General features: G+C 37.0%; 1 long non-coding RNA gene across 1 annotated transcript; it reads right to left on the reverse strand.

Annotated features, from left to right (window-relative positions):
* Positions 1-20,871: 20,871 nt before the first annotated feature.
* On the reverse strand, positions 20,872-49,648 carry LOC125353864. Its single transcript, XR_007211369.1, has 4 exons — positions 48,747-49,648; positions 29,289-29,498; positions 21,212-21,375; positions 20,872-21,112 (listed from the first exon to the last, which is right to left on the reverse strand). It is a non-coding gene; the product is annotated as an uncharacterized LOC125353864 (long non-coding RNA).
* Between the last annotated feature and the right edge of the window lie 94,531 nt (positions 49,649-144,179).

Below are 144,179 nucleotides of genomic sequence, written 5' to 3' on the forward strand. Positions count from 1 at the left end.
GCTGGCCTTGAACTGTGATCCTTGGATCTCAGCTTCCTGAGTAACTATAGACATGAACCACCAAGACCTGGCTGTTCCAGCTTTTTAATAAGGCTCCATTTCCTTCCTGTTTTTTTTCTTTCCATTTAAAAACAATTATCTCAAAGTAGATGTATAAAGGAGTTGCAATTTAACAAAGCAGTTTATGAATACAATCTATCTTGATCAATGTCACCCCTTTAAATATTCTCACCTATCCTTCCCTCCCTTACTCATCCCTTCCCTCACTCTTCTTAATTTTTCTCCTCTTAATTTTTCCATTCTTTTCCCTTTGACCATATTCTCCCCTTTCCAGTACCCACTTTCTAGTGTTTTATTTTGCTGAACTTTGCCTTTGCCTTTCTAGAGAATTATACTACTTGAGTTCTCCCACGATTCTACCATATTTCAGTTAATACATTTGTATACACTTATAATACTCCATTTTCTTTGTTTCCATGATTTTCATTTAGAAGTCTGATGTAGTCTTCCTGTGGATTCTTTTAATTTAATGCATTTTCCATGTTTTAAGATCTTATCTGTTTCTTTTTATTTTCACTTCCAGTTGTCTTATTCTAATGTACTAAAATATGGTCTTTTTGATATGTTTCTTGAAATGTTCCAGTTTTTTGAATCTGGCTTGAAGCCTTTCTTCCACAGATTTACATTGCCCAATATAACAGCTCTGGAGACCTATTTATATATTTGTTTGCTAGTACAGGAGCTTGAACTCAGGGCCTCCCACTCTTGTTTTGTCTCTTCATTTGGGATGGTACTCTACCACTTGAACCATGCCTCTGTTCTGTCTTTTTGCTGGTAAATTGGAAATAAAAGTCTCAGATCTGTCTGTTTCAGCTGTCTTCAAACTTTGATCCTCCAGGTCTCAGCCTCATAAGTAGCTAGGTTACAGGTGTGAACCATAGTGCACATATTTCTTTACTGTTTCTAATCCACAATCAACTTCAGCCACTGAAGTGAGGGAAGGGGTGACATTGTCCATAAAGAAATGTACTCTTTACCTGACATATGTAACTATAACCCCCTTTGTACATCACATTTATAGAAGATTTCTATAATCCTATGAAGTTTTTTAAAAGCTTTAATAAGGAGAAATTTATTTTGTTTTCCTAAAGTAGTTACTTGAGTTTGTGAATGAGGGTAATTTGAGTTTCACTCTTTGAGAAGTTCAATCTACTTCTGGTTGTACCTTTTCTTCAAGAAAAGACTTTCATAGCCCACAAGTGAAATTCTGAATTTTTTACTGTTCTCTTCTCCCCTGTAATACTTTGGTCTCTAACTTCTTTGACTCAACATAGTTTGGGTCATCTTCCTCATTCCTTAGCTAATCATTTTCTGCTCCTCCTTCCACTTTCTATTCCAGGTATCAGTTATAAATAAGCATTTCTGAAGGAAGCTAACAAATGTTGAGCTTCTCCAAGCACTCTCCATTTCTCTCTCAATTTTGGCTCATTACTACACTAGTCTTGGTATTTCTTACATATCCATAAATCGATTTTTAAGTCCATCTTTTCAACAAGTGTTTGGTTTGCTATATAAGGGCTATCATCATAGCCAGAAAGAGAGTTTTACATTTTCTCTATAACTCCCTACCATCAGGATGTAATCATCTATGAAATATGAAGTTATTGAAATAGTCTCAAAGTTACTAATGACGTCTCTGCTACTGAGTTCAATGACCAATTCTTAATTCGTATCTCATATGGACTTACAGCAACATTTGAACTCCAAACATATATATTCGACTTCCAAAATGGCTTTTCCAATTAAAACTTTAATTGGCATCTAAAATGTAATTTGTCTGATTCTAAATTCTCAAACTTGCCAGTCTGCTACTCTCTCAGTCTTGTCACTTCCATAAACAACAGCTACACAGAATTCTAAGCGCACTGACAAAAGTATTTTGTAGTCATTGCTGACTCTTCTCCAGTGGCTTCCAATTTCATCCAGAAAACCATTCAACCATCAAAGTATAGACTCTAGGCCTTAAATAATCTGTCCTCCTTGTCCCCTTTATTACTTCATCTCTTCTCTTCCTTCTCCTTCTCTACTTCTGCTCCACTCTAGTCTTATCAGTCTCCTTCATGCTCCGTGAACATTAAAGGCTGTGTTTCCCTCTGCAGGATCTTACATTAGTTCTTCATCCCACTTTGGCTATACATATATGAACACACACACACACACACACACACACACAAAACTTTCACTAAAACATTACTCTTCATAAAAGCTTTATGTGATTATGCCATAAAAATTACTACTTTTACCATCACTCTGTATCCCTTTACCTTATTTTCTTTTATTTCTGTTCTTATCATTATTCAACAAGCTGTATATTTGTTTGTTTTCTGTCCTCTGTGCTGGAGAGAAAGCTCCATCAAAGAAGACACAATCTGTTTAGTTACTGCTGTATCATCAGTGCTAGTCACATAAATGTAGAAAACAAATCACGCACATTTTACAGATGAGGAATGGGGAGAAGGCTCAGAATGCATGATCACTGGGTGGTCAAGCTAGGCCTGCACCTGGCAGATTGACTCCAGAGTCAATGCCATTAGTTACTTCTGGTCCACTCTCCAAATGAAGGAGGATTGAATTAGTAATCTGGATTATATGAATGGGAAAAAATCATTTTTGTCTCTAGGAATTGGACCAAAAACGAATAAGGAAGCAGGATGTCATCTGTTATTATCCTTAATAGAAATAAGGCTGGGGTCCCTTTTCGGTTGCCATGTAAAACAATGGGAAAAATTCAAAAGATGAAGAAGAGGAAAAAGTAAGAAGAGGAAAAAAAAATCCAAAAGATAATGGGAAAATGGAAGACATGAAGATAGAAAGAGAGAGAGATGAGAGAAAAAGAGGCAGGAGCCGGAAACTTGTGGCTCATATCTATAATCCTAACTACTCAGGAGGCTGAGATCTAAAGATAGAAGTTCAAAGCCAGCCTGGACAGAAAAGTTTGTGAGACTATCTCCAACTAACCACTTAAAAAAACAGAAGTGGAGCTGTGGCTCAAAGTGTTAAAGTGCTAGCCTTGAGCACAAAAGCTCATGGACAGTGGCCAGACCCTGAGTTTAAGCCCCCATGACTGAAAAACAAAAAAAAATGTGGAAGGCAGAGATTCAACCTAAAGGGGAGGAAAAGGTGTAAATAATGGAGATATGAACTTTTCATAGAAATCAAAATAAACTCACTATCTTAATAGTTACTATTTGGCAGATAGGGTCTATATAGAGGAATAGTCACATGAGAACTTGCTTGTGAAGGATCTATCTTACCCCTGGGTCCTTTAGCTCCCTCTTTCTGCTTTCCATTCACTTTGAGATGAGCAGGTATTTTGTGCTATGACCTCACCATCATCATATTCTGGCAAGATGTAGGCCCATAGAAATGATGCCAAATAGCCATGGGCAGAAACTTCTGAGCCAAAATAAGATGTTCCTTCCTACAGTGATTTCTCTAAAAAATTCTGCCACAATGACAAAACCAAACCAAACAAAACTGACTAGTACATATCCTTTACTAGACTTAAGATACCCCTCTTAACATATTCTACCCAATGAGGTTTTATACTTCATTGATGCTTAGTGTTGTTAAAGAAAATGCTGGAGAGTTGGAAAACATATCCATAAAGAGAATCATTACAGGTAAATTTAGTGAGTTTTGTGCTTCAATCACCAAGTAAGACTCTGAGCTCATTTATAATTAATCAGGTGATGTGAGTTCTATTATTATTCCCATTTGATGCAGACAAGAAAATGTATGCTCTGAAAATGTAGATGAAGAAAGTTCCTGTAGCATCCTTCTATAAATCAGCAGGATACAAATCTTGGGTGGATGATATTATATTCTGTGTTCTAACCCTGCATGTGTGGTGGTATGTGCCACAAGATAACACATGCTTTCTATTAGTGGTGCTAATTAAAAATATCAAGGCCATCCACACAGGATTCTGTGTACAGATAGACTGGATTGCCAGGTTAGATTCCAAAGTAACAGACAGTATTGCTTTGTATAGTGGATCCTGCCAAAATGGAGCTCAACCAAAGAGATTGGTAAAGTCAAAACAGGGGAAATTGAGCCTCTTCGTGATAGTAGATCAGTATTGGCAGTGAGTACAGAAAAATTGATCTTGGATTAGAAGCAGAAGTACACTTGAACCTGTTGCCAGTAATTTACAGTCTGAGATTTCTTCACTTGACAGTGAAAAATGTGTAAATAGCAGTCAACTAAATTATATGTGGTACTGAATTCAGTTCATCAGACATTCATAAAAGTTGTCCTACGTGTTGGGCACCAGGCAGTGACCTGAGCACACAATGACTAGGTATAGAATGCACAGTGGACATGAGGAATGTTGTGTGTATGTGGTGGAGTTCATGGATGTTTGAGAAATGATTTACTAAATATACTTCTTGCTTTAAAGGAACTCACAGTCTGGTTGAGGAACCTGTTAAGTAAAAAGACAATCATAATACAGCCTGATTTGTGTTCTAAGATGTGAGTCAGATGGGAGGGTGGATATAAGAGCAAAATATACTACCCCTTTTGGAGGAAAGGTCATAGTCTCTAATCTCTTGCATAGAGTGGGAAGTTTCCAACTAAGGAAGCCTATGGATCCCTTTTATTTAAACAGTCCAAGATCCAGGAGTGTGGCCAGCTATTTTTAATTAGCACTACCAATAGGAAGCTTGTGTTATCTCAAGGAATGTAGTGTCATCTACACAGGAGTCCGAGAAAGCTTGTGCTACCCTCAACTCTACCTCCTCCTTCTCTGCCTGTGCTCAATCAGTTGCAAAATCTTTGTCTAATATTTCTCCCTAATAGCTTTCTAATCTGTCCCCTGTTGTCTCTATCTCTGTTGCTACCACTATAGGTTGGGTTCGGATAAATTCTCCCCTGGATTACTTTGTGGGTCTCTTTGCCCCCCACCTTATCGTTTGCACTCACCCTGCCACTAGAGAGAGAATTTCCTGAGGAGCAATGTGGATGAGTTTTCCCTATCTATGAATCTTAAGTGGCTGTGTATTGTACAGTTAAAAGGGAATTCCTTTTTTCCCTGTCTTTAACACACATTCAAGGTTCTCCTTGAACTTCTTCTTTCAGAGTCTGATGGACTGAATTGATTTCATTATCTTGACTTGTCATGGTAGATGATGTTTCCCAGCTTAACATATGCTGCTGCTTCATGCTGAATGTTGTACATTCCCCCTTCACCCTTCTTCCTTGGATTTTCTCCTAGTTATCCTTCAAATGTTGGCTGAGATCCTGGCTTGAAAAAGACTGGGTTAAACCTTCTAGTACAGTAGTTCAGATAGCACATCATAATTATTTAGTTCATTTGAGTCAAACATTTGTGCTTGAGAGAAGTCAGCATCCTTTTAGTGCTTTTAGTGTCTCTTCAGCTCCATGACAAATACCCTTCCTCTTACTGGGGATGAGATTTTGAGTAGAGAAGCTATGCCAAGGAATTTTATAGAAGGTAGAGGTTGGATAAAGTCTGTAAACAGAGACCTGTTGGTGTCCCAATAAAAGAAGAGCAACTATGCAATATTTGTATAATCAGTACTAACTGAATAGACTAGAGGAAATGAGTTTGGAACCCAAAAGCTCTTCTCTGGCCAGTCTGGCCAACATAAACATTGCCTCAATCATCATTTAACAGGCCACCTGGAAATACCTAGTCTCCCAAAAGTACACTGGCAGTGAATACTGAAGAAAATTTCCATCCTCTGTTCCAATGACAAGAATGTAAAACTACATAATCCTTTATATCAATGACAAGAATATAAAAGTCTGAATGTGATGTAAAAGTCATAGCTCATTATGCATTACATTTTAATTAGAGAAAATGATATGGAAGTTAATGTGCATATTTTTGTATGCATGTAGGAATTGCTACTATTATCAGTGAAAATGAAACACTGAAATAAAATTATGGAAAAGGAAATATCACACCTTTGTTTCTAAAGAATTTTCATTGAGCTCAAAGAAAGCAAATAATGAGGAATGAAAGGAGGCTTTGTTATTCAGTGATTTCTTTGATCTGCCAAAATGTCAAATAATCCATTTAATCAATCAGAAAATTAAAAGAATGTGGCAAACGTCAAGGTAGCGTGGGACTAGAGCTGTGCCAAGTATTTCAACTATAGCATGAAGCTATGTCACAATAGCAATTACTCAATGACTCATTTTTTTCCTATAACTTCGTTGATGCAAGGGTACAATTTAAGTTTTCAAATTAATTGCAGCTGTGCCCTTATTTGAATCTTATATACTTTATTTGAGGATGCTTATACAAATTCTTCCAACTAATACTCGAATGAATCCACTTTGTCAGGGAGGAGGCAGGTCCATTTAGGGCTTTCTGCTATGAGTTTAGCTAGACCTGAAAGATAAACACATAGGTAAATACATACACATCAGATAAATGGATAGATGATAGATACATGGTGGATAAATAGATAGAGAGATAGGTAGATAGATATAGAGATTGATATAGATAGACTATAGAACCTGTTTGTAATTATGGAGCTGTCTGAGAAGATTAACGGGGATCTGGAGGAAGAGAATGTTAGAGGATGAACTCTACACTATGTTGTAGCTGTGAATGAAAGTGGCAGAACTAGAATCGCTGATAGTGGTTCAGTAACAGGGAGTGATGACGGTGGGACAAGTGAGTGACTTCTTTGAACAATTAATATACACATAAAATGAGTGATAAGAATACAAAATAGGTCTTATTTGTGGTGTAAGTACTACTGGGAGAGGGGCAGGTGAAGGAAAACAGCAGATGTAGTCAAAGCTTTTGATGTACATGGGTGAAAATGGAACAACGGCGCTTGTGAAGACTGGCTTAGGAAAAAAGGGAAAGAGGAGAAGTGAGGGAGGCAAAGTGCGTGAACCTAAATAAGGTACATTGTATGCATAAAAAAATCAATCATGGGGGCTGGGAATAGGGCCTAGTTGTAAAGTGCTCACCTCATATACATGAAGCCCTGGGTTCGATTCCTCAGCACCACATATGTATTTTTTTTTAAAGGCCAAAAGTGGCGCTGTGGTTCAAGTTGGCAGAGTGCGAGCCTTGAGCAAAAAGAAGCCAGGGACAGTGCTCAGGCCCTGAGTCCAAGGCCCAGGACTGGCCAAAAACAAAACAAAACAAAATCAATTACAGCTCACAAATTTATTTCTTTGGAATAACTTAAGCTTTAGAGATGATTTGGGGCTTTTTGAAATGAAATATAAAATATTCCGATAAATTAAAATGGAGAAGAATCATTTATCTCAATCATTCAATGAAAGTTAAGTCCCTTCTGTATATCAGGCCCTTTGGTAAGTTCTGGAGGAAAAAAAAGATATAACCAGAAGCAATCCATACATTCATGGAGCATAAGTTTTATATGTGACAAAGTCCTTAGTTTCTCACACACATGAATAACTATTTTGAAACTCAGTCAAATGTCGAGAGAAAGAAATGAAAGATGGGTACCAGTGTTTCATTCCTATAATGCTAGCTACTCAGGAAGCTGAAATCTGAGGATAACAGTTTAAAGCCAGCACAGGCAGGAAAATCAGTGACATTATATCTCCTATTAGTCACCAAAAGTATTCTGAAAGTGGAGCAGTGGCTCTGGTGATATAGCACCAGTCTTGGGCAAAAAAAGCTAAATGACAGTATCCAGGCCCTGAGTTCAAGCCCCAGTACTGGGGCAGATAAAAAGGAAAATAGAAAGAAGGGAGGCAGGGAGGGGAGTGGAAAGGCAAGTGAAAAGAAGGAAAGGGAAGGAAATGGAAGATAAGGGAAGGAAAGGAGGAAGGAAAGAAAAGAAAGAGAGAAAGGAAGGAAGGAAGAAAGAGAGCGAATACTTTGGTGGGAACACATATCAGATAAAGTTGACATAGACTGGAAAGCTGTATAGATGACATGTGGGAAAAGGACAATCTAAAGTTTGAATAGATGTTAATGGGAGTGATAGGGAGTGTTGGACTGGGAGAAACTTCTAGATGACATGACGTAAGTGTAGAAATGCACAAACATGTTTGAAGAGTGAAATGTCACTAAGGTGAAATGCCAAATGGATGGTAAAGGTTGTCAAAGTAGACTGGATCCAGACCAGGTAGTACTGTGTACTCCATGGTACTACTACCATGTGTACTCCATGTCTTATTGTGTACCATCAGGGTAACTCAGACCTCCCAAATCATTGGAAAGGCATTAAAAGGTCTTTTTATTCTTTTGCCAGTCTTAGGGCTTGAACTCAGGGCCTGGGCACTGTCCCTGAGCTTCTTTTGCTCAAGGCTGACACTCTATCACTTTAGCCACAGTGCCACTTCTGGGTTATTCTATTTATGTGGTACTGAGGAATCAAACCCAGCGCTTCATGCATGCTAGGCAAGCACTCTACCACTAAGACACATTGCCAACTGGCATTAAAGGGTTTTAAGGAAGGGAGGGCCATAGAAGTGACACAATTTAATTTGAAGAGCTCTGTCTACCTGCACTATAAGGCTGGAAATAAATGAATGGATTCAGAACAGACCAGGCTAGTAAGGTGGTGTATTTGTTTCACCATGTTGGTCTTGGATAGTGGCAGAGAGGATGGAGGAAAAGAAGATGGAATTAACAGATCAATAAAATGAAAACAATGCTACACTTTAGCATTGGATTAGAAATGGATGAGAACGTGTATCAAAGGTTATTCCTGGACTTTTCCTTTATACAAATGGTACACCTGCGTGAGATAGGAAGCTATGAAGAAAGTCAAAAGTTCAGAGCAGAAGATAAACTATTTTGTTTTGGATGTGTTCCAAGTGACACATTTCAGTGAGGATCTCTGGAAAGAAAATAACAGAGTAGAAAGATTCAGGTCCAGAAAAAAAGACACCAAACCTTGGATAACTTTAGATCAAAGATAGAACAGCCTGCAAAGCAAATAGGAACTTAGATAGATTAAAAAAATAAGTAAATAAATAAAATAAAACATCATTTTGTCATACAGACCTAATTGGCACAGAGGAGAAAACTTGCTGATCAACAAGATAGATAGCTGCTATGAAGTCAGTAAAATGGGGACTTAACTAGTCCATTAGATTTAGCTACATGGAAGGTTTTGGTGACTTTAGGAAGAGCTATTTACAGATATGAGTCATATGTTATGGGAAAATTGGAGTGAACTGAGAGCAAACAGGAGACAAAATGGGAATGAGAGTTATAATCATAATAACATTATCCTTCCGTTATGTAACACGTTCTATGTTCCATGCACTATTTTAAGCCACACTTCATTTAATCCTTACAACAACCTTTCAAGAAACATCTAGTAGTTTTACCATTCCTCTAGAGAGAAGTTAAATCATTTATCCAAGGTCACTTGCTATGAACATTCTCCAAAGAAGGTTTCTATGTGAGGAAGAGAGGAGATTGCTTTAGAAAATGTTGGAAGTTTAGGACAATGCTTAAGAAGCTTTGGGGCGTCTTGTCATTTCACCTTTAGTGAGAAGCCTGTAACTTAAGTATGTGGAGATAGAAATAGGAAATACATTTCAATCCCCTCAAGGAGGGAGAGTGTTGGTTCTCATCTTATATCTATCAATTGGGGTTGCATTTCTCAATCATGCTTAAATGTCCTGAGAAAAGAAAAAAAATCACCCTCATGTATGGAAGTGCTTTCAACTCATGAATGGATGAATCCATTACAGTTTAAAGGACAATGTGGAGGTCTTAGAAACAATAGGGGAAACTATAGGAAGTAGGACCAAGTTTCTGGAAGTAAGTTGTAGAGCTTGTACCCTTGAAGGATGTGTTTTCTCCCAGGCCTGTCCCCTCTCTCTGTCTCTGTCTCTGTCTGTCTGTCTGTCTGTCTCTTAGGCACAATCGAGTATCTCTTTTCTGCCACATGCTCTCCACTATGATATTCAGCCTTGACAGGGGCATAGCCATATAGACCAGCGATCATGGACTGAAACAACTGAAACCATGCATCAAAGTAAACCTTTCTTCCTTTTAAGTTGGTTTCTTCAGGTATGTGGTCACAGCAATGGAAAGCTGACCCGCACCCAGAGATAGATGCCACTTCCCCAGGAAGTCTTCTTAGACCCAAAAGGAAGACCTTCATGTCTCTATTAATCCCTGTTTTCCCTTTTTACTGCATCCAAACCACTTTCAGTCTTCCCACTATGTCAATTATCTCCACTGGGTCCTGTGCCTGCTTGGGTCTTGGCAACATCTGTTCCCATCACAGGACTTGGTGAATGAACCAAAGAATGAATGGCAAAATCTCCGCATTGGATTTTAAGTGGAATGTCCTTTTTGACCTTTCAGTGTCAACATCTGATGTAGTAACCCTATAGATGTGATATGTTCACAGTACTGTTATCATTCATCAAAACATTTCAGCTTAAGAATGTCTGAGGGCTGGGGATATAGCCTAGTGGCAAGAGTGCCTGCCTCGGATACATGAGGCCCTAGGTTCGATTCCCCAGCACCACATATGCAGAAAACGGCCAGAAGCGGCGCTGTGGCTCAAGTGGCAGAGTGCTAGCCTTGAGCGGGAAGAAGCCAGGGACAGTGCTCAGGCCCTGAGTCCAAGGCCCAGGACTGGCCAAAAAAAAAAAAAAAAAAAAAAAGAATGTCTGAGCTGGTCTTCAAAACTAACCTAAAATGGGAAGGATGGATATTACTTCTAGATTATAGATGAGTAACTTGGCATTCACAGGGTTAAGGGAGTTCATGACCACACACCTAACCAGGGGCAGAACTAAACCTTCTTGCTATAATCCCTCTATCCTGTTCACTAGTGGCTGCTGCACATTGTGTTCTGTGCCCCATTGTCAAAAACTTCCATGCATCCCCCAAAGGTGACTTAGTGTCTTTGAAATATCTACTTCTTCCTTCCTCTGTGTCCTAGATGTCTCATGGCCTAGTATAGTTATGATAAACGCCCTTCTCATTAGCTCTGTCTATACAAGGAGGTAGCAAATGTCCAATGGTTTCCTCCGCAAAGACACAGTGAACTTTGACCCTTTGTTGCCATTGTGGGAGGCAGGAATCCTGCTCCTCAAGTACTCATGGGACAATTGCCCAGATAAGGGCCTCATCGCCTTTCCTACCATCCTTCTGATATTTAGCAAGATTTCTGGAAAACAGTTGTGAATGAAGGCAGAAAGAAGCAGGGGAGTTGAGAAGTCTTTCCTTTCCTGAGGGGGTTTGACCACTGGACATAAGGAAAAGGATGTGAATGGCTATGGCATGTCAGCACTCTTTGATCACAGAAACAGGAGAAAGCATCCCACTGCGTAGCCAAAACTATTGCACATTCAAGATGCATCAGGCCTTATGCTTGCAGACTGATATCAGAGATACTACAAGAATACTTTGCAAAGGATCCAGTCAACTTAACAAAAAAAAATTGTTTTAGAGTCTCCCTTTCCAAATCTTAAAAACCATGGAGGACATTTGCCTTTCAATAAGGTTGAATAGGATTAATCACACTATGTGTGTAAGGCCTAGCCTCTAATGGAATGTTGAAAGATTATTGTTTTCCTAATTCCTGTGCATATTGAAGGGGAAGATCACAGAAATGGGATGAGGGAAGCCACTTGAGAGGCTAAAACAATTTGACAAATACTGGGGTCTGACTGTCTTTAATGATTTAGATTTGATAAAACTTAGGAAAAATGTGTTGAAAGTAAATAAGAAAAAATATGTACACATGTACTTCTACAACCATCTTAAGAACTAATAAAACATTTCTTATAGGTTCCTCATGGAGTTTTCCTATTCATTTGAGTCATTTGCTTGTTTTACTTAGGATCTTTCCATTTCTTTAGGGAAAGCAAATAATACAGTATTCCTGACAAATAGTTTGGAATATTAGAGTTTGTACTTAGAGGAGGTATTCCAGGTTAAGACATGGACTCATGTACAAATAAATAGCTCTTCTCAGAACACAGTACACTAGGCTACTAACTAGTTCATCCTTCAAAATTCTGTCTGGAAAAAAACTGAGCTGTGTTATTTGTTCATTTCATCAAGGATGTTAACAACTGTAGAATTCCTATAGTAATTCCACTCCTTACCTGAAAAGAAATCATATGAAGGTATACACATGTGAGTACAAAGTACAGGACAAAGCTTTGCGGATTTAAAAGGAAAGTCAAAATGTAAGTTGAAACTTTCTATTCAAGTATATTTCTCTACAGAGAATGCAAGGTTGAATATGTGTATCTTTGAAGACCAATATGTTATAGAAACAAGAGTTATACCACTGTTGTAATTATTTTCAACATGCCATGTGAAACCGTACCTTTTTTTCTTGTCTGTTTGTTTGATTGTTTTGTTTAGTTTTGTTGCTCTTGTATTCCCTTCCTGTGGTTGTACCCCTGCTACCACTATATCTCATCTGACTATTCTGGATACTGATTATATGGGTATTAGAACTAGGGAAGGGAAAGGGAATATCAAAATTGAAAGACAAAGGACAAAAAGACAAACCATTCCAAAAGCAATGCTTACAAAACTATTTGGTGTAAATCAATTGTATAACTTTTGGGGGAGAGGGAAAGGGGGAGAGGGCAAGTGGGGGAAAAATGAGGGAGGAGGTAACAAGTTGAATGAGAAATGAACTCACTGCCTTACATATGAATCTGTAACCCCTCTGTACCACACTTTGACAATAAAGAAAAAAGTTTTTAAAAAGGCGAATGTAAAAATACATGCATTGTTGTTATTTTCAATGTACCTTATGAAATCATGACTTGTTTTTGTCTTCCCCATGGTTTTACCCCTGATGTCACTGCAACTGATTTTGGGTATTGTATATACATTGTAATACATTGTATTGTATATACATATGTATTGTATGTACATTTCTTGGAACTAGGGGTGGGATAGGAACATCAAAATGGAGAGACAAAGGGTAAAATGTGAACCAATGCAACAGCAATACTTAGAAGACAATATGCTGTAAGCCAACTGTACAACTCTAGGGGGGCAGGGAGAAGGAATTGAGGAAAGGAAAAGTGGGAGAAAAATGAGGGAGGAGGTAACAAGTTTGATAAGAAATATAGTCACTGCCTTATGCATAAAACTGTAACCCCTCTCTACATCACTTTGACAATAAATTAATTTTAAAAATACATGCTACTTGAAGTAGTCATTTGCACAAAGTTTCAAAATGATAATCTTGCAATGGTTCTAGAAAAACACAACTTTTTTTAGTAGGAATACTGTACATGTTATTAATTTCTTTGTAACCACTATAAATTTCTTGGTTATCTTATAAGAAAGAAGGCAAATGTGAAGGAGTCAGATTGTGTAAGACACTAAGATAAACAAAGGATTCTAGAAAAAGTTAACATCGCAGGGAGAACAGCCAGTACACCTTGAAAGTTAAACTGTACGTGCTATAAATACATCTAATCTCTGAACATCAAGAGATAACTTTGTGGGCATTTTGACATTCATTTTAATAAGGAACAGGTAGACCCTGTTATATAAAGGGTAGCATGGTGTACTCTGATGCTTATTAGCTTTCAACATATGTTCAGGTGCTGACTTGAGGCAGAAATCCTGAGTCCCTTACTCCTGGCCTTTAATCATCAGTGGGATGGTTTCCTGTTATATTTTCTCATACGAAAAATAGAGGATCTGGAAAACATACTTTATAGCTTCCTTTTACTTCTCAAATAATGACTTATTCTAAAATTATGAAAGCAAATGAAAACAGCATGATTTGGCAGACACTCCTAGAAGGAACAAAGCAAAGAAAGGAGATAAAAGACAATCTGGTTACCTTTGTAGAAATCAGAACAACACTGATTTTTTTTTTAAGTGAGACAGAAATTCTCTGACATTTACCTCCTATTTACCTCCTGCTAGGAGTGTGAATTAGTATGACATGCGTAAAAAACAATTTTGCTGTGTGTTTATAATATTATATATTAGATATACAATATCTAATATGTAATAATATCCAGTATAAGTATATATGTACACACATATTTACACACAAATGTGAATTAACTTTTGTTTTGTTTTTCTGGGTTCTAGTCTAACTGTGATGCCCAGATTGGTCTTGAACTCTTGAGCCTTCCATCTTTCCCTCTAAAATGCTGAGGCTTCAGACCTGTTCTGCCAGGCCTGGATCTGGAAAATTAACTTCTGTCTCACTAATTCCACTACTAAAAATTTATTTTAAGAAGAATGGACAAAAATTGATGGGAAAAGATGCATTGAGTGTTAGTTTTAAAAGGGTTAAAGTAGAAAAGCAAAGCTACCTAAGAAGATAATGATTAAGATTTGGCTAATTCACATGGTAAGAAATACATGTGTTGCCATGTTTTCTAATGCTCCCATCTAGACACATGAGTGCCAGGAGGTGTCAGATATGCATTAACTCTATCTAGCAAACTGTTTGTCTACCACATGCAGACATGATTATAGTCTCTGAGACAAAATAATCAAGAGCAGAGGCAGACTCTTCCAATTGGCCTCCTGAAGTTTATGTTGTAGTGTGGTAAGACAATACACAAATAAACAAGAAGTATGCATGATATCTGATAGTGGAAACTGATACCCAGAGAAGAAAACCAATCAGGATAAGGTGTTATGGGTCTGCAGGTGCAGGACATACAATTTTAGAGTGGATAGCCAGGACAGTTGTCACTGGGCTTTGAGCAGAGTTAGAGATAGTGAGACAAGTAGGTATCTGGGAAGACAATTCTTGGTAGAGGAAATAGCTATTTCAAAGGCTCTAAGATAGAAGCATATTTTGCAATATTCCTGGCATAAATTTAGTGAGGCTAGGTTGGATGAGATGGGGAAAAGTGACAAATGAGATCAGAAAGATGGTGTGAACCCAGGCCATTTGGGCCTTGTGGCTCACTATAAGGACTTTGTGTGCTTCACAAAACAGTTAGGCACCAATTTTTACTAAGCCTTTGTTGTTTATCCCAATTTTGTACTATTATTGTTTCTATAGGCTCTGATAAAACAGACTCCCAGAATATATTTTTAATCTCTTGCCTAGGTGTTGCTTTACAGTGCCAAATTAAACATCTAAAAGGGAAGAAAGCTAATGGACTGGAACAGTGAACTATGAGGGCTAATACTATTATCTTAAATCAGCCAATTTATTTCGCAATCTTTATGGTAAGGACAAAAGTGAAAGTGGAGGGCAAGAAGGCTGACATCACTGACCCTTGTCTGGATTGTCAGAGGCCTAAGAGTCCCTTTTGTGGAAGCTTATGGGAAGGCCATTGCATAGGATGCTGAGAGATGTGCTCGGTCTTTATCCTGCACCACCTGTTGGCCATCACCATTGTACTTCCATGTGCTCTGTGGGTAATCTTCTTTAGGATGGCTACCTCTGGTAGATCTGACTCTAAGAACTTGTTTAGAAATAGAAAGATCATGATATTGGCCACACACAAAATTCCTGAGATCCGTTTTCCTGTATAGACAGACCTCACTTTGATCTAGATTACCAGTCAATTATCCTTTTAGTCATCTATTTCATGCAAATTTAGGTAACTTTGGTGATTAAGGTGGGCAAGAGAGTAGAGTGTGTATGTGGATCGGCATAAGTAGATTCCCCCCTGAGTGAAGACAGCTCAGAGTAATTACCTATTGGGGGGAAACCCAAATTGTGACTAAACAGATGGCCTTGTCCTATTCAGAGTGTAAGGTTTCACCTGAAGAACAAGGAGATTCTAAAATTAATCTTCTCCAGTGGCCTCACAACTTTATTGTATCATTTGGGATCTGAATGTGTCACACACACACACACACACACATTTGTGTCCAAGTGTGCATTTGAATGTCATAGTTTTTCTTAAGCTATCCATATTTAGTCCCATGCCTGTTTATCCTCCATTAATCATCACAGTGTTGGTGAAACTTGTGATGAACAATTTCTGAAGAGAACATGAAGAACATGGCTCCTTCTTGATGTCTGCCTGTTTTCATTGCTGCATTCTGCTCTACTGGCCAACCTATTTATGCCTACTTTCTGCCCTGTGAGACTTACTGCCACTCCATAACCCGAATAGGCTCACATCCATTAGGAGATATTGAACCCTTAGAAATGACTTTCCTGTGAGTAGTTTGAGAATTATATGAAGAACTACAGTTTAAATATAACCACCTGTGTGTGTGTGTGTGTGTGTGTGTGTGTGTGTGTGTGTACGTGTTGGTATCAACCGGATCATATATATGCCCATCCTTGAGAACATGGGCATGCCGATAGCATAGTCTCATCCTACCCCACACAATTAATAGCTAATTGAAACCCACTGAGACTCAGCAGTAATTAATTAATCTAAGTATGTCCATTAAAATCTGCTATCTGCTTCTATTGGCACTTGTGATGATATTTAGAAGCAAGTATATTCTCCAGGGTAGAATACTTTGTGAATTAGAGAAATTTCCAAGTAACCACTCATTGAAGCTTTTCATGAATTTCTTGACAAATTAATTTTAAATCTTTGACACCATGGAAAGTTGGCTGATGTTCTCTATCTTGGTATGGATCTTTCCCTGATTCATAGGGCAGCTTTTCTTTCTCTAGGTCCCTGGAGTAATTTTGTCGATGCCATTCAAGCTACTTTTTATCTTAAGTTAGTTGCCTCTTGGGGAAGTGGGAAGATATAGTTCTCTAGAGTTTCTAAGGAGAAGAAATTAGTTTTCCTTTTCGGGCAATGTAGATATTTTTAAAACACTGGCCAAACTCTCATTTTGCAGGAAGGCATAAAATAAGAAGCAGATAGGCAAAAAATAGGAAACAGTAAGGTTAAAATATAACAGAAATAAATTTTATTAGAATTTTCATTGAAAAAATACAGAAAATCAGTAAAAATGAATATAGGTCAAGAGTTAATTTTAAGACAGTTCAAACAAAAACATACAGAAGGCAGTAAAAAATGACTGTAAATCAATAGTCAACACTAAAAAACTCTGGTAAAAGAAATGAAACTAGATCCAACCTAGTCGTTTAAGCCTCATATGGAAAGCCTCAAGACATTGTTGAAGAAGTCTTTTCTCTCTCAAAGGTGCTGCTTAGATCCAAAGGTGCTGTTTTACACTAATATCTGAAGGAAGGGGGGCAGGAGAGGAGGGAGAGAGAAGGGACCAGGAGGAGAGGGAAGGGAGGAAGAAAAACTATTTCATGAGCTTTTTTTAAAAAAACAAAAAACAACAACACACCACATGATTGTAATTACTTCATTAGACACTATATGTCTTACTTCATTTAATCCTCACAACTCTATGACACTGGTGCTACAGCTCCTCATTTTAAAGATAAGAACTGTTCGACATTTAAATGATTTGTGCTAGGTCACATAGTTGCAGTGATTAGAACTCAACTTTACTCCAAAGTTATCCTTATTTCCTATCATAGCAAATGTTTCTCCACTCTAGTCTAGCACACCATGACGTGGGAGATGACTCTTATCTCCAGAGGTATTGATGCAATGTATACCTTTTCTAATTTTTTTAATTTTTATTTTGGTTTTCGGGCTTGGGAGTAGAGAAATCTGGACCCTTCCATTTCCAAGAGGGCAAGTCTTGGTTTGTCTATTTCTTCTTTGGTTAGATGAGGAAAGGCCTAGAAGAACTGAATGCCATTTGCCAGACTGGTGGGCTATTAAAGTTTTCCTAGAGTATGTTTGTTAGTAGGAAACAGAGAAGAAAATGTATGATAAACAGAAATGTGCAAGTTCAAATGTACATGTTAATCGATGATTACGAAGATGAGTCTTACAACCTAGAATCTTCAGCTGTCAGAATCTAAGGATAAAGAAACTCAAAGACACCAAGCACATGGGACAGCTATGCACTGTCATTTCTCCATTGCATTCACAGGTCCACAGACTAACATTCTCTAGACTGATGGTCCCTTCTTAGTTGATGATTTTTCACTATGTATTTCATGGCTTCCATCCCTACATGAGACTTTATTACTATCACATAGGAATAAAAAGCCATAAAGCACTAGAGTGAATTTATCTTGGTCGGATGCAAAACTTATTTTCTTCACATGACTTCACAACCATTTCAAAGCTAACCAATCATTTCATGCTACATTAAGGAAACGTTTTAAACTACATATAAGTGACAGGAAGCACACTTAAATTGTGACATCACAAATTAACAAGATTTTTATCCTTCAACCGCATTCTTAGCTACAAGGACCAGGAAACAAGACCAGGAGACACTCAGCAACATTCAACCACTGAATTCACCAAAAACAAAGGACACTGGGGAGAATGCCCAGAGAAAAGCTCATCACTTAGACATTGAACTTGGAAACACATAGGAAAGACAGAAGACAGACAAATCACTGGTACAAACTGAAGCCAGGGGAATTATTTCAAGCCTTTTGCTATCAACTTCTCTCTCAGGAAATTTTGTCTTTTCCCCACCCACTGCTGGCGTTTAGGTTTTTCATTCTGGGGCAAGAGAGAAAGAAGAAAGGGAAAGTGTTTGGGCACCTGCTTGCACTATTGTAAGCTTTAAGCCTTCTATACCTAAATAGCAAAAAGGAAATAAAAAGGAATCAAATCTACAGCATAGTAAAGAACCACAAGTGCCAACCGCTCATCTCTAGCCTTTCATAGAGGCCGACACCATTCCCCTCCCCCACCTAAGGAACCAAGTGTCTGCCAAGGTCAGAAACAATCATGTGTGCTGAATGAATGAATGTGAGCTAAATAACTCAGGTCCAGACTCCAAGAACACTCATTATGCTGCATGAAAGTGGCATTGCTCTCAGTATTATTATTCCGACACTTGTGTAAGTAGCCACATTGAAACTCAATTCTCTGGGACTCAATGCCTTAAATTCTTACTGATTTTTTTGGCTTCTCAAAAATAAACTTAAGGAGCCTATTTACCAACTCCTGAAACAGCATTCCAGACTAATAGACACTGCCTTCTGCTTAAAGAAAGACTTAATTTTTTCCAATTCAAATTGTAAAAAAAAACCTAACCAGTTCAATTCAGTTCAGTTTTTAGGAGTAAAAGCTAGGCCAGCCATCCACCTGAAAGTTTACTATAATGAAATCTTGGTTTATGTAAATCACAAAGAGACTGGAAATAGTTAAATGAAAGGAAGTGCATACATAAATTCAATTATCATGCATGAAACATGCAAATGATTTAAGCACTGCATCTGAAGCTCTAGTTTATATTCATTAATCTCAGGTTGCACTTTTGAAGGAGAAAGACATGCTAATTGGGTCCAGATTAATGCACTCCCAAACCTCTCCAATTTGTTTTTAGGTGAGGGTTAAATGATATGTATTAAAATAAACACAGCTGCTCATCTGCCTCCACCTTTTACCTCCCCCCACTCCACCTCTACCTCTACCCCCAGCTGGCTACTTCCCCAGGCTCACTGCTCCCCAGATGGCTCATCCCTCCCAGCCCTCCCCCATCTGTCTCCCTTCCCTTCCCATTCCTCCTCTTCCCTTAGAGAAGATATTAAACTGCACTAGCATCGTCCTTTTGAAAATATACCTGATTTAGTCACAATCATAACCCTGTTGATTTAGTCATTTCAGTACTTTATCTTTCCCCACAAATCCCCAAACTCTAGAAAGAAAATTAATCACATCTCACATCCAATGATGTTGAACTGTGATATCTGAAATGTACACAAATGGGGAAAACAGGCTTAACATATTCTCTTGAACAATACATTCTCTCTACAAGTTTGGACCATCCTCTCTTGGATTAGGGCTGAGGGTGATACAAGAGTCAAGTTCCTAAGTTGTTTGAAGCTCAAATGGCTTAAGGTTGGCACAGCGATTCTGTGACTCAGTTTTGTGGGAAACTAGAGACTCCGGGTTTTTGTTACATGCTTCCTCTGCGACTCAAAAGACCCTTGCTTTATTTTATCCCTTCTCCCAGGCAAACAGCCTTCAAAGGAGAAAGATTATTTATTTACTTATTTTATTGAGATATTAGTTTCAGACATAAAGGATATATTTGGGGATGTGTTTGTGAGTAATGAAACTTTTGAATTAGCAAAATAATATTTTCTTGGGTTTGATCTTTAGAAAAGGAAGACAAAGGTGGGGGGAGGCCATGAGTTACTGGGGATAAACTGAGGCCCAAGGCTGGGATGGAAGGGACCCTTTATTTGAAGGCATGGCTTTCAAAAACCACATTAAATCCCATCAAGGGGTTAAACCAGGCACGGATACACACACGTGCACATGTGAGCGCGCACACACACACATCCTTCAAACTAATTTCACACTGAAAGTGACGTTTAATTTGAATCAAGCTTGTCCCCTAGAGAGAAGGCTGGTCTTGTCAGTGTAATTACTTGACTGGTATTCCCTCCCCCTTCCTCTTTTCATAGGAATTTAAAATTCAGACTGACCATTAATCATGATGTGACATATTCTTTTTTTTTTTTCTATTCCAAAACTCAAATGAAAGCCTTGGATCCCATCTGAGTCCCCATTGGTTGGTTAATTTTCCCAACCGGCATTCACAACAGAGAGGACAAGAACAGAGAGCACATACACACACACAGAGACAGATATTACTGGACAGACATGCACAGCACTGCACACAAAATGCAGACAGCCGCAGGCTCAGAGGGCCTTTCCACCTAAATTGATTTCTGCATATTTGCAAGTGGAAAATTAGTCATAGTAAATAACAACAAGAGTGAAAGTGATATTAAACCTGTCAACATGATGACAAATGGCCTGAGCACTCTCTGGTTAGGAAATACACTTAGGATAGTCATTGCTCCTAAAAGAGAAAATGATTACATGCTAACCAAACCCTAAGTACAAGCTAAAGATATTCACCTCATGAAGCCATTCCTCAACTAGCCCCTTGGCACTCGCCGGAATTATTCGCAGCACGAGCTCTACTTTCTCATTTTCTGCTGTCTCCATGTGGGTAATTTCTTTCTCATGATTAAAAGTGAGCTTGGCAGATCCTTCAAAGCATGGTTTGAGATGTGGTGGGGATTGTAGTTCATCCTTTGTTTAAGGCAGATTTCTAAGATTCATCATTGGACTTTTAGATGGGCATTATCAGGGCCATCATTATCTAAAAGGAATGTATTTAAAGTCAAAATTTTATAGATATCTTTACACAAACATACATTTTGCTAAAACATGCCACTGACAGATGAAATGAACTGTTTACCTTGGAAAGAATAGGCAGGCTTTCTCTCTTCCAAATGATCAGGCTAGCTTTTCTGAATGTCATGAAGAAGCGAGTCTGTCTCCTTGGACTTATCCAGCATCTGAAGTCGTGAGATAACCCTGTAACATTGGCCTTCTTCCCCCGGCCCCTCCATTATTAGCCTCCTGGTGGGTGAGATAGAATACAGTGAATGTAATAACCCTACTCCACACAACAGGCTCACTCTCTCTTTTAAATTGAAAATCCCCTTATTACAAAACAAGGGGTGTTCTTTTTCTTCTACCTTTAAGTAGGACTGCCACATTCATTGCTTTTTACAAAAACGCAGCTGCTTTTTTAAGCTACAGATAAATAGAATCTGCTAGGCGGTAATTCGACTCAGTCTGAATGCATTATTTTCTTAGACACTTTGGCGTGGGGCTTTTTTTAATATTATAAACTGGAAGAAACAAGGAAAATCCTTTTCTCTTCTAATTATGAATGTGTTTTGTTCCCTACGATTAGCCTACAATGTCAGATTAATCTTTTTTTTTTTACCTGCAGCCAGTTCGATAAATCAACTTTTTTTCCCCTGGATAATTAGAGGGCTAATGATTAAGTCTTCATGAACTTCGATGACAAAAATAAAAATAGCACAAGGGGAAAGCAAATGCAAATGCGGACACTGTAAACAAAGAGCATGGTTCACTGATGTCCAAGGAAATGAATCTTGTTTTGACCCAAAGGTAAGAAAACAGGATGTACTTGTTCATGTTACTTCATTTGACTTTAATGGAATTAAGGTTTTCCATGCATCTTATCTGTTTAGTTAGAAAGGAAAAAGCATATACAAATAAGAAATATCATTTCTATATGATGGACTCAGACTCCTTGAGTGTGTTGTTTATTTGGTAACTTTATCAGTCATTCTCTTCCTTTTTGAAGCAATGAGATGAAGAGGGACTACAGTGACTGTGTATTCAAGCTGAGCTTCTGCTGATGTTGTTGGAACCCTGAAGATAAACACTTGACAAAAGCATTAAGTTCCAGTAATATCAGAGGGCAGCCTCGAAACCCTATTAGCTTAGGCATTGGTCTAATTTTGATCCCAATGTTGATATTTCTACTATAATATTACAACAGACCATAGTTACTATTACCCAGGTCCTACATGGATATATTATTGTCTTGACAAGGGGGGAAAATCCCACAGCGTGTCAGTGGGGTTCCAATTAAGGAAAAATAAATTCTGCTTCTGCTGTCACCCTGACAGGAAGAGGAGATGACCCATGCATCCAAGCACACAGGCAGGCGATCCCTCCACAAATGAAGTTACAGATGGATGGCCCTGGCTGTCCTGTCCTATCCCTTCCTGTGGCAAGGACAAACTGCATGGCAGATAGCATCAAGAGTGATTTGTTATTGCCTGCTTATTTCATTTGATTTTGTTTCCAATAAGGGTGCTGCGAGCAAGAGAAGGAATCTTGCACAAAACACAAAGTTTCTTCCCAAGTAAAAATAATTCTCTTCGCCCTCCTATTTTCCCATCACATTAAACCAAATTCAATTTTTTTTTGACTCTCAGGGCCTCAGTATCTCCCCCTTGTAAATCAAGGAAGATAGTTGTACCAGTTTTACCTGGCTCCTTTCCACACTGAGGCTGCTCGAATTATGTGTGTGAAATCTGAAAATAGTAAATATTTAATAAGAAGCAGCTATTCTTATTCTTGGCACTGTTAGTTAAGTTTCTTATTCCCTTTGTGCCATTCTACCTGCAAGTTGTTTTGAACTCCTCAGTCATCCCACAATCCCCCAAAGGCAAAATAATCCAGATTACACCCACCCCAGCCCATCTCATTGCTTTCTTCCATTTTCTTTGCAATGACAAGAAAAAGCCTGAGATTTTTGTCTTTGTTTTAACCTTTGGGTCTGGAGGGATGAAAAAATGTATTTCTGAAAAATGAGAAAAAGCAGGCACTAACTATGTAATGCTGAGATTCACTCTCGGCTCAGAAAGAGTATACCAAGTCTAGGCAAGTTTCCAATGTAGTATGACCTCCACAGAGACAAACTAGAACCCAATAGGCTTTGAAGTTGTTGTCTACTGATGCCCAAGTGGAGTTCGCGCCTCTCCCGCATGACTGCGCATGCGTGCAGGCGTACACCTGCATTCACTTCCTCTCAGGTGCACGGCAGCCCCACTCCAGAAACACACATGCTTTAATGATCATACCTAAAAGTCTTCCCCAGATGATGATAAAAGCACTAAGCTTACTGCCACTACTGAGTAAATGTGAGTTGGCGAAAGTGCTGGAAGACTTCATCTCCTATTAAATAATATACTAACGAATCATGCCCAAGTTTTAAAAAGACAGCATCAGGGCTGTGGTTTGATGATGAAGAGGGATTAAATTTCAAAGGATAGCATAGTATACTTTGTATAGTTGATTGTAAATTTAACCCCATCCCCCAATTAAACATTGTTCTAAATGGAAATGATAAATTACAGGTGAAGGTAAATGCTGTCATAAATCCATTCCATATTTTTTAAATCAAATATGAAGGAATGAGGGAGGAGATAACAAGAAGTACAAGAAATGTACCCAAGGCCTAACGTATGAAACTGTAACCTCTCTGTACATCACTTTGACAATAAATAAGAAAAAAAAAGAAATACATTGAAGTACACTTTTGAAAAAATAAGTTTTTACCCACTTTTGAAGTAGGGTTGTTTGAAATGATTTCATTTTTATAATGCCAAATATCTTACGATGATCAGACTTGACAAGCAGTGTCCGAGAAAATAGAGCCTCTTCGAAGGTCAACTTCAACAAGACCTTTTTCCTGCCAATGGCTGCTTGCTTCCCAAGCCACAAAGTGGGCTCCAGGCTTGACTGACCACAGGAAATTCCAGCCAAGATTCTAATCTTTGCAGTAGTCCAAGGGGAGGGTGGCCCAGGGCAGCAACCCAAGAGTGCTATTTCATTCAGTCTGCCTTACAAATGGGGAAACACCAAGAATCACATTCAGCACTGAGATGCTCTGAATATGAAAAGTAACACAAGCTTTTTAACTCCTTGTCAAGATTTCCTGACATCTGACATTCTCAAGAGGTCAAGAAATATGTCCCTAGCTTTTGTTTTTCCGTTCTCCTTCAGAGAACATAGTGAAAAATGAGGCCACTAGGCTGCCTTTTAGAATGTCACACTTGGCTAACTCCTGCTTTACCAGAAAGTATGTCCATAGTGTATGGGTTCACAGAACAGGAACCCACATCAATTTAGAACAAAAGAAATTCACATATTTTGGCTTCTTTTATATTTTTAGAGTGCATTCGGTCTAGTTAGTTTGTAAAAAAAAAAAAAAAAGTTTTCTCCGGGTAGGATCATGGAGGCATATATCACAAAGATTATAAATGGAGACAGAGGATAGAATGAAATTTAAAAGCTAATTAAATTTAATAAGGGCTTCTCAAAGATCAACAGGCCAGCTAATTTTCTGTGGTAATAGTTTGTTTTATGAAGAGGTCAATAAAGTGGAAAGTGGTTAGGGTTATAGGTTCTGCAGTGTGATCCACTAGCAAAAAACCCAGAAAGAAGGGGGAGAAAGAAGAGATGAGATACATGGGTTTCTATGGGGAATGGATGGCAGCACCAAGATGCAAAGAATAGATAAGTTAGAGCTGTGGAAGAACTAAATTTGAAGGCAGACAGTAAAATGGATTGAACCTTATTACCTTGAGTCCCTGAGAAATTCTCAAGACAGTTGGATGCAATTTGAAAAGGTCAGAAAAATATTTCCTGCACAGCATTACTGCTTCATGGTTTAAGGGTGTACATTTGTGAGATGCCAACTCTAATCATTTTTATTGACTTTGTTTCCCAGAGACAGACAGACAGTCTGGGAGACAAGACTGGTAGATAAGAGAAAGGCAATCTTATGAAATGAAAATCTCTCTTATTTCCTTCTCTCACTAGTGACAGTGAACAATTCTAAATCTTGCCCATCTGAGGAGAAATTATTCCAACTTCCCACTGAAGATTATAGAATGGAAACAAAATCTAAGAACATATTTCTATATACCTAGTGATGTTATTTCCTTTTAATTGTGATTTATTTCACTAAGTATTGGAAAAGGATTAATGTGGTTGCACTTTAGCCCAAAGTGTGACTATTTAAAATGAAATACCATAAATCATATGCTATGGATGGATATTTATTTATTGGCAACATTTCCTTTGAAGGATGGCTTTGTGATCAATTAATCCATCAAAAGAACAGGGAAATCCATGGGAAAAGACAAAGATTAAATCAAGGTGTTATGTTATTATAGGCTCTATTATTATTAAAACCCTTCCAAATACATAGGAAACAAAATTTCTCCCTTTATGTTAAATGAGGTTGGCAAGGAATTAGAAAATTTGTTCGTGGGTACTTTTAAATGTGCTTGTGGGTATTTTTTAAAGCTGCCTTTATTTATTTATTTATTTTACATGCAATTATAAGTCAAAGTTGACTTTTCATTACAGAATAGCACAATCCATTTCAGCCCTGCAAAGTTTTAATTAACATCTGAGTTCTCTTTCTATGAGGGGCCTTTTATTTGAGAGGCAAATACAGTCTGAGAGGCAAATACAACTCTTCTCTTGTTCAGGAGGAAAACTAAACATTGCAGTGATCTTAAAGCCTCCCTGTATACATTTTTTAATATAAAAATGTATTTTTATGGTGTTCAGGGACCATCAGAAGATCCTGGAAGCTCACTAGGTTTGTTTTTTTTTTTTTTCAACCAGTAAGATGTCTTTGCCTATGGTTAGCCTTTTGATCAGTTCAGCAGCCCACAGGACTCAGGGATTTCAGATTACAACCTGCTCACCACTAGACCACCATTAACAGCAGCACAAGCATCCAGTCATAAGGGGATTTTTCCTAATGTCAGGTCCCCAAAGGATAAGTAACAGTGCAAGCTCACTAGAAAGACATCTGGATTCTTGGCTGAGAGGGTAGAAACTTCTCACTTTAACTAACTTTTTTTTCTTTCTACCTCACTTGAAATATTTGGCTTTGTTTATATATATGCAGGCAAAATTTAGTAAATGAAAAAAGTTTCTGCTATAAGAAAAGAAATAAAGAACTTACTTAATTTCATGATGTTGCATAGAAAGTGAATGACTCTCTTTTAAAATTTGAGGTGTCTCATGTCTTAGTTTTTGTTGTCATTGTTTTGCCAGCAGAAAAAAAGTGTTTAATACTCCTATTTCTGATTTATACTACATAAGTTCCTTATGAAAAAGAATTCAAACCCTTTTGCTGGCTATTCCATTATTTATAGAGATGATCATAACAGCAATCCAAAATGTTTCATTCGTAGAAAAAATTAACAATGATCATAGAAGCAGTGACCATTAGTTGAGCATTTACTTGGTATGGGCACAAGATACACCTCATCACCTCGTTTAATTCTCACAGCTAATGGAAGTAAATGATAAAAAGGAAGCTCAGGAGGACAAGAGATTTGTCTGGGTTTGAAAGTTTGTCTGTATTGGCAGGTGGAATCAGTCCCTGGCTATTTTCATTCCATTCTCTTTATTCCATTTTCTATTCCAAAGCTGTGAGCTTTTAACCATGTTCCACAGGCAATCCTCAATATGACACCACATCATTGGAGGTGATTAGACCTAGATTACTGCCTGTATCTACTGAGCCATGGTCACATTTGCTAAATGTATATTAGTTGTAGTTAATTGTAGTTGTAAAGCTGTAAATGAGCAGTTGTTTTAAGGAACTTTTTTTTGTCTTCCTGGAACTTAGATCAAGAAGAATATAATATACAAACAGTACACTCCTTAATCCGACTGTGACATACACTAGCACCTAATAAATTCTGGAGTCTAATGGCACATAAATTGCTTTTCTTTTTAAATTACCCTTGAATTATATGCTCAGAGAAGACCAGGAAGAGAAAATTTCTCCTTATGTAGGGCTGCATTAAGGACAAATGTGTTGGCTCAGTGGATCATTTTTCAAGTACAACTTTAAAAGGCAAAATATATAGCTATTTTGTTATTATCACAGGCAAGCTGGCAGAATAAAGAGAAAATAACAGTAGGTCACAAAGGTTTAGCACATAAAACAGCACAGGATTTTTGATTGCAACAAGATGTACCAAACACTGCCAGGTTTCCACAGAAAGTGTGATTTGATCATTACTTGACAGTCATTTGTTTCAATCAATTTACTAATTGTACCCTTAGCAATGTTTCATCTTATTTATAGACAGACTATGGCCACAGATGACAAAACACTGGTGGGTGTGCCCAACACTGATTACCCATTTCCACTTGCAGCACAGGTGTCTTTTGTACGTTCCTTCTGATTCACTTTGGTCTGGTGAGAGCCTAGTTTTTCCTTGGCAGCCCCCTTTGGGGGAGGGGAAATCTTTTCCTCAACTCTGAAAGCAAATTCTTGTACTAATACAGCTGCCTCGGAGCTCAGGCAGCATTAAAAGGAGGCAGTAGGAGAAATACCAGCAGCTGGCCTGTACCTACTACAGAATGATATCACTGTTGAGTTGGAATAGTGAAAACAATTTTAAAAATTAGAGAAAAAAATCAGATGTAGCTTCCTGAAAAGTGAAGGGAGGAATAGGTAAAGAGGAGGCCAGTCCTTCCCCCACTCCAAAAAGAAAAAGTTTAAATCTGAAGTAGGAATTTCCAGTTTCTAGATCTTTGCTTATATCAAGGGCAGAGCAGAACAAAGAACAACACAGAGTGGTCCCTAATAGGTGGTCTCGGAACTCCTGAAGTTCTTGAGAACAAATGTAGTCAAATTTTTCACCTAAAATACCCTCCAAAGTTATTTAGGTTTAATAGCTCATGTTAAGAAATTCAATTATAAGCCGTATTTATCTTTAAAAGAAGATACCTGAAGCCAGGCTCTAGTGATTTATATCTGCAATCCCGGCTACTCCGGAGGATGCGATCTGAGGATCATGGTTCAAAGTTAGCCAGGGCGGGAAAGTCCATGAGACTCTTATCTTTATTAACCCCCCCACCCCCCGCAAAAAAAAATCTTGAAGTAGAGCTGCAGCTCAAATGGTAGAGGGCTGTCTTTGAGCACTAAAGCTCAAAAGCTCAGGAACAGCACCTAGGACCTGAGTTCCCTAAGACTGGCACAAACACACACAAAAAAACCTGGAATGATGCCTGAAAAAAATGTTTTTAAGACAAGTTAAATTTGTTTTCTCAAGCCAGCTGCACTTTATGGAAACAAGTGTTATATCATTGTTGTAATTATAACATGCCATGTGAAACTGTACCTTTTTTTTTCTCTCGCATTCCCTTACTATGGTTTTACCTCCATTATCACTGTATCTCATCTTAGTACCCTGGATACTGTATATACTTGTACTAGAACAAGGGAAGGGAAAGGGAATACCAAAATCGAGAGATAAAGGATAAAAAGACAAATGATTCCAAATGCAATACTGACAAACCCATTTGGTGTAAATCAACTGAACAACTCATGGGGAGGGGAAGAAGGAAATGGGGAGGGGGAGGCGGTGGGGGGCGGAAATGAAGGAGGAGGTAACAAGTTGAACAAGAAATGTACTCACTGCCTTACATATGAAACTGTAACCCCTCTACTTCTCTTTGACAATAAAGGGGAAAAAAATTTTAAGTGAAGCAAGCAGAAATAAAAAGACAAGTTAATTGGCTAGTGTCTATTTTTCCCAAATAGCAGCAATTTATTCACAAAATAAGGTACAACTGCACCTAAAAAAATCTCTGTAATCAAAGTGCTGAAAGCAAACATCAAGCTAACTTGTTTATATGAGGGCTCTATTTTCCCAGATTCTTCCTGTAAGCACAGACTCAGCTGCAGGCATTAATATCATTAGAATTAACTCTCCAGATCCAATGTAGTTCTAGTAATAGAAGCTGTTAACACACCTCACACATTGTGGAGAATAAAAACAGAGCTCTTCCTCTCTGGATCAAATGTAAACATTAAGCAATTTCTAGGAACCAATGATTAGGTTTGTATTTTAATCATTCTTTCAATAGTTAGACGTAACAATGTTAAATGCTTTGTGTACCTGGCTGTCCTTCCCAAGAGGATTCTGGTAGTATGAGAACCCGAACGCTCTCTCTGCCATGTTCTGCAAACCAGAGGATTCTCCAGAGCATATTATTTCCTATGTCGAGAGAAAGCATGGCTCACATTTTTTTCTGAATAAATTTTCAAAATCAAATTTGAAAGTTTTTGTGAGAGATGATCCTTCCCGGTGGGTGACATGAAGCAGAACCTAAGGGACAAACAGGAAAATAATTAGCATAAAGCATATTAGCATATAGATGCCTTTGAAATAATAAACAGGAGAAAACCAAAATGCTTATCCCCAAAAGAAAGTGATGAGAAAATATGAAATTAGTGAACATTTCTCACATGACAACCCTTGCCTGAAAGCCAAACAGAATATACTCATCTGTGAAGGTGCAATGACCAGAAAAAGCAAAGGACTCCCAACCCTCTCTATTTTACTCTGCTTTCTTCATTATTACTACATTAATATTCTCTATTGAATCTTTACCTCATGCCACAACCTAAAAAGAAAAATAAGAGGGAAACTAAGTGCCTTCCTTCTATTTACTCCACAAGCCACCATGAGATACTCTCAGACAATATTCTCTTTGCCTTGTACTTTTCCTTCTTTTATCTGTGGTTCTTTGTTGTTGTTTTTTAAGATGGCATACCAAATGCTGGATTTGGTAATTCAATAGACAACGGGGTACCAACAAGCCTCAGGTTAAAAAAAAATCCAAAAGGTACAATACTCACTACTTATTTTAACAGTGGACACAAATTCTATGATTCTGTTTGTATTTCAAATGGGTCCTGCCTCTCAAGATAGTAGCGTAATAGAAAGCATATGGTCATTGGAGTCGGTCTGCATTTTTTTATTTTGATTTGGGTAATACTGGATAGCATAATTTAACATAACCATTTTTAGCTTTCTCTCCTATGAAACAATGATTGTGTAATCCACTGGTCTTGGTGGTGTGACAAATAGAGGGGACATTGCAAACTATCTACAGGATATCATAGGTGCTCAATAAAAATAGCTATGCTCACTTTCTTCACTGGCATTAATTAAACCACCCTAGTTTTGTCCCTGTAGGATTTGGTAAGCCAAACACCATCCCTCCTCCTTGTTCCATCAACACGTATTATTAAAGAAAGAAGCCTCAAAACTTGTTTTGCTCTGCATTCATGGTGGCAAGGGATTGTAGAGTAGAAATATTACACTATAAAAAACAAGGTCAAGAAAATTTGGACCCTAAAGTCATAATTCATCCCATGGAGATAAGAATGAGCTTTGAATTTAACTTTGAAACCATGAATATTTTATATGGCTCAAAGGAAGTAAGTATGATACTGAAGGATAATTTAAGCATTTGCCTTAAGTCATTTGACACTGGTGAATTCCCTGAGTAGCCTCATGTTGGACAATTGAAACACCATATGCCTATATCTGAATGTTATATCAATACTTTGGTCTTTCTTTTTTTTTTAATCATTTAGTTGTTTTCAATCACTATCAATACAGCACTTAGTTCACTTTACCAGAGGATGCTTTGCCCAGAACACCATGTGATTATCTCACTTGGTTCTGAGCTTCAGTTGGTGCTAATAACTTAAGAAATCTATGTTTTGATTTTTTTGGCATACAAAATGGGAAAGGAAACATTCATTACAAATTCTGAATTCCATAGGGATTTGGGAGTCAATTTTGGTTTATGTTCATCTCTTTTCTACCTACATGGCACAAGTCTCCAACTTATCCTTCATTATTTAACATTTGCTTACACACCAACAGCTTTATAGCCTGCAAAATGTAATCGTTACCTTCTTGAATCCTAATGCCACTTAAGTACTGAAGTAATGAAGAGTGGGGCAGAGAAAAAGAAGAAACAAGGACAATGGAAAGACTTCCGTTAGTGTGCTATCTTCACAAAGATGTTGTCCATTTAAGTTGAATTTATGAGAATATTGTGGTTAAGAAAATGTTGACTACTGTGCATGAACACAGAGAAATGGTTGTATGTCTGTTCTTCCCTCACTGAGTGCATTGTGAGGCAGACACCATGGGCAGGACATTCCTGCGTAATGCCATTCATTCCTCAATGGGGACTCTTTGAGGCCTTGTTTATTGTCTTTGGGAGCTAGTTTCAAAAACAAAATGTCCAGAAAGACAAGCCCTAAAAAATAAACCAAAAGCTAGTTTGGCTTTCAGGTTTGCAAATATTTCATTATCCTCATGATTCTGTCACTGGCTCCTCATGAAATCATATAAATGCATATGCATAGAGAAGGTCTTCCCCATAGACTGCTAGTCATACAGTTAGGTGCCACATGCCCCCTTCAGTTATCTAGAGAGAATATGAGGCTCTATCAGTTTGTTCTCTTAAGAATATTTCAACTTCTTCAGCAGGGGTTTGTTTTAATAATAATGATGTACAGATACATTTGAGTTTCAGAACTTCTTTACAAAAAGAATAAAATAAAAATATGTTTACTCAATTTCTATTTCTATTAGTTAAAGATTTCACTTGGCTAATATTTCTCTCTTCTTTTTTTATTTTTTATGTGGTTAAATATAAGAAGAGTGTTGCATTCCTATTTGAAAGGAAAAGTTAAAATGTCTCTGTCTCCATGCAATATGTACTTATATACAAAAAATCCCTCAGAGACTCTATAAGAAATCTGTTATAATTAATATAAAAAGTTAATAAAGCTGTCACACAAACTCAATACACAAAACAATCAGTAGTATTTCCAAACACTAACAACAAACTATGTGAAAAGGAAATCAAGAATAACTTTTCATTTCTAATAGATGTCAAAAGCAAACTAAGACACATATGAATAAATTTAGTCAAGCATGTGAAATATCTGTAGGAAAACACTAAAAGTCAAAGAATGAAATGAAAGAAATGCAAATAAATGGAAAGATAACCCGTGTTCATTGATTAGATTCAGATTACTAGAAACATGTGTTTCCCAATGCAATCTAAAAATTTAATGCAATCTCCACCAAAATTATAAAACCTGTTTTTAAAATAGTAAAATGTCCTAAACTTCATACATACAGGGTCAGAAAAACACCAAAACAGATAAACTAATCTTGGGAAAAAGATAAAAAAAAATAGAAGCATCAAAATACTTGACTATCATATCCTATAAAACTCTAGTAATCAAAACAATCTATGACTGGCATAGAAACAGACATGGACCAATGAAACACACTACAGAACCCAGAAGTAAATTAACTTATTAACAGTCAATTGATTTTTAACAAAGATGCTAAGAATGCATGGTGCTGGGAAAACTGGACTTCCACATGCAGAAGAATGACAATAAAGCTTATCTCATGACATATGCAAAATTCAACTCAAAATGGGTTAAAGACTTCAACATACATCTGAAGCTATGAGAAGAAAAGATAGAGGAAAAGATTTCCATAAAATTGGTATATGGCCAATGAAATAATTCGTTTTTGATTTTATAAAGCCCTGGCAAAAAATTAAAAAGAAACAAGTAGGAATTACTTCAAACTAAAACAAAAATCCACACACTGAAGAAAAACAACAAAGAAAGAAGGGAGAATCTAGAGTAAAGAGGACTATTTCCCTTCCACATGTCTTAATAGCTAAAAGTAAGGTATATGTGAAACTCAGACAACTCAACAGCAAACAAACATGAACCCAATTAACAAATGGGCAAAGTCTGACTAGCGATTTCTTATAAAAAGACATGGTAGTGACCAGTAGATACTCATTATCACTAATTATCTGGGAAATGCAAATTAAAACAACAATGAGATAGCACCTCACAACTATTAGAATGTCTTTTACTAAAAAGATGAAAGATAACATGTTGGAAGCATGTGTATATGTCCTGTGTGGGAATGTAAATTAAGATAGCTGTTATAAAAACCAGTTTGGAAGTTACTTTAAATATTAAAAATAGAGCTGCCATGTGACCCAGCAGTCCTATACTGAATGCAGAACCAATGGCAATAAAATTAGTAATGTCACAGAGATTGCTTCACTCCTGGGTTCACTGAAGCATTAGCCACAGTAGTGGAATTTACCTAAGTATTGAACAGCAGATGTACATATTCACAATGGAACACTATCCGGCCTTCAAAAGAGAAGGAAATCTGTCATCGACACAGATGAAACCAGAGGACATGAGGTGAAGTGATATAAACCAGACACAGAAATAAATCATTTACATATGGAATCTAAGAAAGAGAGCAAATAGTAGTTACCAAGCCCTGGCAGTTAGGGGTGGGAGATAGGGAGTTGAGACAATGTGCTTGAAGACTACAAAATTTCAGCTAGGATAAATAAGTAGAAGAGTTCTCTGTATAGCAAGTGACTATAGGTCCAAAAAATATAATGGCTTAAAAATCACTAGGAATAAAGTTTATTTTCAACACATACACAAAAAATAAGTATGAGGAGGTAGTCCATATGTAAGACCAATCAAACCATTGTAAGTTGTATGCATATTTCAAAACAGGATATTATGTAGTAAAGACATGCATATATTTTATGTTAATTTATTTTTATCCCAGAGGGACATAGTAGCATATTCTGCAGTCCTAATATTCAAGAGGCTAAGGCAAGAGGACCATGATTTTGAAAAAGTCTGATCTACACAGTTAGATTCTAGATATACATACATACATAGATACATACATACACATGTACATATGTATCTATACATAGATGCAGATGTGTCTATGCAGCTATAGATACATATGTATATATATATTTACATGTATCTGTGTATATATATCCATTTTCTACCACTACTAAATAGCCAAAATCATGATAATATGTTTTAATGATCCTTTATGATTGAAGAAAGAAAATCTCAACAAAATATCAGTGTTCATCCACTTCAGGTATAATTCATTGAAGGATGAAGGTGACATCTAACTTGATATATGGTAGAAAAATAGCATTCATTAGCTGATAATAATAACTGAGTTCTACTTCAGTCATCCTCTCACATTTCCTACTTTCTCATATATACAATAGCTAGAAACTCAGAATTAAACCAGCACACAAATCCTTCCATTTATGTGGAGTACTTATGTCACTTTATATATGTAAAAATATAAGGAAGGAAATAGATTAAGTTAGAGAAAATATGATGTTGTCTGGGTATATAATGGTAGAGTGCTTGACCTGAGGGCCTGGGTTCAATTTGCAGTACCACAAATTAAGAAGGGGGAGCAGGGGCAAGAGAAAGCATGATGAAGAGCAATGACAATATTTAAAATAATTATCATTTGGATTAATATAAACCCAACTAGGAAAAAACCACGGGGGGACATCCCAAAGGTTTTGTAAAGTTATTTTTTTCATTTTTCTCTAAGTGTATTTGAATATATAGACAAATAATAGGCATCTGATAATAGATATCCTCATTTAGACATGTTTGTTACCTAATACTTTATGTTGCTAAGAATTCTTTCATTAAGTTAGAGGGGGCAGGAATTGATATCCTACCACATTAGGTAATATCAAGGGTCTATAACATAGAGACTCTTGCTGTACATATTAGATAACATGTTATAAAAAGAATCAATAGTATTACATAAGCCCAAATAAAACTATTTCATTTTTGAATGAGATTTCATGGAACTGATTCAAGAGGAACTGATGCAAGAAAATTGATTCCGCCATCTGGACTGATTGGAGGAAGTGGCTGGAAAATGGACTGGTGAAATAATGTATCTGTGGATGGATGGATATTGGAGATTGTTTCAATAGGAAATGTGTAGCTAATGAGTATAACTCATGATTCTAGGGAATGTAGAAGTGTCTGGCTATGTGGCCCTGTTCCCTCAGAACACAAATGCATCCCTGAAAATCATACCATCCTTGTGGCCATTCCATCCAATGTGATGTTCACTTGATGTGTGATGGAGGTCATTTTCAAGAATTTTTAGGGAATTTACAATGATACATTTTTCCATTCTCCCTTTTCTCCTTGTCTTACCTGTGACAAAACTTATGTCATTAGGTCAATTCTGTGCTAAAGGATACCAACTGATATTTAAACCTAACTAAATTCAAGTAGGCACACACATTGGTCCTTATAACTTCTAGTAATATGCTTTAATTTCAAACCTAAATTTCATTACTCTATTATTATTTCTGTAAAATGAACTTGAGTAGCCAGGAACTAGCTGAAATGAAATCTCCAACACCAATGGTATCCAGTTAGCTGGGTAATATGCCCTAGGATTGTTAACATAACATTTTAACTAGCACAGAGACCCATGGTGTTTATTTCTGGCATCCATCATCTAGTTTCCTCTCATGTTCCTTTTCAAGTGAAGGGCAAAGCAATGCAGGGAGAAATACAAAACAGGGTAAGCGATTACTTCTACAGATTCATTCATCTCCCAGTATTTGGAAGTTATTCTTTCCTTGCACTACTACTGGGTTCCGCTGAATGACATATTTAAGAACAGCCTAGAACTAAATAGAATCGTGGTTATGTGATGGTTTTTGCTAATTGGAAGGTTAGATAAGCTTTTGAGATGACTTATTTTCAAAGCTTGGAAGCCACATTACAACAATAGGCAATGTAAAAGATCAGGCTGCTGAGAATGAATCCTGCTTCTGACCCATGGTATTCTTTTGTGCTTCAGTTTCTCATTTATGAAACAGGAAGAACAATAGCCTGCATTTCAAGGATTTCTCTTGTCTGAATTAAATGTGAAGTGCTGAGCACAGTGTCTGGCTCATTGTACACATGATATAAATGTTAGGCATTAGTATCATTGTTCACGTCACATGCACATCAGTTAAGAGACAAAAGAATTAAATGCCATTTAATTATCTTAGTGATAGCCAATGCATTCATTGCCACATGAAGAGTGCTACACTAAGAGTGCTAAACAGGGCAGAAAAAAATGCCCTGTCCTTACAGAGATTACACTGTCATAGTAGCCCATAAATACTTTAATGCTATAATGTCATGAGATGATACGTCCTGTGGAGAAAACTTAAGAAAAATAAGGGCAGGATGATCTTGTCTCTGTCTTTACATTCAGCCCTGTTAATGGCTTAGTATGAGGCTCTGTGTTTCCCTCCAGAGGAATTTTTGTGTTGACATTCTAGGTAACTGCTTCACTGAAATCCCAACCATTTGGACGCGACAAAAATAATCTGACATATGAACACATCCAGACAGTCATATGTATACTGGGTTTCTAAACTGTAAATGTGTATGGAATTTCCTGAATGGCTGCTTGTCATATCCATCTGGTCTTATTTCCACAGCACTGGAATACGCCACAAGGATAATACACCCTAAAAGTCAGAAAACAGAATTTAAAGACCCAAACACATATGAGGTATGTTTTCCCAAGCTGCAGACCACAAACAGGCACTGTGGTAACTTCGTTAAGTCTCCAGCCACAGCTGAGTGTAGCTGAGAGCGGAACATAAAGGCCATGGAACATGAAAGACATTCCACCGCAGACCTCATTAAGTGGGCTTAAGACAAGCTTGACAGGCTAATGACAAAAATCTAATTTGGACTCTCTGGATGTAAGAACTCTAAGCAAGTCCAAATAGACCCAAACTCTACCATGCATGCGATTGAAAAAGGCAGCCCACTCAGTGTCAATTAGGCCCTTGGAGTTCACAAATCAAAAGCTAGGGAAAAATGGGGGAAATGTTGATCAGACTTCATCTATTGGACAAAAGCATGGCTAGACCTAGACATCACAATGAACAGAATACATTTTTTGACATTGTTTATGCTTTTTGGAAAAGTCCTTTTCTTTTACATTCTGTCAGCCCCTATGAATCTGGACTACAGTCACGTGCACAGATATGCTATGGTAAAATATGCTGGTTGCTTAGTGTGTTTATTTCTCCTCTCCAACTATGCTTTTGTCCATGAGTGAAGAAACTTTCACTCTCATAAAATAATAATGACAGCACCTGTGTACAGTGGGAAATACCTTATAAGTATTATTAATTCCCCCTATCAATATCATCCTTACAACCCCATTTTAGAGAGAAGGAAGCTGAAGATTCAACATATTTTCCCCCACCTTTAATTAATGGAGAACCAAGGACATAACCCAAAGCTATGTGATTTCAAAACCTCATGTTTCACTACTCAGAGCAATGAGAAATAAACATTTGTTTAATGAATACATAAATGAATGGGTATGTTCATCAAAATCGTTAGAATTCTTGCTCCTTTAATTAGACTGCTGTTGCAATAAGAAGTATATGATCATAGAACAGGCACTTGAAATCCTCCACTGCCCTGTGTTTTATATTCTATGTCCCACCAGTGCCTTTTAAGGACCTCCAGATACTTATATTTATTAAATCAGTAAAATATTTTAACCTACTACAACAAATGATAAGTGTCTGAGATAGATTTCTTGGTACATTTTCCTTCTGCTGTAATTATAATTTCATATACAAAGGAAGGAAGAAGGTTTTTTCCTAACATTTAGCTTCATATGCTCATTTTTGTTGTTCATTGTGTGACCAGATCTTGCTGTTTATCCCAGGCTGGCTTGAATTTACAATCCTGAGTATTGGAAATGCAGATGTGTGCACCATGCTCGGTTACGTGCTAATTTCTTAAGAAACCACTAGGCATTTTCTCCTGTTTAGATCTCTAGGCCCTTTATCTAGGCCCAAATCTAAGTTTCTAGACTCAGCAATTCCTACTCTGGCTTACCCCATTTGCACCCAACCCCTAATAGTAAGAGCAAAATGATCTGTGTTTGGCTAGGCCATGAATGAGCCCAGCTTTAATACATTTGTATGGAAGAGAAACTACCTTTACATCTATCAAAACCTAGATAAATGCTCCAGATTTTCCAACATAACCATCCATAGGCCTTATAAACAGTTGCAGTACTGTTTACAGAGAACATTACTCTGTTTGCCAATATGCCATGCAGAATGAATCTTAGTGGCTTCTTCTTCTTCTTTTTCCTTTTGCAAATGGTCTAGGAAAAGACTACAAGAATATTCTCCTACATTGTTCCCTGTTCCTTACTGCAGTAGAGATCTTCAGTAAGTCACTCTGTACCCCATTTATAAATAGGAATGTCATATGACTCAGCCTGTCTTTTTCCTGTGAAATCACATAGGGTGATGTGTACAGATGGATTGTTGAGCTATGACATGTTAGATGTGTTAGATTGACGTCAAAAACTGTCACCAAAGAAGGAAGCCAGAAGTTCATGTATCATATTACTTTCAAGAAGGTAGGTGTTTTATTTTATCTTTTGATGTGTGCAAGTGTGCACACACCATATACAAAGAGAGCACAAAACAGCTATCTGCGTACTTATGCACACAAGTTACTGCTTCAGCGCTTAAGGAAGTTAATAATAACTGCATTTAAAATGATTCTCCAATTGCCTCTGTTTCTATCACAGTGCTATGTAGCTTGTATATTACTGACAGATACTGCTTCCTTTCAATTCAGTGCTAGGTACTGGGTTAAAGTGTTTGTGTCCATTATGAAATTCACTCACCCTTTCAGTGCCCTAAAAAGATATTACTATCTCTCTTGTGCAGGTGTCTAAAGTAAGGCCCAAAGGAATTAAGAAAATGTTCCAAAGTTACACTGCCAGCAAATATCCTAGGGAAAACCTGAAGTTAAGTCAATCTATGGACAAATCTACGCTTACAGTTCAAATCCCATTCATTTGAAAGTGCATGAAGTCTAGCATATGAGATCCTTTTCAGGGAAAAAAAGAAGTTCAAATGAATCTCATCCTTTGTGAACTATGAGAGCTCCTTTGGCAGAATACAAGCCAATCAAAAAAATGCAGCTTTCTCATCATAACCAGAAGCTTTCAAAATTTTTAATGTTCTTACAGGGTTTATGGTCCCTGGGTTAGGTAATATAGCATATCCTTTAATATAGCTACTAAGCATTACAGAGAGGATTCATGGTTTTTAATTCATTGGCAGCTATTCACACTGGGGAGAGAGAAGGCACATTGAGAGCCTACTATGCACACATCTCTCAGGAATAATGTGCCCACTGTGTGCATGTCAACTCTCAGGAATGAAGCCTTAGGAAGGGCCAGTGGAAAGGTTAGCAGAATGGCAGAGATTACCCTAAGGGAGCCTACGTTCTATCCATTGGAAAGGAAATCAGAATACAGGAAGCAGTGTGAATGAAATTAATCTTTGAGTGCATTAGCAATACTTAGATGTATTGAAATGAAATAAAAATTTCTTCAAAGGATTAAGTCCTTTCAGCCTTTAACTCCATCAGATCTGCCTCCCCCACAGGCCAATTAGAGTTCAAAGAAAAGATTCATACATCTCATTTGCAGATCAGTTGAACCTTGGGCACAACTGATAAATCCTTAATAAGTCAGAGAGATCGCTGTATTTATTCTTAAAATTCACTAATTTGCGCACTGATGTCAAGCGATTTGCCTCAAGACAATTAATTGGAAAGTCTGATAAAACTCCATAATTCCACTTGTAATTTCACATCCCTGACCTGCTTTCCTATTTAAAGATTGCTCCTAGAAACACACAAGGTCACATCGAACGTGGAGACAAAACAACAATAATAGAACTTTCACTGAAATATTTAGAGAATTACACCAGGAACAAAGAATACCCAGGCATTCCTCTGTGTAAAACAGCCATCAGTTTTATACACGATTTTCTTCCTTTGTCTATGTCCTAAAATCTGACAGGGTACCTAGCAGTTTCTTTAGAGAACGCAGAAAGGCAGAAAGTAAATATCCTAGACAATCAAACTAGTTGGTCCACTCTAGCATCTAAATTGAACTCATGCACACGCGCATGCGCACACACACGCACACACACAGCACTCTGGATACAAAAAACGGAACTTTTGAACTATCTAAAACAAAGTACCTTTAGCCACTAGGCAATACAAACATCTAAGTTTTCATCTCAAAAATACATAAACTTACCTCTAGGTAACTTTGGGAGGAATAAAGCAAAAATGACCATCATAGGCAAGACAACTTTGAAGGAGGTTTAAATATTTTTTTCTAAAATTTTGCTAATAAATGATCATCACTATGAAGTATATGAATGTTATTTTTAAAATATAGATACTAGCTTCATTAGATAGTGAAGAGTAATAATATTTTACTATTGATAATAATACAGTGAATGGAATACAAATAGCCAAAGCATTGAATACACATTGTCCGTTTCTCCCTTAGTTATTTATTCGGGCACTTTCTGCTTTTCTGGGCTAATTAACAAGACATTCATATTTTCTATAGCAAAACAGGACAGAGACATTGTCTCAAATTCCTGAAATTTCTTATTAGACAACATTGTAATTCTGCTACAATTTAACTTATCTTAGAGAAATCACATGACACAAAACTTTGGGGATAGAAATTAGCATAATTGAAATAATTAAAATTTTGGCAATTATAATTCTCACTTAAAACTAAATTAAATATGCCAAACTATAATTATGTTCAAATTTGCATCATGAAAATTACCCCCATTTTGCTCCTGGCATCTTAAGATATCTAATAGAGGATCTTAAGCCCTTCCAGTTGAGTCAAGAGGCCTTATCTTCACAGCCTTTGGGAAGAGGAGACTCATTATGCATTAAGTACAGTTACTTAGCCTCTTGAGGGAAGGAAGATGGTCCATTACATCCTCACTATGTGACATACAGGATTGGTACTGCAATCTTTGGGTACCTCAAAGTTGCAGTGCCATTAACTAGTGCTGAGTGCCACAGCAGATTTTTTTTGTGTGTGTGAAGAATTAATCCTTTCTTTGGAGAGAATCCTTAAGCAAAGCAGGTCATGTGTTAGGACAAAGGTAATAGGAAACAAAGACACAAAAAAAGGCTGAAATGTTTCAAACCTGACACTTGCAAAGAAACAGTGCTTTAAAATGATGATCAGATTGGAGGCAAGCTAAAGGAACTCATCACTCACCTTTCAGCCCCAGGAAAGGCTCAGTGATTTTAAAGAATCCTGGGATCAAATCCTTATGATGATGATGTTTTTTTCCCAGATATAAAAACAAAATATTATTTCTCATAAGCTGTATGTTTAACCTTCCTGGTATAAGATTAACCAACCGGTGTGATTAAACTTGCAAGAGGGTTTATTTATCATCATCTTTGGAATGGTAGATGGATCTAATCTGTGACTATACTGGTCAATAAATAGATGAGTCTGTAGGTACAGAGTTGGCATGTTGTCAAAGCACAAAATGGGTTTCTTTCCCCCCAAACCTATGAGTATAGCTTCAGTTGAGTAAAATATTAACATTAATAACAGAATAAGGCAGAAGAACCCTGGATGACATCCCATCTGTTCTTATGAATTAAATTTAGAAATCATATGTAATATAGACATTTCTGTCTGAATATCATAAAACCCTGACACATTCAGGCTTTCATTAGAAAGCTCCACAATGTGACTTGAATAACAATCTGTCTTAGCTAATTAGTATTTTCAGTTTAGCATATTCACTTTCAGACATATTGCTGTTTGCACATGGTAATTTAGGTAAACAGATACCAACCACAGCTGCGTCAATTAACACTGCTAATCAAAACTGAATTCAGGTAATTAGGCACATTTATGCAAAAATTGTGTAATTCTGGAAGAAAATCGAGATTCTTCAGTAATATGTCAATAAGTAAAAATCTCATTTTGCTTATGAAGATGAGGAATGAGTGAGGGGAGCTAAATCACCATTAATATATACATCATGCCAACAGAATAAAATCCCTAAATTAAACCTCAGTCTTTAATTGGCCTGTATTTTCAGAAATTGGATTCTCTTTTTCATAAATGTTTTCCTCAATGTTTCCATATAGTAACGTTGATTCACATCTGCCTAAGGGTTTAATCACCATCAAGCAGATTCAAACGGTTAATGAATTCTCAAGTATTTCTGTAATAAGAAGGGAGATTGGTCAAGCTTGCTCTTTCCTCTGGTCTAACATCTTTTCCACAAGATTCCCTCAGTAAGTCTCATCTCATTACCTACCTAAAAGCATGCTCTTTTGTATTCAGAATCATAATAGTATTTTCTTATTTTTCGTGAAAACATTCTGCTATGCCATGCTCTTTAATTGCTTTTTAAATTCATTTTCAAATCAATATGGTAGATTATTTCTTTTGTCTCATTTCAAACATAAACTACATTGATAATTTTGCCTAAATATACTAATCTGTGCAGAAAACGAATTTAATTTTTGACGAGTATTAAGTGACTAATGGCTAACAAGATCAAGGAGAGGGAGCTTTTTTGGTATAAAGTTAAGGTTATCATGAAGGTGAAAACTGGACCAATCTTTAAAACATTGTAAAACAGATGTGGGAACAACTTAGAAGGGATCAGTGTATCTATTATCTATCTTCCTATCGATCCATCATCTGTCTAAACTTCCTTTTTATCCTCAGATTCTAAAGCTGAGATTCATTTCTTAATATAATCACTTTTTACCAACTTATTGGGTTCAGTGTCCCTAGCTTTATGTTAATGGCAATAACCATTTTCAATCCTATTTAACAAATATTCCTTTGCCACCTAGTATTTATTGGGACGCTTCTAAAAGCCCTAGGGATGGATATCAAGAGAATTTCAGACTGATTAAATTCCCCTTGGCCAACTTAAGAGCATTTACAAACCAACGGAAGCAATTTTAAGAGGTGATTCACAACCTTAGAGCTTCCTGAGGCAATTTTGAGTTGTTGTTTTTTTTTAATTCTAAGTCATAATCATTGTTTTGTTATCCTAATATATCAGGGGATGAGATCTAGCATGCTATCTTTGAGAGCTTGTTTGGAGGTTCTAGCAGGGGAGCGCAGCTACTTGTACACCCTTGACCGAAGCCCGGTCCTCCTCTATTGGGGATGGTCGTCCTCTTCCACTGAGCGCACAGCTTCTGGAGGGACGCACATGGAGCGGTGATGGAGGAAGGGGACACCGGTCTAGCCAGCCAGATCAGCCAAATCAACCCTGGCCATCAATGGGCTGACAGATGTCACAGCCAGATCGCCCTCACATCCTAGCATGCTATCTTTTACTCATGTATAACTTGTTTCATTTCTCTTTTTTACTTTAGGATTTATTACGTGTTTTCTACAAATTCCTTTAAATGCAGCTGGATGGTTTCTTGTGGCATACAAACCTAACAGATGCTGTGCAGGAAATATGAAAATTGACAGCACATTTATCAGTGGGTTGTCAAGTTAATCCCACCAGTAAAACTGGGTATTGTGAGTCAAAGACACTTGTGACTTTATGAGTCTATTAAGCAGAATTATTTATGAATTTTAAATGAAAAAGAAGTAAGCACAAACATTTTAAAGGCATTTTTTAAAGTACTCAGGGATGAATTTTCAGTAAACTCAATGATTAGAAACTTGAGAATTTCTGACCTCAGTGAAATGAGCCAATTAAATTAAGGCCCATTGCATGAGTCTATCTGTGAATAATCTAAGACACCCCAAACATGTCTTACTTCCTCCTCTGGAGTGAATCAGGAGAGGGATAATTCTTTCACTGTAGTTCTTGGGCTGCAGTAAATTCTATTTTGGAAGACTCTGGATTTCATAGCCAGCAGTCGTGGAAGGACAAATTCTGTAACTATGACACCAGTCTTAGTGAAGGAAGGCTTGAAATGCTATCAGCTTCCACCCTGGCTGGTCCACTGATGGACTATTTAACTTAGAAAATTGTTTTCCACTTCGTTCTAGGTTCTGATTTATAAAATACAGCTCATAGACCTAGTCACTGAGTCATGGGGAATTCATAGAATTTAGGAAAGGGCTCCAGAAAAACCTGTTGAGTCTGAGTACATACACACCAGTCAGAAATGTTCATGCTGAAAGCTCTTTAAAGGTAATGTTTCTAAGTTGCAGAGTAGACTTAGCCCTCTAGCCTTCTGGGGTTTTACATACTGGGGTTTTCAACACTATGTCATTCTCCATGGCACTGGGTATTATAAATAATCTGGAAATGATTAGAGTACATAGGATATGTGTAGCTTTTATGCAAATAGGATGCCATTTTATATAAGGGACTTGAGGATATGTGTGTGTTTTGAGATCATTGGGTGGCCTAGAACATATTTCCAAAAGATGCCAAATGGTCACTGTAATGCATAGAATCAATGTAACAATTTTAACACAAATTGTATAGGATGTATCAGCTATGCCATATAGTACTGCTACACTGCATTAGGTCCCCTCCCAAGTTATTTGAAATCTAGTTAGGGAACTAATCTTTCCTATTAAACTAGAAAGGGTAGAGGGATACCATCGGGGAAGTTGCCATTTCTAGAATATTTTTATAACTTTTCAAACAAATTACAGGAAATAATTCCCCAGTTACTAATGAATTATTTTGTTCTAGGATTATTGTTTGTTAGAGTGACATCTTGCAAAATCCTTAGGTGTCTACTTTCTTCCACTGAAAGCACTGAAAATCCTAACATCTGTTACTTGCTAGCTTTCCTTTGCTTAATAAAATAAAATTGCTTGTGACAGGCCTACCCTAAACTTTTGTGAAATTAAGTTGCTGACTCATAATACAAAATGAATAAAACAACATACAGTGGCTAAAAAGACATCATTAGTCATTTTTTAAGTCTGCTTTTTAAAACACAAGGGCTGTAGCTTAAGTATGTAGTCCATAAAAATAGCAAGTGGATTAATGATGGCTTGTTAATGGCAAAGGATGTTAATATATAACTGCAAACAAAAATGTCAGGGCTGGGCCTGGTTGGATTAAATAGGAACTGATTGCCAGACATCCAGGAGAACACAGAAATAAAATGTCTTTGAGGTATACTCAAGCAAAAAAAATAATAATAATTAGATTTAAGACTTAGAAAATATAACCTTATTTTCTTTCACTTTTTCATTAACACTTTTTTTCTCTGCTAAGACAATAGGAATTTCACCTTTCTGCGCAATGTTTTCCTTTTATGAAAAAGATTACTGACCATTAATAACAATATAAAGATCTTCTCTGCAGCTTGTCACATAAACTTTTCATGCTTAAAGAATGTGATTGCAATGGCAACAAGTATGAATACTAAAATTTATTTTCATGAGTTCTCATAAGTGGCCAAATGAGATTATTCTAAGTTAGAGATGATTTTTGCATTATATCTGGAGAATTAGTAGTGTGTATTTTATGGATTTACATAACAGTCGTATTTATTTTTTTTAGCAAGGATTATCTACAATAAGGAAACAAGTATTAGCATGGAACAATTGAATTCTTTAAAGGTTAACAACCCAAGGCACCAGAACTAAGGCTCAGAATCTACACATTATCAGAGAACTTACAGAAGGACATACTTGTTTATAATTCATGATGAATATTTATCTCACAATGAAGAATTAGGAAATTATCCTTACTGCAAACAGATCTTAGTTAAACATGTTATTAATCTCTGCTTCAAGGTATTATCCAACTCTCTGGAGGATGTCAGAGTCACTTTGCCAGTGGAATAATCTCTGTGTGTCTCGCACATGTGTTTCATCTTTAACTTCCTTCAGAGCTCTATGGTAGAAGCCTATCTTTCAGAAGGATGTTAAAAGCGTACATGAAAAGCTTGTGCAAAAATAAACTATAGCACCTCAGGCTTCTTAATTTCTATACTGTAATGCCTTAGACATTTCTACCTTGACACATCAGAGTAAATTCTTTGATGGAAAGAGAAAGAGATAAATTAGGTATGGAATGAAGAGATTCTTTATTACCATTTTAATAGTTCACCGACACATAAAAGGAGGACACATTCATTGTGTGACTGGACCTAAAACTAAGAAGATTCACTGGCTAAAATAATATTAATGATATTTAAAAAGGAAACAGGCTTTTGGAACAACCTGAATATCAACGTTTCAGAAACACTTCAAGGAAAATAATGGAAGAACAATAAAACTAAACCATAAGATAGCATGATAATCAGCTTGCTTTTCCTATAACATTTTCAAACTTAGTCATGGGGAATGGAATGCCAGCAGGAGAAATCAGCAATTTTCCTAAGCAAGTATACCACAAAGCATGAGCTTTCAGGAGCCGTTCTGTAGGTTTAACATGGGTAGAGTATGCAGTTTAGCTCATTAGTATTGGATTACAGATGCCATTGCTACTCAGGACATCTTGATCATCTTGCTTCAGAGAGTATGATTTTATTACTTGGGCAGAAAGGGTTTCATACTCCCTGCTTTTGTTGTCATGATGGTTTTGTTGCTGTGTAGTAGTGAGAGTACTACTTGGACAAACATAGACACACAGTCTACTCTCCAAACATTATTATAGACTTTGCTATGTTCCTTCCCAAGCAAAATAGCACTTAAATATGCAAACAAATGAAAAATAAAATGGGTTATTATTATTATTATAATTACTTGAGTGGCATAGGGCCTACTAGATGTTTGCATTTAAATGGGACAGACTAATTCAGATCTGGCTTTTAATTTCAGAAAGGTTAATTGGCCCAATCAAGGTCAATCAAACTTTAATCTTCAGTAAAATTGCAACAGCCCCAATCACCTAAAGGACATTTATTATACTTTTATTTCCATGTGAAAGAATGTATTTTATTCATTATGCATCACTAATCTGCTAACTCTTTATATTAGCTCATTTTACCAAAAAATATTAATTCCTTTGAAAGTCTAATAAAAGTACATTTCTACACATCTCAAGAGGTAATTCTGAAGGAATTTCTTTTTTGAAAAATAAAATGTTATCAGCTATGAATGATTTCCTGACCCTTTGTAATTGTTATAGACCTTTGATAGTCCAATAGGATTTTTACACTACCAAGTCCCAATTTTACAAAATATTATGGAGGTTTAGGTTAAAACAACTAAAATATAGGAATTTAATCCTACATATGTATGGTCTGTTATTATACTATTCATTTGTTTATCTATATTCACCTTGCTTGTTGTGTACCAAAGTAATAATCGTATGAAGTAAATGTGACATAATGTTATATTTGAATAAAAGTAGGAACACATTCATTAATTCAAATAAATATTGAGTGCCTATTAGGTGCCAGATATTAGGTGGAAGTGAATAAAAATTATCTCCACTATGAGACTACCATTTTTCTGCAAAAAAAAGATGTTCAGAACACAATAAAATAATGAACAAAACCTCCATGTGCAGCTTAACTAATCATCACCATTAGATTTTAGCAAGGACTGGAGAAATTGCAAATCAAATTACACCCAAATTTTGATAGTGCTTAGAATTATCTGAGTACCTAAAGGTTTTAAACGTCACTATTCCATAACAAATGATGATTTTTATTCAAGAATATGACATATGGTTGTTAAAAATTTAAGTCACTATATTGGGAGCATCCAGCCTGCTGAGGTTAGGGAAAAAAACATGAAAAAGTTTCAATAGACCTATTTAAGTACATATATTAGGAACTAACTTATTTTAAAACATTCATGTATAAAGTTTAAAGATACTATCACCACAACAGACAATAGGAATGTGAAAAAGACAAATTGTTGCTTGGGGCTTTTCTTTTCTTTTGCTTTGATAGTCTGGTGTTGATGAACACAGGTAAAGGAAAAGAATCTTAATATTTATCCCAGTTATTCTGTAAATTAATCATCATGATTTTATACCAGTGTGACACAGCATACATAACCCAAACTCGCCATCTGTATGTTTTTGAGACCCTTTTTCTCCTTAGGGCCGAAGTACACAGCACATGCAAGAAGCCTTGTGCTTCTCCTCAGTAATCTTTATATTCATTAATTCGCAATATATGAATACTATAATTCCAGAAACACTCAAAGCTCACATATTCAGTTAAGCAAAGCAAATCACAATGAAAATATAAGTCTGAATGGCCAGGCTGGCATTGGAAAAAAAGTCATTTTTAAAAAAATACTCATTTTAAATGAAAAAAAAAAATCCCCAATTACTTTATGTCATTCAAATAAATATCTCAGTCACTTCTTCCTCTCACTTTGAAGACATCTTGAATATAAAACCTCTATGTATTTTCTGTAACTGCGCTTTTTTCTTTTTCTCTCCTGTTTGTATATTTACACAGACTAAGCAAAACAATACCTTTTACCTTGTTGCGCAAGCTAAATCCAATTCTACACAATATAAACGTTCAACTAACTGATGTTTGCTCTCAAGCAATCATTCAGAAAACTAATAAAGCTATTGAATCCTTATTAGTAAGAATGGGGAAAGGATTGCTCTATCATCCAATCCACTATCAAAATCTATTTAATATATTTCTACATTTCTGAATTTTTAGGAAAAAAAAAACAAGAAAACCAAAAGCTGTCAGAGAATATTGTGTAAATGCTCAAAAAAATTACAGATCTTTTTGTGTGTGTGTGAAATCATTTCCATCATAAAACACAAAAGAACCAACCATCAAACAAAACTCTCGATTTAAAAAAATAGGCATTAAAAAAGAAACATACCTTTTGGTTGAACAAGTTCGCAATTTTTCATCATGCCGACACAGCTTTGCCGCTCCACCTTGAATAAAATCAGGCTCCTGGTCCCTTGTGATCTTTGTGACAACACTATCACATCACCGGCAAATTTTTCGATTAAACTTTACAGATGTAGCAAACTTTGTTAATTATAATATTAACCAGCTGGCCCGGTAAAATCAGTCACCCACTGTAAGGAAGCCAGACAAAGAGACATCTAATCATTGCAACCAGAGCAGATAAATTTTGTTCTTTTCTCATCGGTGTCACAGATTCTATCCCCGCTGACCCTCTCCTCAGCCACGACTGTCAAATTGAGATTCTGAAAGCTCCAAGCTTCACTTTATCCTGCCTCACATCAGCAACTCCTACTTATCAGCAAGACACACGTCACTAGCTGTCTCTGAGCAGGAAAGCAATCAGGTGAATATTACTTATTATCTTGCATTGCTTTCTGAGGAGTGACAAGATTGATTTGGGACCAAGAACACATTCAGATCTCAGACATGTAGTTCTTAGGGTTTGGAGTTCAGACAGAAAGGTTATGAGAAAAGTTGCAATAAAAAAACTCCAACCCCACTGTCCATTAGAAATCTAAGGAGAGGTTAAAAAAAAAAAAAACAAAAGCCTATCAGTTCCTTCGTCAGGTGTCCTCTTACTTCCTTGCTTACCTCTGTGCTGCCTTAGTAACATTGATGAATGTTCTATAATCTGGAGGATCTGGATTAATAGCTAGGGAGCCCAAGTCAAATGTGGAAGCTGGATTCTAACACTGCCAAGTCATCTCTGCCCACCCCCTTTTCCTGTGATGTCATTTCAGCAACAGAGTGTCCCCAGTCCCCATACTTGGTTTATTTAACCTAAAATCCTGAGAAGATAAACGTAGAATAAAATTTTATACAACCCACGCTTATGCAATTGGAACAAGATGATACTTTCAATTGGGGAAGAAAAACAGGTTTCTATATCCCACCTAGAACTAGATGAGAGGGGGAAATATGATTTCAGGAATTCTTAGAAATTATACATACTAGATGTATATTGATTTAGGTATCTTTTTGAGGCTGAAATAATCTTTATCTTCATCTCTCAGGCTGGTATTTTAAAATGAGTCAGATTCCATAAAAGCAAAAGAACAAAGAAGTTGGAAATGTCAGAGGATTGAGTTCCTTGTGGCAGCGTCAAGGACAAAGAATCTTTGATTACCACTTTCAGTAATGCTTTGTTTGGAAATGAGCTGCTTCTATCACATTTACTGCCATAGCTTTCACAACTACCCTGGGACCTGGCACATAGTAGCTACTCAAGAAGTGTGTGTTGATGCGGAATGAACACCTATGCTGTTTATAACATCACCCTCCAAATCCAGTTTATGTATTTACAAATGAAATAATGCAAAATTCACTCATTAGGCTTTGTATTGACTATTAGATACTAATTATTCATATACGTATTCAAAACTATATCTTGAAAATACTGAAAAAAACAATCTTTTAAATAAAGAAAGCAGACTTTTTTTAAAGAACCCAATGTGAGTGTTTAAATAATGTTCTTGTGAAAATTATTCTAATCCAGGAAGTTGAACTGAGTCAAATGAGCTTGACTTTGCCTGGAAAGGAATCGTCTCCCAGGAAATTCAAAGAGAATAAAATATGTTACATATACAACATTTTTCTTCATTGCAGTAGAATCTCTAAGAGGAAATGAACAGAAATATATGAATAAACACACTTCGGCAATTATATGCAATCACCTAATAAGGAGGAAGCTTTGAAAAAACTAATTCCTCATGACTGTGTGGAATGAAAAAAAGAATATGAAAAATGTATGTATGTGGATGGTAGAGTACATTTGAACAAAATCTGGAAGAAGTTTAGTTATCCTTCAGTATTATTCATGAGAGTATTGCTTCTAAGACACTATTAAACTCTAGAAATGTTTACGCTCCCTATACAAAATGACATTGCATATAAGCTGTGCACATCATCTTCTGGTACACTTCAAATCAGATCTAGATGACTTACTATGAACCTAAATAAATAGTATATAAATTATATTTATGCTATATTTTAGGTACTCAGATATGCATAGCCAGGTAGATCCAGATGTAGAAGTAAATGCTTGAAATTCCCTTCTCTGTTGAGACTTCCTATCACAAATCAGACACCCAGAATCCCTTTCATTTTGAGCTCCTAACTTTATTAGCTATGAGACTTTGGGTAAGTTATTAAACTTCATTACAACTATTAAACAACAATACCGTCATGTAATGCTATTACGAAGACTGTGAAAAATACAAGTCAGCTACTTAACACATAGTAGGTACTCAACCAAAAGTAGCAAGAGAATCACTGGGCTGAGGAAAAGGCACAGAGTCAGCTTCTTGGGTGGATTCATATCCTGACTTTCTCAGATCACTAATAACAGTAATAACAACAATAATATCTTCCTCATAGCCAGCAAGAATATCTTCCTCAGAGAGGACTAGGAGTTGAATGTCAACCAAGTGTCAGTGGCTCACATCTGTTATCCTAGCTACTCAGCATGCTGAGATCTGAGGATCACGGTTTGAAGCAGCATGGGCAGGAAAGTCCATGAGACTATCTCCCAACAAACCACCAGAAAACCACAAGTGGTGCTGTGACTCAAAGTAATGGAGCACTAGCCTTGAGAAAAAAGAGCTCAGAAACAGTGCTTGGGCCCTGAGTTCAAGACCCTCAACAGACCAAAGAAAGAGTTGTATATCTACATATACAATACTTGCCATAGAGTGATGTATATAATTATTACTGTCCTCCCTTCTATGCTGTTTCTTCACCATTGTATAACTATCTTCAGTCAAGTAAAACTTGTAACATGAAGACCCGAGAATACCTACATCTATGTATAGATACATGCACATTTTTTAGATAATATATGAACAAAGACCCTAGGTACAGTACTATTTACAATGGTAAAAGACTGAATATCTCCCTAAAAAAAGCCAATTAGAGAAGTATGTTATATCCCCTATGGGATGTACCATGCAATCAATAGAATAAATAAAGAAGTGCTGACAGAAAACAATTTCTATGATACAGTTGAAGGGAAAGAAAGGCTCTGAGCTATATGCATTGTATTGTATCCTTTTGTTTAATAAGGATATATTTGGAGTGTATCTCTTAAAGACTACATGAAGAATTGCTCCAGTGGTTAGCAACAGTAAGTAAATGTGGGCCCTGGTCACAGGAGAGAGGAACAAATTACTCTCTACATACATCCTCTTCAGTTATGTTATATACATAATTCTCATTATAAAACACTAACACATTTAACTACATTTAAAAAATGTAATATCCCTACTTGAACAGGAAGTTTATTTCAGTTTCTTGGTAGACTGCTCTAGAATTTCCTCCTGTTGTCATGCTCCTGGGTACAATTCAGAAATTGTTGCTGCCCAGGTGATCTGCAGTGTGCACAGTTTGTTCTGTAATAATGTGACCCTGCTACCTTTTACACCCACTTTTCATTTACATGCCACTTTCAATATTATTTCTTAGGCAAGTAAATTTTCCTCATTCAGGAACTGTCAGAATATTGACGTGCCAGCAGTATCCCCTTTCTCCATAGTTTTCCTTTAAAATAATTTAATTCAGGCTTGGCGCGCGTGGCTCATGTCTATAATCCTAGCTGTTCAGAAGGCTGAACATAGAGGCTGAAGCCAGCCAGGGAAGGAAAGTCTGTGAGACTCTTAATGCTAACTAACTACATCGAAAGGAAGTAGGGATGTAGCTCAAGTGATACAGCACTAGTTCTCAGCACAATAACTCTAGGACAGTGCCCAGGCCCTGAGTTCAAGCCCCAGGACTGGCACACACAGACACACAGACATATACACACATTCAGTATGAAAGAGACAAACTACATTCCTATGTTTGAAAAAATTCTAGAGTCCTGTCAAGTAAGAGTCATCTCCTCATGTTACAAATAATGAATGTTTCTCTTCAAAAGGAAGCAGGTAAGCCCTCTAATTGCCCATAGGATATGTAGGGCTAAGGTTTCTAACAGGGCAAATGATACCTCACAGTACATGAATGCACGTACAAAATAACTTGTGAACTGATAAGCTGAAGACTTGATGTGAGCTCAGAACTCTTTTCAAGTATGGCAATTTGATAATATATTGTTCATTACATAGACAAGTGCCAATAGCTCATTTCACAAAAATCTTCCAATGGCCATATTTTCTCTTCTTTCAAAATATATAGCTTTTTTTTCATTTTAAAAGGCCCAATTATCATTCATACACTACTGTGGGCATATTTGTTGCTTGTCATTCTGGATTTTCAACGGGGTAATGATCAGAGGTAACCAATGCCCTATCTGTAAAGCAAAATAAAACTCATAGATGATGATAGTTAATTGATGAACTAAACAAATGGTCAATACTTGGAAACATTTGCTAACCAATGGGCGTTCCTATCAACAGGCACACCATTGTCCTAATACAGAGTAACAAAACTGTTGGGTTCTTTCCACACAGTTTTTGTTGTTGTTTGTTTGTTTTTGGAGCAAATGGTATTCATGAAATCCAGTAATCAGTAACACTTATCCTATATAGGAGCATTTTAAAAACTTTAATGATCATGTAAAATCCACAGGGAATTTATTACAATTTATTACAATGCAGATTTTTATTCAGTAGTTCTGGAGTAAAGCTTAATCTTGATATTTCTGCAAGCTCTGAGGGGCCTCAAGTGCCAGTAATCATGAACTACCAAGGCTGAACTCCACATGGACATGAAAGTAAACATGGCATGCCAGGTAGTGAAACAATGACTATTAAACCATATACTTATGTAAGGCCATTCCCCCCTCACATGTGTTCTTACTGTGCTAAATAGCACTTAAATATTTCTCAGTTCTGAAATTAATATATGTACACAATAGAGAAAAATAATAGTTTCTTCCCTGTATTAACTCCTGGGGAATACAAAAGGGAGGAACATTAATAATTGCATCATTTGTAATAAAAGAAGTATCACATTTACTTTATGAAACTTTAAAAAACGAATGGTTTTAAGATATTTTCAGAGATGATGACTGTGATTTTCTTTCTTGTCATAACACAATTATACAGTCATAATTGATATTTACTGTTTTGCCCCACAACAAAATAATGTATTAACCAAATTCCCTTTCTGTGAACTATATGCATCTTTGTGCAATTAAATATTCGTGTTTGTTCCTTATACAACTACCTAGAGCTAAATGGTTTAATCAATAAGAATGATGTTCTTTCTGTAAGCTGATAGGGTGTAGCTCATAATAATGCTGTAAGCATTTGCTAAGCTTCCGTGATTATTTTCTGTTACCAAGAGCTAATTCCCCTGGTTTGCTTGAGGATAATTGTTGAAAGAAAATAATAGAATGTGAATATGGGGAAGTAATACTTTAAATTCAAAAGCCTAACATGAAGACTAAAGCTTACTAGACACTATGTGGTTTGGATCAGTGTTTTGTTTCTGTTTTGTGTTGTTTATTTTTAAAATTCGTTTTACTTTTATTTATTTGTTTGTTTATTGCTTTTTGCTTCATGAATCATCAAGAAGCAAAGGGGATTGAATCTAGGAACTTCCTTGTGCACATTGGGCGGGAAATCTACCACGCAGTTACATCTCTAGCCCCTGTATTTTGTTTTACTGACTTCTTTTTCATGGAAGTCTCACAGGAAGAAAATATTTACCTCACAGACAAGGACCACATGCACTCAGAATATATTTGAAATATGTAGCCATGATCCAATACTCAGCCTTACTCTGTATAGTACATTGTAATATTCTTTCTAATTGCTGATTATATCTACTGAGTTGATTTCCTCGTTGTTAGTGATCACACAAAAATCTGGGCTTCGAAATAAAATAGTCATGTGCAAACTCTGGGAATGGTTGCTGTGTCTCTGGAATTTATGGATACATATAAAGCATGTTGAAGAGCCAGATGCCAGTGGATCATACCTGTAATCCTAGCTACTCAAGAGGCTGAGATCTAAGAATTTGAGTTTGAAGCCAGCATGGGCAGAACAGTGGGACTCTCATCTTTAATCAACCACCAAAAAGCTGGAAGTGGAGCTGTGGCTCAAGCTGTAGAGTGCTGGTCTTGGGCAAGAGAGCTCAGGGACGGTGACCAAACTCTGAGTTCAAGCTCCCCGTATTGGCACACACAAAAAAATAAAAGTAAAATTATATTTAATTCTTTGAAATAGTGGATTAGTCATTTCAATAACAATTTGGCATTTTCTGGTTCAAATAATCATAAGTCTATGTATACTCATAGGAATAAGTAGACTACATTGTTCCTACAATTGTTTCTTCAACCTCACTTCATATCAGAGCATACATCTTTCCTTTCAAATATTTATTTTGCAAAGGCATGAAATTGTATCATCCTATAGCTGAGATTGGTTTCTCAGTAACATTTGTTTTGATTCTGATTTTCTCTGTAACACAAACTTTTCTACTCCTATTAAAATATCTGTATTTTCCCAGCAAGATTTTATATTCTTTGCTGGTAGACTTTCAAAGTATGTTTTATGTCTTTTGCATTATTGTGGTCTACTAATAATCTATTGTGCTATGAACTATTTTTTGAATGGCAAAGACTGACCATCATCATTTTCTTTGCAAATTTGACCTTATCTACAAAATATGAACACCTTCTCATAGGCACATAAATGCTCTAGAGAGGAGGTCTTTCTCAGAGCAACATAATTAGAGTGTTGGGATTTTAAAAAAATAATTACCATGCCAAAAAGAAAAAAACACATAATCTCTAAGATGAAAACTTTGGGTGTGTGCCTGAATTTTAGATGGCAATCTTTACTTGTTTCCTTTAAAATTATTTATTTCTTCTAGGAGCATCAGCCAGAATAGGAGCTTGGAAGACCATGCATTAAGAAGGAAGATGAAACAGATGCAATGCACAGTTAAGATCAAAGAGTCCCATCAATTCATTCAGGGAGTCAAAATCCAGCTGAGCCTTAGAGCCCTGCCTGCATAATAAGAAAGGTTGACTAAAACATAAGGATTAAACAGATGAGCTGTCTCCTGCGGAGGCATGGGAGGGAAACCCCACTGAGACACTTGTAAAGACACTTTGGAAGCACACACCTGCTCCTCCATAGCCAAACCTACAGGAGATACACATGGTCAGAGAAGGCCCACTTAGGTACAAAATTGCCAACTTTCAAAGAAAGGAATATGTGCCATCAGGTAGACATAGCTTTTGTCAAATTGTTTTCAGTATGGGCAAATAACAAATTAATTGATAGCTTCCATTTCTTCAAGGTGACTTACCAAGTGCCTGACTTTCAAAATAACAGAAAAAATAGGTTATGAAAATTTTTTCCTATGCCTCTCAAATCATGATCATTTCCCCCTCAAATAGATAGTACAATCTTGAGATAATCAAGAAAAAATTTGATAAATATAGTTTCATTTTGCACTATCAGAATATTATCACTTTAATAGAGTGAGTTATAACCAATTTTTATTAATGCATTGCAAAATTATATTCATAAGTACACAAATGTTTATAATCTAGCTGTATGAAAGAATCAAACATATTTAGGATCCTGTGGCTGTCACAAAGACGACAATTTATTCTAATGACTGCAATATGATGTTAGGTTATTGCTACATCAAAACCATTTTCTTTTAGAAAATCAACAAAATTTTTAAAGTCAGCAACAAAGACCTCTAGAGGAAAAAACAAAACTGCAGAGGCTTCTACCTGTAGATTTCAAATAAATAGCTAAAAAGACTCTAAATTTGGTATGTCTTAACTTTCTGAAGCACTGAATGTCAATTGATTTACTATGGAATTAGACTCATAAATAGTAAGTATTAGCTTTTATTCTATTCATCAATGTGAGGAATAACCAATTTGAAGTAAGGGCTACAGAACTTCTCTGGAGTAGAACTAACCATAACATGTAAAGAAGAAAGAAGTGATTTGGCAGGGTGGGGTATAGTAGAGACTTTGACAAGTTCCTGACATCTTCTGATAACATTTACTCCCTCACCCAACAACACATCTTTATAGTGTTGATTATTTTAATTTTGTGTAAAGAATGACAAGGAACCATGGAAAAGAATTGCCTGTGGACCCTAAATAGTAGTTCTAAACCCGGAGGATAAGTGTGACAAGATACACACTAGAAAAGTTGATCCCTGAAGATGGACAACCAGAAGTCATCACTGAAGAGGTGGAGTTGAGAAGGCAGGATAGAGGTAGAGAAAGGAAAATGGCTTTTAGGGTTGGTGAGTGAGCTCTGAGACTGGATAAGCTAAAATTAAGTGTGAGTGAATGTATAGTTCTATTTGATGAGAGGGTTGAAAAAGAGAGAAAGAGAGAGAGAGAGAGAGAGAGAGAGGAGTCTGAGAAAGTCACAAACGTATTTAGGAAAAGTCTTCACTAAATATAAAGAAGTTGGCATCCCCCTCTCCCTAGGTTTTCTCTAGAGGTGAGAATCACCTGCCATTCTGTATGAAAATTCAAGTTTTCTGTAAGTCAAGTGGTAGCGTGCCAGCCTAGCAAATTTGAGGACCTGAATTCAAACATGTACCTGAAAAAAAAGAGAAACACAAAAATGGAAGCCAATTGCTCCTCATGCTGAAGTTAACTGAAGTCTTTAGTTAAGCACCTTCATTTTTCTATAAACTTGATTTGACATTTTTTTTTTGGACAGTACTTTCTCAGCCTTTGGTTATAAAATAACCATCTGCCAATTTGTATTGGAATGACTCTGTTTTTTCTCAATGGTGTGAGTAGTACTGTAGTTTGTTTTTGTATCTGCCACTACCTGGGTTTGATCACAGAGCTTTGCCTTTGCCTGGCTTGCTAGGTTGGCTGTCATTTCTACCACATGATCCATGCCTCCAGTGCAGCTTTTGGCTGGTACTTTTGGAAATGGAAACTTGCAGACTGATATACTTCTTCTTTGAATTTATTTTTATTGTTATTGTAGAGTTGAGATACAGACGGGTTACAGTTACCTGTTTCAGGTAACTAGTACAATTCTCTTGGAACCATGTTTCCCCTTCCCTTGCACTTTCTTTTTTTCCCTCCCGTCACCACCCACAAGATGTATAGAGTTCATTTTCCACATAGTATCTAGTGAGTACCAATGTTGTATTTGTTCATCCTTTGTTCAAACTTTTCTATGTCCCTCTTAACTTCCTCAAAACTAATAAATAAGACAAAAGGAAACAAAAGCACCAACAAAGGCCAAAAAGAGAAGAAAATTCAAGTTTGCTGATGACACTTCAGATACTGACATTCAGAATTGTCAGGAATGAGAGCTAGAAACTAATTTTTGAACAAAGCTGGGAAATTGTGATATTTTTTACTCTCTATGAGGCAGCAGGAATCCATTAAAAGGTTCTGGAAGGAAAGGTTAAAGGATATGTTAGGGCTTTGGGAAAGGAGGGTTAAGAGATTAAAGGAAGACATTCTGGGCAAGAATAGAAAGAATAATATGTCATTTGCAAAAAAATGAGCAGATCTAGAAAAAATGAGGTTAAGTGAATGAAGTCAGGCATTGAGAGAGAATAGAAGCTAGTTCTAAAATTTAAACATTCATGATAACATATACAGTGTTCTATACATATACACACAAACAAACTGCCAAGGGATGGGATAGTCAGGGAGAAATCCAAAGGTGAAACACTTCTGAACAACTCATGAATATCAAGAAGTGGAAATGTGATTTTAGGGGAGGAGGGCACAGGAATGGAGGAGAGAGGAGTGAGTAAATGAATGTAGTCATCAAATTCCATACACATTATGCAAAAACTGAACTATGTAACGTGAGGATAGGGACTGGGGAGAACATTGGAATAGGCAACATCGATCAAGAATCACTGTACACACAATCTGACTTATGGAATGATAATTTCTTTGTATAATTACTTACTAATTAAAAATAATTCCAAAAGACACAGAAAAAAGAAATAAAAATATATGTTTTTCTTCTCGGGTAGGTGGTAACAATAATTACCTTCAAGTAAACATTAATGTTTTCACTTCCCTCAAAAGAAGAAGCTTTTGGTCCAAATATCTCATTGAATTTTTCTATATATTACTATCCAAATGTAGTGGGGTTTTTTTTCTTTTTTTTTTTTCTTTCTTTTCTCTTTTTTCAAGGTTGTGGGCCTTGAACTCAGGGCCTGGGCACTGTTACTGAGCTAGCACTCTACCACTCTGAGCCACAGCTCTACTTCCAGTTTATTTTTGAGTGGCTAACTGGAGGTAAAGACTTTTCAGCCTGGCTGGCTTTGAACCATCATACTCAGATCTCAGGCACCTGATTAGCTAGGACTACAGGCATAAGCCATTGGCACCTCAAATTTAGATTTCTTTTTTTAAGAATGACTTTGAAGTTCAATTAATGTCAGTCAAACATGCTTATTGTTTTCAAGTAAAGCTTTGTTCTGCTTCTGATAATTCTAATTCAAGTGGCCATTTCACATGTGTCAATTCTGATCACTTTAATAAATAAAAGTTAGTTTGAATAATTTTTGGGACAATTCATGAATCATAAAGACACTGTCACATTTGTCCAAACTTAAGAGAATAGGTGATATTTGATATTGGTGAAAGTACTGGGAAGAGGACATTCATACTTATTCATGGGAATTTAAGTTGATAATCCATCTCATAGGTCAATTGGGAGCAGCTAGTCAAATGTGTAATGTACATACTCTAAAAACAATAAAAATGGAATTACAGTCAAATTTAGAAGAGGAACTACAGAGGCTATGACAGTTATGGAGAGACAACAGATAGATAGCTACAGACATAGATAGGTAGATAGATAGATAGGTAGATAGATAGATAGATTGATAGATAGATAGATAGATAGGTAGATAGATAGATACAGAGAAAGATGGATATACAGAAGGTGCACACACACACACACACACACACACACCTATAATTAACTTACATAAAAGCATGAGACAATTTACAAGCACATCACTGAGGAAATCATTGCTTGAAGGCACATACAAAGTATGCGATTATCTTAAATTCTGAAAAAAAATTCATGACATTGTGGAATATCAAAGATGAAGATGAAAAATCTAACTGTATTGAAACATGCATGGAGTAATCTGCTTGTATTTAAAAATAATGCATGTCCATATGTGTATTTATGTATGTATCTATGCATATAGGAAAACCTGGACTAATAGACATAGAGAATTGGACAATACATGTAAGCAGGATTTTCCCTATTGATTTTATCCATGTAACTTTGATTTCTTAACAATGAGCAAAAGCTCTTATGTTAAAAAAATAGCATTTCAAAAGCAATTGAAATTTTTACTTTTCAGTAACTACAAAAACTACATGCTATTTGGAAAATCCACTAAATGATTGATTTAAAAACACTTTGGAAAGTAGTGTGACTTGAAGATGAAGAGGGAAAGCCACCTTCATTTCTCTTTTTTAATTATTTCTCACATTTTAATGGAATTAGTCTTTAAAATTATTCAGAAAAGGGCTGGGAATGTGGCTTAGTGGTAGAGTGCTTGCCTAGCATGCATGAAGCCCTGAGTTCAATTCCTCAGCAGCATATAAACAGAGAAAGCCAGAAATGGTACTGTGGCTCAAGTGGTAGAGTGTTAGCCTTGAGCACAAAGGAAGCCAGGGACAGTGCTCAGGCCCTGAGTTCAAGCCCCAAGACTGGTAAAATTATATATATATATATATATATATATATATATATTCAGAAAAGTTATTTGTGTACACATTGACTTCTACATTACAAAAAATCTTTTTATTTGAATCGGTCTTTCTATCTGATAAAGGAAGCCTTATATTTTTATCTTTCTAAAGTAGAATCTGATAGAAGACATATGCTAAAACTGCTACTTCATCTTCCTTAGATGAATAAGATCACCCAATTCATTCATTGATTTCATGCTGTTAGGTTCCCATAGAATACTGTAACTCAACTAAGAAGCAATTAAATAGCAATACATTTACAAAATGATGCTGGGTAGATGCTACTTAAATCACTAACATTATTCTATACAAAAATAGGTCTGCTGTCTACACTCAACATAAATAACTGACACACAACTAATCAATTTTAAAAGGTCAGAAATGTTTTCTGAGCTTCTAAATATCCTAGGAAAGAACTTATCATGACATTCTCTATCATTAGGTAGGCGTGTGTATTTTCCACTTTTTAAATATTGGTTTTAGCCAGTTTAACTTCACTACAATTTTCAGAAATGTGAGGGAAAACATAAGTGATCAAATAGTCATGAGAGAAATGGAATCAAGTATTGTAAAAGCACTGCTCTAGGAGGTGCCAATGAGGAAATGGTCACTGCAGGCTTCCGTACATCAGGAGGGCAATGAACAACACACTCTATAGCGTTAAGTTATTTTCAAAGCTAACTTTTCAAATTGTGGGGATCCTTAAACAAGTATTTCTCATTCTTTAACTTCTTGAGCATAAGTATAATTTCAATAAAAATACAACTAGAGAGTTTAAGAAAATGAAAACAAAATGTGAAAGTTTTTCTCTAAATATACTGTAAAAGGAAGTAGTAACTTGTTGGAATAGGATCTACATTGTTTAACTATACATCTGTAAAAGTTGGAGAATCATCTTCCACTGTATTAATGACTTAAGAGTTTGAGAAATACTTTGAGCCCCAAGATAGAAACTTTGATGTAATTTTTTTTTCATTTTCATGAATGTTCTAAATTTTAGTGTTGTATTTCACTGATTTTTAAAAATTCTTCTACAAGCCCATGTCTGAGACTTAGAATTGTGTAGCCATATAAGAATTTAGGGCTGGGAATATGGCCTAGTGGTAGAGTTGCTTGCCTCATATACATGAAGCCCTGGGTTCAATTCCCCAGCACCACATATACAGAAAATGGCCAGAAGTGGCGCTGTGGCTTAAGCGGCAGAGTGCTCGCCTGGAGCAAAAAGAAGCCAGGGACAGTGCTCAGGCCCTGAGTCCAAGCCCCAGGACTGGCAAAATAAAATAAAATAAAATAAAATAAAATAAAATAAAATAAAATAAAATAAAATACAGTGTATGTGAATTATAAAAAAAAACTTCTTTAAAAAAAGAATTTAAAGACTACACTAAAACATTTAAAGTTTTCATGCCACTTATTAGTACTTCAAGAAACATTGGCTGCTCTGATGATTTTCATTTAGTTCTTCATCAGAAAAATTATTTATTTTGTGTTTGATGCTATTTTGGGTCAGATGTTGGGTGGTAAAGATAGAAGATGAATAAACTCCCTAAGCAGATATGAACAAATTTTCTACCAGAGCATAGCATTATAATAACCACAGGCAATGTTTTAGAAATCTGCCAGAGCTTACTTCTAAATCCCATATACATACTTTTCATTTTCTATGTCTTGTTTCTCAAGAAAAATGTTTACATATATTAAGCCCATGGCATTCATTCACTTTTCATAATATATACAGCAACTTTTAGTTTATCAGGTAAAGGACAAGCAGGAAGACAATAACAAATATATTACCATGAAGCCTAACTCTAAAGAAATCAGAATGAAAGCATATTGGTTACATTTTAAATTAAGATTGCATAAAGTATATAAAAAACATAGATGGCTCTTCACAAGCTTCGTAGCTCAAATTTACTTTCTGTCGATCATGATTTACTTTTGTCCTGACTTAATTGAAAATTATCTCACATTGTACTTGCCTACCATGCAGTGTGCTCAAGAGTGTGTGGAGGGAATGAGGTGGTGTCATGGTCATCATTTTTTAGCTTTTCAAACATTTTTCAAAAGGTTTCATGGGGGCTGGGGATATGGCCTAGTGGCAAGAGTGCCTGCCTCGGATATACGAGGCCCTAGGTTCGATTCCCCAGCACCACATATACAGAAAACGGCCAGAAGCGGCGCTGTGGCTCAAGTGGCAGAGTGGTAGCCTTGAGCAGGAAGAAGCCAGGGACAGTGCTCAGGCCCTGAGTCCAAGGCCCAGGACTGGCCAAAAAAAAAAGGTTTCATGGAACCTGTACCCCCCAAAATACTAAAATTTCTCTTAATCTTTGGAGCATTTGCACAGCTGTGGAACTCTTCATTCATTCTTTGCCCCAAACCATCCCTGAAATTCTTGCACTTTATCAGCAACAGATGAATTCATTAACTTCATTATTAATTCAAATCATTTCTTTTTCATTTTTGTAAGCCCCAACTTTATCTCACTAAGATCAGCTCTCTCACTGCGTGTGTTCCATAAAACATAATCAATCTCTATTATAGTCATGAAAATGGTATTTGTTACTTTGCTGAAAAAAAATCAATATATTTTCCGAGGCTGAACAGGCATTTAATGCAATGAATTGGACACTGTTAGAGAAATTTAGCTTGCCAAGAGCTTAGGACAAACTAATCAAAATCTAGAAAATGCACAGAAGGGCTGGCTGGTGAAATATATAGATATGCCATAGAAATTAATATTTGGGCATTAGAATAACCTGTCATTTCCAATCCTGACAAGAAAATGGAGTTAGACAGGCAAATCTCCCCAGGGATCATCATTTACAAAAAGATAAAAATAAAACCCACACATCAAGAAAGTATTTCTTGAATACAGGGCTGATAAATAAGACATGTTTCCTTCTCTTTGTCTATAAAATTTCCTAGAGAGAGACTTATAAAATCTTAAAGGTCAGAAACTTCTAGGAATATTCTCATGTAGAAATATGTCGGCCCTTGGGTTCTTTTAGACTATGAACTATAGGGGCTGAGGACATGGTCTAGTGGCAAGAGTGCTTGCCTCATATACATGAAGCCCTGGGTTCGATTCCCCAGCACCACATATATAGAAAATGGCTAGAAGTGGCGCTGTGGCTCAAGTGGCAGAGTGCTAGCCTTGAGCAAAAAGCCAGGGACAGTGCTTAGGCCCTGAGTCCAAGGCCCAGGACTAGCAAAAACAAACAAACTATGAACTATAGAGCCAAAATAAATTTCTAGACTTTTAGATGCCAAAGAATGTTTTTCCCATACCCTACTCTGACATGTTTCTCTATCCTGTCCTTCTGGCTTATGCAGAGTTCTCTCCAGAACACAAGAAGCTGATTACCTCTTGTTCCTCAATAATTGTTTATAGAATTAACTCTTCTGATAAGACAATTCCTGTCAAGCTAAAAACTCTACCTTTTGTAAACTGCCATCTTGGTTTCAGTCCTATGTTGGAAGGACATAAATTCTACCTGCTACCGTTCCTTCTTATGACCACCTCAAATGGCTGAGGTAAGCTGTCATTTCTTGTGCCATTTTTCTTATCTAGCCCCAACCTATCTAGTTCTTCCCAAGTGATTGTCAGAAAATTCATGGCATTATCTTCCCAAGACCTTCCAATTTATTAACATCCCCTTTTGATTTGCATTGCCAGAAAAAGAAACATAAGAGAACAGGAATTATAATTGTGAGACACATTGGAAATGTCACAAAGAAACTCCTTTGTTCAACTAAGGTAGTCTAATAAAATTTTTTTTTGAAGCACTGGTTCCCTAATGTACTATAGTCGGAAATGATGGTCTATATGAGTAGTAAAAAAACAATTTTCTCTATCTATCACTCTTATGCAGTACATCAGTTTTGTTTAAGGAAAAACAGAAGCTCCAGAAAGGCAGAAAGTATTGCTTGCTTTGTTCCCTCTCCATTTTCAACGCTGAGCACTCAGTAAGCCCTCAACAAATGTTTGATGAATGAATGGAGAAATGTATCAGTCAGTCAATTGAAGCTGGGGTTCTGTGCTTTCATTGTACTATTCACAAGTCAGGTCTTTTCTATTTGCCATTCATAAAAATCTTAGAATCTAAATGCATGCATTTACTTAGAGAATATTGCCCAGGTGGTTTAGACTGAAAATTTCCAATAGCTAAACTGCCTAAATACATGCATATGAAGGTAGCCATAAAATAGTAGCTCTGGTTAGCTTCTGAAAGGGGAGAGATTCAATTATTATGTCACTGTCACATTTCATAGTTTTCAACTACAAACTGAACATGTCTCTAAAGGTTAATTTATTTCATGTAATTCTGTAACTAATTCATTTCATTTACTCTTCAAAATAACACTAATTTCCTACATGAAACAATAGAGGCAGGCATAGTAAGGTGAATAACTTTTCCTAGGCATTAAGTTACTCTAAGTTTGGAATTCAAGATCAGGTATCTCAGACTCAAATTCTCTCTCTCTCTCTCTTTTTTTTCTTCAAGATTCTACACAGTCCATTTTAGAGAATTCAAAGAGGTGAAAGGGGAAGAAAGGGCAAGGGAATCCTAGACCAAGTGTTGGTGGCTTGTACCTGTAATCCTAGCTACCTGGTATGTTGAAATTAGGGGGATCACTGAGGTTAGTCCAGGAAAAGATGTTCATGAGACCCATTCTTAATGGACAGCTTGATGTGTCAGTACATGCCTGTCATCTCAGGATGAAAAAAGGTAGACTGCAGTCCAGGCACATGCCTGGGCAGGTAGCAAGACCTATCTCAAAATAACACAAAAGAAACCAGCATAGCTCTACTGCTGCTCTGCAGCAGAGCACCTGACTTTGACCCTGAGTTCAAATCCTGTAACTGAAAAAAAGGATCAAAGGATTTCTAAAAAGAGAACCTCTAGAATAATTCATATTTACTTCATGAAGAGGGAAAAGACAGTTTTTCAAAGTTTAAAGTAAAAGAAGAAAGAAAGACAATGGTGTATTGGGATAAAAAGACCCATATACCAATTGGTAGAAATGAGCCAACTAAATAGATTACTAATAAGTTAAAAATGTTAACGTATTTGACCATCTTGGTGGGTGTCACATAGACTGTACAGTCATGACATGACAAATGTCCATTTCACCCCTTAGATTTCAGAGAGTAACTCACTGTGTAATAAAAGGTTAGGCTATTTTGACCAAAGGAGTCAAGCAAGCAACCGCCAATTTAATGAAATAGTCTTCGCAAGTCAGACAACTAATAGACCATTGAAAGGAATTGGATAATCATTTCTTTGAACAATGATATTATGACCATACAATGTACCAGCTTTTTTTAACCGTCCTGAAAATTCACTTTCTTCTTTAATAACAGCACATGATGGCTCATCTTTATTTGTAACAAAGCTGTGGATACTCAGTTCATTTTGTGAGCTACTAAATTATGAATAAATAAGTGACTCAGAAATCACTTATTAGATGATAATAATGAAAATGAATATCTTATTTTCTTTATAGGCTAGATCTGCCTTTCTCTTTTTTAATGAATAGAATTTAATACCATTGTTCATTGTTGACACTCTCAGAAAATGTTTCTCTTAAAAGTTTAATAGTGACACCCACCAAAATCACAAAATTGCTTTTTGAAAAAAAATGAGGTGACAGAAGAAAAGTAATTAATGTCTTTGTATTGAAAATTGCCATGATACTATCCCCTCCTTAAATATTCCATTATAAATCTCTGCAGCTATGTATCATCTATCTATAGATTATTATATATATTATAGATTCATTGGTAAATTAATTATTAGTAGATTAATTGATAAACTTATCCAGTGAATCTTTGATCACCCACTATATATCAAACACTGTTAGATGGCAGAGATTTGTAGAAGTAAGTCACAATCCTCTTCTTTGTGTAGCTGTTGTCTACTGAGTAAATTTAAAAAATGAAAAGAAAAATCTTAACTATTAGGGATTAATAAAGTATTGGAAAATCATTCAAGTCCACACATTCCCAGCAACTAGGAAGGTGTCTATAATACAGTGGACTATAAATACTGCTGACTAGCTGAATAAGTGAACAAATCACCCAATGTGGTAGCAAAATGGAGGAAAAGCTCTCTCTCAAGCTGGGATACCTGTGTTAGGGACAGACCCAAGAATAGGGAGGCAATGCTTCACTTAATGCCTTACTTAGATTTGGCCCTGTAAAATTTCAACCTCATTCTAGTGTGAGAATAGTGGTGGGAAGGAGGAAGGGTAGAAGAAGGAAGAAAAAAAGGAGGAAGGGGGCAGTCAATGTGGCTTAGTGGTGGAGTAGCTTGCCTAGCATGCATGAAGCTCCTGATTTGATTCCTTAGTACCGCATAAACAGGAAAAGCAGGAAGTGATGCTGTGTCTCAAGTGGTAGAGGACCAGCCTTGAGCACAGAGGCTCAAGGACAGAGTCCAGGCCCTGAGTTCATGCCCTGAGACCAGAAAAAAAAAAAAGAAGGACACAGAGAGAAATGATTAGAACCCTCTGGTTGTCCATCAAGGGAATTTTATTAGAAGGGAATGTCTCCTGACAGGCAAGTTCTGGACCTTGGAAGAACACAGGTATTTTTCTTCAGATTTCATTGTGGCTCTGAAATGTAATGTGGCATATGTAGATTTAAGTGGTTGAGGGCAGAGACAGGACAGCGAGTTCAGCCCTGTAGGCCACACTCTATGGAACTTATTAGTGAAAAGCTGTTTTCTACTTAATGGCAGACATCGACAAATTTCAATGGCAGTAAATTAAAGGTTTGACTTCAGACGCCAACAGCATAGAAGAACTGAGAGTCAGCTGTAAGCCTGCCTACCTTGGAACTTTATAAATAAATTTGCAATGATCTCTTCCCAAAGGTCAATCTTTATTATCCCCTACTAACTAGAATGCAAGGGAAATTTTAAGCAATTACAAAGGTAAAGAATCTCCTGGTTAAAATCCTATTTAAAGGATGAACTTTTTGAGAACTCATTTTACTATAAACACTGAAGAAAATTAAGTCAACGAGGAGTCTAGCTCTGCTCCATTTATGTTGCCTCATACAATGATGAATCCAGTACAGAAGCGAAGGTGATTCCTGTCTAAATATTTGTCTTCTTTTAAAGCAGCGTCAGAATAAATTAAGTCTTTCTGCCTACACCTCTGAGACTGTAGAGAAAGCAAAAGCTATCTACGCCTCTGCCACTTACATGCCTCCTGGTACTATATGGCAGTGATATTTTGTCCCCTGTCCCTCTGTCACAACTCTGAATCAATCTCCATGCGGGGACAATTAATAGCTCTGCTCTATTCCTTCTCCCAAGCTTTTCAATGTTGCCAGCATTGAGGGTAGGGGTGGCTTCTAGTTTCAATATGCCACCCCACTGTTTCTCAAAAATGTCTTCATTTCTATCTACCTGCCTTGCTGCCCAAGTTCTCAAAGCTACTTGTTACCAATCTTTACTGTGTTACAGGCCTTGAAAACTAAATATTTACCTCCCTCCCTGTTGCCATTGTACTGGAATGCCTCTAGGATGGATGAAAATGGCAATAGCCTCATTACAGCTTTCTAAGCCATCCTTAACTATCCCCACCTTCTGCCCCACTACTCTCAGGAGGTCACGAACACCTGCTGACACCAATTCAGAAATGCTTATAGAATGTAGTCTCTCTGCTATGTTCTCAGCACTATGCCCCAAATCTTCACTTAGTATTTGAAGATCAGGAAACTGATGAAATGTTTTGTCTCTTGTTCCTCTTTGTGCCAACATATATATTTTCCAATGGTTGGCAGAATGAGCCATCTTAGAAAAATAGTCATAACAACCTATTTCAAATCACTCACAACTTTGGTTTGCTTAAAAAAAACAAAACAAAATGACATAAAAAGAATCCTGCAACTCCATCATGTCCACTAGTTAGCTATTTTCTACAAGATATTTTTAAAACTCTAGAGTCCTTTGCTTTGTATTCAAAGCTCATTACCATCTGTCTTACCATGTCTTTCTAAGTAATCGTTTACCTTCTCTTTTTTCCCTTGCATTTGCACTAATCGCTCTACCATATTGAAATTCCCAGCATGAGTGTGAGATAGCTTTGCGATTGATATTTTCTCAACCTACAATGATCTTCCCAATGTCTTCATTCTGTATATTTCAGTAATCAATGTCATCTTTTTAGATGAAGCCATACCCAGTTTCCTCATAGAGATTTATTGACACCTTCCTGTCTAACTCATTGTGGTAGTTCATCCATTTTCCTGTCCCCACAGTTGACAGGGGAGTCCTTTAGGACAGAATTTATTTTTTATATTTCTCTATCTTTAGAGCCTATTTGCTTTGGTTGTGTTTTCAAAGAAAGCATTACATTGATTTTTGCCTTAGACATTTGTATAATTTGGACATATCAGAAAACATAAATAATATATCAGTAAATCTCCACTACGTCCAAAGTACAAACTCCAGAGAAAGGGAAAGAAACCAAGTACAATAATCTTCCTTTCTGCATTCTTCTTTCTGTACATTCAGTTTCCCCTGGCCAAAAATGGTGAACTGAAAAATATTACATGGAAAATCCAGAAATCAACCAAAGTCAAAAATAAAATTGAAAAATGTCAAATAACTTTTATTAGGGTATTGATACCTGTAATTGTTCTATTTTTGATTAGTTATTGTTATTAGTCCACTATTGGCTGTTGTTTTGTCAAGTCTCACTGTGCCTACCTTGTGAATTAAAATTTATCATGTGTGTCTACTCTCTGATGTTTCAGGTAAGTCTTGGAACCTATTGTAGATCAGTGACTATTATATTTTCCGTTTACAACCATACATAAATCATGACTGGCCAAATGAAATGCATAGATTCAAGTGAGAAGCTGAACAGAAGGATGAGTAAAGTTTACAGAAAGGTAATCCTTTCTATATTACTCCTTTGCCATTTCCTCCTGTAATCATTGAGAGTCAGTCCAAGACCTTTTTCTAGGCATTCAAAGGTAAAATTTAGTATAGCAATAAGTGAAAAGAAATCACTCATTTTACCTCCCCTTATATCCTGGAATTGAAGTCTGAAACCACATGAATTACAATACCAACATATGGAAAAAGAAGTATAAAAATAAATGTTTCCCCTTTTAGCAAACATAATGTTTTTTCTAGGAATTTTTTTTATCATGTTTATAAAAATAAATGCCATATCCAGAATCCTTTATTAGTATTTCAAAAACTAAAAATAAATGGTTTTATGTTACACCTATTACCATGACATTATTGAGCTAATAATACATCTAGTGCAATATTTAATGTGATGATGTAAATGCTAACATAAGATAAAATGCATATTTTAAGAAACTTACATTTTAGATTAAACCCAATCATTAAAATATGTAAAAAATATTAGCTGTGCATTCATAATCAAATATTTATATTTTGGTGCAGTTGGCTTAAGATTTAATATAGCCTTATGAGCTAGTGCCATAATAATAAACAATGAACAAGCTTCACATTTCTTGCTCATCTTAGGAAACTTTCTGGGAGCCCACTAAAAATAACCACCAGCCCTGTAATTGTGTATTGGTGGTTTGAAAGAACACTGAGAGCTTATAGTCAAGGAAAATGAGTCTCAGAAGATTCAATTGGCCTGGGGAAAAAGGGCACAGCTGGATCTTAGTAAAACAGGGAATAAAGTGCACAACAGACAGAGAGCTGGTGGGATGAGTAAAGTGGAAGACAAAAACAGAAGGAAGCAGGCTGAGGTCCCGATTTTGAGTTTGATATTGATTTCTGGTGGAGCTACCTAAAACTATTTGAACAAGGAAGCATGACAAACCCCATCTTAGCTGTCTAGTGACCAGGAACACAAAGACAGCCACCTATATCATTCAGCCTTCTAACCCAATATTCTATCTGCTCACCAAAAGGTATGGCACACTTGTACAACACTGATAACAATTTCAAATGACTGGTGATGGACTTAGTATCTATTATTCCTCAAATCAGAGGCTATTGTTCACTGCCAGAATTCACCAATCTACCTGGATCTATGAGTGTGTGTGTGAGTGTGTGTGTGTGTGTGTGAAGCTGTGGGTATAGGGGGATTTCACACTATTCACACTATAGCAATACTGAATATTTGAATAAAATTTTCATCTTAAATTGAGACCTTAAAATATTGAGAAGTTGTCCATTGTCTTGAACTTCAGCCTGTTTTCCAGGGTCCTCACATACCATTTGGCCTGACTGAGGTCCCTTCACTATTAATGTTACTTCTTGGCTCATTGAGTTCATTCATCTGTCATCTAGATCTTCCAGAAACACTTGCTCTCTGAGATAATCTTACCCAAATGATATTTCCCTACCATGTAAAGTTCTCATAAGACCTTGAAGCTAAGTGCCACTGGCTCCTGTCCATAACCCTAGCTATTTAGAAGGTGGCAATAGGGAGGATTGCTGTTCAAGGCCAGCGCTAAAAAAAAAAAAGTTTTAAGTGCCCCATCTCAACCAATAGCTGGTCACAATGGTTCACACCTGTCATCCCAAGAATGGCAGAAGAGCAAATAGGAGGTCTACAGTTCCGACTTGGCTAGGCAAAATGTGAGACCCTCCATTTCAAAAGTAACTAGTACATGAAAGGGCATGGCTCAAGCAATGGAGTAGCAGCCTAGGAAGCACATAGCCTTGAGTTCTTGGTGTATATTTCAGTGCACACAAAGTGTGTGTGTGTGTGTATGTGTGTGTGTGTGTGCATATTTCATACTATCAGATGCAGTCAACCTATGATTTAGGCATGAAACATATCACTTCTGCTTTACACTGAGGCAAAGAAGCTATAAGAAACCAAGAGATATATCCAAGCTAACTTATGGTAAGTGTCTGACCTGACAGGTCATAGGTCTCCTGTCTCCCAGTAACTCATTGTTCTAGATGCTTCCAAGTTCTGAGGGGTACACTTGAGTTCTTAGATTCCGTGGATGAAATCCACATGCCAGGCAAGTGTTCTACCACTGAACCACATTTCTCCTCATGAACTTCTCTAAAAACACTTATTATTATTATTTTTTTGCCAGTCCTGGGGCTTGAACTTGGCCTGGGCACTGTTCCTGAGCTTCTTTGTTGCTCAAGGCTAGCACTCTACCACTTGAGCCACAGCGCCACTTTTTCCTGGCCTTTTCTATGTATGTGGTACTGAAGAATCGAGCCTAGGGCTTTGTGCAAGCTAGACAAGCACTCTACCACTAAGCCACATTCCTAGACTCTTATGTCTTTTTTAAAGCCTCCATTTTGTCCAAGTATCCAGCTCTAAACTAGAATATATATGAGCATTTTAAAATTATATGCTATCTTCTAAGAAGTATACCTTGTTTTGCAGTTCCATGAGGGCAAAAGTTCTATTCTTTCAGTGTTAGGAACTGGTTAACTCAATTTTGTCAAAGGGGAAGGAAGAAAGAAAAATAATCAGCAGATGGCTGAAACTAGAAAGAAAACACTGGTAATTGATATGCCATATACAGCAGCAAATATATATAGGTAGGGAGATAGATGGATATTGATATAAAAATGCTGTTTTGAACCACATAAACTCTTCTTGTTCTGCCCAGAAAGGAGTGAGAGACAGGAATTTCTCTAATCACCATAGAAACTAACCACCAATGTTTGCTTTGCTGTCATTGTTATCATGTGTCTTTTAATTTCTTGAACCTTTCATAATATGGCAGAATACAATATTAATCAACACAGGAATTAGCCTGTCCTCTGGAGAGAAAAGCAATGTACTGCAATACAGTGGTATCTCTATTTTATCAAATGAGCTAATTTACAGTGGTCTACATTTCTTGGTTACCTAAGTTAGGAGAAAGTAGACCTTCAAGTAATAGACATATACCAAACAAAATTAATTTAATTCCTGGGGGCATATCATTAGGATATTCTGCTTACCTTTGGATAGATTAAAAACACACAAAAAGTAAAGACAATGACTTTTATTTCTAACTGTATTTCAGTATATTTCCTACCTGGAAATTGTTGAAGGGCTCAGTGGCAAATATTGACATTTAATCCATGCTACGATGTAGGACTGCTGCTAATGAATGATGAAACTGCCTTATCTGTAGCTAGGACAAACTCCAGAGGTTTGCAGGAGCATTTTGCAAAGCCTTGTCTAAAACTGGTGCAAAGTTAAGGGTTGGGGGTAGTGGATCACTGCACAACAGACTTGGGGACATACATAAGCATTTGGAAGTGTCTACAGAAATAGTATGAATTCATGTGATGATGAACTCAACAACAAAAACTTGAGTGTGTGGTTTCTGTATGTCTTGGTTTTTTTTTCCTAATTCAATTTTTCTCTATTTTTAAGAGAATTAATCTATAAGAGATTACAACTTCAAAGAAAAACCATAGAAATATCCTTCTTAATAATCAAAGAAGGACGAATAGTACAGTGTGAAGGGTCAAACCAGCTCATGAGCCACACGAACAAGGAAAAATCAATGTTCCATATCCCAATGAACCACATAATGACATCTGTATCTTAGGATTCTTTGGAGAAATCCAATGAGCACCAACTTTGTCATCATTGAGCCCTCAGTTGGCTCAGCTTTATAACAGCCATGACAATGCTTCTGTCAGTGGATGGAATGAAGCTTAGATTATGAGTAAAGTCTGTAGCTAGTGCCTCTTTAGCATGTAGTAGGACCTCTAAGCCATTGTTATGACACAGCATCTGACACATAATATATTCTCAATAAATATTAAGGTTAATATTTTCTCATGAAGAGCACCCCGAAATGTCATGCCTCATGACCTGGGTGGCCCAAGACCTCATAGTCTGACCATGCTCTATAGAGGTGTTCTAAAATCAATCAAGACCCAAGTAGAGATTATTAGTACAGCTCAATTCTGTTCATCAGGGGACAATTTTCCTGTGATAGTTACATCTGGGAATATTCTCCTCTGGGTTATCTCTGTATTAAATGATATAGACCTGGAAGTAGCAACTGACAACCATCACATAAGAATATAGAAAAGAATGAAGACAGAGAATCATAAAGAAATATTATCTAAGGAAATAGTTATAGTGTAACTGTGGTGTGTGTGTATGTGTGTGTGTGCGCGCGCATGTGCACACACGCACATGCACAGGAATCGGAGGTTTGGAGCTGTTGCCTGGCTTTTTTTTTTTTTTTTTGCTTAAGACTAGCACTCTACCACGTGAATCACATGTCCACTTCCAGCTATCTGCTGGTTAATTGGAGGTACAAGTCTCACAGATTTATCTTCTGAGCTTTGAACTGAAATCCTCAAATCTCAACTTCCCAAACAGGATTACAGACAAGAGCCACCAGTGCCTATCAATCATGAATTGTTTAAAGGTTGGGAAAACTGTTTACACAACTTTTATATTTACAAAATGCAGTGATCGATTTAAATTCTTGAAAACCATGGGAAGACCCTTTTCTTCCATCCCACTCATAAATGAGGCTGAGAAATTAAGTGGATTTTTCCAAGCATAGACTACTCGTGAAGTCAGTTCTTAAACTCAAACCCTATCCTTCAAATCCTAAAATTTGAACACAGACAATACCAGTAAAGCAAGCTACATAAAAGAAAAAAAATTTCAAAAGAGTGTCTCAGAAAAAAAATAGTTTGATGTATGAACAACCTTAAGTCATGAATATAAAGCTTTGTGGCAGGAATACAATAGTCAACTAAGAATGAATATACGGATGAGACATGGATAGAAAAAAAGTAAATTTATAACAAAAAATAAAAAGAATATCAGGGGGAAAATGTTCAAAGACCTACAGCTTGTGTTTAAGTATAACAAGATTCAAAACCCACAGACACAAATGAGGAAGGGGGGGAAATGGAAAAACTGGTAGACATTCCTACGTGGCCTCACTTAGACAAAGGCAGTCTTTGAGAAGCCAGCCAAGACCCCATAGCGAGCCCCTGCAGGCACCTTCAGTAGCTAAGCTAACCTTACCCTCTAGCCCACTTAACCATTTCCACTCTCGAGACATCTCCAAAGGGCAAAAGAAAGACCTCTACTGTATGATAAATTTCTCCAGGTCTTATGAGATGTCTGTAACCTCTTCAGTTCTATATTTGATCCTTGGTGACCGTTCCAAGAGCCACACCTTAACTGTTCTCAATCTTCTAGACATCTGTGTGAATGAAATGCAGGTCTTGACTTGAAATGATGTTTAAGCGGTAAAGGGAGGCAGAAAGGCAGAGCATTTGGCATTTGAAGGCAATAAGAGGGTGCACCTGCTCGCTAAAGGTTGCCAATGCCAAAGGTGCTTTGTGGCTTTTCACGATTTGTCCTGATGGAAGCCAACATTTCTTGAATAACGATGTATTATGCTAAAAGATGTGTATGTGGGCTATGTGTGCACATGTAAGCACACCATGAACAATTTCAATACTGACCACCACTGCTGATGTCCACTGACCTTTCACCATATGCCAAACGCTGGGTCACTGGACCAGCATCCCATTTAACCTTTAAAGCCATCCTATTGTGGATGTATATGATTACTTTTCTCATTTTATACTTGAGGAAGCACCTCATTTTCCACACCAGGAACTGTTTTTATAGCTCATAAACAGTAGAGCTGGAATTCAAACCAGTTAAGCCAATTCCAGTTTAACTATTAGATTTGTATGCTAAACTTAAGTTGCAATGTTTTCTTCATATTCATACCACACATAAGCACACTTATACGCAGACACACACTCAAGTACACATCCGTACAAGGAAGCAAGAGCTGCCTATCCAGAGTTTTCCATCTCTTGATTTAACACACACCAAGTATACACAAGTTAGACTTCGGAGGGAAAATGAAGCAGTTTATCTTCAGAAAGGTAAGAAATGAAGAGGGAAAAATGTGAAAAGGCAATCAAATCATAAGGGTAGAATGTTTATCAAAGGTAGACTCAGAAAACATACCTCAAAAGTAGAAAAGGAAAATGTAAGCTTCAGATTGAAGGAATTTCTCTAAGTTCAATAAAATTTTATAATGTAATGGATATTTCTGTCAAATTCTAATGATGACCATCTAAAATCTCTAGGGAGAAAAATGTGCCCCATATCAAATAATTATAGTGACTTGGAATTCACCTATTTACTTCTAGTTCGCATCTCACAGCCCTGGGGTTCTTTAGTCTATGCTTTTCAGATTTGAATAGGAGGTGTCTGAGGCAGGTAGCTGAGTGTGTTGAGGGAGAAAGAATAAATAATGCCTGCTATACAGCCAAAGCTCAATAACTCTTCTCTCCATCAGGAAAGAGCAAACATGGCACACTGATCCCAAATATCAGCTTTACTCAAAGGCAAGCACAATAAAATATTTAAAATAACACAGCAATCATGACATAGAATAGAGTAGAATGTAAAACAGCGTTAAATATCTCAAGGTCATATATGGAATTAAAATTCTGCCACATTGGTATCTTTAGAGTAATATCCCTAGATCCCAAGGGTCTCTCTCTCTCTCTCCTCTCTCTCCCCCCCCTCTCTCTGCTGTCATTTTTTTCTCACTGAAGCATCTAGACAAGAATGCACATATGAAAAAATATATATGGATAGAGAGCGGGGATAGGAGAAGATATGGATAGGTTGGTATGTTTGCAGGTTTTTTGTCCTAGGTCATGGACCAGTGACCTTCCTATTTAAAACTGAATCTGTTCAAAATGGATTATGATCTTTACCCATGTTATCAGGAAATGTACATCTTCTTTTGAAGCTGCAAGCTTATTAACTGCCTGTTTGCCTAGTGGACCCTAGGAGCTATGTAACTGAAGATTGACTGTTCCTCTTCTGCAGTTTGGATTTGATATGGCTATTTAATCCAAAAACAAAAGCATGACATTTTATTCTATACCATTGTTCATTTTATAAACTTGGAAAAGAAACTAAAAAATAAACCACCTTGATGCCCTGCCTCTCCCCTGCAAACCTTGCCATCATCTGAGATCACCCTTATGAAAGTGTTTTGAAAACCAAAACATACCAGCAAAAATGACAGTGAAATTTCAAGTTACGAGACAATAAGGAGATCATGGAGCACTCATGTGCCCCAGAGACTGCCCTTCCCAGTGTTTGAATGAACTGGCCATCCACATCTCTACCGCATGTCATGCAAGTCAAGGAGAAGAGTAACTTAGAAATATTCTCTACTTAGTGATTCTGACCTTTCAGAAAACAGATGAGTGTTCAAGCTACCTTATCCACCCCAAGCAACAATTACAAATAGAAAAGTCTCTGTTGATCTGGACAAATTGGCTAAAGAATTTATTTAACTACAAAACCAGAAAGGACCATGTGCTGCTGGAAGAGATTTCTGAAAGGATCACGTCCTGGAAGAGATTTCAAGGCTAGCCATTGATTAACTCGCCTGAAAAATTCCAATCTCGCTTGCTAACACTTCTGAGAAAAAATTCTTTTACTTTCCCACCAACCCACTCTGTCCATTTTTTGTTTCAACCTGATAACTTACAGCCATAGGATGGATATAGAACTTAAAACAAAATACAGAAGATATACCTAAGATAGCATAGATACAGGCTCTAACTCCAGGGGAAAGAGATTTTGGATCATGTATTTCAATAGATGAGCATGAACACCAGCTGAGAAACATTTTGATTAATTCATAAAAGGATCTGTAGTCTTATCACAGTAATCTGACACTACAGAACTTCAAATTTTTCCTCTGTCAATGTAACTATTGCATTTATTTGTCCTAGATGACTCCTGTAAAAGGAGTCATGTACAGAGGAGATTTCTTAACAAGATAGTAGGGACATTTGCAGAGAGGCGACCAGTGCACAATCCTTTACTATTCAGTTTCACCTTTCCCCAAACACTCACATGCACAATGGAAGGTCAAAAATCAAGGATGAAGCTATGCGATGTGCTTTATTTGGTTTTATTTTTATTTGGTTGATTAGATGAGCCTCATTCAATATATAGGGAGATCTATACTCAGAATTTGAGAAAGAATAATCCAATGAACAAGAACACAGTCAAACTAAGTCTTGATTTCATTTTCTAATGAAAGCCAATGTGCATGTACCATTTGAAGAACTTCACAAATATATGTATATTTAATGAGACTTTTTAAGCCTTTGAATTTCATTTGTCATAACCTAGGAGCTATGAAGAAAAATGATTTGGAACTGTCCCACCACATTCTACTTAGGGAGTAGTTGGAATGGTCCAATGGCATGCTGAGGAGAAGGGACAGCCATTGGAGTTGACAAAATCCACCACAGTAATCCTCAAGAATGAAATTTCTAAATGCTATAATCAGCAGTTGCTGAGTATTTGATTAAATACCCCCAGGCATTTGATTCCCAACCTACTTCAACCTACTTTCATTTAGCTTATCCCCCCAACCCCCGCTCTCCAACTGGCAAATAAGAAAAGTTCTACCAAGAACTCAAAGAAAAAAATGTGTATCTTTTTTAATTGTAGAAATGCTTGAACCTGCCATCCCACTGTGAACCAAATGGGCTGGGCTATCAAACTGTTAGTCAGCTTAATGCCCAGTTGGCGGCACTGGAAAAATGTAGGCAGGCAGCCTTATTGCCTTTTCTGTTCTTGAATGCCAAGTAGAATATGATAGAGGAGTTAAGGGAAAACAGAAGAGATGGATTGAAAAAGATCCAGAAGGATGACCAGAAAGCAAGTAAAAAATATTATTGAACCAAGGCACTGCATTCTACAATACTGACATCCCAGAATATTTCCCCATTGGAGATAATTATACTTCAATTAATTGCTACTTCCTCCCCCTAGAAATTCATATTTTACAAACCACCAAATTATCTGGTAGACAGTCATCATAAAATAGGTTTTACCTTCAAAGAAAATGGCCCTAACCCCTGTCTCAGAGGTAGCTGTATAACATATATTATGTGTATTTTAAACTTACAGGGTTAGCAATGTTGAACACTTTTTTATTTTCTGGCATTAAGGTTTGATCTCAGTGCCTTGAAGCTGGTTGCCTCTGCCACTCAGATTCAAGGTGTAGCTAGGAGTACAGGTATGAGCCACTTGTGTGCCCAGCTAAGCACTACGAAGAATACTCCCATTTTGGTCAATAAAGTATACCAAATGAAGAGGGTGAGATCTTAGGTTACCACACAGTGTATCCTCAAGTACCTAGAAGTTTACCTATGTCCAGCTTCTCCTTCATTTTATTATTATCTTCTCCGTCTTCTTGTTTTGGTCTTTTGTTGATCATGGGGCTTGAACTCAGGGCCTCGACATTGTCCCTGAGCTCTTCAGCTCAAGGCTAGTGCTCTGCTCTACCACTTTGAGCCATAGCACTTCCAGTTTTCTGGTGGTTAACTGGAGAGAAGAGTCTCACGGGAACTTTTCTGCCCAGGCTGGCTTCAAACTACCATCCTCAGATCTCAGCCTCCCAAGTAGTTAGGATTATGAGTGTGAGCCGCCGGCATCCATCTCTACTACTGACTTTTCTACTTCTTTATTTCTTTTCATACAGGCATTTCAATATTACAATAGCAAACACAAGAAAGCATGCCTAATCACAAAAATGCGTATTACTCCTTTTAACTATAGACCACTTGAAAGTGTATTATTTGTTTTTTAGTTGCTCATATTTAAGAATTCACATATCAGAAATGAAACTTTGGCAAGAATTTCAAGAAATGGTCTGTCTTTTCTCAAATAAGAATATAATTTATGTACGCACTGCCTTATGTATGAAACTGTAACCCTGTACATCACTTTAACAATAAAGAAATGAAAAATATATATAATTTATGTAATTTATATTTTACTTAAATTTCATATTATATTATAGTTTGTTAAGCTGCAAAGGATGGAATAAGAATAAAAATAATATTGTTTGTACATGGCAAGCTTATTAAGTAGCGCACCTTTAAGCATCTCAAATGGTCCATAATCTAGAGTGCACATGGGAGTTTATATTACAGACTTCTGTATCAAGATAATACTTGTAAACTTGTAAAGAAATAATGACAGAGCCAAAAGAAATTTCATGGGACATGATAAAAAATCTTACCTCATTCAATGGGGAATCCAAAATCTCACATTTTCCAGTTACTTTATTAATAATGCAGTAGTATTTAATCTAATAGGCATCTTTTTTTCACAAAACATTTTCTCTGGGTGTAATCATTCAGGATATTCACTAGGTGATCCAAGCTTATAATATAAATTATGGACAACTCTTGTTTTGGCCAGTCTGCAAGTTCAGGTTAAGGAAAACAATAAGAAGAAGAATTTTCTACTGCTCAATATAAAAGAAAAAAATTCTATATTAAAGCCATTATATTTGTTACCATGAACTTACTAGCATTTTATGTATTTTTTTTACTTTCTTATAATCAATTTCTGGTTGCACAAATGACTATAACTCAAATTATATCTACCTCTAGACAAAGCAAAGTAGTAACTTGGCAATTTCTTATTTTAAGGCCTAAATTATTTTCCTTAATCATCTAGTCTGTACAAATTCATTATAAAAATGACCAATTTACCACTTTGCTTCACCTGAGAAAGACGTTATACTACAGAACGTGGATCCCAGGATAGAACCATCAAGTGCTACCTGGGGAGAGATGAGCATGCAATAGTGTGAGCGTGAGTGACTTAAATTGCTTCCATTATTTTCTGCCTCATAAAACCATCCTATCCTCTCCACTATAGTGTGAAAAAAATATACATGTGGAAGCAAAATCTATTAACATGCATTTTCTACTTCTGAAAGTCAACTTCCAATGAATAAATCTCTTACCTTATGAAGAGATGAAAGAACATCAGCACCCTGCTCATAATAAGATGAAGACTGCAGAAAAGGATTGCTAGTTGACTTCCCATGTGATTTCTCCTCCCAACCTCAGAACACACCGGCTGCCTGCACGGAAAGAATGCTAAGCGATGCAGTAAAACAATGACTGTGCTATGTGTGGGTTTTCAAGTCTGAGAAATCTAGAGGAAACGGTAACACTATTACACAAGCAAGCATGTCACAAAATTATAGCATACATTATCTAGAGAAAAATGTACAGTTTAATTCAGGAAGGTCAGTGATAGGCTCCTATTTTTAAGTGAAATTGTGTCAATAAAGCTTTATTCTTAGAAACTGGAGAGTTACTGCATCTTTGACTATAGGTTTATGGAGAAGAGTATTTTTATATTGTGAGACATAAACATGCTACAAGGGAATCACTGAATCTGAATTATAGATGTCATGCATTGTGTATTGATGGTTCATTCCTATAATTCTTAGCTACTCAGGAAGGTAAGAACTAGAGGGTTGTGGGTTGAAGACAGCCTGGGCACAATAGTCTACAAGATTCCATCTCACAAAACAACAACAAGAAAAAAAAGGAAAAGAAAATCTAAGAAAAATAAGTAAGGTTCTTTCTTTCATTTTTGACAGTACTGGTGTTTGAACATATGGACTCATATTTACTAGATTCATACTCTATTCTTTTGAGCCACGCCCCACCCATTTTTATTTTTTTTCTTGTAATTATTTTTGAGGTAGGGTATCCTATTTATGTGTTGGCTAGTCTGGACAACAATTCTCACTGTTTACACTTCCCAGATAGTTGGTATGACAAGAGCATACTACCATGTTCAGCTACTACTTAACATGCTATCTCATGAAATTTTGTCTAAGATGTCCTCAAACCATGATCTTCTTGATTTCTATCTCTGAAGAAGCTGAGATTACAGGCATGAGCAACCTGCGTGGCCAAGTGAGATAATTTTATGTGCTCAAATTCTGATTAATATCCTCATTTATTTGTTTGTGGGGGGAAAAAACCCTCTAACTTTCTGAAAGTGTTGTTTCAGATTACACTTGTTTCCAATACAAATTTAGACACACAGGTTTGTGTGTCATATTTCTTCAAGCTTAGGAAGGAAAATCAATGCTCCAACTCACCACTGGAAGAATTTCACTGCCAAGCTTCCATGGTTCTATGAGATCCAATAATCCGTAGCTTAGTATTGATTTTTTTGCATGACACCTGTAGAAACAGCCTCTCCTTCCTTTCTAACAAAATACAGCAACAAAAACCATGTAATTTCTGAATGACTTAAGCATAGGCTATTAAGCACAACTTCATCCTGTAAGGAAATGTGTTCATATTGCTTTATTTTTCTGAGCCACTTAACAACTGCTTAAAGATAATGTGACCATCTAGTTTAAAAGATAATTTGAATGTAATTTCCTTGGGTTCTTTGCATATACCACAAATAGCAATAAATTGACAAAGAGTTAAAAAAAAACCTATCAAAGTTGAAATCTCAATATTGAAATACCACCAAAATCAAAACCCTTTTTGAATATGGAAAAAAAAACACAATCATGTTTTGAAAATGTGAAACTTTGTGAAACCCTGATGGGACTGGATTGGAGCAGATCAAATCCTAGGAGACGATGGGTTAGATTTGGGGGTATACTATATATACATCATGAAAAGTAATTTAAGTGCAAGCAAAACCCTCCAGCTCTCGCACTTTCCTTGACAAACATAAATGCCAAAACAACAAAAAAACACCACCTAAACTAAATAAGGATCAACCATTTAAGTCATGTTTCCATGATTTAAACCTGGAAAGCACAGAGATTCACCTTGGTCAGTGTCCCTCGGCATGGCGGAATCTATTTCCTGTAGCCATTCTGCAAGGAACAGAGAACCTACAGTGGATAATTACTGCTTCTTCATTGACTTCAATAGAATCTGCAAAACAAAAATACAGTGTTACAAGAAAAATTCACTTTATGTGTCCTTTACTCAGTAAAGTTCACCAGGAGGGAGGCCCCAGGAGGCATGCTTCTCATGATGGTACAGGCCACGTGCTTAAAAATGACAGGACCCAGCTGCACTCCAACAGAGAGAAACCTGCAAGAACAGCTTCCCTGCCACAGACACTCACACTCACATTAAAACCTTGATCTGATTGTCCCCTGAGTAGCCTTTGCAACCACCGAGTGCTACTCCCTTTCAAGTTGCTTATCAGTTTTGCTGTTCTTCACATTCCTGTTGATTTGGGCTCCCATTGGAGTGCATTCTGACCATTCATTGGACCAGTAGGCACTGGGTTTTATAACTAAAGACTTGGGTCAGTCCAAACTCCAGTTCTCAAGGAAGAAGTTCCATTGTTTATCAGGCCATGTCTACACTGGCTGAGCAAAGCGCTCTGTTCAGAAGGAGAAGCGCCTTTGGCAGCTAGAGTGCACATAGCTGACCCATGGACGTGTGGGTGTAGCTTCTTCACCTAATTGCCCATTTTCATTGAAATCACTAAGCACTGCATGAAAATGACCCAATGTGACAGAAAAGCATGAGGGGATGGTTCCTTTAGTTTATTTATTTATTGAGTATGCAATTCAAAGGTGACTCCCCTGGGCTGAGATGATAGGTATAGTTAATATAATAACTGATTACTCCAAATTCTGTTTATGCTCAGTCATTCTTTCTAAACAATGTAGTGGTGGTACCATAACTAGCAGAAAATTCCAGCTTACAACTCTAATCTTGCAATGATGGAGAAAAGTGATTATCATTCACATAGTTGAAATGATTATTTCAATCTATTCAAATAATTGAAAAGATTATTTCAATCTCCAAAAAGAAAAAAATGGTCAAATGGTAATCGATATTTTTGGGGCAATATTTACATTCTCCCAACTTACATGGTCAAGATTTAGTACTGGCCATGGGCCAGTTCTATCCTCATGGTCCCAAATCATCCTGAACAGAGATACATTTTCAACCAATTTTTAGAATAAAAAGAGGTTTCGCAGAAATGTTCTAATAGCTATGAAATTACAGGCTTTCCCTTCCATCTACCCAAACATACTCTACCCAGTAAAATAATAGATACTATACTAATCACCTTTGGAATTTTGCCAGTCTTTCCCATCAGTGAGTTGGCAGAGTAGGCCCAATCTGCTTGGAAGGAATAAAACGTGTATGTGTGTGTAAAGCGTGTGTGTGTGTGTGTGTGTGTGTATGTATTTGTGTGTGTGCTGGCACTGAGGCTTAAACTCAGGACTTGGGTGCTATTCCTTAGCTGTTTTGCTCAAGGCTGGTGCTCTACCACTTGAACTGCAGCTTCACTTCTGGCTTTTTGCTGATTAGAGATAAGTATCTAATGGACTTCCTATTTGAGCTGGCTTTGAACCTCAGTGGTCAGATCTCTGGCTGCTAAGTGTTAGGAATGATAGACATGAACCACAAACCACAGGTCCAGTGAGATTCTTTGAAGAAAGTACAAGCAATGACTTAAGTGTGTGGAAATTTAGCTTGACTGTAGTCTTGGAGATACACTACCAGTATCATCCCAAGAGAAATTGATGAGGTCAAATCTACATTCCAGCTTCCTTCATCACTTGGACTTTGGCAGGCAGGTAGCTCATATTTTCCAATATTTTGAGCTTCACCTGTCCAAGATAAGTTTTTAGTTTCTCTGCCTCAGTTTGATAATTGTGCAATTTACATATTTAATCTCCCCATGTTGGGAATGATTCCAACTTCAGACTATGCCATGGCAACACATTAGTCAGTCACTTTGTAAATTACCACTCAAATAGTAATTCCAAAGAATTCTAGATGACCCTAGACATGCCTTATTTACCAAAGCTGATCAAAGGTGGGTCTCACCTTTCCTCTTCTTTTCCTATGTGAAAGCCCTCAGAGACATCTAAATTAATAAAAAACCACTGTCAATATCTTTGCCGCACATATTTTAATCCCCCAAAGATACAAAGGATGAAAATGAGCATGAAGACATGGTGAGGTGATAGCCAACACCCTTTTGTTACTTAACTATGTGCTAGGTACTCTTCCACATCTTTGTAACCTGTGAACTCATTGAACCCCACATCAATACTTGAAGGCAGATACTGTAACCTTGATTTTGCAGACAAAGAAATGGAACCACAGAGATAGCAAGTCATTTTTCTTGGATCACATGGCTTATACGTGGGAGATGGGATTTGAACATAGGCAGTCTGGCTCACTTCCATCTCTCTATTCTTCAAAGCCACAATTCATGGAGATTTAAATGAGAAAAGAAATGGCTTCTTTACCCAGGCTTTCTTTCTGATTGAACTCAATATGACTGGACTGAAACTTCATGAATTGTACTGGCCACTAGGCTTATTTATGGTTCTCACTCACAAGCATTTCTGTTCATATTGGAGCAGCATCTTCTGCTTCCAGAATGAGTTAGATACTTTTGGAAGCAAAATACGTTCTCCCAACCATCATTTCAAGGGACCACTTATACTTTTTTTTTTTTTTTTTTGGCCAGTCCTGGGCCTTGGACTCAGGGCCTAAGCACTGTCCCTGGCTTCTTCCCGCTCAAGGCTAGAACTCTGCCACTTGAGCCACAGCGCCGCTTCTGGCCGTTTTCTGTATATGTGGTGCTGGGGAATCGAACCTAGGGCCTCGTGTATCCGAGGCAGGCACTCTTGCCACTAGGCTATATCCCCAGCCCCCCACTTATACTTTTAAGACATAAACTTTAAGATGCTCATGAATGTAGAAAATAACAAAGAAAACAACTGCAAGAATAAAAATGAACAAAGAGAACCTGTGAAAATAGCTGCATCCAAATGCAGACTTACAGAATCAGATCTCCCGAACTCAAATATGGATGCCATCTGAAAATTGGACAGTCTTTGATTTCCCTATGACTTAGCTAATTTCCTAATGTATAAACTGTAAATTAAAAATGGTTCGAAATTCATTCATCCACCCAAAATGTTTAAACCAGTGCAGCCACAGGGCAAGCACTTGATAAATACCCTCACAACTAAAACTGTTATTTTGGCGTGAAAGTTAATACAGCCTTTAGAAAAACCATTTCTGGTTACAGGAAATACTTTCAGCACAAGGTGCTTGGGTTTAAAAATCTTACTATCACATGTATTCACACATGACTTTATTCCTCTTTATCTTGTAAGAACACAGACAAATTTTAGATTATGACAATATCTTAGAAGTTATTAGAGCTTATGATATTGGCAGATACTCATTTATAAGCTATATGTTTTTTCCTGTCTGGAAAGGTTTAAGTAACATAGAAAGTTTGCTGGCTTGATTTTCTCTTTTTTTTTTCTGTCACAGGGACAGAGTGTTACGCAAGTCCAAGTGACCTGAATAGCGATGATGCAATTTCTACCATTGTGCAGTTCAGTGCGTAGGAAAACTGCCAGAGCCATCCAGGTGTCTATGTCTCTCCTTGCCCCTTTTCCGTGCTTACACTTATGCTTACAACTCAACTCTTTGAGGTCACATGGATGATTTACCAATGGTACTTAGGAACCTAAATTAGGAATTTCCATCTTAAAGGGTGAGTACACAAGTTTTAGGAGAAAATGCATGGCTGGATGATCATCTCCATGAAGCTGTTGGTAAATGATATACAAAGAAAATGGATTGAAATGGTTTCCCTTCTGATTCTAATATGGGCATTGTGCACAGAGAACATAGAAAAGCCTAGCAGCCCAATAGGAAAAGCACAGGGAAGCTACCCTAGGCCAGTCCTTCTGGATACTCTATGTGGCCTTCTGGGGACTTGGTGCTATGGGCAGGGTGACTTTTTCCTTTTCCTTGAGGAGCTTACAGTGAGAGGACACTCTTCCTTTTCTAGTATCTCATAGTCCCAGATTTTCTGGCATTCTTTAGGAAAAGGAAATCTTGGTGTATCAAGTAGCTCTTGGTCCATAATTAAAGTGTTGAATAAAGGGATTAGTGTATGGATGCATTTAGGATGAAGAGAATAGAAAGAGAAACGGTAGCCAGAGCACCCAGAATCTCCATTCTAATTCCAACTACTTCTGCACAAATCTCACCTCTGTTCATCCAATCTCTCCTCTAATAGAAGGGTTTCATGAACTCCTGAGAGAGGAATCTCATCCTGCAAATGAGGTTGTAAACAATCCTCAGCCTATATGGGTCTCTAGATGAGGACAGTATACTCCTGAGAAAGCCAATCGCCTATGTTTCAACTGAGGAGCAGTTCTATGGTGAGACACATGGAAAGTAAGTGGTTGGAATGTTAGAGGGGGAAAATGATTAAATTTGCTGATACTAATCCAAAATGAGAAGGAAAATGGAAAGGCCCCGAAAGACACTGGCAACTTCAACTAGCAAGAGATATCAACGTTCTCAATCGACAGAGGCATTATCTACAGAGACATGAGTGGAAGGTAGAAGAGATGCTTCATTGGGCATTGGGCAACCAAGAGGATGTGGGGAGCCAGATCAGGGAAGGATGCCAAGCAAAGGCAAGCTTCCTTCTTGAGAAGCTGAGCTTCTGAAGCAAAGAAGTAGACTCATCAGTGGCTGTGTGAGAAAGTTAGCTGTGGTGCTGGCTTTCCCAGCATCACACAGATCTCATAGTCAGAAACACAGAGCCAGGCACAGTATCGCCTTCATGAATCTCCCCAACACACATTTCTACCTACGACACTGTTGTGGCTACTTCAACTCCATTCCTCTTGGATCCTGTTCTCCCATCACAAATTCCCAAATGTGTTTTTAGATCTTTCCCACCAAAATACACAAATTTTTGTTGGGCACCAGTGGCTCAAGCCTAGAATCCTATGTACTTAGGAGGCTGAGATCTCAAAATGGTGATTCAAAGCCAAGCCAGACAGGCCAGTTTGTGAGACTCATAGCTCCAATTAAACAACAAAAAACCATATGAGAGGTGTGGCTCAAGAGGCAGTGTGCTATCCTTGAGCAGGAAACAAACAAAAAACAAACAAACAAACAAACTCAGGGACAATGTCAAGGTCTTGAGTTCAAGCTCTAGGCCTGGAACACACATATAAAAACAATACAGTTCTTACTTAGCTGGGGATGTTTCATTGTCTCTTACTGCTTCCCATTTTGAATTCACTGACATTTATAAAAGCATCTTTTAACCCAAGTTGCTTAAAAATATTCTACTGATTCTTTATCATATAGAGATTATAACTAATAATCTCTAAACACCAAATGGAAAATTTGTTTTGATGGGGGAAAACCAGAGAGAAAATCCATTCTACCCAGCATACCTCACTGTGGAGGCACAGACCTACTGTCATTTCCCATCAATCCTTGTTGATGACTCTGCTTACAAATGCAATGTAGTTGATTTCATTCTTGACAAAATAAATATGAATTAATTCTGATCATAAATTTTAATGAGACAGCACTTTAGAGGATCTTAGACATTCCAAATGCAAAACTTACCTTTTTTGTGGAGAAACTAGAAATTCATTTCTTCAGAAACCTTGATTGTTTCACTACTGCTATTTTTTTTAACATAATGAAACCATTTGCATACCCAGCAAGGTCAGAGGGAAGGGATCTAGGAAGTCAAATTTCAGGTATCCCCACCTCCAACAACAGTGTTACATGTTTCTCATTCTGTTCACAAGTTTTGTGGGGTTGTTTTTTTTTCTGTAGAATTGCAAGTCACATAGCATGACACCAAGCTTGATCTTCAAATTGTTCCTGATTGTTCAAAATTACACTCATCCCAGAATGTTGACAGGATTCCTTTCAATATTTTTCTCTGTTGGTTTATTAAGTGCTAGTGTCGTTCTTAAAGAATGATGGTTTCTGAGGCCACTCATTCAATTCTTTGAAGACTGATAGCACATTAAAAATTCTTTCTCCCAATCTTCTCCTATTCTTTCTATTCCCAGTATACTCAACATGTCAGAAATAATTATAAGTAGCTTAATACATACAGGAGACATCTCTTTTTAATATTCTAGAACAGGGGAGGACAGGATTGCTTTGTTGGTAGCGTTATATGAGCTGGAAATTTGCATTTTGCAACAGTGATATCTCATGAAAAAGGAGAGGCCTGCTCCAGTGTTTTAGAGTTCTCTAGCATCTCGTGACCTCTCTGGTACTATTCATTCCTTTTAGGTAATTATTAATAGCACTGGCGTGGCTTTGTCAGAGGTGGCCCTTACCTTCTCATGACACTCTTCTTCCTCCCCCCACCCCCCTCACTTTATTGAGATTAAGTAACTACATAAATTTCACAGTATACAGTTTTACCTTCCCAATGATGGACATCGTCATTCTAATCTACAAAGCTTATGAACTCTATGAACATTAACCATAAAACAATTTCTTCCAGGTCAGATGATATGGACATTTCTTTCCTTTTGCTTAGTATTATCTGTTCCCTATTTTTCTCTCATTTCTTCCCTCTCCCCATCACTCTTGAATTGCTTAGTTTGGTTTCATCAATGTCCATTGCAGCTGTTAGGCCCCCTCTACTGCATTTTTTTTCACCCACTTTCCACTCATTCTGTGCCCTCCTCCCATCTCCTGTCACTTTTCATATGAGCATGTTCAAGGTAGTGACTTTACTATGTCATTTGTTAATATCTGGACAGCTTGTTTAAAAACAGGTTCTGATTAGAATGAAACAAAACCAAACCAAATGTAGGAGGTGATCAAAAAGCCTGGTACTCAGAGTGCTCTCGTATTTTATATTCTCTGGGAAGAATGGGCACTGCCTGTTCATTTCATCAAACAAAGGCAGAAAACCTGTTTTGTATCCAAAGTAAATGGAAAATGCCTCTTCCCATATTTCCTTTCAAAGCTTTACTATTCTCATATATGCTAAAATGCGATTACAAAAGGGCCCCATTCTATCATAGTCTTGTTTGTATGGTAGGATAAATAAAGTGACTTCTCTATCTCGTGATGCATTCTATGAATCTCTGTACAGGTGAATGGAAAGCAAAGCAATACTGGAGACAATATCCCCTTTCATCAATGATCAGGATTACAACGAGGTTTCTGAGTTTTTCATGTGTTGATTGATACTACCTCTTCTGACAAGCTTGAGGCAGGCAAAGAAAAACCCAAACTTGACAGAGGAGCTCACAAAGCTGGCTGAAATCCCCTGACACAAATTCTGAGAGACGAGTTTCTGAGATGGTTGTAGCTTGATGGAAAAAGTTCTTGACTTGAGCAGATGAAATTGTGTTTCTTCTCTGCCACTTATTAGCTGTGTAGCTGTGAGCGAGCCCCTTTCGTGCCCTGAGACTTACTTTATAGGATGCTGGTAACAATACCTTGTGGAGCTTATATAACAAGTCAGAACAAGCATCATGCAGATCCTCGACATTGTATAAAAAAAGACCTATGGCTAGCATGAGCAAGTAATTCAGGACTGTAGACACCAAGCGGCAATCTAGAGGACTTCTGTATAATGTAACCATATTTATTCAACACTGGGGACAGGACATTTTTTCTAAAGAAATATAATCATGTGTAAAATATAATCTTGTGTATATATCACCTACATTAGTCATCTATCTAGCTGACTAATTTTCAAGAGTAAGGTAATAAAACACTCAAAACTACATACCCAGTTGACATAAACAAACACCTTTTTATAATTAAGAGGTATTTATGCCATCTCAAGGTCATGAGAGTATGATGATCAGGATCTAATTGACTAGAGAAATGGATGGAGTCCAAATGATTCCCTCACAGAACTGGAAACAAAGTTTTTAAATTAAATCCATGCCCTCCATTTTAAGACCTTCACATATCTACAAATAAATAAACAGCATGACCTCAATAACTTTAAGTTATCTGACCTGAACTTTTCAGTGATTTATATTCTCTCTAGATGGATGTCAACCTCAGCACAGATTTCTACATTGTAGTTTATCACTAAACAAGATCCGGGAATATAATGGCTTTGGGTTGCTAGTCAAGGATGGAGTTCTACATGTCTGGCCTGATGTAACAGGAACTCACCACAGGGATGGGACACAGAGGAGAAATAAGCTGTGTACTGACCAATGGACACACTGTCAAAAAGATGAAGTGAATTAGCAGCTGGGCAGGACTTGGTAAATTATACATCATTAGATACGTGTAAGGGATTATTATTGTTACCATTAACATTCTTATTCAGTTTCCAATGGATAAATTATAAACAGCTGGGAAGAAAGGGCTCTTTTTCAAAAGATGATACATTTACTGCTCTGTCACCCAATTCTTGCTCTCTCAGCTTATCTCTTAGCCAGCATGACTGACACACATAGTCTATCCTTATTTTCCTCTGTTTTTATCATAGTTTGACACCGTTGAAATAGATGGGAAGGTATTGCAGAGAATAAGGCTGCAAGTGAATTCTAAAAATTTAAAAATAGCTGTCTCTGAATAGTGAGGTATAAAGGCATCTGCACACAGGAGGCTTAGAGATGTTCTTTGTTAATATAGCTAAAAGCATGTAGCAATTACTGTAAGGATGGTAGACTATTCTGGAAGCTCAGTGTGTTCACACTCCCTTTCCTAGGATGCTGTTGTTACAAAAGGCAGATCCATGTCAGGATAATCTCTGCTTCTGAACTTGGCCATCTGATTTGTCTCCTTGAAAGAAATGAATCTGTGCATGTGTGTGTATATGCATCTGTGAGCCTGGGCCCTTATGGTGGTCTAACTATGAGTACAACACAGTCATTTAAAAAAAAATCATGGTAGCTAAACACTGGTAGCAGCTCTCACCTGTTAGCTTAGCTATTGAGATCCAGCCAACCTGTGTAGAAAAGTCTGTGAAGCTGCAGCTCTAAAATAACCAGAAATAGGCCAGACTGGCAGTGTGGTTCACATGATAGTGTACCAGCCAAACAAAGCAAGCGGAGCCAGCACAAAGCCCTAAGTTCAAACTCCAGTATAAGAAAAAAAAAATTGAAAATCATCATGAAAAGTAATGATACATTTACCAGAGTATTGTAAAACTCTACAGTGCCATTGAGATTCATTTGTGAATCACTTAAAAGGAAAATTACATTAACAAAAAAGCAGATACCCATTTCTCCACTATGGGAGGAAGGACTTTTTTAAAATGCCTTTACTTAACTAATACAGATATGTTTAGAATATTGTTCTAAGTAAAGCACACTCCATAGTGCTCAAGTGGGGAGGAGAAACTATAAAATGGTTATATCAAAAGTAGTATTTGTAAGTAGAAAGGAAATGTTTTCTATTTGCTAGCCTAGACTGACTAAGTACCTTACATACAGTGCAAAAGCAACTTGTACCATTGAGTAGTCTATGGTCACATTTAGTGTCTTAAGACATACACACAGCCAAATATATGTATGAGAAATGTGCGAAAACTTGAAAATCAACCTGTTAATGGTGTTCTATCCAGAAAGAAAGTATGATTGGAGGGGGAGGGGCAGAAGCTGGGGGAGGGGCAATCCTTTTTTTTTTCTCTTTTAAGAAAATCTCTTGTGGGGATTGAACTCTGGGCCTGGGTGCTGTCCTTGAGTTCTTCAGCTCAAGGCTAGTGCTCTACCAGCTGAGCCACAGTGCCACTTCCAGTTTTCTGGTGATTAATTAGAGACTTTCTTGCCTGGGCTAGCTTTGAATCATGATCCTCAGATCTCAGCCTTCTGAGTAGCTAGTACAGGCATGAGCCACTGGTGCTCAGCTTTCTTTTTTATTCTTTAAATGTCATTATTGATACTACTATTTTTATACTTAATTTTTAAAGGAATGAAAGTGCTGTCAGCCATAGCAGTTGTTCACATGGAATGGTGAGTGCAATAGAACTCTATAATTAAGCCCACTGTTACCTGTGTTGATCACACAGCTCTGTAAAGTAAAATTAATTAATTATTTTTTTCCCTGGTAGAGCTAGCACCTCTCCTGGCATATGTTCACTTAGCATTCGCAAGTACTTTCAAAGCTTCATCCGGGACACATTGCTCATGCAAGCCTCAAGTGTCTAAGAAACAGAAACTATCAATAAATCTCTGTCACACTCACAACAAACAAGACTGTCCTTTAAAGAAAAAACTGGAGAAATTAAAGCACTAGAGATAAAAACTGTGCCCTACTTATTAAAAACGTATCCATTCCAATAGTTTAAAAAATTCCTTAATGGCTCATCAACTTTTTCTTATCTGTAAGTAATTTACATATTTGTTTCTGATACAACGTTCAACTTTACTAAGAAGACTAGATGTATAAGCATTTGCTTTTATTTTCCTAACTGTAAAATAAAAATAATGACAAATACCTTACTAATGGAAACAATAAGTTCAAAGGGAATTGGCAAAGAAAAATCCAGAGAACCAAACTCAGGTTGTGGCCTGTCTTATCAATAAAGTTTTATTGGTACACCCTCTCACTCAACTTGTTTATGTCTCTTCTCTGGTTGCTTTGGCACTACAACAGAACAGTTGAGTATTCACAACAGAAACCATAATCCCGAGAGCTAAAAATATTCACTAACTGGCTCGGTAGAGAATAAGGTTGCCAAACTCCAATACTTTAATAAAAATTGGGCAGGGTCCTGGATAAAATGAAATGACCATATGTGTCTGTTTTCCATTTTGTTGTGTTCTTTTTAGGAATCCTATTTTAAGAAGAATTTCTAACAGCGATTTCTTCAAACATATGTGTTGGTTCCTTCTCTGATGCTAGGAGAAAGAATGAATAAATAGTGCTATAAAACATAGGCAAAAAGAATAGAACATTGCTTCACAAGCAATGTTTTAAAATCTGAACCCTGCCATTCATTTACATTCATGTTGATGGAAGACATGGGTAAGGGATATTAAGAAGTTGAATGATTATGTGTGTGGTTGGTCTTATTTAAAGACTCTGGAGGTGTTTATAATATTGTTATATGTCCTAGTTTTATTCAGAAACAAATCAGGAACCTGTCAAATTAAAATTTCTTAAGCTAAATTTTTGCAAAAACATTTGTATGGATGGAGCAACTTAGCCTACTGCCAAAGATGCTCCAGTTTAATTCTGCCTGGCAAGTTGGTTGGGTTTGTTTGGCATTTCATTAACAACAAAAAAAATAATAAACTTCACTTTTTCTCCTGAGAAAATAGCATTGTGGCATTTGGGGGATATCAACACTGCATGTGCTGCTTCTTGGTTTGAAGAAGAAGAAGATATTTTTCAAATAAAGATAAAGAAAGCTTTTACAAAGATTTCCTCTGGCTCGGTATGTAGTAACCCTGCAAAACCCATGTCTCAGGTTTGTAACTGAAAATAGAGACATAAAATATACATTTAGATGTGTAACATATGCAAACACACATAGGATTATATATAAGTAATATATACAGAGGGTATATATATATGTGTATGTGGAGAGAGAGAGTGGGGAGAGAGACAGAAACAGAAACAGAGACAGAGAGGAATGAGTGGATCATGGAATGGAGGATATGAGAGTAACTGAAGGGGGTCATTCTGGCTAAAATACTGTATAGGAGTGTGTGAAATCTCTTTCTTTTTTTGTGCCAGTTCCTGGGGCTTGAACTCAAGGCCCAGGTGCTGTCCCTGAGCTTCTTTTGCTCAAAGTTAGTGCTCTACCACTTGAGCCACAGCTTTGCTTCTGGCTTTTTTTTTTTTTTGCCAATCCTGGGTCTTGGGACTCAGGAGCACTGTCCCTGGCTTCCTTTTGCTCAAGGCTAGCACTCTACCACTTCAACCACAGCGCCACTTCTGACCTTTCCTGTTTATGTGGTACTGAGGAATTGAACCCAGGGCTTCGTGCATGCTAGGCAAGCACTCTACCCCTAAGCCACATTCCCACCTTCCAGCTTTTTTGCCCCACTAGTTTATCAGAGATTAGAGTGTCATGAACTTTCTTGTCCCAGTTGCTTCATACTATGATCCTTAGGTCTCAGCCTCTTGAGTAACTAGGAGGATTACAGGCATGAACTACTGGCATCCAGTGATAAAAATCTCTTTGAACAATTAGCATACAACAGAAATAACTGCAATTCAGACAGGCATGTAAATTAGGTTCTGTCTGGGTGTGAGAATTAGTGGGAATGAAGAGGTCAAATGGAGAGGATAAAAGGATGAATATGGTCAAGATATTTTATGCACATGTAGGAAATGGAACAATGAAACTTGCTGAGACTGGTCTGGGAAAGGGGTTGTGGGGTTCAGGGAGACTGGTGGAGGGAGTGAAGCTCTGATTGAGGTACACTGTATGCATATATGGGCATGTCAAGTGAAGGGTGGGGTTGGGGACCAGACACAAAAATATTAGGTCCTTGGAGAAGGTGAAACACTTGCAGTTGACTGAAGGAGGCCCAGGAGATATCCATGAGAGAGTGAGACGTGATTCGGAGATGATATAGACAATGTAGATGCCAAGTAATGCAAAAGTTTGTGTGTATGATGATGGGGAGCAACAAAAAAGACAGCAAGTGACTGTTTACAGACAAAACCAGAGAGGAAGAAGAAGTAGGAAACTGGAGGTAGACCATCAGTTGGAGCTACCTTTTCTTTTATCTGGAAGGAAGATAAACACCAGAAGATTTCATGCTATGACAAAACAAGATGGCATAGAATGAGAAGCCAGGGGAATCAGGGGGAGGATGTTTTGTCCATGTTGGGTTGGATGTTGAGTTGCACAATGTGACAGACAGGGAATATTTTAGCAGAATATTTTAGACTGGATTGTACAAAAGGGACTTGAGCTACATATAAAATTTCTAGGTAAAGTACACATAAAAGTACACACCAAGGGAGCTTTCTTTTTAAATGAGGCAAGGATGGCAGAGATCAGAAATGAAGGTGAAGAGAGACCCAGAGAGGGAACAGGACCATCAGGGCAGGAGAGCTATGAGCCTGTATTTGAACTAGTGGTCATTTATGCCCAAGTGCTAGCCTAGACCAAGCCCAACCAGAAGCGTCCCTTTCCCCTTCCCTTGGTCCATTCTGTTTCCTGCCACTTTCACAGTTGAGAAACTTCCTGTGATTTACTGTTAAGTTCTGGCATGGCAGCCTCTTTAAGTAAGTAAAATGTGAACTAAGAGGAAGTCAGATTCATTACTTTTACTGTTAAATCTCTTAGAGAAATCAGAAAAAGGTGATGCATGTCTTCAGGACTCACTATCATGTAAAAATCTCTTGTTTGACTCTGATTTAAGTTTCGCTACCATTCAGAGTACTTTGCACTTTATCATAATGCTTGTGCAACAGATGGCGACTACATGATAAGACACCCACCATGGTAAGAACTCAATTATTGCTGAATGGAGATTATACACATCTGGAAATCCCTACAGTTTACAGCCTTCTGCCCTGGGAACAGACAGTGCAGTCAAGTGTAAAGAGGAACATTTGAGTATGAATATGTTTTTCCTGGGTTTACTACCAGTCATGAGCCTTAAGTAAGCCCCATCTCTGAGGTTAGTCTTCATTATGACTATGAAATTAGCCATATCCTCATTTCCCCCTGATAGTTTCCTTTTCCAGAATTTCCACGTAAATGGGGGGGGGGGAACCACCATGATAAATAATCCAGTTATAAGTCTAAGGTTTAGGAAATTAAATCAATTATGTTTTGGAAAAATGGAAGCAAATACTGAGCAATTCTGAGGCCATTAAAATTACAGTAGAAAAATTAGGGTAGAAACATCCACTACGAATAATGAGAATAGATAGCTGTACGGGTAGCCTTATTTTATTTTATTTTTTGCTATGGAAAAGCTCCTTTGAATCACATAATATTTTCCTTTCAAAGGCCAATACTAAGGGTCTGATGACAAATCAAAGCAGGATTGTTCTAGCTTCAGTACACATGTCAGCATCTCCAAAAGCAACCTCCGAATGACAATTTCAAGAGACAAATGACTTGTTTCTCCTTCTACTCTATTCACTGGGAGAAATAACCACAGCCTGAGATTCAATCTGAGGCTTGTAATAGAGGATGTATGCACTGGGTTACCACACAGGCTGCAACTTCTTTCTGTAGTCTCCCCAGACAACGCTGAATAAAAATGACTTCAATGCATGCCTGAGTACAAGGGGTCAGGAAATTAAAAAGTGCTTTTTGCTTTGTGTAAATTTAATGAACACATACTTGTGATCCTGGAGATCAAACTGAATAAATTAAATCGCAAAGAAATACCCTCATTCCCTTTTTTCTTCATTCCAGAGGCAGAAGTAAAGGCATGACAATAAGGACATTAGTCCCTCTTTAACTTAGTTTGGCTCCATATGTAATTTCTTTAACAAAGAAACCAAATCTCCAAACAATTGTTGGTTCCCTTCTATCCTTTCCTGTTTCTGAATCCTTCTTCTGTGGTGTTGAGTTTTGTTGTCCTTGGATTTGGGGTTGTGTACTACTTGTTTCCTTCACTTCTACTAAATTCCCCCTCTTTTATTGTATTCAGAGCCTTCAGTCAAAACCTTCTGGATTCTCTTTATTCTGGTCCTCTGATGTCTGAAAGTTAAGATTTGCTTGCTTTTCTAAGGGACCCAGTCTTCATGAATAACTATGAATACTCAGTAGATGTGTGCAGAGTGTTTCCATGGACTCCATCACTTCTGGTTTCTCCTCACATGTCTATGTTTCTATTTTGTATTGTTAGCTTTCCTAATTTCACAAAACATATGGGACTTCAGTCCACTATCATATCAGCTCTTTGTCTCAGTCCTCTTAATTAATATCTTGGGCAATTTTGTTCTGTCTTATTGAGGCAATGGATTTGCCATATAGCTGGCCCAGGACTTACTATCTTTCTAGCTCTAGTTACAAATTTGTACTAACATACTCAGTTCTTTAATTCCTACACATTTTTTTCTTAACAAGTCATCTTAATGTTTTGATCATCCAACTCTACCTCCTTCATTTTTAAAATCTTTTCCAAAAGAGCCCTGTTGGTAATATCTTTAACATACCCATCCCCCTTCTCTTCCTTCCTTCCTTCCTTCCTTCCTTCCTTCCTTCCTTCCTTCCTTTCTTCTTTCCTTCCTTCTTTCCTTACTTCATTCATTCTTTTTTCCTTCCTGCCTCCCTTCCCTCCCTCCCTCCCTCTCTGCCTGCCTTCCTTTCTTCCTCCCTCCCTCCTTCCCTTCCTCCTTTCCTCCCTCCCTCCCTTCCTTCCTCCTTCCCTCCCTCCCTCCCTCTCTGCCTGCCTTCCTTTCTTCCTCCCTCCCTCCCTCCTTTCCTCCCTCCATCCCTCCCTCCTTCCCTTCCTCCTTCCCTCCCTCCCTTGCTCCCTTTCTCCCCTCCCTTCCCTCCTCCCCTCTCTTCCCTTCCTTTCCTCCCTCCCTCCCTCCCTCCCTCCCTCCCTCCCTCCCTTCCTTTCTTCCTTCCTTCCTTCCTTCCTTCCTTCCTTCCTTCCTTCCTTCCTTCCTTCCTTCCTCCTATCCTGCCCATTTCTAGCCTTCTATGGAAACTCTATTCTCCCTGCAAATATCTGAAAAGCAAAGACCCCCTCATCTGCAACTATTTTTTCTCTATTTCTTTTCCTTTGATGCCAGTCCTAGGGCTTGAACTCAGAACCTGGGCACCATTGCTGAGTTCTTTTGCTCAAGGCAAGTATTCTACCACTTGAGCCATTGCTCCACTTCTGACATTTGGGAGGTTAATCAAAATAAAAGTATCATGGACTTTCCTGCCTGGGATGGCTCTAAACCATGACCCTCAGATCGCAGATTCCTGAGTAGCTAGGATTACAGGCATGAACCATTGGAGCTGAGTTCTACCCATTTTCTTAATACTTAAAATTTTCCCAGGATATAAACATTTTATGTCTCCATGAGTTTGATAGTATTCCCTCCCTCCAAATGTATTGTATTTCCTTTATTAGATTTTTAAACCTAAAGAATGGGAATTATAGCTATAAACCAAACTAAAGGGGTCATATCCAATCAAAGTTTTTAATGTAGAAAATGGTAACAATAAAATAGAAAATGTTATTGAAAGCAAATTTCTTTTATGAGGACATAAATGAACAAATCATCTTGGTTGCCACATAGCTTGTCTCTATCTGCTCCCCAGTAGGTCTTGAAAATACTAAGCCTATTTCTTACCTTGCTTTCTGTCCTGTGGAGCTAATCCAACCACAGACTTGCCTTTGAAGTCAACTGGAACATCACGCATGGGAGAGCTCCAGAGTGCACACAAAAGCAAGAAAAGAAAACTGACATGTTATTCTTAACCAAAAGGGACTGGGCTATTTCCGAGTTTCTATACACACTTGGACATCCCACAGACTTCAAGAGCCTGCAGATGAAGTAGGAGAAGAGGGTGAAGTGAACAAAGACCTGGGAATGGGCAGCAGATAAAGCCACAATAGAATGAAAGTTTTTCAATTCTAAGTAAATCATTCTCATGAGTTCCTTTCCCCTTATCAAGTTACACAAATCACAAGTAGAAAATTCTTTAAGGCTCCAAAACTACTCCCTGAAAATGTCAAGCTCTTTTGCAAATGGCATCTACTCCTCATGTAAGGTACAAAAATAACCTGTAGACTCTCATTCAATTCCCTGTAACAAATATTTATCCAGAGACTTTACTGAATAGAAGTCATGCCTCCTTGAGTTGAGAGCACCATCAACATCTTCAAAAAGAAAGGCATAAAGAAGATCTCAGAGCAGGTAACCCTTCATGGCCACTTATAAAACATACTCTCAAATAGCATCTGTATGTAATATATCAACATGGGTGAAATAGAGATTACAGGTTTAAAATAGAATATTAACATGGTAGCATCACTCTAACTCCATACTCAGAAGCTTAAACTAATAACAGTTGGGGAAATAATCAAATTCATCTTCATTATTTTTGACTCCTCAAAGCAAATCTTACTGAAATAAAAGAACCAAAGGATTCACTAGTTAACAAGTAGGTCCCAATTATTTTGAGGCGAGTTTTCTTTACTGTTCTAAATCTCTAGGAAATAATTTTGCAAATGGCATATAGTAACAATACTTGTTGTGTAGCCCATGTGGGTATGTTTGATGCCTGACATGTGGGAAATACTCAAGAAATGTTAGTAATGGAATTGAATAAACCTCTTCATTTGCAAAAGAATCTGCATTCAAAGATACTATGATTTTTGGATGCTGGTATTGGGGTTTGGACCCGGGTCTGAGTTCAAGTTAGCTTTTTTACTCAAAGATCTATCAGTTTGAACCACAGCCCTACTTCTGGCTTTTTGGTTGTTAATTGGATATGAGAGTGACACAGAAATTGGATATTAGAGTCACATAGACTTTTCTTCCAAGTTGGCTTTGAACTAAAATAATCAGATATTATCCTCCTGGGTGATACTAAGCTACTCATAGCAAGGTCATAGCAAAGCTTCGATAGTGATCTAATTTAGTTTGATTCCAAACTAAATTACTAAATTACGTCCCTCCTGACACAAAGGTTGGGGGTTTTCTTTGAGGTTTCAACTAAAGAAGGGAAGGAGACAAGCTGAGAAGATACTCAAACACCACAACACAAAGATACCGACATTCTAATAACTGCCCCTCCCTTCAATGTGGAGCCCCAAATATTAGAATACTAGACTATGGAAAAAACACCAAGGCCTTCAAATCACAGAGATCTAAACTTCAATACAAAAAATGATTAAAATAAGGACCAGTCTGAATAGTCTAAAAAATTGAAACATACATCTGAGAATAAGGAACTCATTGATTACTGACAAGAAATAAATTCACCAGAGGTATAAGAAAATTGCTCTGTGCTCTTGGACATTGGTGGAGAGATATAACCTATATTTCTTGTTTAAATACTTCAAGATGAAGCCCAGTAAGAGGTATTCACCATTAAAAGCACCATTCTTTAAAATGTGTTTGCTGTATTATAGGGGTGAGGTCCTTGATGGGATAAACAATGGATAACAAAACTAAATTACTCTGAATGAATAAGTATATTAATTAAAATCATACAAAAGGGCTGTACAAAAGGGCTGAGCAATGTGAGGATGCCTTGTCTATCATTTATTTAATTCAGACATGTGGCATTCAATTTAAACATGAAGAAGATGTGGGACATTATGATTCTAACAAGTCAAAGTGAAATGGAGAGTAGATGAATTTGTAACTCAACAAAACTCAATCTTGTCACAAATATTTTCTTCCATACCTTCTGATTCACAAATTTAACCACATACCATATTTTCCAGTATATAATACATTAGCCTGTCAAGTTGATGCTGTTGTTTTTATTCCAACAGTGCGGTCTTTGTATTTTGGGAAAGAGGACAGAAATAATGTCCCTTGGTCACTACTTTTCATGTTACATCTAACCCAGTAGGAATTGGGGAAGTAGGGGAAAGAAAACTCACTGAAGAGTATCCAGTCATGCTTTGTATGGAGTATGAACTTCTATATCCTATGGAGTTCAAAGGTTCCTTCTGAAAAGGGGTATCAAATTGAAATTGACCTTGGAGTAGATGGCAGTGAAGGGGTTGGGGGAGCTCTTATTTGGGAGTCCCAAAGAGCATTCACAATCACAAGAAGGACTGTCCTGTCTTTGCTGTCATTGTCTACTTATACAGGTAGATGGTAAACCTCCCAAAGATGTGAGAACTGAGTCTTCATATCCTAGATATTGCCTCTACTTGCTCTCCAAGTGAATATCACAAAGCATCTTTCTGTCTGATTCTTCTCTAGATCTATCTGGTAAAACTCCTTTCACACAAGAGCCTCAGGAGAACCACTTGTTTGCTTCACCCTCTCTCCACTCCTAATCAAAGGAAACTGATCTTCTTCTTAGAGAATATCATATGCCATCCCCAGGGTATATACATTTTTGTTCCAATTCTTACACCTAAGTGGAGAAGGCAAAAGTAGCGAAGGCGCCATTCTCTACCTCTACAACCTACAGAATCTACAAGATGAAGGATGAGAATAAGTCATCATCAGGTTTTTGATTTTCAATATCTATGTAAGCAAAGCCATAGAAAACACTTAAGGCTTTTTTAAAATAAAATTCTACAGGAAAATTTGGGGTTGGGTAAACTTTAGCTATCCTGGAGATTAACATACTTGTAAAATTGTCTTTCCTTTATATCCTAAGCTTCTATGTTCAAGATAGAAAATAGGCATTGAGCCAATCCCAAAGTTCTTTGCTTGAGGTTAGATTATATCTGGAACAGTGTTTTATCTTAGTGTGTAAATTATGTAATGTTTCTGCTAGAGAATGAAGCCATGAGCAGGAAGGTTAGAGAAGCTTTGAAAAAATTTCCACCATGTAGAATATATTAGCTTGCTTTCTCAAGATAGCAAGGAAGTGGAAGCAATTCAAAAGACACATAAGCAATAATAAAACTAGTTTTCAGAAATTTCCTTTTATAAATATGCTAAATATTTGAAAGAATTTTATTTAGTATAATTGGGGCAACATTAAACTCCATTAAGTCTTCAATCCCCAAAACACATATACACACATACATACTTTTATCACAAACTCTCAATAAAGTAAGGTATTTATAAGTGTTTGGTAGTTTCTTTTACAGAGTTAATTTTTTTTAACTCTTTGTGAAATGAAGCCTTTGTGTTTATGATGTTGAAGTCAACTGAAAATTCTAAAATCCATTTTCTAGAGCTAGCCTGTATTCTGAATATACTTCTTATTGTTCTCACAACAAATTATCTGAACCAATATTCTAAACCTAAAAGCTGTATTTGATTGCTAATACTGCTTTCTACCTGGGAGAAAATAGCTGTCTCTAGCACAGTATTAAGTATGATTGCTAAGAGTAATTTCATTATATTATCCAATTAGTCCTTTAGGTTCTTTTTCTCTCTCCAATTGTACTATAGTTGATGAGGGAAGTATCGCATTTTCTCCTCTTATAAAATCCTTCACAGGCCTTAGCAACACTGGTTAGATGAGATAATGGGGAGGCAGGCAGGAGGTAACAGAATAATTGAGCAAATGAATACCTGTAAGTTTTCCAAATTTTGTGACAACAATTCTATCTATTGGGACAAAGAGATAGCATTTTCATTACAAAGCTCACACACAATGTCAACTTTTACCCAAGTTGGCATGGGAAAAAATAAATTCCCCAAATATACAGAAATCCTGAACTCCTTAAAACATTCATTCTTGGAGGAAAGAATAAAAAATTCTTTGCCATATGTAACTGTATATCCTACTGAATTTAGCCAACCCACAAAAGAAAAAAGTAAAGTAAAATTATCCCAGAAATAATTTACTGGAAGGGTTTAAGCTGCTCATACATATTAGAGATCAAATGAGCAGTTGAGTGAACTGAGGTTATTGAATTAGCATCATTGCACTGAATGAGAAGAGTTAAAGTGAGGGCTACCAACCTCTGAATTCAAGTCCTTCTGACACTTTGAAAGTAACAGGCTTTAACTCAATACCCAGTCTATAAAATGATATGTGTATTTATAGAGACAATTTGATTCTACATCATTTTTGTACTTGCCAAAACTATTTCCTTGTACTAAATATGGGCAACACAGGTATTAAGTCTGAGTCTGTCTTATGTTTCATGTGTACCTTCTAGGTGATTTCCCTGACACGAACGTTATACCATTCTTGATATATATTTTTTAAATTAAAATTAAAAGCTGCTAACATGAAACTATTTCTGTAAATGTCACCAAATGGAATTTCTTTTAAAGATCAACAGCATCATCATACAGCATGCCTAAAATTGGAATAGTATTATTCGTGCGTCACTTACAGCCTTCCAATTTTTACTTTGTTATTTAATATTAAGTCTGCAGTCAACCAATAAAACAGAGGACTCAATCACCTTTTTTTCTGTAATCTGTTGACCCCAAAATCAGTTCATTTAGCTTATTTTCCAGTATCTTCCCTCTGTTGGTACATTCAAATGAATATGTAATTAATGCCCTCAAAATGTGTATCATATGAATTCAAGAGAGGACCAAAGGATTTTCTCTTCACAGAGAGAAAACCACCAGTTAACTCAGAAGGGAAAACACAAACCAAAATTTCCAACCAACTCAACTAGGACTGCATTGAAGAAACTGGCTGTTTAAAGATTTCCCATTTCAGCTACATGGAGTGTGTTCTTATGGCAAATCACAGGGGTTAAATATTATTCTCCATTTGCTACTTTCAACTGTGCACCCAGTTGGCAGTTAGACACCAACAATTACACACTGGAGCTAAGTGCCAAGGTTCATGCCTGAAATTAGTGTCAAAATGAAAGAATCATAGAAAGTTGGGGCTAAAGGGGAGCTGAACTCATCCTCAGAATTTTATTGGCATCAAGACAGCATGGAATAAGCCTCTGGAACCCAGTTCAGTCTTAGGATTCTCATGGACTATTCAGGTGCTGCTATTACAATACTGGATGCAGAAAATTCCTGTTTTGTTTCTTCAACACAGGACAGCTCAAAGCCTCATGGCCAAAGCTCTATTTATAACAGCAAAAAGGAATTCCCAAAAAATGTTCTAGCTGGAGCAGAACACTCCTCAGAAACTGAAAGATACACAATCTATTACAGTCCTTACCCAGTTAAGTTAGTAGATGCTATGTATTTGTTAAATCATAGTAACACCCCTTGATGTAATCTCTATATAGATATCTACATATACAATTATGGCTCTTAAAGGAAGCAAAATAGCTACTTAAGAGAAGCCAGAGGTAGTGGTTACTTTAAGAAAAACCCTCAGGGATTTTGATAAGAAGAGAAATTTCTACTTTGTTAACTAGGTATGGCAATTGACAAAACTAGAAACAGGTATTTCTTCACAAGATTTCAAGACTACATTTTTAAATGACGCTAAATAAAACTATAAAATTAACTGCTAAAGCTGATTGTTATTAGAGAAGATATGCACAAGGAATTTGCTACTTATTGAGAGTAAATCTGCAAACATGAAGTATTAACTAATACAATTTTATAATGGTTAATAAGATGGGTTTTTTGGAGAAAAAGGGAATGACATGTAACCTTATGGTAAGGAAATATATCCAAGAAAATAGAAAAATAACAATAAACATCTGTAGTAAAATAATGAAAACCAACTTAGAGTCAACCACATTGTGGGCCTTAATGATAAATACGTAAACATCATATATTGTACTTTCTCTTAAAGACAACAAAAGTTCATTCTATATCAAATGCATAAATGTTGATAAAAGTGACAACTTAATCTAGAAAGAAAAAATACATTTTATATCAAAGATACATACCCACCCACGCACATGCACACATGCATACATATTCCTTAACAGGATCTATAACTATAATAGAAATACCTAAACCTTTGGAGAGTTGTGCTATGAATTAAGCAGCATTGTTTTCTCTTCTCGTGCCAGCTTTCTTATGACAGGCCTCTTCTTCCTTCTGTTCCATCCCTCCTCTCTCTCCCAGTCTCAAGTGGGTATTAACCCATTTACCTTATGCCAGGATCCATGCTAGGCAATAAGGTTCTTATTCTGAAACACCCTTGTCCTGTTCTTTTTCCTTCCTTTCTTTATTCATTTTGGTCCTTTGCACTCTTTGGCAACTTGTCAACTGAGAACATACATTAACAAAAACATAAGAAATGTGTATACACCTCTAGCCTCAAATCACAAATACCACTCAGGGGTTAAATGATGGATTCATGTAAGAGAATTTTAGGATTCAGTTGCTAAAACTAGCTTCCTGGGAGCTATGGGCTTGAACTCAGATGTTAGAGGACATAGGCTTTGTGTGAGTCTTGGGAATGATCAGAAAAAAGACCAGACAAACTTTGTGGGGTGGGCAGTAATAAGTTTAGCCTTCAGGCTTGGTGTTTTACAATTGTCTCCTCTTGGCTCTCAGGAATCCTTGGATGCAGAGAGGAATAACAACAAAGGCATCCAGGTAGTTATAAGGCACCTTAATTGTAGCAGCAGAGAATTGGGCAATAGGGTCACAAGGCCTTAAGCCTGTTATATTCCTTAATTTGTTGTATGCATCTTGAACAAACCTAGGACTGCATAGAGGCTCAGTTATAGTGGTTGAATGACTAGAAAAATCAATAGAATCTGGGAAGAACTTAGGCTTTGAGTCATCCCAGTTGCTTTCTGACCTAGTAATCAGCTGTTATTTAATTTCCCAAAGCCTCAGTTTCCTTATCTACAAACAAGGATGGTGATGATTCCATTCTCTGAAGGTGACAGGAAAAAAAATAAATTGAAAATAAAGCTAAAGGGCTTAGCACATTTTCTGGCTTCTACTAAATAAGTGTTAGCCACTAATAATTAAAATTAGAAATTGCTCAAAATTGCAAATCAGAATTAAAAAATCTCTTTAAATAGTACAAAAATTCAAAGAAAGAATAAAAGCAAAACAAACTAAAACTATTGGTTTGCTGCATTATAAGCATAACAGTAGGAGAAAGGATGCATTTAAAAATGTTTTAATACATAAAAATAAGTTAATTCTTAAAACACATTCTAACTGACATATATATTGTTTTTCTGAAGTATAGTGTGTGTGTGTGTGTGTGATTCAAATAATAGACAAGAAAAATGCAAGATCTAAAATGATATGGGCTGTGATGTGATAATATATGTACAGCTAGAAAGATTCCTACAATCTGCAAAAATCAGACAAATATTCTTGAATACTGAATTAATAATGACTATTTTTATTATTTTATTTTTGGGTCAGCATACATTTTTAATATGATGATGTTTCAGTGTGATATTTCTAGACATGAACACAGTGCAGTATGAATAAATTCACCCCCTCTAACATATTCCCTTTCCATCCTTCCCTCCACCTCCTTTATTCAAACAGCATTTGATGGGCTTAATGATGCTATATTATGTGTGTGTGTGTGTGTGTGTGTGTGTGTATGTGTGCATGTGCCATTCTTTGATCCTATTAATGGAGACGATTAAATTGAGAGCCAAAAGAATATTCTGTTACATGGGTAGACACTGAATAAATGTTTGCTGAAGGAATGAACCCTTTTCTGAATCCACATGGGAGGATATTTTTTAAATAATTTACTTGATTTCTGTGTTTCAAATTAACTTCTTATAATGTTTCCTGGAAATTCAATATATTTTAAGTATCTGTATAATAGACTATATCACAAGTCTTAAGGTTGTGATAATTAATATATGTCATATATTGCTGACCACTGACAATGTCCTCATCACTCTGTCTCTAAGGCAACACCTAAGCTAATAGTATATTTTAGTGTTTGAATTTGACCTATGGACTCAGTTGTTTAAAAAATACAGAAAATTCTAAGATTTATACATCATAAATACACTGTGGCTAAATAATGTCAAGATACATTAAAGACAAAATATATGGCTTACATAGATTACTAAGGGTGCATAAAGGTTCTCAATACTATATGATATACTACTAGACATTCAGAAAGTTTCATAATTTTAGAAAAATTCAAAGTTGTTACAAACTATACAGTCCACCTCTTGAAAAAGTGATTATAAGGACCACTAGTTCTTTTTTTTTTAATTAAAAAATCTGAACAAATCATCAGTGAGAGGTAGACGGTATAATTAAACTCTATAGCACAACTTTTATTGTCTTAAGTTATTCTGGTATCATTTAAATAAAAGCTACCTAACTGATGATAATGCAAATTAAACTCTGCTGTTGAATTACCAAGATGATTCAATATAAAGCTCATGATAAAACTTTACCCTAACCCTTTGTTAGCCTGATGGGACAGAGTTCTTTGGGGTGATATCTTCTTCACTACTCATTTAAGACACCGCCCCCCCACACACATACAACCTCACCTATTAATTCTCCACAATAAATTTCTTAGCTGATGCTATATTGTAATCAGCTTACACAAATAACTTGTTGCAGACTGTGCAAACTCACACCCCTAAAAACCCCTGGAACAACATCTCAAGACCAACTCAAATCATATAATGATTCAGACACAATTTTTAATTAAATAAGTTTTGGACAAATTTTCATCCCGAACTCAGATGAATTGGTCAGATAAATTGCTTCAAAGTCAACATAACTCTCCTGGTGACAGAATAATGGTACACCAAAAAGATAAAAACCAAAATTATTATAGGCAGAAACACACTATGATTAATCATCAGTTGCTCTATAAAAATGCCATTTGGAAAGGAACATTATTTACAAATAAAGCAAAGTTCAGGATATTTTCAAATAGATCAGAAGAAATGAATAATTTAATCAGCTATGAGAGCTTAATTTTACCTTTATAAAAATTAACACTAATGGCATGTTAATTCAGCAACATTATATTCTGACTTTCAGTATTCACTCTAATCAAGTTAAATAGTAGAAAATATTTTCTAATTAGCATTCAGAACAATGAAACCTGGAAGCATTTGGCTTTTTGTTCCTTGCACAGAAAAACTGATGTAAAGACTTCATTTTGACTCACATGAAAATTGATCTAATATGTCACAACTTTGGTTCCCAAAGGATGTTATTCTTCAAAAGCTATGTGATTAACTTTACTTGTGTGAATATCTCCCAAAAGAATTGAGGTACAAAGATATTCATGGTAACATTAGGTGAAATCTTACTAAGTTTATGTAGCTACACTTGTCTATTCAGTAAAAATAAATATAACATCTGCATACTCAAGTATATATATATTTTTAATTTCTTAACACAATTTTAAATCTTATAAAACACCTAGCATCTGGAAGGCAAAGCAAAATTAATTTTATAATAGCATTTAGTATTTATGGCTATTTGCTCAGCTCTCTGTTTGACATTTTCTTTCTCCTCTTTAAATCACATGCTAGCAACTCAAATGTTCTTTTCTTGAAGAAACAACTAAAGTATCCTTAGGAAATGCCACATGAACGTAGAAGCAATGTAGAAATAACAGTTTTATTTCAAGAGTTAAATGGAATTGTTTGTGCTGGATAAATTCATTAGGACTTTTCTGAAATAACTTTTACATAAGGATAAATAAAATGATCTCTTTACCTAAAACAATTACTAGCCAACATTATTACTATCAGATAATTGTAAGCTAGAATGAGCAATAAAAACATTTATACTTGGAATGTGGTATTAGATAGTAGCTATTAAAATATTTTACTCAATTTCTATTACACCTTAAAATGAAAGTCATCAAAATGTCATTACAGCTCTTTTCCTCAGATTCTTCAGAGAGTAACTTTACTCATTTCGGGTAATGGAGGGCTATCCAACACTCACTTAAAATCTGTTGAAATAACAGCAAAACAAAACACGATGTGGAATTTGTAAGGCATTTTCTATCCAAATATGTCCATTTACATAGGTAAATACATACCAGAGATTACTTGTCTTCAGCTACCTAGAATTAAATATTTATTAATGAAATTAACCACTCCTATAAAACATTACCTTCACGAAGACCTGAAGAAAGAATTCCTGGTAAAGGAGCCACAAGTTGAATTCTGCAAAACCGGGGTTAACAAAGCACTAATATATCAGTTTAAAAGAAAAAAAAAAAACTTCATTAAAAATCAATTATTTGGAAATTAGTTCCAGCCACAAAATTATTTGACAAGGGAGTGTAGAACTTCTGATGGCTGTTCAAATTAAAAGAGCTAAATGTGAGTTGGGTAACGTGTAATTATAACAATAAAGGTATGGGCTATGGGTTCTTCCAGAAAACTAGTTCTGTGGGAAGCATTTTCAATCAGGAAGAGATCTTTGACATCACCGAATCCTGGCTTGAAATTTGCTGGTTCTAGGAATCACATCTGCATAAAATAAATATTACTTTAATGACCACCCATCCCCCCATCTATTCCTCTAATGAAATAAAAATCTGCCTATTTCCAAAGCCGAAAAGAAACATGGACAGTACCTAATTATATTTTATAAGCAAAAGTCAGGCTTCTGTAGCAAATGACCTAAAATAAATTTCTTTTAAGTTGTTCTCTTTAAATCTTTCCTACTTTTTTTAAAGTCAAATTTTAATAGTCATACTTAGCAGTTTTTTTAAAAAACATTATTGGCCAGAAGTATGTGAAATGGCTTGAAAAAAAATGCATCTTAAAAAATACAAACAACGTTGAATTTTTTACCTTTCAGCTGAAGGAGGTCGTCACTTCTTACAGATCCCACGAGCCTGAAGATAATCACTGCTGACCGATTTAGAATAAAAGCCATTAGCATATTACTTTAAAAAGAAAACAAAACAACAACAAAAAAAACACCCTGACCCTACAAAGCCGTGATCTCGGAAGGAAACTGAAGGTATTTCTAAGCAATAAACGCCTTTTGCTAATACGGATTTGATCATCGTTCACTTATTAGCAGAGCGTCCGGTCTGTGCCCTAAAGTACCCATCCTTGAGCAGTTTTTAAGGGTCGGGGTTTGTCCCTGCGTGCTCGCCAGCCTCTTCATCACGGGCGGCGGCTCTTTCTCTCCAGATGCTACAATACAAGCGAGTCCCGGGGACCATTAAGTAAGCCCACAAGCAGAACGTTACTGAGAGTTCACTAATATTGGACACAACTTTTCCTCCTAGAGCTAGCCTGCTGAGATGAAGGGGACTAGAGCTGCACAGCTCATCGCCTATTGGTGCCTTATAGCCTTGGGGGCTAAGCAGAAGGCACCCTCCTCCCCCTTCCCAGAAACTACTACTGACTTCGCCTGCCTCCAGCCCGAGCCGCATCCAGCCACTGGGAGACTCAGCATCAGCTGGAGAGAAGATAAGCAAGGCGCACCCACCCTCTTTCGCTCACTCCACCTACAGCTCCATCCTGGAATCCCAACTGAAATGCTAATGGACAAGAAAATGAATGCCAATTTCCTCCACTTTGCTCCAAGTTTCAGTGGGGGCCCCCCTCCACAATCAACGATAGCTGTTGGTAGAGAATGCCTCGTTCCATACCATTAACTCAGAACAAAACATATTTTTAGTGGGACAGTGGTGTTTACTTGTAAGAACTGATGAATTGTTCGGCACCATTTATCATTCACAGACAAAGACAAGCAGCCACGATTTTGTATATAAATCAAGGTACATGCTGCTCAATTTTAAAAAAGACTGCTTAACCACCCACCCACCCCCCACACACACTCCGTGTCCCCCAACCATAGAGATTGAGGTCAAACTGGCCATAGCAACCACGAACAGAACTTGGGCCTCCAGAAAGACCTAGCAACCGATAAATGAGTTCAGATCTCTTTTCAGCTCCACTGGTGTGAAAGGCAAAATTAAAAAGATTAGATCACCCAGCACCCATTACAAAAGGTGCCACAATGAAAAAGTCATTTCCAGCCTTTGAATCACATCAAATAAATAACATTCATCCCAGCCATAATGAACAACTTTCAAAGTAAATTGAATCTCCATAGTCTGACTATGCTTGATGCACAGTATTTACATAACAATATATCAGAGGAAGCCCAGAATGGGTCTTGTAAGTGGAGAACTGGAAAGGGGTGGTGGGGGGGGGGAATTAAAAAAAAATCTTTAGCCCAGCTTACTGTATATTCAGACTACTTTTCAGCCCCCCTCAATTAAACAATGTGTTGTATCAGGAACATCAACAGTGTTTTTAAATAGTGGGAAATGAAAGTTTCTGGTACATTTTTAAATGCCTGGATCCATCCCCATTCATTCCTTTTGTGGGACACAAAGAATGTAAAAATCACTTTGTGTCCTAAATCCATGCCCAAGACTCAGGGTTTTTTTCTTTCTTTTTTTCTTTTTTTTTTTTTTGTGACAAAGAATTCTCATCTGTGGGTACACTTGTTCCTTTGTTCATGCCAGCATTTTTTTAGCCTAAATATCTGCTGAGTTTTTATATGTGACTTAAAATGAACACACATTTGCACATTTTTTTTAGCATGTGGCTCATTCATTATTTGTCATTTCCTCGAAAGTATAAGATATTCTCTATGCTCACAAGAACATCTATGAAGTTTTAGTTAAAACTGCACACACAATGTTTATCTGCTCCAGATTAATTTGGATTCTATGTCATCAGGTCATTAAAAAATAAATTAATGACTAATCTCCAAAATCATATCCATTGCCATAAACTCTCATACATTACATATATTTTAAATGGAGTATTATCAAAATAGGACAGTTAAATCTATTTAGTAAAAAATATACCAGCATCATTTTATCTTTCAACTCCACAGGGAATCTCATTAATTTTTTAAAAACTCTGACCTTCATAGAGTTGAGTGTAAAAATAATTACAAATTAAGAATGAAAGAACATCACTGGAATTCTACACAGTCATAGGAGCTACACTGCATGAAACACTGCTCACACTGCTATCATCAAACAGATTGTTTTTTTAGCAGATATAAATTTAAACAGCATGATAAATGTCACCAAATAGACATAAAAATCAGCTCACCCTTCCACCGGCTGGGACTCACACCTCACCTCTGATGATTTTAGTCACACAAAGCCCGCCCGGGAAACAACACAGATCCCAGTCAAGTGACAGACAGCCACAGCGGAGAAGATGCCCTTTCAAAAATATTTCCCCGTGGAGACTTCCTCTCTGTCACCATGCCTCAGTCACAAGCATGCCGAAATACAACAATAAGAATGCGCGTCAGTATTTTCTTACCTAAAACTTGTCGGAAGGAAGGTCTTGTCATTGCTGTCACCTCTGGTGTCCTCTCTCTTGTCATCGTGGAACTGGTTCCACTCTCCTTATTGCGCTGTGCCTCAGTTACAGATTGTACATTCATCTGCCTGCATTGAACCTACGAGGGGAAAATGAGAGAGGGAGGAGAAAGAAAGAGAATAAGAGAGGGGTGTGTGTGTGTGTGTGTGTGTGTGTGTGTGTGTGTAAGAGAGAAAGCAAGAGAGAGACTAAGAGAAAGAGAAAAGATAAGAGAAAGAGAGAGAGAGTCAGAGACAGAGAGAGAGACACGGCTGACTTGAGACTAAGGACTAAAACCCCCAGCCAAGTCAAGCTTGAACAAAAATGATCAAAGCACTGTCCTTCATCAAGAGAGTAGACAGCTAGTTTTCTTTTTCTTTTTCTTTTTTTCCTCTTCCACTGAAAAGTGGGACTGTCATTGGGGATTCTCACCAGGAAAGCACAGGCAGGGGCAGACCTTCTCCAGAGTGCTAGCGCTACGCAGCAGTCCGTGCAGAATACAGGTACCTATTGTTCCAGAGACAGATATGTAGCCAGCCAGTCAGACTCTGACAGATCTCAGCAAACCAGTGAGCCTGCCTTCATTTTAACTCCTTATTTACTAGTGCTTTTTGGTAAGCTGCAAAGGTCTTCTCATCACCCACGAGAAATAAATGGAAATGATGCAGATGATCAAACTGCAGGAACTAAGCCTGGATCTTTTACAAAGAGGGACTTTATCTACCATTACTGAAAGGTTGAATTTGATGCAAACATCTTATTTTTCTAGGTAGAAGTGAAGTGTTTAGATTATATACAAGGAAGAGTTAGCAAGTAAAAAAAAAATTACATACCCTTAACATCCAACATAAAGTCAATTTAATGAGGACAAGAGAAACTGAGGTGATTTGAATGCTCTGAGTGTAAATAAATATACTCTAGCACAGATGGGGGGAGTGGGATAAGGCAAAAAGCAAAGGTGTCCCAAAGCTTTTGCACAGGGGTGTGGCCCATTGAAAACATTCTTCATAAAAAGCCACGGTGATAGACTTGTTCCCATAGAGGCTGAAATCTTACTGGTACCCCCACCCCCATTTTTTCAAGACTCCACTGCTTTCTCAAGCACCCCCCAAAACATCTCCAAGCTGCAGTGCCTCACTCATGTCTAAAGCATGCAGAATTAAAGAAGCTCAGAGAGAATGACTTAAGTCAGTTTTCCTGATGGATCCCGAGAACCAGAGGGCATACTTGATTCTTTAGATTCCTGGACCTTAAGCGATTACTGTGAGTGACTAACTTTCACCTTCTGTATTAATTGAAGGATTTTCTTTTAAGGAGTGAAAGGAAATCACAATGCCTTGAGTTTGACTATGTAACAATAGTAGAAGGACGGTGAATAGAATAACAAAAAGAAAAGTAGCATGTCCTTGAGTTAAGACAAGAGGTAGAAGAATCCTCTCTTCAAAGACTTAACACTGTGTACTTTTTTTTTCTTTTGGAATGAACACCAGTTCTCATTGTTACCATTTCACCCAAGCAACACTGCACGTTCTGATATAGTAAATGTACTTTAGAGTGTAGCAAATGGTTATGGAATTCCTTTGTAAAGTTTACTCTCAGGCTTCACTTTAGAAAGCCAGAGGTAAGTACTCAATGCAGTAGGGGAGGGTTAGCAAGGCTAGGCTGTTGACGGTGATGAGACATGTAGAAGATATCTAGGCACTGTCAAACATCTTTTCCTAAGTATGAGATTTATTTCCTTTCCTTTTTAAAGTAACTAATAAGAGATTGCCTCACAGTGTTTCAAAACCCCACAAATAAAAAAATAATCTCAGAAACATAGTGATTTCCTTTTATACTCTGTCCTAAATCTCAGCATTCTGAAACCATTTCAAGTCAGGCTAATTGAACAAAAACTCTGAGAACTGGAGATTGGTTTTGGAAACACAGAAGTTCCCATTGCTTAACTTGGTGACACCTGAAAAACTGCTATGTGGTAATGGCCCAGGGATTGCTTCTATTATGCTTGGGATGACAAATGATTGTACCTAAACAAGGAGAGGGGATTATTCAGGTTTTCTTCCTAAAGACATCTGCACCTATAAGCCAGGAATAAAAAAAAAAAAAAAAAGAGAGAGAACCCAGTAGCCGGCTCCCTCTTCTCCGTAGAGAAACTGATTTCTCTTTCAAATCCATTTTAAGGAGCATGGCTAGCGTGCTAAGTCCAAGGAAACAACTTCGTTTATCCTGCCTATTCTTCATGACAAAATCACAGAAGCCCATCCACGGAAAGCAAATAGGAGAAATTCAAAGTGCTCATATAGAACAGCCCTGGATCAGGGCAGAGGTGACAGCGTCCCCGCACCTGTCTTGTGACTGCCTTGAAGCCTGCAGTTTAAAGGGGGGCCCAGGAAGCTCTCACTCCTGAGCATGTGATACGACTTAGGTGTAAGTACATTTAATTAGAGCACTGTCCAGACCCCCATCCAGATGTTATTATCTTTTATGCTGTTGGTTTTTTTTTTCTTTTCTTTTGATCTCTCGCTGTTCCACTTCTGTTGTCTTCAGAAAAGCAAGCTTGGTGTGCCAAACAGGTTTTTAAATATTCAGCTCCTAACATGTTTGAATACAGATAGTTCTCACAGCCGGGGGTCCATTGTTTTCTAGAGGAGTGAGCAGAGAATTATCCACATGACTGTTAACCCAGTGCACATGTGAATAAAATACAGACACTCCCTGGATGTATGTGTGTTTGTGAGTTTGTGTGTTGTGTCCATGAGTCTTTGTACCAAAGGGTATCAGTATTGTGCAAGATATACATTTTTTGCCTATTTCATGAGAAGAGAAAAAGATCACTTGTCCCCCTTTAAGGTGTTCGAGAGAAGTTCCTGTTTGGAGATCTCTGTCCCTAGAGGACTGCTGCTCAGGTCCATCCTGTCACTGTTAAGTTTGTAATTCACATGTTAGTCCTAGATTTGTCAAATAATTCTTGTCAAGCAAGAGTCAAACAGGAAGGGTCAACTGTTTCTTGAAAGTAAAAGCAAAGGCAAGGGAGTTAAATGCAAGACCATTCCTAGCAGTGAGGGCAAGCTCCATGCTCTGGTCTCTGCCCCTTTCCACAAAACACAGCTTGATGAAAGCAGTTTCCTCTGAAGAAATATGGAGAGAAAAACATAATGTCTTGTTTATCTTATCAAATACTCCAATTTTTTAAAATTATCATTTTCCCCCCAAGACAGGCCACAGACACATTTGGTTATTCATTTACACAGTAAACCTCATCCTGGTCTAACTTACAAGGGACTGTCCGGGCATATTGAAAGTAACTCAACTCTAGCAAAGTTAAAATAGTCTCTCCATCAAATTAAACATTATCTAACTTCTCCACACAGCTATTAAGGACATGGGCAGCTGTGTGCATGCTCAACAAATGGCTTCGATTACGTATTAAAATTCTAATTAAAAAGTCTGTCTTATCTCCCTTGCTGATTTGAGATTACACTGTAAATTGTGGTTCGGGTAAAAGCTCATGAAAAAAGAAATAATAAAGATTTCTGGTGGTTGAAAGATGGAAGTTCAGGGCAGAATTAGAGCATTTCTGGTCGGAAGAACAGTACACAAGATGATGAATAACATCAGAGACCTTTTGACCAATGAAGGCACACCCTGGTAAACTGAACTTGACACAACTTTACTTTCTTAAAAGTTAGAGCAAGACAGACAGGAGAGCTAACATTTTTGCAGGATAAAAGAGAAAATTAAACTGAAAAACTGCAATCATGAATGAAAAGCACGAAAAATGAGATCATGCAATTTGACTGACTAGAAGCCACATTCTACAATAGAAACTAAGGCTTTATAATATTTTAGATCCACAACTTAATAAATATTACTTAGATTGCCATATAATTCATGAATAGAGGAAAATACTATGTAAGAGTGTTTCAGCGATGGATTATTTAATGGAAAACATTCAAACCCACAGTATTCCTAAAGGAAGAGAAGTACACTTTATTTCCCTGCCCCTGATAATCCTTTCCCTTCCTTACAGTTACAGATATTTTATAGTTGTTCTGATCAACTTCCTGACAGGCCATTTAAATTAGATAACTATTTGGCTTTTAGAAAAGCTTAAGCAACGATTTGACTCGTCAATTAGTAGTAGAGCAATACAGTGTTCTGAAGTTGTAGGAGAGTATTATGTTCCACTTCCAGTTCACTGTTGGAAATCAGGTCTGAGCATACAGAGAACAGAATGATGATATTTTGAATGGTAACAAAGAGAAAGTATTTGCATTGTTGTTTGTATAAATGAAAAAATATGTTTGCCACATTTCTATAGATGCTTGCTCAAGGAGTCTCAGACTTACAACACAATGAACAGAAAATTAACATGTATTGATTTATTAGAGTTGATATTCTGTACAAAAGCATTTCAGAGAAGTTGAGAAACTCCTGCAAGGGGATTACGAAGCAAAAATGAAAACAAACTGGTAAAGATTTCACTACATTTACTTTCCATAGCCTTTATATATCTTTAAAAAAATCCACAGAATATCTAGAACATAAGTAGTTCCTCTATTAGTTGCAATTGTGAATTTTTTTCTTAGCACACATTAGTTATTGTGTCTCTTGTTCCCTGATGGAAATAGTACTTACCTGGTTTCTCCAACAATTGTTCCCAGAGCTTCACAGCTTTTGCTAATGCTCTAATTCAGGAAAGGTTTCAGGGAAAGTTCTGGACTCCTCCTGTCCTTTATATCAAGTGCAGTCTTGTCCATCCAAATATTTTTGATAAAAGTCAGGATAAAGCATCATTTATTAATATGCCAAAAACATTACAATCCTGAACTAAAATGCTATTGGACCTTTCCCTAGCTACTGCTATTTAAAGAAGTCTTTAAAAACCAATTTAATTTCCTTCCACCCAGTCAAGTTTTCTCCACAGATAATTGCCTTTCATTATAGACACAAAAATACACCACTGAAGTCAGTATGTATTAGGTATTTAAATATTTTCATGAAAACTATGCCTTTTGTTAATGTTGGGTGCCCAAACACATCTTCTCATTTGATTCCATGTAACTGGTTATTAATACTCTTATCATGTAAGAGTTAGCCCTGTGGAAATAGTAGAGGTGACACAGGCAGCCACATTAATCATTAGTAGTAGTAGATGTGCCACAAAGCCAGATGCTATCTTCTTTACTTTTAGGCAAATGCCTTATAAAGCAATGCTAACTGTGCTGGGTTTTTGCATTCTTATTACTTGAATGCTTCAATTTCATTTTCTGAATTTTTCCTAAGCATCATTTATATAATATCCCTTTTAGGATTTAGAACTTATTTCTGTATATTATTATCATCAAAAAGTGTGTTTGAGATGCTAGTGCATGAACTCTCTAATTGTTCCTAAGTACCTTGAAACATTAGATTAGCGATGTTTATAATGCAGCATGACAATATGAAATCAATTACTATGCACATCAGTCTTTGACATTTCAATGCATTACCACTGTGGTAAAGTTGCCATCAACTTAAAATGAAATACAACAGAAAAAGCATGTTTTCTGTTGGCTGAAAATTGAACTAATGAAATGGTCATTGCAAATATTGGGGAAATACACATAGCACTATAATCAGAGCTGAAACAGGGCCTTCTTACTTAATAATATCTATACTCCTCTGAATTCTTTGTTCTTGAAGTTGAAGAGTTTCACATTTAAGAACTTCTCATGAGTCTTCTTCATCCCCTAGTCTCTCCTCCAAGGCTGAACTGTTATCAAATAAAAGATTCCCATTTAAATAACAATACTATATTATACAAATCACTTAACTTAAAAAAAATCACTTAACTTCTGAGAACTGACTGATATTCTGAAGCTCTTTCCTAGACACAAGTGCTTGTTGCTCTCCAGTGACAAATTAGAGTCTTCCAAGCTGGAACTTCAGGAAAGACTTCATTTTTATCTTCAGGGGTCTAAGATGGTATAGTGGAAATGATTTCTTGATATTTACTTGCTTTTTGATGGTGCAAACTGGGTTAGCTTTTTTTTTTTTCAATCCAAGATCAAAGACAGACATGTTACAGGAAGATAGCACAGTTTTCTGAGCTTATTTTGAGGTTTGAAGCTTGTTCTTCTCAATGAGAAATAAATGAAAACAAACCACAGAGCCCCTTCCCCCCAAAAAAATAATTTGGTGTGTTCGATCCTACCACATTACTTTGAATCAAAAGCAGACAATCACATGAGAAGAGGAAAGAAAGAAATACTTTTAAATGAAGTACTTTCTTCTCTTAGTCCTACTTTTTGTCCTTTGCCCCATGACCTCTCTGCAGATCCTGGTGAGTCTTCCTCCTGAGGAAGAGTAAATCCTCCTGAACACACAGCACTTACTGAAGCCAACTTCAGGAGACACCAAGTTGGCATTTGCAGTGATAACAAACCAGAAAGGATAGCATCATTGAGATTTATGAATTTTTACCCCATAGTCACACACATATCAGACGTTTACTTTCTAAAGAGAGCTTTTAGATCCTTCCTGCAGTTTCCATAGTGATTTCATTTTTTTTCCCTTTTATCACAGATTGGTTGAAGCACTGCTACCCTTTGTACGTTAAAAGGCCTGCGCAATACCAACTGTCGCTATAAAACATAGCTGAGGTGCAGACACAGTACCTACTGCCAAAAATAATTGAAACAGAGACACACCGGTGCAAGGTTCCAGCAGAATTATTTTTTTTCCTGTATCAGGGTATAATAGTACAGGAGAAAAAATGATTTTGCTTGAATTCTCGTAATTACCTCAGTTAAATGTAGTTATATTTTACACGGTGTATCATACTTATATTAAAACACTCATCATACAAAACATAATCCTTTCATAAAAGGCTTTAATATAGCTTACATTGTTCCAAATGTCTGGGCTTGTTAAACACAAAAATTCATTATGGAAACATTTTCACTTCGGTTACCTTTTAGTTCCAGCTGCAATGTTTATTCCAGTAACTTATTCTTCTGCTTTCTCCATTTTAATTTATATTTTAATACAAATTTCTCTATGTGTTTATATATTTTTATATCTTTTTCTGTTAAGAAAAGAATACTGCACCATGTTTCATGTGGTTCTTCTTTCTATTTAAATTGAGCATTTAGGAGGGGGGGAAGTGAGGGAGGAGGTAATAAGTTGAACAAGAAATGTATCCACTGCCTTATGTATGAAACTATAACCCCTCTGTACCTAACTTTTACAATAAATAAGTAATTATTTAGAAAATAAAAAGTTAAAATAAAGAAAAAATTGAGCATTTGAATGAATTTGAAATGATATACTGACTTTTCTTCCAACTCTCAAAGTATTTAATAATGTTAGCACCTGCATAATCCCAGTCACCAGTTGCAATAATCCTGAGAGAAATGTCTATTTTCTACTTATTAAACATACTCAGTTTTTGTTACTGTGCTACATACACATGACAAATAAACTTTTAGCTCTAAATATCCTTTTATGGGTATTATGAAAAATGGAATATCTTTGTATATTTTATCTATATATAAATTGAAATGACAATATATATAAGAATGATTACCACTTCAGAAAAAATTCTAAGAAAGCATTAAAGATATAATACATTCATACATATTTCATATTGCATTTCTAATTTACATAAGGATATTGCTTTGCTCTGGTTATTACAATCTACACATTATTTCATTTCAAACTGCTTCTGTTTAAGTTTCTAAAGAACATCTACTTAGTTTAAATCAACTTTTTGCTCAGTATTAATAAAATTAGGAGAAAATATTTTTTTCATTTCTTTCTTTTTTTTTTTTTGGCCAGTCCTGGGCCCTGGACTCAGGGCCTGAGCAATGTCCCTGGCTTCCTTTTTGCTCAAGGCCAGCACTCTGCCACTTGAGCCACAGTGCCACTTCTGGCCGTTTTTCTGTATATGTGGTGCTGGGGAATCGAACCCAAGGCCTCATGTATACAAGGCAAACTCTCTCGCCACTAGGCCATATCCCCAGCCCTCATTTCTTTTTTATCTTACTTTTTTTCAGGGAAAATGAATCCTAAAGTAGATTTTGAAGGAAATATTATGGATTGACATATCCAAGAGATGATGGAAAGGTAGACACAGAATAATGATAGGAGAACTCTTTGTGGGTCAAGAAGTAGAGATTTCCTGCATCTTGGTGAGTGAGTGGTTGCATGTAAAAACATGCATGTTGTTACAACAACAACAAAAAACCTCAAAGTAATAATTAGCATGGAGATCAGACTTCTGAACTTTTCAAAATCTGAAGTGTGAGTCAGAGAAATACTAGGTCTTATTCCATCTATAACTTGATAATTCAGATATTTTTCAAGTCTTTACTCTTTCTTTTGTTAGTATTGGGATTTGAACTCAGAGCCTAATGTTGGCTAGACAAATATACTCTACTACCACTTGGGATTCACTTTGATCCCAGGTTTGTTTTTCATATAGGGTCTTGTGCTTTTGCTTAGGCTGGCCTCAGGCTGTCTTAGTGTCTTCCCACATAGCTGTGATTACTGGTAAGAACTACCATGCCTAATCAAGCAAATTCTCCTAAAATACATCACATGGTAGTTTGGTAGATTTGGGGTGTTTCCTCATTTGTCAACAAAAGGTATCAGCCTTGCATTCATGGAACTTCCAGCTTGAGGTGGAAAAGGGAAAATATTATATGAAGCAAGTAAAATACATACTTCTATTTAGGAAACTCTCTCTAACTCTCTCTCTCTCTGTCTGTCTCTTCTGTCTCTCTGTCTCTGACTCTATCTCTCTGTCTCTGTCTCTGTCTCTCTCTCTCTGTCTCTGTCTGTCTCTCTCTGTGCCCCTGTGTGTGTTTATGTGTATTGGACTGAGGCTTGAACTCAGGGCTTTGACTCTGTCCCTGAGCTTCTAACACTGTGTCACTTGAACCACAGCTCCACTAGTGGCATTTTGGGGGCAGAAAACTGAAGATGAGAGTCTCACAAACTTTCCTGCCTGGGCTGGCTTCAAACTACAATCCTCATATCTCAGCCCCCTGAGAAACTAGGATTATAGGTATGAGCCACTGTTACCCATTCAAGAACAGGCATTTTTTTCTTTTCATCGAAGATCTGAGGAATGTGTCATATATAGGCTATATGGGAGGAATGGTCCAGACACAGTAAGATTATTCTAAAAGTTTGAAGAACAAGAGGAAGTCCAGTGTAGATGAGTAGAGAGGGCATAAACTAAGGTCACAGATTCATTTCATGCCAACCAGAAGGGGGTACCATTGAAAGGCTGTAAATGGAAGCATGACATGATCAGATTTTATTTTTAAATCACTCTTCATGCTGTATGTAGTTTGGAACAACATTAGAATAGAATAAGAGGTTACTCTAGAGAACCAGTTAAGAGAGGATGATAGCTTGCACAGGGAAATATGGTCAAGAGTTAGCTGATGAAGACCTATTTGAACAGACAATAGCAAAGAACTATGGGTTTAAAAAAAATGGATAGGCTTTGAATGGATGATCAGACAATTTCAAATTTGTTTTGAATGGGGCTTGAGGGGGGTATATATAAGGAACACAATGAGAGGAAAAAACATAACAGGATGAGGAAAATACAATTTCAGTTCTAGATGGGTTAGATTTTAGTATCTTAGAGACATAATGTGGGCTGAGGGTATGTAAATTTATGATGTGTCCGCATAAAGATAATTGTTCAAGATAAGTTGTTCTCATTGCAAAAAATAATGTTTCTCTGAAAAAGATGTACATAAAATAGAAACTGAGTTCTACATGGAGATCTGAGAAACATCAATATTTAAAGTCTGATAAAAAGAAACAGCAAAAGAGATGGATAGGGAAGGGAGAAAGACAGCAGTACCTCAGAAGCTCAGGAAAGAGGTTATTTCAGAATGCTCAGAGCACAAGGCCAAGGTAGAGATCAACAAAAAAGACTCCTTTGGATTAAGTTACATGAACCGACAGGTTTCTGAGTGGACTAGGAGGAATAACTTCCTCCATGATGGCTTGAGAGACAACTGGGAAGTAAGGAAGTAGATTCTCACATTGCATAAATCCTTGAGAAGTTTACTTATGAAAGGAAGCTATGATCCAGTAGATGTAATGGACGAAATGGATTCAGAAATTTCTTCTTGAATTCATAGGTCCTCTTTTTTCCTCCTCCTCCTCCTCCTCCCCCTCCTCCCCCTCCTCCCCCTCCTCCCCCTCCTCCCCCTCCTCCCCCTCCTCCCCCTCCTCCTCCTCCTCCCCCTCCTCCTCCTCCTCCCCCTCCTCCTCCTCCTCCTCCTCCTCCTCCTCCTCCTCCTCCTCCTCCTCCTCCTCCTCCTCCCTCTCCTTTTCTTCCTCCTCCTCCTCCTTTTCTTTTCTCTCTCTTTCCCTCAAATGAAGATTTTAGAGTATAATTTACCCATGAAAAGAACTTTTAATGGTTGAGGAGAATGAAATGATGAGGGGGACAATAAAATCCTTAATAAAGTAACAAGACACAAGAGTCAGAGCAGGAGTGGAAGGATCCACATTTGTTAGGAGAAAGGGCATTTCCCCAAAGCAGGAGGGGGAAGGAATAGAGGAAGGGTAGAGAATCAGGTAAGTGTTGCACAGCAGTGGTGAAAAGGAGGGGGCGGGGGCTTCTTAATGAACCAACAGCTTCCATTTTCAAAGTGAAGTTTAAGCTAAGGTGCTCAGCTGAGAGAAAGAAGAAAGGAAGAGCCCATGGAAGTGTGATGATGGACAGCATGAAATATGTCCATTTACATGAACAAAAAAGTTTTCAAAGGCAAGGAAGACTTTATTCATGAAGGGCTATTGCAGCTGTGTTTTGCAGTAGGGAAATTAGACCAGCTCTACTCTGAATACTGGGACAGGTGCTGATTTATATAGCCAAGGAACACAGTGGAGGTAGTGAATGGAAAATCACTAAGAAGACACATGAGGGTAAAGGAGGTTTTCACTAAATAGATTTGACAAGATTCTGAAAGTAGACCGTGGTGATAAGCTGTAAAAAGTAGAAAGACACAATAAAATATTGAGGGTGGGGATGAGGAATTTGACTAGATATCAAAAGTAATAAAAAAATAAGGGCATGGCATTTTTAACTACATTGCTTCAAAATCATTGTTGGTAAAACTAGATTTAAAAAAATATCCAAAGAAACAGCTTAAGTTTGGACCTACCTTATAAAAGCTCATAAGAGACTGTGTAGAGTTTGTTCAATGAGAAAGACGTCTCTGTGGGATGGAAAAGGGAGCTTGACAAATACAGAAGGATTGTTGAGCAGGTTTTAGCGCACATCTGAGGTTTATGATCTTGAATCTAAGGTGAAACAATTCTGGATGCATGGTTGACCTTCCCCCAACCCCAGTGAAATGTAGCTTCAAAATATGGTACCAGACTGAGGATTCCCAAGAATAGCAACCAATTAATTAACTGATGTAAAATGAATTGGGAACAGGAAAGGGAAGGGGAAGCACAGAAATGGTGGTGGGACAAAGGGTGAATGAATTCAGCAGTGATACTCACTAGACACTATGTTGGAAGTGAACTATACAACCTGGGGGGGAAGGGGATTGGGAGGAGAATGACTGGGAGAAAATTCGGGAGGGGGTGACACCTGACTTATGTAACTGTAACCCCTCTGTATATCACTTTTACAAGAAAAAATCATCTTAAATCAATAGTTTTACATTAAAAAATTCAAATCTCTTCTTAGAATTCTTCAATGATTTAGAATTAGGAACATTTTTGGATTTCAAGAATATATGATAATGTACATGCTCTTTATTTTATCATGTCTCTATTGCATGCTAAAGCACTGGTTACTAGGAATTTGTTAATTTTTTTCTAGTGAAATGTGTTTGATTGATGCAAAATGGGAAAACAAAATTCATCCACTTCACACATAAGGGCAAGTCATGTTTTGCAGTCAAAGGAACTTTAGTCAAAGAAGGATGAAGAGAGGGGAAGGAGAGAAGGAGGACAGAGGAAGTTTTGGTCTTCAGCTCTAGTTTTACAATTGTGAATAAAGGATTGTGGGCCTATATCCTTTAGAGCTCACAGAAGGATTACAGAGAGGAAGACTGGAAGCCAGCATTAGGGAAGGACCCTGAAAAATTACTGCCACATTAAGAACGAACATTCTAGTTTCTGTACAATAAGAAAGTCCAATGAAAGCCAGAGATGACTTGAAGATATCAAGAGATTGTGAGTGAAAATACAGAGTGAAAAGATGATCTTATGGCACAAAACTTTTAAAAGCAAACAACAGTAGGGCATGTTTCCATATATTACCAACCAGTACCTTGGAGAGAGACCATTATGTTCTAATATTGTGGCACTGTTATAATCAGACATACAGAATGGTGTCGCATTAGGAGGAAGATTTGATACATGCAAGTGGATCAGGGACAGGCAGGGAGGGAGTCAGGAAATATTTTTCTTACTCATACACTTTATTAATCATGGCAATAATGGTAAGAGTGGATTGAGGTGATATATGTGTCAGGTGCTATTCTAAATACTTTATACTTTACAAAAACTACTCATTTAATCCTCTCAACTCATTCAATAGGATACTAACAACGATTCTCAGTTCACAGATGAGGAAACTGAGGTACAAAGCACCTTTAAAAAAGAACTTTTTGCAGGCTAAATAATCGTTTCACAATAGACCCAGGATTTCAACCTAGGCAATCTTGCTTCCAAGTTTATATGCAAAACCACCCCACTCCATGTGGCACTGTAAGTGAAGACTTATACCTCCGTCCCCTGTACTACACCAAAGACGTAAGCCTGAGACACGGCTGGCTTGACTTATTTCCACCTCCTCTGCACAGGGCCTACATCCCAGGTGCACAATAAATGGCTGTTGTTATTGTTGCTGTGTGGTGTGAGATAATGTTAAAAAAGAAAAAAAAGCTATTCTCCAGTGAGGCTGGAGGAAAGGAGAGGAAAGGATCTAGGATGGACTGGATAGTGTTGTGTGTACAAAGATACGGGCACCTGTGGCCACAACTCCTATTGTGTTTCCATTTTCACTACCAAGGAGGGAAAATCTTGAAATTGAAAGGGGCAGAACCAACAGAGGCTGCAAATTCCAAGCACATCATGGAGCGGTCCAGTGGCACAAACATGTGAAAATGGGAAAAGAGGAAGACAGAGACAGAACTGGAGAATGAAGGCCTTGCCCTACCAGAGCTTAAAGCACAACTTTTGTATCCTTTGGCTTGCAGGAATTTAGAAATGAAGTGTTTTATTTATTTATTTATTTATTTTAAAGACACTTAAGGGCTTTGAAAAAGAATGTAAAAATCGCAGTAAAAATAAATAACCAGTAAGTTTGTTTTTGTTCCTCTTTTTGTAAATAATGAATAGGGAAAAAAGTTCAGAATATGTGACTGAGCAATGGACTGATACCAAGAAAAAAAAAAGTGATTGGATTCTTGAATCTACTCCTCAGTGAGTCTCATGCTAAAATACGGGAGAAGTTCTAAAAGAGGTATATGGATAGAAAGGTTAGGCACAATCACCTAGAGCAATGAACACTTCTACTGATAGGAAAGAGAACAGAAAGGATCAGAAGCCCTTTAGCTATCTAAAAAAAATTAACCTAAAGTAAATTTATTTTCTTCTTTGACACTAACTTTTCAGGCCAGTGAACTGCTATGCGATGAACTCTTATGGCCAAGACAAGGAACCACCAGATGGATCTATCACTAAATAACCCTGCTCTCTGTTGTCTGCTTTCCTAAGTTGCTTGATGAACATCACACACAGTGAGAGCACCCAGCTAAATCAAAAAGCAACCTGAGGCTGGGAATGTGGCTTAGTGGTAAAGTGCTTGCCTAGCATGCACGAAGCCCTGGGTTTGGTTCCTCAGCATCACATAAACAGAAAAGGCTGAAAGTGACACTGGGCTCAAGAGGTAGAGTGCTAGCCTTGAGCAAAAAGAAGCCAGGAACAGTACTCAGGCCCTGCGCCCAAGCCCCAGAACTGACAAAAAAAAAAAAAAGTAATTTGAAACTACCTTTTTGTTGTTGGCCTGAGATAGACAAAGATTAAGAGGAGGTAACAAGAGGCCCTCTAACTAGGCTTTCAGTTGTGTGATGTGGAAGAATTTAGGTGTGTATACACATTAATGGAATACTTGTGAAACACGAGTTTCCAGAGACCTTCCCCTATTCCAGGAAAATATATTTCTAGTAACCAAGGTTTACTCAGATTAGTCAGCCTCACCATCTAGTAAAAAAATAAAAAACAAACAAAAAACTCATCAGATCCTAGAATTTTATTAATAAGGAAATAAACGGAAGGAGAAAGATGGTTTTAACCTTGTTGTTGAATACTGAGAGAAAAATCAAGATTTCTGAGTTTCTAGTTCTATGTTCGTGGTCAATAAATGTAGGCCCCCTGGACACTCCGTTAGCTTCTTCATGGCCCTGGGGAAATAGAAGATAACACGAATTATCCCTTTAGCCTCACCTGCCTTTCCCCCAAAGCCAGGGCTTTCCAAATGGAAAGACCAAGAGCTGTGGGTTTAGAAGGATCTTTCAGCTCACAATGGAATGTTCTTCAAGTGTCATGGAGCAATTGCTTCCTGTTGAAGAATTTCATCTGCTCTGTGAGGCAGACTGAATTTGACTTGAGGTCTGTACTAAAAATCTGTTCTTGCTGGTTGATAGTCAAGTCGATTAAACTTGACAGAACTCAAAACCAAGTATGCAAATGCTCTCTCCATCAACACATTAACAAAAGTTTGGGGTGCCAGTAAGCAGCAATTTTCCATCATGAATGCATGTATGTTTTCTTGTCATTTAGAACAGCAACTACCCTAGGGGTCATTTGATAAACCACTTAAAAACCTAGTACAGAAAAAAAATCTACAGTACATCTCCACGTCAGGTAACTCTGACATGAAATATTTTCATGGTGCTCTTCCTAGGAGCACTCGAATTACCTACCTTTATAAAATAAAATGCCAAACTTCACCCAAACAGAGCTAAATGGCTCTAAGAGGAAGGGGCATCAGGATGAAGCATATACCTTTTATATGCCATGTATGGTTAAAACAGTTACTTCCCAAAGAAATCTGTGAAATATTTTATTTGTTATCTATCTAGCTATAAACTGATTCATCAAAAACTATGTCAGGTATTAAATAGGAAGTAGTATTCTAATGTCACAATAAGGAAACAATATGCCAGTGAATAAATGAAGGGCTGCAGAATCTAGCACAGAGCTGCTGATGCCCAAACTCTGTGCACTGATGCCCTCCCCTTCAATCCATGTAGGTTAAAGTGACTCCTTCTAGGTGTCATGAAAACCAAGAAGGAGAATGGACATGAAAATGGATATGTTTTAATGGTCTTATTTTTCGATTTATATAAAATCCATATACTTTCTGCTATTCTGTTTTAAGCCAAGTCAACAAGAAAACTTTTTGTCTTTGTGTGTATGGGGGTGGGGGGGATACGCACCAATATTGGGGCTTGAACTCAGGGAATTATCTTCTCACTTGGCTTTTTCATCCAGTGCTGGCAATCATTTGAGTCATGCCCCCATTTCTGGCTTTTCACTGGTTAATTGGAGGTTAAGAGTCTCTAGGATTAGTCTGCCATGGAAGGCTTCTAATCCCGATCCTCAGCTCTCAGCCTCCTGGGTAGGTAGGATTACAGGCACAAGCCACCAGAACCCAGCCAGGAAGCTGGTATTGATACACCAACAAGGTTCAACAGTGAGTCTGCCCTTATGCTTCCATGAGCAAGGGTGGGTAGGAAAGTCTTAGGCAAAAGATGGATAGAAATTAGAATACTTTCCACTATCCCAGTATATATGTTTTATAGAGACCATTTTCTTCACCTGTAAAAGTAGAACCATTGACCAGATTATTTCTACAGTCCCTTCCATCTCTTACTTAATTTTTTCACTTTATCTCAAGAACTCAAAATAGCTCCATATGGAGCCATAATCAGCAGGTACTGAAACATGGAATTAATATGAGAAATTAAAAATCTGAACCTGAAGCAAACTTATTTGGATCCAGAAGACAAAGACCTAGATTATAATACATTAAAAAAATATATGCTCCCTTTGCTGCCTCAAGCTTTCTGATTTAGTACAGGATCAAGGATAGAAGTAAGAAATGTGTGGGAAAATTTGATCTGCCGCTTGTAATTCTAATCCAATTATAAGCAGAAAATGCCAAATATATCTTCTAAAGACCCATCATTAAATTCCTTGCTCATTTTTATAAGCTTAAGAGTTTAGATAGTTTTGATGCAAATTTTAGACTCCTGGGTACCTTTCATTTTCAACCAACATGAGAAGTAAATATGCAAAACTTTACAAGATCAAAAATTTCTCCTCAAGGACACTTAATTAGACTCATTTCTTTCTTTTTTTTCTCCTTTTACTTCATATTTTCTGAAAGGAAGATCTGCTTTTGTGATTAAAAACCACATACTTGAACAAGTTAGCACTCAATGATAAATGCTAAGTATCATAATGAATTATTTCATTCACTTATTCAACCAGTGTCTATAAATTACCTACTAAGTGCCAGCTACTCTGATACATACTTGGACTATAATATTGTTCAAAAACAGTTATTTTTATGGAGATTAAACTAGTTAAGTGACATGGAAAAGGCAATGGAGTAGTGTGGACACTCTGAGGCAATGGAGAGCTGCTAGTCAAGGCAGCCATTGATTTTTATTCTACAAGGTACCAAACACATGTCAGTGTTTTAAGAATAAGAGTGGGTGGGTGGGAGAGGGAGTTTGATAGATTGTCTTTTCTTAAATTACTGTAATTTCAATATTATTTCTGACAATTCTTTTCTTGTTTTTTCTTTTTTTTCCTGCTTAGCACCAATTTGTATCATTGGTGGTGTATGTATGGTTTGGTAAGGGTTTTATTAAGCACTTTCCAATTAGACCCAGCTCACCAAGTAAACTAAGGAAGGCTAGTGGACTTGGGTTTAAATGCTCTCACTGTTGGAACTCATCCACTCCTACAGTAATACGATACAACCAGAAATATTTTCTGACTCAGTCAAAGAGATACAGTAGAATTATTCAATACTGACAGGGGAAAGGCTTTGTATCTCTAGTTATTTTATTACTGATACTAAGAAAACAATGGCACAGTTAAAAAAATAGACATTAATCCTCTAGGTCTTAAGAGTTTGCTAATTCTTATTTTCCTTTATATATATGAAGACGAGCCAGACCCCAGTGGATCACACCTATAACACTAGCTACTCAGGAGGCTGAGATTTGAAGACTGCAGTTCAAAGGCAACTAAGGCAGGAGAGCGCATGAGACTCTTATCGCCAATTAATCACCAAAACCCAGGAGTAGAGCTGTGGTTCATACGTTAGAGTGCTAACCTTGAGAAAAAAGCTCAAGGACAGTGCCCAGGCCCTTATTTCAAGCCCTAAGACTGGTATACATGCCAAAAAAGAAAAATAAAAAAGGACTCAAATGTATATGTGAAGGTAAAAACCATAATTATTTTACTAATTTATTTTTGGGAAAGTTTACAAATAAAGTGTGGATCCTTAAAAACTAGGTGAAATAAAATCATGACCAGAATAAAATTAAAACATTTCTGTCAGTTCTGGTCAGGTAAGATATGATTACATCTAATGAAAACTAAAAGGCATCATTGAATTATAAGAAATGAACCCACTGCCTTACATATGAAACTGTAACCCCTCTGTATATCACTTTGACAATAAATAAGTAATTATTTTAAAAAGTGCTCAGATTAAATTATTGTGAAATAGAAACATCTCTGCTTCTAGATAATAACTTCTCTGATTACCATAGCAGTGCTAAGCATCAGATGGAGACAGAAGTCCCTGGATTATTTTTTTTAAGACAAGGACTCACCACGAAGCCCAGAATGGCCTTGAATTCAGAATCCTTTTGCCTCTACCAACTGATTGCTGAGATTACAGCGTATATAATCATGTTCATAAAGTCCCTGGAGTTTGTCTGGTTCTAAGAAGTGAAGAATCCAGCCAACAACAACAACAAAACAACACAAGGAAGCCAAATTTTACAGTGAGCAGTCCATGATCATGGGAAGAAGGTAGAGTTTGAATCAGGATCCACCCCACAGTTGTCTGTGAGCTGGAGATGTTTAGAGACTCAAACAAGTCCCACACTATCCCTTACCGCCCAAAGAAAATTCCTTACTCTCATCTCTCACAGTCACGGGTCTTTCCCCCCACAGAGCTTCCTGCAAACACTGAATACAGAAAAGGACATGGTTTATTTAAAGAATAAAGGAACAAATGAGGATAAGGATATTATCTACAGATACTGCATAAAGAAACTAAGGAGAAAGAAATCAGAAGTATAATGATAAATGAAGACTATTTGTCAGAATTTCCTTTTCTCCCTTTTCATCTTCTCTTTCCCTTTTCATTCTTGAATTAAATCCAGGGTCTTGTGACTGATAGGAAAGCCACTGTACCACTGCGCTACACTCTCACTCCCAAAAGGAGTTTAAAAGTTTCAAAGGGACAAATGAAAACATCAAAAAAAAATTTAACCACAAATGAAATGCTAATTCAACAATTGCTTCCAGGTACCAAGCACACACAAGAGTACAGGGTCTCAGGGAATTGATAGACCGGAAGTGATGGGAACTGATGCACGGGCTTCCAGAAAGCTGCAGAAACCATACAAGAAAATTATAATTAAGAAGTGAAGATGAATTAGAAGCATAAAAGAGAATAGACACTGCTGAAATCACAGCAAGAGATACAAGGAATAGAAATAAGAAAAGTGAGCAAAATCAAAAAACAGAGAATGAAGAAAAAAGGAAGAGTGTATGGAGAGAGAAGTTGATGGAAGGAGAGAAAGGAAAGAAGAATACACAAAATACGTACGGGACCAGCATACCCAACATATGCATAATTGTTGTCACAGAAAATAAAAACCCTTGACATAGAATATAAATATTAACACATATGAAGAAAAGTATTCAAGATAGCCAAATAATATACTCTCTGCTGGGTAAGCACACTGCATCATTTAGGTGGGGAAGGAGATTGAGAAAGGAGTTCAAGTGCTCAATGCTGAGAACTTGCTACAGTCTAAAGGCAAAAATCTCCATGTATTTGCAGGCAAAAATAAATCAATCTCTCTGTAGAATTCATGTTAAAGCAAGTACAAGAAGTATGGTAGAAAAGAGATTTTGAGTGTAGAAACATGAAATGTAACTAACAAAAGTTTTGGAAGTTAATATGGAAGATGAAATGTTGGTTGTGAGTTTCTCATTTCTCACAGATGGAGACAAAGAAAATCAGTTCAAGTTGACATAGGAAAAAGAAACAAGATTATTTAATATTACAAAGGTAGTCATGAAAGATAAGATGCTCATCTACAAATAATAATGAAAGAAAAGGAAAGGGGGGAGGTAAAAGTAGTGAGAGAGAAGGAGGATGGGGGAGGCAGAAGAAATATTAAGCATCTTATGTAACACATGGTAGGTAATTAAAAGACAATAGTAGGCGGAATAGAGAATTAGGAAAAGTTGTCATAATGATAAGTACAGAAAAGACATCACTCATCAACATAACAGAAAAAACATATACACATAAAGCAACAAAGAAAAGCTACATGGGGACATATTTATAAGCAATGAATCAAAAGCTAAGCATAAAGTCAGAAACCTAAGTCCAACTATTCATGATATCATTAAATGCAAATAACCTAATCTCACTTATTAAAAGAAAAATGTTTGTAGATGGAATCACAGGGATAATTCCATTCTGTGCTGTATGGATAAAAAGTCAGGCAAAACAGAGAGATTAGGGATGTTTGAGAATAAGATGAGGAAATACACAGCAAGAAAGTACAAATAAAATAAGACATTATGATCTTAATCTTAGCCAAAGATTAGTTCAGCACATGAAGTACTAAGACAAATAAGGGTACTCTGTAGCATTAACAGGTACAATCTACAAAGAAGCTCACAATATCTATTTACCAAAAAACATGACAACATTCTTGATGCAAATCCCATAAGTAAATTGATAAGAAAAGTGTCATGCTAAAAATATATACTTATAAATATACACAGAATCCTGATATATGAATATAGTAGCTCTAGTGAATATATATCAAACTGCATATCCTAAAACAGAGAATACATCCATTTTAAGATATCTAATTAATAATCATAGAAGGGAGATCTATTTTAGACCGGTAAGAATCAAAATAGTTTAAAAAGTAAAGATAGTATTGAAAATATTACCTGCCCAATTAAACAAAAGAAAAAACAAAAAATGAAAGAAATCACCTATTTCCTAAAAATGTAAATGTTTTCTATCAAAGAACTACTAATCAAAGGAATTCATAAATCAAAAAAAAACCTGCAGAGGGGCTGGGGATATAACCTAGTGGCAAGAGTGCCTGCCTCGGATACACGAGGCCCTAGGTTCGATTCCCCAGCACCACATATACAGAAAACGGCCAGAAGCGGCGCTGTGGCTCAAGTGGCAGAGTGCTAGCCTTGAGCGGGAAGAAGCCAGGGACAGTGCTCAGGCCCTGAGTCCAAGGCCCAGGACTGGCCAAAAAAAAAAAAAACAAAAAAACCTGCAGAGGATCTAAATGTTGACAACAAATATCTAATAGAAGATGGCAGATCGCCATTGGCTTACACCTGCAATCCTAGCTACTACCCATAAGGCTGAGAGCTGGAGCATCACAGTTTGAAGCCAGTTGGGCAGAAACAGACCTCCTTTTCATTTAACTCCTAAAAATTCAGACTGTAAGTATGGCCCGAGTGGTACAGCACCAGACACAAGCAAGAAAGCCAAGTTAGATCTTTAGATCCTGCGTTCTAGTCACAGCACCAGCACATAAAACAAACCCAAACCTATATGATTCAATTAAAGAAACCATCCTCGGTGAATTCACGCTTGCATATTGCTAAACAACAACAAAAACAAAACGATATAAATAAATGTATTGTGTATCCAACTCGCAATATCAAGAAAGAGATCAATAATATAAGCATAAGAAATCAGATGACTAAAAGTGGGTAGTTCTCTGACATGGGGCAAGTGTTGCATACAAGTTTTAGACAGGAGTTATTTTATGGACCTGAGGATATACTTCATCAGTGAAAGTATGGCTGAGCAAGGAATCTTTACAGCATCATTTGTGCCCTTCATCAAACCATTCCTATAAATAGTGATCTCTACACACAGACTTTTCACTGACCTTTATTTTTCCTTTTGCCATCTTGAAGAAGGTTGCAAGTTACTCATAGATGAAGAGACTTGGCTGACATAGTAAGTAGCATTGGTTATGAGCCTCTGCCTCATAAACTCTATTGAAATATCAAGAAGCAAGAAACTCACCCATGGGATAATGGTAGACTTATTGAAATGAGGGATTTAATTAAGGATTATCTAGCTCTAAAGCTGTTTTTCTTCCTATAACACCTCAAAGTAAAGGTCTCAGTAAAGAAAGAGGAAAAAAAAGATAAAAGACAAATCTCTCTCTCTAGAGAGATCTATAGATAAACAGATGGATAGATGATAGACAGATATATATAGATAGATATATGCTAGATATATTCTATATGTGTATATAGACACATGCATATATAGATAGACTTATCCATGTATGTATATGGATAGATAGATTTATATCTATTTGCATAGATAGATCTATCTTGCTCTGAAAGAAAGTGAGTGAGGTAAAGAACTTGCACAAATATCATTGGACAACAACATCAATGGGAAGAAATCAATAATGAAGGGTATGTGTGAATCCTTGAATAAAGCTAATACAACTATTAAATGGAATGGTCACACAGTATTAAAGACCTAAAGGTTATTTCATGCACCCAGCAGCAGCACTGGCTGGCTGAATGTATTTAAACCACCTTTTAGGTTTTCTCTTACAGACTGTGACCAAAGCCTTTTGACTATCAGTGAAAGGGTGAGATTTCATTGACTTGTTTTCTTCATGCTTTTCCCCAAGCCTCTGAAAGAATAGGAACATAAGAGATAAGCTAATGAAATATGGTTAATAATTTACGTTAGGACTTATCCTTGACAGGCAGTATTTCTTTTGACATTTTCTAAAAAGGGAAAAAAAGTGAACAAAAAACTTGCCCCAGGATCCCAAACTGTGGGTGGCATCAAAGGAAGTAAAGCCAAGAAGAACATTCGGTTCATCAGCTCCCCGCTGCCAACAATTTCTTGTGATAAGAGCTTGTGGAAGAACACCGTAAGACACAGCCGTCCACTTTTTCACACTGGTTTCCCTTGTGGCCATGGAATTGATTTTCTGAAACATATTCTGCAGGCTTTGTACACTATGAGCTTCTAGGCAAAGGAGAGGCATAATATTAATCATGGCTCCTATTATTAGGAAAACGTGGCTTAGGAGCAATGATCTTCAAATAAGGTGACTTTTACCTTCCAAGAAACTCTTGACAATTCCTAAAGACATTTTTGCTTGTCCCAATGGAGGGATGAGGTGATTCTGGCATCTAATGGACACAGACCAAGGATGATGTTTGAAGAAGTTGGCTTAGAATTCTTGAAGGTTTGGAATTATTCTCTAGCCCTTAAACTAATTCTCTCTCTCTCTCTCTCTCTCTCTCTCTCTCTCTCTCTCTCTCTCTCTCTCTCTCTCTCTCTGTGCAATACTTTGAAACTGTGGTCCCACTTGGAAGGGAGAGAGGTACAGGAGGAGAGAGAAGGGAGAAGGAAAGAGAGAGAGAAGGGAGAGAGAAAGAGAGGAAGAAGGAAAAAGAGAGGGAGTAGGAGGGAGAGGGTGAGAGAAACATAGAGGAACAACATCATTGCAACAGAGAAAAGACTAAAACAAATGCAAAAATCTTCAAACAAAGTTGAAATGCCCCAGACAGCCTTCCACAACAAAATAGTGAAAAAGTAGTGAAATGTGCAACATTGATTTTGTGCTGTGCTGGGGGGCCGGGGTGGCGGGGGGGGGGGGGGGGAAGTTTGAGGCTGAACCCATCGGTGTGCCAACATGTGGGCAATGAAGTGATCATCACCCAGCAGCAATTTCAGGCTGCCCTTCCATAAAGAAAAGCAGATGTTTATGTTGAAAAGATGGTTTCAATAGCAGCCCTAGGAGGAGCCTCAAGTCTTAGTCACTGAAGCATCTCCAGGTGGACTATTTGGTTGCTGTGATTTGGGGCAACCTCTTGTCCTCATTTTGGTAGCAACTTCACATCTGTAGGAACCGTTTTTTGTTTTGTTTTGCTTTTTTCTATCCTCAGTACTAACACCTGTTTATCTGATGAGGATAAGTAATTTCCTAAGGTTTTCTGTCTGCCTCATCTATCGTGCCTTCCAAACCAGACTTGAGCACATCTTAAGAGACTCTTAGGAAATGCATTCTAAATAAACTCATTTAGCAACCTGTGTGCAATCAAATAACAGACCCCAAAGAGAAAACACAAAGAGAAAGAGAAAGAAAGGAGAGTCAGTCCACTAGTCAAACTCTAACCTTTTCTCACAAACCAGAAAGTTGCTTTCTGAAGAACTGGAAGGTCAAGCTGGGGAAATTTCTCACAATTGATCTCCTCCATAGAGATCTCATTGAGAAAATGGCCAGCCACCACACCACGAATGGGTGAATATTTTCAATCATTTCCTGGTCAAGTCAGGTTATTTTGGCAGAGTTTCTATGTTTTAGTAATCAATGTGACTCAGACTACTCTTTTTTTTTTTAAATGCTGTGCGAGAAGATAGAGTGGAAAAAAAAATAACCAAGAACTGCTGCTGCTTCTACCCAGTTTTCTACATTGTTTGGAAGAAATCTTGGTTACTCATCTATGGTGAATCCTTCTATTTCCCTGTGAATTTTGTATTCACTCAGCAAATATTTACCTCCTGTCTGGTTGGCTACTGTGGTTGTAAAATAGTCATATAAACATACTGCTGGCCTGTAGTCACCTTTCAGATAACTGAAGGAAAGAAGCAGAAAACAGCATCTTAGATCAGCATAATACAAAGGAAATCATGATTTGTGATCAGCCCAAGCTGATCACAAACAAGTGCAGAGCTGGAACAGAAAATATTGAGGGGTTTCCCTCACTAAGGATGCTAGACAATGTTCCCTGAACATCTAAACCCTTTTGGATAAGTAAGTATAAAACATGCAGGTAGGGAGAAAATCTGTCAGTTGTTTTTGTTCATGTCATGTGTAATGTGTATTTTTCCATGGAGTCATAAGGGTTTATTCTGTTTGGGGGTTTTTGGCATTTAATTTTGGGGGCTTTTAAAAATATATTCTGGATATTAATCCTTTGTTGTTGAGCTGGCAAAGATTTTGTTCCATTTAGTAAATCATATCTTGATTCCAGTGATTGTTTCCTTTGCTGTGCAGAAGGCTTTAAATTTGATGCCATTCCATGTGTCAGTCCTTGCTCTTGTTTCGAGAGCAATTGGAGTCATATTGGGAAAGCTGATGTCTTTGCTTATATCTTCAAGTGTTTTCTCTATTTTTTTTTTTGCTGCAGAAGTTTCAAAGGTTCAGGTCTTATGCTAAGATCATTGTTCCATTTAGAAGATTTTTATATACAGTGAGAGACAAAGGGGGACATGGAAGACAAGAAAGAGAAATAGAGATGAATTCAAAGCACATCATATGCAAGTATGGAAATACTACAATGAAGTACCTTTGGACAATACATGCTAATAAAAAAGATTTTTTTCTCTTTTTAAGTTAATAATCATTGAGTATGGGTCTGTAGGCATGGCCTATGGCCTGAGGATGAAATTATAAACATGACCCTTATCCTCATTAGCCTTACAATCAATTTTAGATACAGTTGATTAATTTTAGTAGTTGTATAATATTCCACAATGTAATTAATTAAGTTATGCTCTTGTGGGAGGACATTTTGGCTATTTCTAGCTTTTCACTAGATGTTCTGAAAATATCTGTGATGAGGCATAGTTTTGTGGATAGACATTGTTTTCTCTGTGACAGCACAATTATTAAATGATATTTATAGACCTTTCAAACTTACATTTAAAGGTATGTAACGTTCTTACCCATATTTTATCAACATGGAGCTATACATTAAGAAATGTATCCAAGGCTACAAAATGGCAGATGCAAAATGGTAAGAGTCTAAAATGGTAAGTGTCTGGACATAAAAACACATAGTCACATGCAGAAATCTGCCACAGTCCATCCCAAGGGGTAGAAATTTAGACTTTGTGTTTCTGATTTATGTGTAATGTTTATTGTTTAGAATTTAAAGAAAATTATTTATTCATCTCTTAGGCATCTCATAGCCATGGGTAAGGAATGTAAAAAATGTGAAACTTTGTGCAAAGGACTTGATTAATATGTTGGTTTCCTTGTGTAAAATGAAGATAACAGTACTTTCTCCATAGCTGTTAGCAGTAATTGAAAGTAATATTGTACTTAATACATTTCTTTTGGCAGTGATGGGAACTGAACTCAGAACCTCATACTTGCTAGGCAAGAACTTTATCTACATAGTCAGTCTTTTTAGTTTATTTTTCAAATAGGGATTTGTACTTTTAAACCATGAACTTCCTACCTATACCCCTCAAGTAGTTGGTACTACATACATGAAGCACCAGGCCTGGGTTATTTAATATCTTTAAGACAGTGTAGCCAGAATTAGCAATTAATAAAAAGTACTCCTCATTACATTATAGACTCATTTTGAAGTCTATGATTTCTTCCTTAATTCTAAACAAACAGTATAAGACTCTATACTATGGAATAAATATAGATGAATAGAGGGAAAAACCCTCATAGGCCAGTTACCATTGGTTTTCTATAGCTAACAGAATTACAATAATGTTTTTCTTCTTTTGCTTTCCTATGTTTTCTAAGGTGTATTTACTGAATATGTATTATTGGGGGTGGGGGGTCCAATACTGTTGCTTGAATTCAGGACTTGGGTGCTGACCCTAAGTCTTTTCTCTCAAGGCTGGTTACTCTACCACTTGAGCTGCAATTCTACTCTCAGCTTTTTGCTGGTTAATTGAAGAATCTCTCAGACTTTCCTGCTATGCTGGCTTCAAACTGCAATTCTCAGATCTCCTGATTATCTGAGATTACAGACAAGAGTCATCGACTCCTGGTATGTATTAATTTTTAACAATCATAATAAGAGCAATTCATTTTTAAACATCTTTTTTACTTATTCAACTGGATGAGAGAACGTTGAGCAACCGATTCCAGATTCTAAAAAATAGATAGCGCAAGTATTGTTTGTGATAACTGAATATTTGGGGAAGGAGGAGGTACTGGAGACTGAACTCAGTAATTCACACTTTCTAGGCAGGTGCTCTACCGTTTGAGCCACATTTCCAACACCAATTCTTAGTTATATAACCTCAGTTGACTGCTAGCCATCACCATTGTGACTGTGAACATTATCACAACTGTTTTCATCCCCCAATGTGTTTACTAAGGTGATTCTGTGGAAGAGAAGTGTGATTCTAGTACTAATCACGTAATTATGGCACTCAATGAATTCTCTCATATGTCATAAGGTGTCAATAATAGCTACTCTATCAAGATCAGCACTTCCTAAGAAAATACAGCAATACTAAATAGTACAACAAAAGCTATGTGGGAAATGAAAATTGAAGGATAGTGGTTCAAGGCCAGCTCAGGCAAAAAGCACAAGATTGTGTCTGAAAAATAAGCTAAAGCAAAAAGGACCAGTGGTGTGACTCCCCTACCTAGCAAGCACAAGGCCTTGAGTTCAAACCCCAGTGCTGCAGGAGTAGCAACAGCAGAAGAAGAATTGCAATGGTATAATGAGATTGACAAAGACTTTTCATTTATATTATTCTATCCTGTGTTTGAGGGATAAGAAAACTGAGCTCAGGCCCAGACCATCTCCAGTGCTTTTTCAACTCATACCAGACAGTGGTCACACCTAAATTAAAACCCGGCCACCTGCCTTATCTCTCAGTAGGCAGTAGGCTCGCTGGAGAAACCCTCCTCCAGCACTGACATCTGGTTTGCTCCTAGTGATTGCAGGTCTAGTTTACAGCAAGTTGAGGAACCCTGGGGAGGTTTTAGAACCATTCAGAGGTGAGGTAGAGTCTCACTGACCTTTTCAGCCTGACGATGGTAAAAGACAAGCTGAAAAGGTTTAAAAAGCCTGGTGAGAAACAAGGCATTGCCCTATAAACTGTTTATTGTCTCTTTGGTAATTCCAACCCTTGCCTCTATGAAAAATCAGGACTCTATATATGATTGAGAAAGACTTCTAGCAGAGTTAGATTCAAATGTAAATTGAGATCTGAAGCTGAAGATAGATTCATACTTAGGTAGCCTCAGATGATAAAAGTGTAGTGAAGTCTTCATATTTCACCTTTGATTTTGGAAGATGCAATGAAAGTGTGTGGTTGGTTGACATATAGCTAGTCATAATTTCCAGAATGTGATTTTTTATTACTTCTGAAGGACTACTTCATACCTTCTTCAATGAGCATAAATTACCTTTATAGTCATTAGAAGTTAAGATGCACAGTAGTAACAGAAGTCATAATTATGTGCCCTGTAATTTGGGCCACTAGGTGGGGCAGGTTAGGACTTCTGTGCCTCTAGGCTTCAACACATCGGTACATCTATGACTCAATCCACCTCTTTGGTTAGGTAAATGAATCCATACCTAGGTAGCAGTTCAACCTGTGGAGTGATTCTGGTCCAACTAAAACACTGGGGGGGGGGGCAGTTTTCTAGAAGCTTCTAGAGAAGAAAGGGATTGCTTTTCTAAGAGGTTAAGATTTCTCTTTTGATGAAGATGGTGTGGTAGATAAAGGCTAACACAGCCAATATCTTCTGCTGTGGTGAGAGAAACCAGCCTCAAAAAAAAGGTGGTCATGTACAAAAACGCAGAGCGAAATAAGCTGACATAGGTGAGCTGCTGAATTCAACCAGCCCTGAAACCCAACAGACTTTTTAGGGCTGCCAATTATGGGAGTCAATCTTTTTCATTGGTGAAACCCATTTATGCTTCCTGTTACTTATAATCAGGTATATTTATAAGTACATAGAGTATAAATGACATATAGAGATTCTCTTAATACAGTACCTCAATTTTATAAGTAAATAATGCTTTGTTAAGAACCCTTGTGCCAGGTGCCAGTGGCTCATAAGGGAGGCTGAGCTATGGAGGATTGCAATGCAAGCCCAGCCTGGGCAGAATAGTCACTAGACTCCATCTCCCAAATCACCAGCAAACAAGCAGAAGTGGAGGCATAGCTCAAGTGGTCGAGTGCTAGCCTAGCAAGGCCCTGAGATCAGCCCCCAATGTCTTTAAGCTACACATGGTGGCACATATCTGTACATCCTAAAACTCAGGAGGATCACTATTTCAAGGGCAGACTGGGCCTATATAGTGCAACTCTGTCTTAAAACCCCCAAGCAAATAATAATAATAATAATAGTAATAATAATAATAAAGTAACTTCCCAATTGATTTTTTTCTGCATTATTTTCTTTTGACAAAGTAAATAGAGGTTGGTGACTACGATTGCTATAATTACCTCACAGATCTAAAATTTCTTCTTTAAAATGGAAACTACAATTGCATAAGATTTTTGAATTTTAGATATCTCAGACTTCATCTTCAGGTTATTTTTGTGAAGTTACTTGCTTTGTGACAAACTCCCCCAATTTAGAGAAAATTCTGCCAGTTGTGGTTTTATGCATACCTGCAGCTTTTGAAAATACAGAGAAAAAAATATAACTCTAGCAACAGGGGTGGAAGATGTAGACAAAGCTCATTAGCCTTGTCAGATGTTTGATAAATAATTATAAACCAACTGCAGAAAGATGTGTTGTACGTAAACCCAAACCCTGATTTCTTTGGAAAACAACTGTTCTTATAACAATTTAAAACTCTAATCACATTTAATATATCTTTGAGTATAAAACACATGAGCTATTGAAGTGTTCTTTGAATTCTTCCTGCGTCTACATCATTTTCCACATGCCTATCAATTAAGAAGCAGATTCTACCATCTACCACACTGAAAAAAATGGACTAAATAGTTATCATGGAAGTTGGAAACTAATAAACAATATGTTTGTTAGGTAATGAGTGTAATCTTTCTGACATTAACACTGCTGGTTAGACTGGGGAAAGATTAACTACAACAAAGAAATATACTCATTAGTTTTTAATGATTGTGACAGATACCATAGCTTTAAATTGCTTTTCAAAGTCTGGATTCTAATTTTATAATCAATGCTCTAACTAAACATTCATCATTCCTGTAAGACAAACCCTGTAAGTCATACACATATTTCTGTCTCCCTGTGACAGACATTGATTTAGAAAGGAAAGACTAGATCCAACCTCCAGGAAACAGCTGGTCTACTTAGATAAGGAAATCATTGAACTGGCTCTTTAATATTGTAAGGGGGAAAAAGGAGAGAGAGAAAGGAAAAGAGAGAGAGATTTACTGTAGGAAGAGACAACAAAAAATCAGGACTATGTACATGAGACAACACAATTTATAATTCACATAACATAATTTAATTATCATACTTCTTGATAGCTGGCTTTAAACTATAGGCTGTGTTTTCTTCCAAGTCAGAACTTCCTACCTCAGCATGGATAGCAAAATGAGATTTTATTTATTCTTCCTAAGAACAGTCAGGTGGCATGAATGTGTTCAAGGAGAAACCTTGGAACTTTTGAGACAAGGAAGATGAAGTACCTGGCAGGCTACTCTTCTAAGCACATGTAGCCTTAAAAAGCATGAAGAAAGCTAAATTACCCAAGATAATGCTCCACCTCTCTCTTAAATGAATAGGTCCATGTTGTGTAATGATTAAAACCCATACAGATGCATAAAGGTATCAGAATTTACACACATTTCTCAAGGTGACAAGTGGCAGAATGCTATTTGCCCAAACTTCAGAAGTTCTAGAAATGAAGATACATTTTATTTTGGTTGCCAGAAATGTTCTTCTTTTTAAGAAATTCAAATCAGATTCTCCTTTTCCCAGTTGCCTCAGTAAAAATGTCAACTCGAACCTGCATATCAAGATTAAAAGAAAAAGCATATCATTTCTTCTATATTAGGATGAGAAGTTGCCTGAAAAATGAAAATATGCATTAACAAAAGATCCAGCTCAAGTTCCTCAGCTCTGATTTAAAAATAGATTTCCTTGATAAACAATTTCAGGAGCTATAATATAATATAATATAGATGTGACTTTCCTTTACATCTGTAATCCTAGATACTCAGGAGTCTGAGATCTGAGGATCAAGATTCAAAGTCAGACCAGTCTCCAACTAACCAGCAAAAAAGCCAGAAATGGAGCTGTGTGTGGCTCAAGTGGAAAAGCATCAGCCTTGAGCAACAAAGCTAAGGGACAGCATCCAGGCCATGAGTTCAATCCCCATGCAAGCACAAAACAAACAGTAATCCAAATCTATACGGTATTTGAGTCTTTAAGACAGAGGTAAAAGAAAGAAGAAAATGATCATTTTGCTGTTGTTTTGTGGTTCTGGAATCAAATCTAGGCTCTTGTGAGTAGTAGTAGGCAGCTATAGTGACATGAATCTACATCCCTAGCCCTTGGTTTCTTGAGACAGGACCTCTCTATGTGATCCAGGCTAGTTTAAAAGGCATACTTCTCCTGCCTTAGTCCCCTAAGTGCTGGGATTATAGGCTGATGCTACCATGCTGGGCTTGAGAAAAATTTAAAATAAGTACATAAGTAGATCCTCACTCAGCACAAACTATCAGGTATCAAGAGCCAAGGTGCTTGTCTTGTTTCTCATACTGTTTGTTCTTAATGTACATTTGGTTGTCTTTAACTTAACAGTGGTTTTTAGCAGTATGTTCCTATGTTCACATAAGCCAATGACTAATTTCAGTTAGTACAAATCCTGCATGTTATTAAAGCTGAAGGCAATCCCTCGGTCCTTGTTTCGACGTAGGGGTGGGGGGAGTTAAAATGTGTTATATGATTTTCAAAACTAGATTTTACTTTCTAATTATGTTTACCTTCCCTAACAACAACAGGTATGATTTCCCAGCTATCCACCAACCTCTGAGCATTTCAACAGTGAGAAAAACCTACCTAGTATTAAAAGAATCATGAATGTCATGCATAAACAACAAAATGGGGAATACTGATTTTAAGAGAGAATTATAAATGCACAATCTCCCACATTTTATTGAAAACAAATAACATTAGAATGCATTATTAGTGATAGAGTACTCAGGAAATTATCTATAATCCTGTCATGCAAATACAATTACTGTATTTGCTTTCAAAATTGTAGATCACTGTCTGTGTAAATTCTTACTTCCTATATTTGATTTTTTGAGAGAGAGAGTGAGAGAAGAAGTGAGGGAGAGAGAAATAGAGAGAGAGATCAAAACCCATAGGGAGCTTGAAAGGGAACAGGAAGCTAATGAGAATAAACACTAGAAAAGGCAGGGGGGTGGGAAGTAAAGTCAAGAGACTAGGTAGAAGGAAAAGTAAGAAAGATACGGAAAATGTTAGTACAAACAGAAAATTTAATGAAACAAATTTCAAGTGACATCTCTCCCCCAAAAGAAAACAACAACAACAAAAAAGCTTTGAAAACCTTGGACATTGACCAAAATACAAGCTGGAGGTAGGCAGAACCCAGTTGGTGTGGGAGCTATGAGTTCTCTGCTCCATCATCCTAGCCCATGGCTCCCGCCTCAAGATCACAATCATCATCTAAGACAGGAATACCAGAAAAGAGGAGGAAAGGCAGAAAGATAGAAAAGTCTTCCCGAGTTGAAACAGCTATTTGATTGCTCATTTGCGCTAAACCTGGGCCTGAGGGCTGTCTTTTGATTTTTAACTCAAGGCTGCCTGCCACTCTACAATTTGAGCAACAGCTTTGCTTCTGGTTTTCTGCTGGTTAATTGGAGATTAGAGTCTCTTGAACTTCCCTGCCTGGGCTGGCTTCAAGCCCTGACTCTCAGATCTCACCCTCCTGAGTAGCTAGGATGACATGTGTGAACCACCAGCACCCAGCTGGAAGTACAAATTCTTTTGTGAGAAGAAGTGTTGCCTTAGTCAAGACTTCAATCTGGACTCAGATTGTTTCCGATAGAATCCTGGCTCACCCTCTACCTGTCTCTTGACTTGATACATGCCTCTGTATTCAGTTTTTATGAGGATTAAAAGAGTTAATACATGCAAAGCACTTGACCTAATGTCTGGCACATAGCAAATGCTTAAGAT

This window comes from Perognathus longimembris, chromosome 1, assembly GCF_023159225.1.
Source record: "Perognathus longimembris pacificus isolate PPM17 chromosome 1, ASM2315922v1, whole genome shotgun sequence".
In the NCBI taxonomy this organism is placed as follows: domain Eukaryota; kingdom Metazoa; phylum Chordata; class Mammalia; order Rodentia; family Heteromyidae; genus Perognathus; species Perognathus longimembris.